This window comes from Oncorhynchus gorbuscha, linkage group LG15 (assembly GCF_021184085.1).
Source record: "Oncorhynchus gorbuscha isolate QuinsamMale2020 ecotype Even-year linkage group LG15, OgorEven_v1.0, whole genome shotgun sequence".
In the NCBI taxonomy this organism is placed as follows: domain Eukaryota; kingdom Metazoa; phylum Chordata; class Actinopteri; order Salmoniformes; family Salmonidae; genus Oncorhynchus; species Oncorhynchus gorbuscha.
In genome coordinates, this window is record NC_060187.1 from 36427800 (window position 1) to 36549695 (window position 121896).

Here is a 121896-nt window from a genome sequence, read left to right on the forward strand (position 1 = left end):
GAGTTTGTGACAAATTAGTGTTTTTTACATCAATTCTTCATGTCAGTCAAAATCAGATAATGCAATCATGATTATCATACAATCATGACTATCATACAATCATATGACTTTAAAAAGAAGAATCACAGACCTACCATGAAAATGGCCTCCTTAATGTGCACTTCTCTCTCGCTCTTAGTTAAGGTGGCTCCAGTAAGCGGGCAGGTGAAATACACACCTGTTACTGAGAGAAATGCCGGATCCTTAATACTGGAGCCCTGCAAAAGACGACACATACTAGCTATAAATAACAACTCAATAGCAGTAATGGCACAATAATTTGTATGTGAGCAACAGTAACATGCTGACCACACCGCTCGCGTTGGTAAATAAATGTACACATACATGTTATTCAATCATTGCACCCACACTTGTCGTGCGCTTGTGACGTTTGACTCGCTGCAAGTCCCGCATCTCCCATCTCCTCATTGGTTTTTAGCAGCATATACCCACATGGGTGATTTTAAGATGAACTGAGGTACACACTCCAGTCTAGTTGGTAGTGGTAATGCACCTTAAAGATGGTTGCTTACTGCCATTTAAGTCAAAAGAAGAAGCCTGAAGGAGGAAAGATTAGTAGAAACTAACTTTACCCTTTTATCTGTGAATAATTGTCAGAGTAGAGGACCTTGTGCATTTCAGATAAAATAACAACCCAATGTTAATATCCCAGGACAAATTAGCTAGCTAAATGTTTCATGCTTTTCAACCTGTCCCCAAATGAATATAGTTGGTTCAGAGTTTGTTTTGACATTTCAAACTGCGTGTCCTGATCGCATCTGGTGTGGGTGGACAAAATAAAGATGCGTGCGATGAAGTATGCGGTCTGGTCAGCATGTAAGGGAAAATGTATTCATGTAATGTATTCCTTGCCTCAACAGCTGTTATCTTTTCCTTCTCGGTCGCTGCTACTGCTGCAGCTTCTGCCTCAAGCTCTCTTTTTACTGTGGAGTGATAAATAAATAAAGACCATTAACCCACAACCCAGTTCTCTATTTCTGACCACTGATGTGAAACACCTGCACGGCTTTGACATCATCAGTCATTCAAGCAGCAGTTGTTGGATGCATAGGAATCGCTCACCCTGGAGCCGGATGGCATCCTGTGAGGTTTGTGCCCGTGGGCGTGGCTGCCCCTCAATCCTGGCCAGAGCTGCAGCCCCTGCCTTCTGAGCTCCTTCAGTGGGAGCAGCATGATGGGGCTTGGCAGGGCCACTGTTCTGCACCACTCGGGGCTTGGAGCTGCAGGGAACAGAAGGGGACATGTTCACCATTTGACTGCACTTACACTGCATGTTGTGATGTATAATATAATAATAATAAATGCCATTTAGCAGACGCTTTTATCCAAAGCGACTTACAGTCATGTGTGCATACATTCTACGTATGGGTGGTCCCGGGGATCGAACCCACTACCCTGGCGTTACAAGCGCCATGCTCTACCAACTGAGCTACAGAAGGACCATATAAAGTTATATGGCTTGTTAGCTAAACTCACAAGGGTTTGCATTTAATAGAACAGGCTATGATGATGTAGTCTGGCTGATACCAAACTCAAAGTCCTCCTGACTTCAGAGTCTGGAAAGGCTGTTTTGATTTTATTGGCAGGATGAGTTGATAATGAAGTGGGCTGTGCTTTTACTGTTTGGTTCTCCTCTGGCTCTCCCTCACACCGTGTCTGTCTTTTACGCCTGCTACATTAGGTTACTCTCAATCAAACACCCACAGAGAGCTGCGACTTCCATTACATCGGTTACAGTTTCAAATCCAAACGAGAGGTCTCAAACATAGAAATATTATATTTTGTTCAACCCCCGAGGAATTGTTGTCGTTGTTGTTGAGAGACCCAATAAATGCCTCCGGTCAATTACTGTGCGAATATCGCATTAATAAACGGCCTCCTATCCAGACCAGTGAGTCACTGCTCTTCCTCCATAGAGATCCTATTAAAATGGTCCGTGCTACCCGGGATGTCCACATTGAAGTTGACACTCTAAATGGTTAGGATAGGACCGTCCCAAGGATAACGGAGAGCACTGACCCTATTACATTTTAATTTAATTAACGTTATAAAGTATTACAATTCCTGACTATGTCTTCCTCGCTGTGTGGTGGCGTAAACCAGGCCAATGTAACGATGATGCACCCTGTCCTGAACACTAGAAAAACAAACATCACAGAGCCCATCCAAGTAACGGGGAAGGCAACTCTACAAATCAGACATACCATATATTTGCGGTGTCGATTATATAAACATATTTTCGACAACTAAACTGTCAACAGCATGAGCAAAGCAGCTAACGTTAGCTGGCTCCGTTAGCGTGCTAGCTCACTGGAAAAGTTTGTTTACCTGCCGCCTTCTGCGAGTTTCTTTCCAGGCCCCGCTGACTTGAATTTTATATCTTTCTTTATGTCCTCGAAAAATTTCTTCATTGTTTACTGTTTTTCACAATAAAATAACCTGAAACACAGCACAACTGAATGAGAAAAGCTTAGTATATTATTTACATCAAAATGCAAGGATCGTTACCCCAGCCACAAAGTCCTGCTCCGCCTATTTCGACAATGTATTCTTAAATGTGATTTTAAACCTAACATTGAACAATTTTTTAAACTTATGCCTAACCGTAAATTAAGATCAAAACGCACATTTTGTTTTCATACATTTTTACGATATAGCACATTTGGACTTTGTGGCTATGCTATCTAGTGGAAACACCGAAAGAAAGAGGAAACGGGTCTGTCCACGAAGTAGTGATAAATGATGTACAGCGGCCTCTGGTGGTCTGGATGTACAATCATGCGGCTGCGTTCCAATGAAATAAATATGCTTTTCTCAATTGCGTACAAGCAATTTTGGGATCTATGTTGAAATCTATAGCAGAAGAGCAATTATCAAATTCTCAAATTCATAAACAGAACTTCTGATCATTTTATTGCCTTTGTACCCGACTTGTATATCTTAGACCATCTTTTGCAAAACTTTAAATACAAATGTAATCAGTGAATACAAAATTCAGTGTTTAGCAGGGGCTTTTCTAGAATTTAAAGACATTGGGGGCATAGCCCAAAGCCAGTAGGGGGGTCTCCTCGGGGAGGAGTTTCAACAGCTAAATGCATTAATTTGTTGCACTTTGAGATTAATATTGAGAGATTAGATCTTTTTTTAGGTAACTTGCACCTTCCACAGCAGACACTGCCAGTACTCAAATACATTTCCTACTGTGGATCTCTCTACTCTGGAACACTCTTTACTCTCTACTCTGGAACACATAGCCTACATATACAGGCTATTGCCAAAAACCACTCAACATCAGACAGAGTCTGACCTGTCCAATACGGCAAAACTGATGAAAGAATCCCACAGTATCCAAACAAACACACACTCTCTCGCTCTCTCACACACACACACACACACACACACACACACACACACACACACACACACACACACACACACACACACACACACACACACACACACACACACACACACACACACACACACACACACACACACACACACACACACACACACACACACAGTGCAGTAATTAGAATCAATAGAGCAGCTTTAAGTGATACAGTCTACTGTGCTCACCCTTCCTCTGCCTCTCTCCATCACTTTCTCTGTGCCGTCTGTTGCTGTCTCTCGTCTCTGTTCTTCTGTTGCTGTCTCTTAGTATTCTATGTTGCTGTCGCTTGTCTACCATCCTCTCTCAATTTGAAGAAAGAAGTTCAACAGCAGGTTGAAACTGAGTGTAAAACATGGTAGTTCTGGATGTTGTTTGAAAGCCTAACACAACAAAATAGACAGCACTAAGGTGATGATTAATTCAAAACATCCATATGCATATTATAGGTTATGCATACGCATGTGCTTAAGAGCCCAAGCCCGTTTAATTCGTTTTATTTTTTATTATGATTGTGCCATTATACAATACATAGCCTACCATATATTAAGCATTGCAGAAAAACACAAAACAAAACTGATTTTCAAATGTCTTTGGGACATAATTTGTCAGGCCTATGCCCCGAAATAAAACACATTTCAGTCATTGTTTTTGAGTGTTGATTTCATTATTATGCATACTGGGTGGACTGGTTACATTATGCTACACTCCAAAATGTCAATCCATGAGTCTGGGAGAGAAAGTATAGACCTAGGCGGTGCTGTTGTTTCATTGATTGTGCAGGGCGGCGTACAGTTAGCCTACAATTAGTAAATATGTATTTGATTTTGAATAGCCAAGTAATAGGGAATTTTTATATTTTCATAATTAAATTGGGCGACACATTACTTTCAGGTATACAGAATATCTCACCACCATGCATCTCCTCCGCTCTCTAATTTATTCCTTTCTCGAGTGAGCAGAGGGGCAACAGTTTAGTGAATTATGTTCCTTTGTGAAAACATGTTACTATCGATGTTCCCGAACAGATTTCACTTGGTTTCCCAAATTAAACACTGGATAGCTGCAGGAATAGGGTTGGAGAACCCATGGCATACAGAGTTTGGACGGAATATCACCTGTCGTGCAGCGATTCTCAAACAGTGGATGATGCTTGGAGTGAAATAAGTGTTCTTATATTTATTTCTCAGCAGCTCATAATAAGCATATCTCCACTATAAAACGGAAGTAGCCTACCCGGCATCATTGACAAACGGACTGGTCGGAAAGCCTCCATTTTCTATTTGAGTGTATACAGATGACGTCTTTATTCCCCCACCCATATTCCTCTCATTTGATAATGGGCCATTCTAAAGCTAAACAAATTGTACATATTTGTAAAGACAAGATTAAATTGAGAATAGTCTGATCATTGAAAATACAATCACTTAATGAGAGAACAGCTTTTGCAGCCTGAGGCAAGGAAAAATAGTGCTTTTTTTGCGACTTTCTCAAATCATCAATAGCCTAACCCCTTGATTTTCCCACATTCAGTTAGGTTATAGTTATTATAAAATCGATTAAATTGTTTTTTTTCTTCTCAATCTACACACAACAACCCATAATGACAAATCAAAAACAGTTTTTATACATTTTTGCTAATTAAAAAAATAGAACTGAAATATCACATTTTCACAAGAATTCAGACCCTTTACTCAGTACTTTGTTGAAGCACTTTTGGCTGCGATTATAACCTTGAGTTTTCTACAAGCTTGGCACACCTGTATTTGGGGAGTTTCTCTGATTCTTCTCTGTAGATCCGCTGAAACTCTGTCAGGTTGGATGGGGAGCATTGCTGCATAGTTTTTTTTCAGGTCTCTCCTGAGAAGCCACTCCTGCTTTGCCTTGGCTGTGTGCTTAGGGCTGTTGTCCTGTTGGTGGTGAAGGTGAACCTTCGCCCCTGTCTGAGGTCCTGATCGCACTGGAGGTTTTCATCAAGGATCTCTCTGTACCTTGCTCCGTCCATCTTAACCTCAATCCTGACTAGTCTTCCCAGTCCCTGCCACTGAAAAACATCCCCACAGCATGATGCTGCCACCACCATGCTTCACCGTAGGGATGGTGCCAGGTTTCCTCCAGACGTGACACTTGGCATTCAGGCCAAAGAGTTCAATCTTGGTTTCATCAGATGACAGAATGTTGTTTGTCATGATCTTTTGGCTAACTCCAAGCAAGCTATCATGTGCCTTTTACTGAGAAGTAGCTTCCGTCTGGTTGGTGGAGTGCTGCAGAGATGGTTGTCCTTCTGGAAGGTTCTCTCATCTCCACAGAGGATCTCTAGAGCTGTGTCAGAGTGGCCATCGGGTTCTTAGTCACCTCCCTGACCAAGGCCCTTCTCCCCCGATTTCTCAGTTTGGCCGGGCGGCCAACTCTAGGATGAGTCTTGGTGGTTCCAAACTTCCTCCATTTAAGGATGATGGAGGCCACTGTCTTCTTGGCTTTGGTACTGTTGTGGAAATTCTTACACAGGGACACTTGAAGTCAATCTTAATATGAATCATTGTTTGTCAGCGTGCTGGAGAGGTTACAACCAACTCAATGCACCATAGTACATGTCAATCAGGAGCTCTGCCTGGGAAGTCCCAGCAGTTGTCTTGTTTACAGCTTTACATAGACAAGTTATATTTGCGTAATTAATTCTGTCAGGACCCGGTTACGAACTCAGGTCTCCGGTGTGAGAAACAGTCGCTTAGCAAACTGAGCCAATAATAGTCGGCAGAACCCATTTGAGGCAGACACAGCAGTACTTGAGACGGTGTTTTAATAAAGTAAAAAGAAAAGTTCAGGCAAAAAAATATAAATCCACAACATCAAAAGTAATTCCAAGAGAAAAAGGTAATCCTCCAAGTCAAAAGGTAAATCCACAAGGTGGTAGGTACAGCAGAAAAAAGCCTCAAAAGATAGTTAAACGAGAACAAAGTACCACAAGAGAGTCCAACTGGCGCAACAAATGTTCACAGCATCACTGGGGCTGGGTGCTAACATTCAAACACTGAGCAAAGAACTGAGGAAAAACTAATGGTTCAAATACATTCAAGGGAAATGAGGCACAGGTGCAAATAATAACTGGAAATAAGGGAAAACAAAAGGGTCAAAAAGCACAATGGGGGCATCTAGTGGCCAAAACTGGAACAATCCAGGCCAAATCCTGACATAATTCATCGTTACTGTTTTGTTTGACTCATGTGACCGACCAATACTGGTTCATAACCCGTGACAGACCAATATATCACGAGGCTTCTTCACTCTAAGCTGAAATCTTGAAACAGATATCTTTTGATCTTCAGAACAAGGTCTGGGCAAACTGTCAAATTGCAGCTACTGATAGTGAGGATTTGTTCAGTCAGCCACTTGCATGAACACATAAATTAGTTCATAGAACAGCACATGAATAGAACACAGAAATGAGTTATAAGAAAAGCATAAACATAAAAATGTCCATTATAGTACAATTCCCCAGATCTGTGCCTCAACACAATCCTGTCTCTGAGCTCTACGGACAATTCCTTCGACCTAATGGCTTGGTTTTTGAGCTGACATGCACTGTCAACTGTGGGACCTTGCATAGACAGGTGTGTGCCTTTCCAAATCATGTCCAAATCAATTGAATTTACCACATGTGGACTCCAATAAAGTTGTAGAAACATCTCAAGAATGATCAATGAAAACAGGATGCACCCGATCTCAATTTGGAGTCTCATAGCAAAGTGTCTGAATTCTTACGTAATAAGGTATTTCTGTTATTTATTTGTAAGAAATTTGCAAACATTTCTAAAAACCAGTTTTCGCTTTGTCATTATGTGTAACGATCGTTGTTGGAAGGATGGTCGGACCAAGATGCAGCCATGGGTTAATATTTTTTTATTTATGATAACCAGCACAAAACAGTAACAAAATGAACCATACAGCTTTGTAGAGCTAAAAAAAAACAAAGCAACAATACAAAATCAAAATCCCACAAACAACAGGTGGGAAAAGGCTGCCTAAATATGATCCTCAATCAGAGACAACAATAGACAGCTGCCTCTGATTGGGAACCATAACAGGCCAACATAGAAAATAAAACTAGACTACCCACCCTTGTGACACCCTGACCTAACCAAAATAAAGAAATAAAAAGGTTCCCTAAGGTCAAGTCGTGACATTATGGTGTATTGTGTGTAAATTGCTGAGGATTTAAATAATTTAAAGGATCTTTTTTTTAGAATAAGGCTGTAATGTAACAAAACAAAAGTCACGGGTCTGAATCCGATATATATTGTATATTTCTAACACATTCTAAGGTTTGTATCATTCACAACTAAAGTTAACAAATAACTCTAAATCTAGCATATAGGACCTGTTTCAAATGATCACGTTTTATGCTCAACAGAGTCACTTCCTATGCGCACTCGCTCCGGAATGGGGAAAATATCCTTTCTAATTTATTCAGTTAAGTTGAATTATATTATTTTTACTATAAAATCATATAATATAAAATAATGGCATGGGACATATAAGCATATCTTGTCAGCAAAATGAACAAGCTTATGCCATGGAGCATAGCCAGATAACATACAGTAGGGTATGCCAACTTATATTCTGTTCTTCTGAAATACATATTTTTCATGTCATAATGTTTCCTTAGACTTGACTAAAATAAAGAATGGATTTATTGTGGTGTTATATATGCAATTTATTTATTAGACTTTTTAAAATATAGATGTACCAAAGACATGCATCTGCAGCTTGTATGCATGGAAGCCTGGAGATGCTAAAGGTGTTTACAGTACCAGTCAATAGTTTGGACACAATAATGATTTCTCATTATTTTAGCTATTTTCTACATTGTAGAATAGCTATTTTCTACATTGTAGAATAATAGTTAAGACATTAAAACTATGAAATAACACATATGGAATAATCTAGTAACCATAAAAGTGTTGGTCGACTTAAAGTGGAGTTTCAGTTCCTAGGGATGGTTTCTTTGGATGCTGCACTGACAGCCAATTGTAAAGAATGGCACATATAGCAGATGAGTACCAAATTGGGCAATGCACATTCTTCCTTTAAAATCTTGTGCACCCCGTTGTGCACCCCAGTCATCACGGACGCATTACCACGCTCAAGGTCCTAAACGATATCATAACCTCCATCGATAAAAGACAATACTGTACAGCCGTCTTCATCGACCTGGCCAAGGCTTTTGACTGTCAATCACAGCATTCTTAACGGCAGACTCAACAGCCTTGGTTTCTCAAATGACTGCCTCACCTGGTTCACCAACTACTTCTCAGATAGAGTTCAGTGTGTCAAATAGGAGGGCCTCTCTTGTCCGGACCTCTGGCAGTCTCTATGGGGGTGCCACAGGGTTAAATTCTCAGGCGGACTCTTTTCTCTGTATACATCAATGATGTCTCTCTTGCTGCTGGTGATTCTCTGATTCACCTCTACGCAGACGACACCATTCTGTATACTTCTGGCCCTTCTTTGAACACTGTGTTAACAAACCTCCAGATGAGCTTCAATGCCATACAACACTCCTTCCGTGGCTTCCAACTGCTCTTAAATGCAAGTAAAACTAAATGCATGCTCTTCAACCGATTGCTGCCCGCACCCGCCCGCCCGTCGAGCATCACTACTCCGGACGGTTCTGACTTAGAATTTGTGAACAACTAAAAATACCTAGGTGTCTGGCTGACTGTAAACTCTCCCTCCAGACTCACATTAAGCATCTACAATCTAAAATTAAATCTAGAATCGGCTTCCTATTTCGCAAACGAAGAACCCTTCTCACATGCTGCCAAACATACCCTCGTAAAACTGACTATCCTACCGATCCTTGACTTCGGCAATGTCATTTACAAAATAGCCTCCAAAACTCTACTCAGCAAACTGGATGTAGTCTATCACAGTGCCATCCGTTTTGTCACCAAAGCCCCATATACTACCCACCACTGCGACCTGTATGCTCTTGTTGGCTGGCCCTCGCTTCATATTCATCGCCAAACCCACTGGCTCCAGGTCATCTATAAGTCTTTGCTAGGTAAAGCCCCACCTTATCTCAGTTCACTGGTCAGCATAGCAGCACCCACCTACATTGTAGCACGCGCTCCAGCAGCTATATATATCACCTTTCACCCCCAAAGCAAACTCCTCCTTTGGCCGTCTTTCCTTCCAGTACTCTGCTGCCAATGACTGGAACAAATTGCAAAAATCACTGAAGCTGGAGTCTTATTTCTCCCTCGCTAACTTTAAGCATCAGCTATCTGAGCAGCTAACCGATCACTGCACCTGTACACAGCCCATCTGTAAAAAAAAAGTTGCAGGGTAGTCTGAAAAGTTGCTAAATCTAGCAACAAAAACAAAATTGCTAAATTGGCATCACTGGTCCAGCCACTCATCTCTGCCTTGTCAAAATGTCAGTGTTCTTGTCGAACCATATCACATTTTGGAGCCTAGGTTATACCACCCGTTTTCAAGTCTATCCGTTCATTTTTCATGCCTCTGACCTGCGGAAATAATTTTAAAAAATAGTGTAATTGCCTACAGTTTCCTTGACATTTTGTTTTAATTAGGCTATTGTGATAGGCTCATGTTTTACGGAGCTGAACAGCTGCTGTGCTGCAAATCTCCCTGACAGAATTACCCCCATCGCGTGAACGCACACACACGCAATTCTTCATTGCTGCGACTTGCTTGCTAGTTGAGTTTTCTGATGTTCAGTTTAGCCTACATTTTTTAGTAACAGAAAGCATTTTTTATTTGTGTCTATCAAGGCAGCTGTCAATGATCACGTTAGGCTACGTTTCATTAAATGTTTTATACCGGTTTGATCGCGGGGGAGGCACTAGTAATGTCTGCAGTTTTGGGTTTGGCTTTTTGTTTCAAGTATATTAGTCTATAAATACATCTCTTTGCCAAAATTCGCAATTTCTCCCATGTCTTATACAACTAGTAGTTGTTCTGAAATGTTTATTGCTTGCATACATGTTACTCCATCCTCTATGTTTAATACAACACATATACATTAAGTAATATAATATAATAATATAATATATAATAATATAATAATGTATGCCATTTATATGCCATTTAGCAGACGCTTTTATCCAAAGCGACTTACAGTCATGTGTGCATACATTCTACGTATTAAGTATTACATTCGGTTGCCCCGACGTGAAGTTTGTTCTATAGACAATATTTGACTCTGGTGACAAAATTAAAATTAAGGAAATTAGAAAGGGGGGGGGGGTTGTCTTGCCTACCAAGACCCCCCCCTTCTATCTTGGGACTGCATGGCCTGGCACACTTCATAATCATTTTGGTAGCTCATGTTGACCAGTAGTGTGTGCCACAGAAGGTATTTGACTCAAGCCACAAAATGAAGGAAAATATAAGGGGGGATTTCGGCAGGCAAGAAAATGGCCTTTGCAGAAATACCCCCTTTTTAATTTCCTTAATTTAGTCATTAGAGTCAAATACTTTCTGTGGCACACATCAGTCAAATACTTTCTATATAACAAAGGACAAGCAGCCGAAATTAAGTTCTAGCAGGGGTACCTGAACGTACCCTCTCACTTTCACCCCCATATTTTTACTCTGTGACTGCGATCGATTTCCTGTTCTCTTTATCTGTTTGTCAAGACAACATTCATACTAAAAAACATACAATAATCACAAACAACAAGTTATATGTTGTGGAAGACAGATATTTATGAAATAAATGTTTTACTTCGAAGCCAAAGCTTTTGATTTGACGTTACTATGCATTTTCTAATTAGTGGTCAGATTCAAATTAGGAAAACGATGTCGAATTTACAGTGCACACATTGTAGAATATGATTGGTTTGAAGAATGGAGTGATAAGAAATTAAACCAATTATAGTGGCCAGTGGCCGGGATTTCCGCTCGGATAATCAAAGTTAGCGGAAGCTATTCTTATGAAGCTAACCGCCTCATCTCGCGCTTTTGGAAGCTAGCTTTCCAGCTCGCAAGCGTAATCGTTTCGCAGGTTTCATGTCGACCTGAAAACGGTAAAGAAGCGACACATAAAGACACCCAGAGTTCGCTAAAGAAGAAAGTAAAGGCTGCACAGAAGAGCAGGACAATGCCGCACAATTTCCAACCCGGAGACCTGGTCTTCGCTAAAATGAAGGGGTACCCCCACTGGCCAGCCAGGGTAAGTTAGTAGCAGCCAGTGTGAAGGGGGGTGGGCGAAGGGGACGCTGGAGTTTCGCTGTGCATCCTTGTCAGTGACAGACATAGCTAATATTATATAGCCAGCTAGCCTTGCCTCGTACTTGGAACTATATATAACTGTTTATTTTTATATTTTTAAATCCTAGCAATCTGTTTGCGGGACCATCTATGGAAAAGTATAACCAGACTACTTTGTGAATGACGTTCATGTTTGTCTTTTGTGCACGTATTTTGTCCAAAAAGGCATCGCTAAGTAGCTACAGTACCTGTACTTTACTTTTGGTGTGTGTTGATTGATTGAAGATGAAGCCTTCTTGATTTACAACTTTTTAGACTTGCTACCCTATAAAATAATATCCGAGCTATAGTTAACTAACCAGGTGAGTTTTTGGTACAGTGTAAACACATTTTATTTTCTGGAAATGCATGACTTTGATGTGACGTGTTCACTTGGCCCCAGGATGTTTTTGGCAGTGATTAGAACATTCTACAGATTCTACCTATCAAGGTATCTGTCTGGAGTGAGGGGTCCAGACAACCAAAATATTAATTAATTACATCCAGCCTTCCTTTCCTCACTTGCCCAACCTGACTTAAGGATCAGACTACAAAGAGCAGTGAATATATTATCTCCTGTACCTAATTTGGATATCTCTCACAATGAGTTTTTGGTTGTGTGGTTCTCATTCTCCTAGATTGAGGATGTGGCAGATGGAGCAGTAAAACCCCCTCCAAATAAAGTCCCCATCTTCTTCTTTGGGACCCATGAAACGTAAGTGCTTTGTCTCATTGATTTACAATAGCAGGAATTTCTTTGGATGAACTTGGTATACTTCATTATCATTAAGGTCCTTTTATTGCAGGGCTTCTCAAGGTTTTTGTGATCGCAAATTCATTAGGGACCCCATCATAATCAGAACACAAGCTCGAGTGAGATAAAATGGCATACAAGGAGTTGTACTAAGACTTTGGTAGTGCATTTCCCCCGCAAGACCACTTGCTCTGGCCAAACGCTACGCCACCCCCACAGACTATAGTTTCTTCTCCACTATTAAGTAAGTATGTAGCAAACGACAGAGCAACAGAATAATTTAGTGCCATACTAACCAAGTCTTGAGCCCTTGGAAGGAACATATTAAAGGCCCATCTCTTGGCATCAGAGAGAAGATTTAGCCATTTTAAAGTTAATATCCTGCAGTTCTACACATTTTGTCATGGGGCAGAGATTTTTTGTTGTTGTAGCTTTAAACCTAATATTGTGCTTTTATACATGCTTTACCATGAGGCAGAGAGAACTTTGCAATTTGAAAGCTTACATTACAGTGCATTATGTAAAAAAAATATATAATTTTATTTGAAATTTAATTAATTAATATAAGAAGTATTGAGTTGAAAAATGTATAACTAGGGGAGTACTGTGAATACCAATATCCATGTGAGCCTCCCAGGCACATGTTGCCCAGAGTTCAGAACATCAATTGTAGATTGATAACATTTTATTGTGTTACACTTATTCAGTGAATCCCTTGGCCAACATTTGTTTAGTCTGTTAGTAATATTCATAAAAAGATATATTTTGAGATCTGGCCATGGTCCTCCTGCAGTATCTCGGGTCTGAGGCCCCCACTTTGAGAACCACTGCTTTATTGGATCTGCAGTTTAAAAAAATATTGAGACAGTGATGCAAACAGGAATGTTGTTGATTTGCATTTCTATTCCAGTTGGTTTTGTTTTTGTTGTCCCCAGATACCTAATGTGATGTATGTTGTTTTTTTTAAGTATCATAACTCATATTTCTGTGAAGATGTATCCTCCCTGTTTGTTGGTGCACTGTATCTTCTTTAACTAATTTTAACCTTTTGAAACTTATTCATGTGTTTTTTGTTACTGGTTTATGTCTGAAGTGATCTAGGTCAATTGTGTGTTGAAGTTCAGTCTTTCATTTTGATCATACAGCACTTGTGTTACAAGATAGCAGATTAACTATTCTTAAACCACCACTAGGTGGCAAAAGATCCCTTTCAGTATTGTAGTTCATTACCAGTACATGTCGTTTACATCATGCAGAAACCCGGTGTGTCAGTTACCCTGAAAGGAGGGAGTGTGGCTGTCAAGTATCATCTTTTAATTCAGTGACTTAGAATTACATTATCGTATATAGCATTGTCTTAACAAATCATGCTCTCTCTTCAGAGCATTCCTTGCACCAAAGGACCTTTTTGCATATGACAAGTACAGCGAGCGCTATGGGAAACCTAATAAAAGGAAGGGCTTCAATGAGGGCTTGTGTGAAATCCAGAACAACCCTCACGCCTCATACAGTGCTCCTGCAGTAAGTACATAATATCCTCAGAAGTCCAACTTGATACTGTTTCTGTAATACTGACCAACTACAACTGACTGCTGTTATACATTTTTTACATTTAAGTCATTTAGCAGACGCTCTTATCCAGAGCGACTTACAAATTGGTGCATTCACCTTATGACATCCAGTGGAACAGTCACTTTACAATAGTGCATCTAAAACTTAAGGGGGGGGGGATTACTTATCCTATCCTAGGTATTCCTTAAAGAGGTGGGGTTTCAGGTGTCTCCGGAAGGTGGTGATTGACTCCGCTGTCCTGGCGTCGTGAGGGAGTTTGTTCCACCATTGGGGGGCCAGGGCAGCGAACAGTTTTGACTGGGCTGAGCGGGAGCTGTACTTCCTCAGTGGTAGGGAGGTGAGCAGGCCAGAGGTGGATGAACGCAGTGCCCTTGTTTGGGTGTAGGGCCTGATCAGAGCCTGGAGCTACTGAGGTGCCGTTCTCCTCACAGCTCCGTAGGCAAGCACCATGGTCTTGTAGCGGATGCAAGCTTCAACTGGAAGCCAGTGGAGAGAACGGAGGAGCGGGGTGACGTGAGAGAACTTGGGAAGGTTGAACACCAGACGGGCTGCGGCGTTCTGGATGAGTTGAAGGGGTTTAATGGCACAGGCAGGGAGCCCAGCCAACAGCGAGTTGCAGTAATCCAGACGGGAGATGACAAGTGCCTGGATTAGGACCTGCGCCGCTTCCTGTGTGAGGCAGGGTCGTACTCTGCGGATGTTGTAGAGCATGAACCTACAGGAACGGGCCACCGCCTTGATGTTGGTTGAGAACGACAGGGTGTTGTCCAGGATCACGCCAAGGTTCTTGGCGCTCTGGGAGGAGGACACAATGGAGTTGTCAACCGTGATGGCGAGATCATGGAACGGGCAGTCCTTCCCGGGAGGAAGAGCAGCTCCGTCTTGCCGAGGTTCAGCTTGAGGTGGTGATCCGTCATCCACACTGATATGTCTGCCAGACATGCAGAGATGCGATTCGCCACCTGGTCATCAGAAGGGGAAAGGAGAAGATTAATTGTGTGTCGTCTGCATAGCAATGATAGGAGAGACCATGTGAGGTTATGACAGAGCCAAGTGACTTGGTGTATAGCGAGAATAGGAGAGGGCCAAGAACAGAGCCCTGGGGGACACCAGTGGTGAGGCGCGTGGTGAGGAGACAGATTCTCGCCACGCCACCTGGTAGGAGCGACCTGTCAGGTAGGATGCAATCCAAGCGTGGGCCGCGCCGGAGATGCCCAACTCGGAGAGGGTGGAGAGGAGGATCTGATGGTTCACAGTTTCGAAGGCAGCCGATAGATCTAGAAGGATGAGAGCAGAGGAGAGAGAGTTAGCTTTAGCAGTGCGGAGCGCCTCCGTGATACAGAGGAGAGCAGTCTCAGTTGAATGACTAGTCTTGAAACCTGACTGATTTGGATCAAGAAGGTAATTCAGAAAGAGATAGCGGGAGAGCTGGCCAAGGACGGCACGTTCAAGAGTTTTGGAGAGAAAAGAAAGAAGGGATACTGGTCTGTAATTGTTGACATCGGAGGGATCGAGTGTAGGTTTTTTCAGAAGGGGTGCAACTCTCGCTCTCTTGAAGATGGAAGGGATGTAGCCAGCGGTCAGGGATGAGTTGATGAGCGAGGTGAGGTAAGGGAGAAGGTCTCCGGAAATGGTCTGGAGAAGAGAGGAGGGGATAGGGTCAAGCGGGCAGGTTGTTGGGCGGCCGGCCGTCACAAGACGCGAGATTTCATCTGGAGAGAGAGGGGAGAAAGAGGTCAGAGCACAGGGTAGGGCAGTGTGAGCAGAACCAGCGGTGTCGTTTGACTTAGCAAACGAGGATCGGATGTCTTCGACCTTTTTTCAAAATGGTTGACGAAGTCATCTGCAGAGAGGGAGGAGGGGGGAGGGGAGGAGGATTCAGGAGGGAGGAGAAGGTGGCAAAGAGCTTCCTAGGGTTAGAGGCAGATGCTTGGAATTTAGCGTGGTAGAAAGTGGCTTTAGCAGCAGAGACAGAGGAGGAAAATGTAGAGAGGAGGGAGTGAAAGGATGCCAGGTCCGCAGGGAGGCGAGTTTTCCTCCATTTCCGCTCGGCTGCCCGGAGCCCTGTTCTGTGAGCTCGCAATGAGTCATCGAGCCACGGAGCGGGAGGGGAGGACCGAGCCGGCCTGGAGGATAGGGGACATAGAGTCAAGGGATGCAGAGAGGGAGGAGAGGAGGGTTGAGGAGGCAGAATCAGGAGATAGGTTGGAGAAGGTTTGAGCAGAGGGAAGAGATGATAGGATGGAAGAGGAGAGAGTAGCGGGGGAGAGAGAGCGAAGGTTGGGACGGCGCGATACCATCCGAGTAGGGGCAGTGTGGGAGGTGTTGGATGAGAGCGAGAGGGAAAAGGATACAAGGTAGTGGTCGGAGACTTGGAGGGGAGTTGCAATGAGGTTAGTGGAAGAACAGCATCTAGTAAAGATGAGGTCGAGCGTATTGCCTGCCTTGTGAGTAGGGGGGGAAGGTGAGAGGGTGAGGTCAAAAGAGGAGAGGAGTGGAAAGAAGGAGGCAGAGAGGAAAGAGTCAAAGGTAGACGTGGGGAGGTTAAAGTCGCCCAGAACTGTGAGAGGTGAGCCGTCCTCAGGAAAGGAGCTTATCAAGGCATCAAGCTCATTGATGAACTCTCCGAGGGAACCTGGAGGGCGATAAATAAGGATGTTAAGCTTGAAAGGGCTAGTAACTGTGACAGCATGGAATTCAAAGGAGGCGATAGGCAGATGGGTAAGGGGAGAAAGAGAGAATGACCACTTGGGAGAGATGAGGATCCCGGTGCCACCACCCTGCTGACCAGACGCTCTCGGGGTGTGCGAGAACACGTGGGCGGACGAAGAGAGAGCAGTAGGAGTAGCAGTGTTGTCTGTGGTGATCCATGTTTCCGTCAGTGCCAAGAAGTCGAGGGACTGGAGGGAGGCATAGGCTGAGATGAACTCTGCCTTGTTGACCGCAGATTGGCAGTTCCAGAGGCTACCGGAGACCTGGAACTCCACGTGGGTTGTGCGCGCTGGGACCACCAGAGTAGGGTGGCCGCGGCCACGCGGTGTGGAGCGTTTGTATGGTCTGTGCAGAGGAGAGAACAGGGATAAACAGACACATAGTTGACAGGCTACAGAAGAGGCTACGCTAATGCAAAGGAGATTGGAATGACAAGTGGACTACACGTCTCGAATGTTCAGAAAGTTAAGCTACGTAGCAAGAATCTTATTGACTAAAATGATTAAAATGATACAGTACTGCTGAAGTAGGCCAGCTGGCAGTGGCTGCGTTGTTGACTTTGTAGGCTAGCTGGAAGTGGGTGCGTTGTTGACACTACACTAATCAAGTCGTTCCGTTGAGTGTAATAGTTTCTGCAGTGTTGCTATTCGGGGGCTAGCTGGCTAGCTAGCAGTGTTGTTTACGTTACGTTGCGTTAAAAGAACGACAATAGCTGGCTAGCGAACCTAGAAAATCGCTCTAGACTACACAATTATCTTTGATACAAAGACGGCTATGTAGCTAGCTATGTAGCTAGCTACGATCAAACAAATCAAACCGTTGTACTGTAATGAAATGAAGTGAAAATGTGATACTAACTGTGAATGCGACCGGGTTGTTGAGTTCTATACAGAAGACGTTGGCTAGCGTTGGCTAGCTAGCAGAGTCACCTACGTTAAGGACGACAAATAGCTGGCTAGCTAACCTCGGTAAATTAAGATAATCACTCTAAGACTATCCCTGGTTTCTTTTTTTCTCTGTACACTTTGGATCTGTTTAGGTCAGAGACTCTTTGCCAAAGTTACCATACTATACAGCTCCCTGTTGGTGGTATTATCTGTTTGGTCAGCATTCTATCACATCTGTGTCTATCAACAAACACTTATGTTGGGGCATTATCTCTTCATTCACTCCCCAGCCTGTCAGCTCGTCTGACAGTGAAGCCAATGACGGTGCAGCAGGAAGTGAGGCAGAAGATGACGAGGAAGCAGTGGTGCCCAGGAAAGCATATTCAGGAAGTGAAGTAAATTCTGACTCAGGAAGTGAGGATCGAGGAGGGGTGAAGAGGAAGGCCCCTGCTGCCAAGGTGACTGTGAAATTATAATTTCTGTATTTTTGGATGTTAATTCCAACCAGACAACTGCTCTTGCTTAGATATGCATCTGTCATAATATTACATCTCATTTCTATCGCTCATTCAGCGGCCCCCTGTGAAGAAGACCCGGGGTTCGTCCAGTGACCGGGATGGAGAGGAGAGTGGCTCACCCTCGGAGCCAGACCCATCCCCTTCTGACTCGGACTCTGGGAAGAACAGTGACCAGGTCAGTTGACGCATACAATACAGTATGTTTTACACTAGCATGATAACTTGGTGTTAATTTGATGGTGTCTTGTTTGTTTTCCCCTGTAGGACTTCACCCCAGAGAAGAAGGCAGCAGCAGGCCGTGGCGGCGCCGGGAAGAAGGCTGGAGGTGGCAAAGGGAAGAAGGTGAGGAAAGGATGCCCTTCGGGTGTCAAACAGCCCTGGGTAGCTGAATAGATAAAGCACTGTTTATGGTTTCGCAGTGATTACTGGCTCTCTCATTATGCTTTTCTCTCTTTCTGGGATGCTGTAGGTGGTGTCGTCGGACTCCGACTCTGGGTCTCAGTCAGACAAGAAGAAAGGGGGCAGTGATTCAGAGGATCAGAAGCCACGGCCTGCTCTGTCTGGATCAGAATCCCAGTCTGGCTCCAAATCCGACTCTGACTCAGAGCCACAGCCACCTCAACGGAAGGCTCCTCAAGCGCGCAAGAAAGGTGAGGGCTATTATTTCTGGTATCCCAGACAGTGAATGATAACTGTATTTGTCACTGCATAACCCTCTTCTCTGCCGTTTGTCCCACTCAGAGAAGCCTCCGCCAAAGCCTCGGGGTGGACGGAAACCCAAAGCTGCCCCGGTCAGAGCACCGGCATCTTCCTCTGACAGTGATAGGTCAGCAACGCTCTAGTCTGTTCCACATTGGTTTTGCTCTCCGTTAATACATTATAAATGACTTTTGTCAACAAATAAGTACATTATGAATGGTCTCCTGTACTACAGCGACAGTGAGCCGGACCGAGTCAGCGACTGGAAAAAGAGGGATGAAGAGCGTCGGAAAGAGCTGGAGGAACGGCGGAAGAAGGAGCAGGCAGAGGAGATCCTCAAGTATCGGGAGAGGGAGAAGGAAGAAGAAGAGCAGAGAAAGAAGGACAAGGAGAAGGGAAAGAGCAGTGGTGAAAACAGTTCAGATGAGGGTGTAGATCACCCACTGAAGAAGTCCAAGAAACCCCCACCGCCCCCCATCCCCGCCCCCTCCGACTCTGACTCTGACTCTGGACCTGAGGTAACTAGCATGGAAGACTGTAAAGAGGGGACATTTGCTTGTTTTAGAATAGATTTGTTGAACATTGTATTTCTCCCCCATTCAGGTGAAAGCATCTGCAAAGCGTTCAGACAACCAGAAGAAAGGGAGAACAAAGAAAGAGAGGGATCATGGTAAAGGCAAAAAGGAGAAAGATGTGAAGGAAAAGCGAACCCAGCGGTCAGAGGAGAGGCCCCGAGTGAGGTAAATTGCACAGGGCTGAACAAGACAAAAGACCAGAGCACAGATCTCATTAGATGTTATCTTCATTAAATATAAATGCACATAAATCACTGAGTTCTCTCCCTCAGGTCCAAGCCTGACAAGCCCAAACGCAAACCAGAGAGACCTCCAGAGAGGAAAGCAGAGAAGAAAAAAGGTCAGAGCTCAATGTTACTCTCAGTCCACCAATCCACTGTGTCCATTTGGAAACCCTGCATAATGACAACTAATTGTGACAAATCGTTGGTCAGATACAGTGCCATGTAATATAAACTTTTTGTGTCCTCACTCCTTGTCCTTTTGTGTCTGTACACAGAGCCAACTCCAGACGAAAAGTTGCAGAAGCTCCATGCTGACATCAAGTTTGCACTGAAAGTGGACAACCCAGTGAGTAACCATATAAGGGGCTCCCTTCATTGTCAACAGAATAGTTATTGTCACATAGTTGTGATTTTACAAGCAGCATGAGGAACCACATTCTTTATTTGACCAATTAGGTGTTCTTTGCTCATAGAATACTGCAATGGTGTTGTCTGTTCTGCAGGACATAGAGCGCTGTCTACAGGCCCTGGCGGAGCTGGAAGCTGTGCCGGTCACCAGCCACATCCTGCAGAAGAACTCAGATGTTATTGCCACGCTTAAAAAGGTGCCTTTCCCTCTGAACCTCTTAATAAAAGTTAAACTTGTATACTGAACAAAAATATAAATGCAACAATTTCAAAGATTTTACTGAGTTACAGTTCATATAAGGAAATCATTAAATTGAAAGGCCCTAATCTATGGATTTAATAGATCTATTAGGCCATTATTTGACCCTAATCATGTGGGAATACAGATATGCATCTGTTGGTCACAGACACTTAAAAAAAAGAAATGGGCCTCACAATCAGGATCTCGTCATGGTATCTCTGTGTATTCAAATTGCCATTGATAAAATGCAGTTGTTCGTTGTCCATAGGTTATGCCTGCCCATACCATCACCCCACTGCCGCCATGCGGCACTCTGTTCACAACATTGACATCACAACATACACGTGGTCTGTGGTTGAGGCCGGTTGGACTTACTCCCAAATATTCTAAAACAATGTTGAAGGTGGTTTATGGTAGAGAAATTAACATTCAATTTTCTGGCAACAGCGCTGGTGGACTGTGGTGGTGGTGTTGTGTGACAACTGTACATTTCAGTGGCCTTTTATTGTCCCCAGCACAAGTTGCACCTGTTTAATGATCATGCTGTTTAATCAGCTTCTTGATATGCCACACCTGTCAGGTGGATGGGTTATCTGTTTGAAGAATAAATACTGACTAATAGGGATGTAAGCAAATTTGAGATATTTTTGGGATCTTTTATTTAAGCTCATGAAATATGGGACCAAAACTTTACATGTTGCGTTTATATTTTTGTTCAGTGTAGATCCTCTGTGTATATCTAATCCCCTGTTTTTGGCCCCTTTGAACTCCACTGATGTTGTTCTGATTGATGTTTGTGTTACTATAGATCCGTCGATACAAAGCAAGCGGTGACGTAATGGAAAAGGCCAGCCAGGTCTACAACAAATTAAAGGGGCAGTTTGTGGTCAAGTCTGAAATGCCAAGTAAACACAAAGCTGAGGGAAAGGAGCAGGAAGAGAATGGAAAGGAGACACCAAACACAGGTAATTCTCTCAGCCAAAACTTTTACCATCACTGCTGATGGACTTATTTACTGTATTTACTGATGGACTTATTTACATTTTCCGTTTTTCCTCCTATGGCTATTACCCCTCTTAAAGGAGAAGTTCACTATGGCATTAATTCATAGACTTTATTTTTCAATGTGTGTAACAACAAAATTAAAGGTCCTTCATTTGTAGCCAATCAATTGATTTTGCATAACTTGTCATCAGATGTAACACCTGTGAATGGGGAATCAGAAGTCCAGAAAAAGGAATGCACTGAGTTGGAGGATACCCCAAAGTCTCCGGTCCAGGAAGTGAATGATGAGCATGTGGCTTCAAGCCCCAACAGGTAAACGGCCTCCTATGTCACATCTTTGTGTACTTCCTTTATTTCTGCTAATATTTGTTCAAAGTATTCATGGTAATATATTGCTCTACTCATTGGTACTTTGCTACCATCACAACGGTATATGTGGCTCTAGTTCTGAAGTCTTGTCTCTTCTCCATGGTAGGCGAAGTCCTGATAGTCCTGCTGAGCAGCAGACGAACACTGATGAAACACACCACGCTCTCTCTACAGAAACAGAACCGACAGCGATGGAGAGCTGAAGAACTCTGAAGAAAATGGAATACAATTGTTTACCACAGCTAAAATGAAAGCTCACTCGTCTCGTGCCAGATACATGGCGCTCTGCAGACCACTTTGATGTTCGCCATTGTATTTTTTCCATTTTTATAGGACACCTTGGCCCGTCCCCAATTCCTCCCCCTCAAGCTACCATGCTTTTTTTTCTGCCACATGAACTCTAACTTTGGTCTTTCATACAGTATTTATAATGAGAGATTCCATTTTTAGCACTTCTAACAGGAAATCGAAGGGGGAGAGGAGTCTTGTTCTGCTTTGAAGTAACTGTACTGTCACGTTAGTCAAGGAATCTGTTGGCTTTGCTTGAGAATATATTGAAGCCTACAGAACCTAGAAAAGGCTAATGGTGGATAGGTATGAGTCTGGTACTTTTTGTGAGTTTCTTTTATATTTTTTTATCTGGTCTGTTCTTATTAATCCAGTCTCGCCATATACATATTAAGCCAGTGAACGGAACCACATCACATGTTTTCCAATTAAGTTCCACATGTTTTGTTTTTTATTTTTACAATTGTTTTCTGATATTGCAACAGCTTTTGATTTACTGAATGCTGTGGAATTATCCACTGTCATCTGGTTTTTCCCTCTACCATCTGCTTTCAAGAATTAGCCTAATGAATGGGATAATACACATTGTGTACAGACTACAAGATATTATCTTGATCCAAGTTGTCCAGATCCCATGTAGCTGGAGCCCATTTGACGTTTGTCATACATACTATGTAAGTGTTTTTAGTGCTATGTAAAATATTTAGTTGAGTTAAATCAAGATCTCAGCGTTGTGGTCATAATCTGAACACTTCTGTCATTGAAGGCTTCAAAGAAGTCCCATATTCTCATAAATGTAGTTGGATTGGGGTGTAATAAATGTATACATACAAGTTGTAATGTACAACCCTTGTAACCAATCTAGCGAAGAGGAATTGCAGTGAATAATGTGGACCTATGCATGCGGTCAGCGGTGTAAAATTGTTTATAAATAACCGTTTATACATTTATGCAAGTTAAATAGCAGAGTAATTGCCATCCTTTTACATAAAAATGTTCATGCAGTTAATGCTCATTGGTTTGGCTGTGGCAAAGAGCTACTGTGGACATGGTGATGAATTGCATTCTGTATAGAGAATACAATTGGAAAATGATCACGCATTAACATTGCAAGCCGAGTACTAAAGCATATCTTTAATTGCATTTGATTATCATAATGAGAATCCCACATTATTACACACAGTCAGCTGACATTAGACGCCATTTTGTCAGCCATTTCCTATACGGATCCACTGCCAGTGTGTCTGCACAGTTATAGTACGCCCCATCTGGCTTCTCCTCTGCCCGGGATTAGTAAACAATTACGAATCCCGAAAAAACGGTATCCGGGTGGATGAGAGACTGTCTAGCGGGCCGGCTAGCATCCAAAAGACCTCGACCAAGCGCTTTGTCCCCGAGGACAGAAGCGAAAAAAGTCAGCCATGGCTTTGAAGATTGTTAAAGGGAGCATCGATCGGATGTTCGATAAAAACCTTCAAGATTTAGTACGTGGAATTAGGAATCACAAGGAAGATGAGGTAAAACGATTAGCTGTGTTTTCGGAAATGTCTGATTACCACTGTCAGTAAGTCGATGTTTAACATATCATTGGTAAACATTCTGGTTAGCCAGCTACAATAGCTCACCTATTTGATAGCCATTCCAACCTTATGCTAGCTGTCTACCCGGTATGCTATCCAAATAGCTAAATAAGTAAGGAGTCTCGTCATGAAGTTAATCAGGACTGAGTGGGCAACCTAATATCAACTCCGTGGTTGCATTCGTTAACTCGGTAACTGTCAATGTGCAATTGCTCGATAATCGTAATTTGGCTAGCAAGCTAACATTAGCAGTTTTCATCGCCACTTTACATAGCGAGCTATTCATTTAGCAGATGGGTATTATCCAGAGAACACTTGTTTTGTTTCGTACTGGTCCTCTGGGACACTAACCCATAACCCTGGCGTTGCAAGCGCTATATTCTGCTAACTGAGCCACACGGGACACTTCAAATATTATGGGTCTTGCACGAAATACTACTTGTTACCAGTTGTGGAACGCTACCCGTTTACTACTCATGGCAACTGCTTTCAGGTGAAGCTAATTAGCTAGCAAGTGACAACTAAGAGGCTAACTGGCAGTAACGTTAGCTAAATTTATTCACCTCAGCTGATGTGATCAGGATGATGCGCGTAATAATTTTCCATCAGCACTATTTTTCTATTATATATAGTGAGTTCACTTTGTATATTCATCTCCTATTCTATTAATAAAAACATTGACATGTAAACGAAGTCTAGACGATTTTGTAGGCCTCGCTCCACAGCGTCAGTCAGTGACAACGTTGCATATAGGTAGACGAAATGATGCTTCATCCACAACTCTTCTGACTGGAAGAACAGAGGTCCTTTTATCCAAACTACTACACTTTCGCCACCATTTTAATTCATTTGGTTTGTACAGTTGTGGGAAATAGGTGACGTGACACTCCTGAAGAGTCAGACAGCAGATTACCGGATGCTAGGTTTATGCAAATTGTAGATTTCATAATCATGCTTTATTGATATGGCTGTAGACTATACTAGCTCTGTATACTGCGTTAGCAACATCAGAGGACATCCAATGTTGTGTGGAATTTTTTTTATATTAAGTATTGCCATAACAGGGAACAGCCTCCTAACGGTTGATTAAAGTTCCCTGTGATATGACAGCTTTTATGGTAGGAAATGCTCCTGTCTTCATGGGTGTCACACCAGTGTTTTCAGAATGATGCTGTGTTCTGCAAATTAGATCATCAAAAAATCAGCATCATCACAGAGGGTGACAGTGGGTTGGTCTATAGTCTGTCCAATAGAGGGCACTGTTTGAATGAGATATGGAGGTGGAAGTTGCTCCATAATTAATTCCTTAGTTTTAAACCGATTTAAAATTTTTAGGAAATTATGTCACTTAGTGGAGACTATTATGCTGTTAGGCTCGATGTATTGCTACCATTAAAAAACTATGCCATTCAGTAGCTAGGACATAAACAGTCTATTGCAGAATAGTGAGCTGGACCAATGTTGAATTGGGAATGGGATTTAGGCCTAGGTGTAACATTGTGAGTTGACCTGTTCTACCATTTTAAGTCTTGGTTTATTTTTATACACGCCTTGATTGCTCCTCTTTTCAGTTCGCTGCAAGCTAGCGACTGGAACAAGCTGCAAAAACACTCAAACTGGACAGTTTTATCTCCATCTCTTCATTCAAAGACACAATCATGGACACTTACTGACAGTTGTGGCTGCTTAGTGTGATGTATTGTTGTCTCTACCTTTCCCTTTGTGCTGTTGTCTGTGCCCAACAATGTTTGTACCCTGTTTTATGCTGCTACATGTTGGGCTGCTGCCATGTTGTTGCTACCATGTTGTTGTGTTGCTACAATGCTGTGTTGTCATGTGTTGCTGCCATGCTATGTTGTCTTAGGTTTCTCTTTATGTAGTGTTGTCTCTCGTTGTGATGTGTTTTGTCCTATATTTTTATTACATTTATTTGTATATTTAAATTCCAGCCCCCATCCCCTCAAGGGGACTTTTTACTTTTGTTAGGCCGTCATTATAAAAAAGAATTTGTTCTTAACTGACTTGCCTAGTTAAATAAAATAAAAAAATGGATAGCTGCTGCTGGATTCCACAGAGCTATGGTGGCCACTGAAGAATTATTTTCCCATTCAGTTATCTGGCAAAAGAAAGTAAATGTTTTGTCATGTGCTTTTTCATTGCTTAGCCAGACCGACAAAGCATGATCTCTTTGACCACTGTACTAAACCATGATCTTTTGATTCAGGTCCTAATGTGGTCCCTTTTGTGTAACTTAACCATGCTTACTAAGTTAAGGTGTTGGATACCCAGCCAACAGTGGACAGCTCACTGAAATATTAATGCCTTGTGTGTGTTCTCTCCAGACCTGGACTCTATTTGCTTTATGCATGTAGGGATATAATACAGCCAAACCTATTCTACTTAGTCACGCCCTCATTTAAAAGGGAAGCAAATCTAAAAAGGTGTTAAGGCACACAATGCAACTGATATTAAATTGTAGAAGACAATAATATGTAACACTAACAGGGTGTTGTGACTGGCGCAGCGGTCTAAGGCACTGCATCTCAGTTCTAGAGGCATCACTACAGACCCTGGTTTGATTCCAGGCTGTATCACAACCGGCCGTGATTGGAAGTTCTATAGTGCGGCGCACAATTGGCCCAGCATTCGTTAGGGTTTGGCCGGGGTAGGCCACCATTGTAAATAAGAATTGGTTCTTATCTGACTTGCCTAGTTAAATAAAGGTAAATATATTTTTTAGTGTGTGTGTGTGTATATATATCTATATCTATCCTGTCCCTGGAAGAAGAACTGTGTCTGAGAAGGTCTCTCCCTGTACCTCCTGGAGAACATGCAGTGCTAGCACAATGTAGGCCTTGGCTGTAGAACAGCTATTCCAATTAATTCAATAGGATCTGAATCGGTCGTTGAGTCAGAATGTGATAGGAGAGCACTCTGGTGATTTCAGAGCATGGCCCTGTGTGTCCATGCTCTGCAGCCTAGAGTACAAGCCACCCTCCCTCTTCCCCCTGTCCACTGTCTCATGACTGCAGACACATGACCAGCACACTTGTATTATAGAGCTCTCTGTGTGTGTGTTCCAAGGTTCTGTTCCATCAATGTTTTACTCTGCTCTATCAGAAAGTCTAACCATGCTAAACAGTTTCTGTGTAGCAGATAAATGTAGAATAAAACCTTGAATTAAAGGTTACTCACTACTTATTATTTAATTCCAAGTTCAGAATAAAACCCATTCATCCGTAGACTGAAAAAGCCAAAAACATTTCTGATCAGAAGCTCTGTTTGATTATCCTTTATTTTATAGATGTATACAATTAATGACATTTCAAATGACCTTAGGACTTCTCCCCTTAGACTATTTGTAAACTGTTTCACGGAGGTCGACCAGGAGAGGAAAGTAAAGTATCATGTGGAGGTTGTCATTGCTCTGTCTGATGTTCCTCTGTCTCTTCTCAGGCTAAGTACATCTCCACCTGCATTGATGAGATCAAGCAGGAGCTCAAGCAGGACAACATTGCTGTCAAGGCCAATGCTGTGTGCAAACTCACCTACGTAAGACCACAGACCAGCACCCCTCGCTAAAACTGCCATCACTGAAATTGCCCTCACTGAAACTTCCCTCCCAGTGAACAGCACAGAGATGCGCAAGCAAAAACACTAGCTATATATCCTTGGCCTACTCTGCATACTTTTTCACTTGATAGCATGTACTTTGAATACTGCCGTACTCAGGAAAAGCCCTTTTTGATAATGCATTTAGCTCTCACTGTCCACAGGGACAGCATAGTGGATTTTCAATGCCCTCTCCACTGGTGTGTTAACAGTTACAGATGCTGGGCTATGATGTCAGCTGGGCTGCATTCAACATCGTGGAAGTCATGAGTTCCTCAAAATTCACATACAAGGTGAAAAAGTGAAATAATGTGCTTCTATAATGTTGGTATTTGAGAATGTTCTACTCAAGATTGAATTTGCCTTAGGTCAGAGGTTTAACATGTGCTTTTTCCTCCAGAGAATTGGTTACCTGGCTGCCTCCCAGTGCTTTCATGAGAGCACTGATGTCATCATGCTGACAACTAATCAGATCCGAAAGGTTAGTGTTGCTTTTTTCCCCTGACTTTTGGCCTGCCTGTCTCTGATTAAAGAACAGCTCTGATACCTGCTATTTCCTCCCCTCTCCTTCTGTTTCTTTCTCCTCTTGCTTTCTCTCTCTTTTTCAGGATCTGAGCAGTCCTAACCAGTACGACACTGGTGTGGCTCTCACTGGCCTCTCCTGCTTCGTGACCCCTGACCTGGCTCGGGACCTGGCCAATGACATCATGACTCTTGTGAGTCACATTCTCAGCTTCAAGTTCTTTTTACACATTTTGTCTGTTTCATGCTTCTCTGACCTATCTCTACTTGTGCTGCAGATGTCCCACACCAAGCCGTACATCAGGAAGAAGGCCGTACTTATCATGTACAAGGTGTTCCTGAAGTACCCAGAGTCTCTTCGCCCTGCTTTCCCCAGGCTGAAGGAGAAACTGGAAGACCCTGACCCTGGTGAGATAGACTACCTAGTACCTACCTACTTCTCTGTTGGTTGGGGCCAGACAGGTTTTTTTTATCACCTTGAATCATAAATTAACTAAGGAATTTTGTGTCTTAACTGGTGGAAGCTTTTTCAAACGATTTGAATGCATTTCACCTCATTCGTATCATAATGTCCTTCAGCATGGATTTTGTTGATCTCATGTCAACACTCCCTGTGTGATGCCTCTGTCCTGTAGGGGTCCAGTCAGCGGCTGTTAATGTCATCTGTGAGCTAGCCAGGAGAAACCCCAAGAACTACCTGTCTCTTGCCCCGCTCTTCTTCAAGCTCATGACCTCCTCCACCAACAATTGGGTCCTCATCAAGATCATCAAGCTGGTGAGTGAACAGGGAGCTGTGGGGAATGAATGTGTGTCAGTAACAAATTATTGCCAAGTATCACATGGAGAGGTGTTGCGCCATTAGTGTGTTTGTGTGTGTTTCAGTTTGGTGCCCTCACACCCCTGGAGCCTCGCTTGGGGAAGAAGCTGATTGAGCCCCTAACAAACCTCATCCACAGGTAAAACACACACACACAGAGATCCAACCAATAGGTGTTTTGTTCAATCCCTATAACAAAATGTTGTCTGATGAAAATAATGACCTTCTGTCTCTCCCTACTCCTTTTCTTACCCCTTCTTCCTCTCTCACAGTACCTCTGCTATGTCACTTCTATATGAATGTGTCAACACTGTAATAGCAGGTCAGTATTCGTCTTCTCACTTCTTTTTGTAGGTACATTTTAGTCTGTGTGCCGGGTGTAGGGATCCCTCTTTGTGAAGCTTGTGTGTTAACTGAAGATGTGGGCAAGCCCAGTTATTTCTGGCTCATAAACAGTCATAATAAAAACACAATATTCTCTGTGCTATGTCTATAATTTTCAACGTGGGCAGTTGTTTTTTTTGTGCCTGTGATGTGCCACTGAGGAGGTTGTGTTGACTATGCGGTTTGTTTTATGTGAAGTGAAAAACATCACTGTGCTTAAGATTGCAGCTCGTGATAAGTTGTTTTTGACAAGTTTGTTGAGTTGTTGTCACAGCAGGATCTGATTGTCGTTGTCCTCTGTTGCAGTGTTGATATCCCTGTCCTCCGGGATGCCAAATCACAGTGCTAGTATTCAGGTAAGTTTCAGCTGTCATGCCCACACTTTCTCTTGTAGCTAATTATGTTAACCCTTTTCACTCCAATTTGATGACGTTGCATGTTTAAACCATGAATCTTTTTTAATTCTTTGTTTTTACCATACACAAGTCCTTTTCAAAAGATGAACAACAACAGATCTCACAGGCTAGTGCAACTGAATAAAATGTGTGATTTTATAGCTCCTAACATGTCTAGATACATATATTTAATGTACAAAGACATCAGCTGGGATATACGGTCACTTTTTCCCCAAAACAGTTGCGGTGCCCAAATTATATTACCAACACTGGACCTGAATTGATTGTAATGGCACTTTCCCTTCCCCTCTCTTCCTCCCTTCTCTCTATCCTTAGCTCTGTGTCCAGAAACTGCGAATCCTGATTGAAGACTCGGACCAGAACTGTGAGCCCTCTGTCAATGCCTGCAGTGTGTCATTCTCTCATTGTCTGTGTGTTTCTGAGTAGCCACCCATCTAGCTTCCAACAACCTAGATCCCAAACTCTGGATAACTCGACATTTTGATCATGGTCCCACACAGGGGGCTGTTTTACATTTCACTGCACATAGTTGCAGTTGTGACTGCATCAAAAGGTAGGGTTTTGTCTTCATCCATTTATACATCTCTACTTCATCAGGCTATTAATTTTAAAACTTTCAGTATATTTGATGAGTCATTCATTGGTCTAACAGGTTACGGCTAACAGTAAGTTAATAAACCATCTACGATCATTATGTTGATGCAGCTGGTGATTCGAGTTATCTGGGCCCCTTAGTAGGTTGTGTGTAGATCAGATATATACGTTGGCAGCTATGTCTTGTTTTTCATTTGAGTCCTCGACTGTTTCGCTAGGTAGGCTCATAACATAAACAGGCTCTAACCCCCCCCCCCCCCCCGTGCTCACATTTGACACCACTTTAGTCTCAAACATCATAGTGTTTACAGGGCTTCTCCTGACCTGCTCTGATGAAACCAAACCTGTATCTGCACAACATCACTTCACCTCAAGGTCACATTCACACATAAACCTGATATGCAGCTATCTGCGCCTGAGATATCAACAGCCCAGATAATAATTGGCTGTTATAGTATGCCTGATTCAGCAACAACACAAACATATTATTGGATTATTGCATAATGGCTACATATACCTAGGACTCAAGTTGGTGCCGAAAAACGAAACATCCATGTGTGTATGTTGTCTCGTGTATGTGTTCTCCATCGTTTTGTGTTTCTTTGTATTTTCCTTTTCTTTGTTTTAATGTATGTGAAAATATCAGGTAGTCAGTCAGACAGCACGTTTTGTATACTATACTGTGTAGACAGTCATATGTAAGAGAGGCATTTAGAATAGGGCCTACAATAATGTAATCAGTGAGGTTTCAGTGGCTGAGAGGGGATAGTGAAGACAGCCAAAGAGACATAGATTGTTCAAGATATTTTGGGTGACCAATAGACCTCTTGTGCTCTAAGACAGGGAGGTAGGCAGGCTATAGCCATAAGGTAATGTCTACTGCGGAGTGTCATGGCATGCTGTATGGCTTGTAGTACAGTCTCCATAGTGCACAACCTCTAGTCTAGTGCATAGGGAAGTAGAGTAGAAGGCCCAGTGTATAGTGCCCTGGCCACTGAGTGTGTTGTCTTTGTTCATAGTGAAGTACCTGGGCCTGCTGGCCATGTCCAAGATACTGAAGACTCATCCCAAGTCTGTCCAGTCCCACAAGGACCTCATCTTGCAGTGTCTGGATGACAAGGACGAGTCCATCCGCCTGAGGGCTCTAGACCTGCTCTACGGCATGGTGCGGATAAGGGAAAGGGGGATACCTAGTCAGTTGTCCAACTGAATGTATTCAACTGAAATGTGTCTTCTGCATTTAACCCAACCCCTCTGAATCAGAGAGGTGCGGGGGGCCTTAATTGACATCCACGTCTTCGGCGCCCGGGGAACTGCCTTGCTCAGGGGCAGTACGACAGATGTTTACCCTGTCAGCAACCTTCCGGTTACTGGCCCAATGCAATAATCACTAGGCTACCTGTCATAGCACATGGTCATTGAAAACACACTTACCCTAACCCCATGTCTTCACCACACCTATACCTAGCCTAGCGGTTAGAGTGATGGGCCAGTAACCGAGAAGGTTGCTGGTTTGAATACCTGAGCTGATAAGTTGAAAAAATCTGTCGGTACCCTTGAGCAAAGCACTTAACCCTAATTTACTTCACCTATTAAGGCTGACCCTGTAAAACAACAGATTTCACTGCACCTGTCAGGATAATACAACATTTTTCGATCTACTCATGGGGAAATGTCTTTAGCTCAAGAACCTCCCTGATTCTGTTGATAGCCTAATGACTCCAGGGGGGTATACTACCTACCTGGTTTGAGGAGGTAACTTTGGACAACTCTGAGTTCAACTTGGGATAACCGCTAACATGAAATTGTCTCACCTTTTAGCCAGGTGAATTTATATGGCAACGAATGCTTCAGAACTAACCTGCGCCGGTGAAGGCTAACTGCATTTATCCTGAGTGAAGTCTGAGCTGTGAGTTGAGGACCAGTGAAATCAAACCCCCCTCGCAAATGTTGCGTCATCATGCCCTTTATTTGGGGAAGAGACAGATTTTAAAAATCACATTACATATTTAGTAATGACTGGATGTATTTGAAAGTAAATGCAGAGTAAAACTGATGTTCTAAAATAATTTAATTGATAGGAGTGGGTAAGAAGGTGCTGTGAAAGATGGCATTCACTATACGTAATAAAAGCAAGACAGAACTTCTAAAAGCTTCTTTCACATCGTAGCCTGCTGAATTTTCAAGATGGATTTTCTTTCATGTTGATTTAGTCAACAATGTAAAAGTGGCACTGACTCGCCCATAGATTGATGTTTCAGCATTGTTCCAATGTGTGGAGTTTGGTGTGTGTGACATGCATGTGCAGTTTCAAGCCTGCTAGAGTTAGCAGTTGACAGTTCACCAAACCCACAGTTCGGGACGTATTGTGGATTTGGGGTCAAGGTTAAATTAATTAAATTTTTAAATGCCATTCGTATTGTAAAGCATTCACAATGTTCCTGGCATTGTCTGTTGTGCCAGGATTATTTTCACTCTGATGCTGCGTCTGTAACCATGTGGGTCGTGGGAATTTACCAGTTGTGAAGTCGTAAAAACCAATTGGATGCATTCATGTGATTTTTAACTCGTTGTGAAATGTTGAATAACTAATTGCCAGCAAGCTGCGTCAACCATAAACTAAAAGTACAGCTATCATGAAAAAAAACCCATTTGAGGTACTTCAGTAAAAGTAAAGATGCCATGGTAGAAATTGACAAGTGAAAGTCACCCAGTAAAATCCTACTTAAGTTAAAGTATTTGGTTTTAAATATAAAAAATAATTTCACATTCCTTATATTAAGCAAACCAGATGGCACAATTTTCTATAATTTTTTAATGTACGGATAGCCAGGCGCACACTCAATGAAGCGTTTGTGTTTTGTGAGTCGGCCAGATCAGAGGCAGTAGGGACGACCGGGGATGTTCTCTGTTTTGTGAGTCCGCCAGATCAGAGGCAGTAGGGACGACCGGGGATGTTCTCTGTTTTGAGTCCGCCAGATCAGAGGCAGTAGGGACGACCGGGGATGTTCTCTGTTTTGTGAGTCCGCCAGATCAGAGGCAGTAGGGACGACCGGGGATGTTCTCTGTTTTGTGAGTCCGCCAGATCAGAGGCAGTAGGAATGACCAGGGATGTTCTTGTGACAAGTGTGTGAATTGGATCATTTTCTGTCCTGCCAAGCATTCGAAATATAACAAGTAATTTTGGGTGTCAGGGAAAATGTATGGAGTAAAAAGGACATTTCCTTTAGGAAAATGGAGTAAAAGTTGTCAAATGTAAATAGTGAAGTACAGTTACCCCAAAAACTACTGAAGTACTTTACACCACTTATGTTTCTAATTAAATTATAAAGTTAGCTTTAAAATGTTTTGTTGCATTTTTAACCAGCCCAAAATTCTGCTATAGAGGCCATTTCCTTAGCAGTTAATGTCAGAGGTCACCATGTGGGAGAAATATATGCGTTTCCCACTAGTATTTGCCAGTTGGAGGGCCGTTCAAGTGGATTTTCCCCAGTTGTATGTGGTAAATGTCTACTTCCATCTTGCTTATGAGCGCACCATGGCACTGCCTCCTACAGTGTCAGATGTGTGCTTGTGACTCTCATAAAGGGGGAGTATCTGTAGCGCGGTACTTCTCCCACTCCTGGTTAATGTGATGGGCGGTCACTGTTAAGCGCAACACAGGGTGCACTGGCCACTTAATTGAAAACTTTGGCTTGCTTATATAGAGCGAGTACTACCTGTTTGCTGAGGTGCACGAGGTAAGTTCGTAATGTGGCTCAAGCACTTTTCACGAGGTGCTGAAACCACCTATTCTCAATCACTGAGAAGGGGTGCATATCCGACTGTAAAAAATCTAAACATAGCCTACCTAGCACGCTTGTAATTTCTTTGGCCTGGTCAGAATCAGCTGCCAAGTTCTGGTTTAATGCAGAGGGGCGCCGATGTTTCTTTGAGTTTGTCTTGCTCCGGTATACTGGGATGATGTCGGTATAAATGTGTCAAAATACAGTGGGCTCGGAATGTATTCAGACCCCTAGACTTTTTCAACATTTTGTTAAGTTACAGCCATATTCTAAAATTGATGAAATCATTCCCCCCCTGAATCTGCACACATTACCCCATAATGACAAGGTACAACCAGGATTTTAGAAATGTGCACATTTTATTAAAAATAAACTGAAATTTTACATCAGAATTCAGACCTGTTACTCAGTACTTTGTTGAAGCACATTTGGCAGCGATTAAGGCATAGTCTTCTTCGGTATGACACTACAAGATTGGCACACCTGTATTTGGGGAGTTTCTCCCATTCTTCTCTGCAGATCCTCTCAAGCTGTGTCAGGTTGGGTGGAGAGCGTTGCTGTACAGCCATTTTCAGGTCTCCAGAGATGTTCAATCGGGTTCAAGTCCGGGCTCTGACTGGGCCACTCGAGCACATTCAGAGACTTGTCCTGAAGCCACTCCTGTGTTGTCTTGGCTGTGTGGTTAGGGTCATTGTCCTGTTGGAAGGTGAACCTTCGCCCTAGTCTGAGGTCCTAATCGCTCTGGAGCAGGTTTTCATCAAGGATCTCTGTACTTTGCACTGTTCATCTTTCCCTCTACCTTGACTAGACTCCTAGTCCCTGCCGATGGAAAAACATCTCCACAGCATGATTCTGACACCAACTTGCCTTTTCCGTAGGGATGGTGCAAGGTTTCCTTCAGACATGACGCTTGGCATTCATGCCGAAGAGTTCAATCTTGGTTTCGTCAGACCAGAGAATCTTATTTCTCTGAGTCCATTATGTGCCTTTTTACTGAGGAGTGGCTTCTGTCTGGCCACTACCATAAATGCCTGATTGGTGGAGTGCTGCAGAGATGGTTGTCCTTCTGTAAGTTTCTCCCATCTCCACAGAGGAGCTCTGTCAGTGACCATCGGGTTCTTGGTCACCTCCCTGACCACGGCCCTTCTCCCCGATTGTTTAGTGTGGCCAGCTCTAGGAAGAGTCTTGGTGGTTTCACACTTCGCCTATTTAAGAATGATGGAGGCCACTGTGTTCTTGGGGACCTTCAATGCTGCAGACATTTTTTTATTTGGTACCCTTCCCCAGATCTGTGCCTCAACACAATCCTATCGCTGAGCTCTATGGACAATTCCTTCGACTTCATGACTTGCTTTTTTGCTCGGACATGCACTGCCAACTGTGGAACATAATATAGACAGGTGTGTGCCTTTCCAAATGTTCAATCAATTGAATTTATCACAGGTGGACTCCCAAGTTGTAGAAACATCTCAAACATGATCAATTGGAACAGGATGCACCTGAGCTCAATTTTGAGTCTCATAGCAAAGGTCTGAATACTTATGTAAATAAGGTATTTCTGCTTTTTTTAATCAAACCTGTGTTCACTTTGTCATTATGGGGTATTGTGTGTAGATGGATTTAGAATAAGGCTGTAACTTAACAATGTGGAAAAAGTAAAGGTGTCTGAATTATTTCAGAATGCACTATATTTGAGGAGTCTGCAGACTGCTGCATAGGTGATTCTCGTTGAGCGTGGAGACATAATGGTAATGTTTTGTCCACAACTCTGTCCATCGCCATTGTAATCTAATGTTCCCAAACTGGAGATTTAAACGGTGATTGAGGATCCTCGAAATCTGGTTTATCGACTCCCTACATTCGTCTATTTTATAAAGTTTTAATTCTTAAGTTATTATTAGTACAGAACTCATTTTTGGCAGCACCTCACAAAAGGACAATTTCAAATGCGGTAATTTTAAGATTATAATTATGATTACAACGTACGCATAGGCTCTAATTGTTAAGAGAATATCCTGAAATGTTTTTTCAGATTTAGTTGAGGCATAGACCTACAACGCAGTAGGCATAGCCTATAGGTCTAGTGTTTTATATATTTTATGCCATTTTTGTATTTTTTCAGATTCACATTGCGGACTGAATTGAAGTCCCTGGTACAAATGTGAACCGTAACACCCCTAGTTAGCGGCAGGCGGACAAGCAATATCCACCATTGTAGTACGGATGAACCCTGAGCTGGAATGTGACGCTAGATCATTTCAGTAACTCCTCGGTACATCTAGCTATGTACTGGTCACAGTACAGTTTCTAATTGCCCCATGCCTCTCTTTCTCCATGGACTATTTGTGTCCTCCCAGGTGTCCAAGAAGAACTTGATGGAGATAGTGAAGAAGCTGATGTTGCACGTCGACAAGGCTGAGGGAACCACTTACAGAGATGAGCTGCTCACCAAGATCATCGACATCTGCAGCCAGAGCAATTACCAGTACATCACCAACTTTGAATGGTCAGTACAACTTACTGGAGGGGCCTATAATTGTCTCTGGTTCTTTACACACTTTTAAACTCATACTTTCTGTGATCATGAGTCTCTGTCAGGTAGCTTTGAAAGACTCAGTTAACGCTTTGCAGTAATGTGTTCTGCTGTATTGTACTCAATATGCTGATCGGCTCTTACCTATATGTATTTGTAAATAGTTCAAGGTTGTTGTCTTCTTTTTTTGGATTACCTGTCATTTAGGGGCCTACCTTCCACTCACCTGTCTCTGAAGTACATCCGTCTGACTCTGTCCTGTGTCCATCTCTCAGGTACATTAGTATCCTGGTGGAGCTGACCCGTCTGGAGGGCACGCGGCATGGCCACCTCATTGCCTCCCAGATGCTGGACGTGGCCATTCGGGTCAAGGCCATCCGAGCCTTTGCTGTGGCCCAGATGGCTACTCTACTGGACAACGCCCACCTGCTTACCGGCAACACACAGCGCAACGGCATCTGTGAGGTTCTCTATGCTGCCGCCTGGATCTGTGGAGAGTTCTCAGAGTATGTATTCATGTCTATTCCTCTTCTGCAAGAGTACACACATGCTTTCTAGGGAGACTGTTTTCCACTAACTAGCTAATATCAGGCCAGTTCAGCCCTATATCATTGACTTATCCCTCATCCAGTACCATCCTCCATCTCCCCCCAGACACCTGGAGGAACCCATGGCAACACTGGAGGCCATGCTGCGGCCCAAGGTGGCCACCCTGCCGGGCCACATCCAGGCCGTGTACGTGCAGAACGCTGCCAAGCTGTTTGCCACGGTGTTGCGCGGCCAGGAGGGGGTGCCAGCTGACAGCACAGTAGCCCAGGAGACCAGCCAGCTGCTCATTGACAGGCTGCCTCTTTTTGTCCAGAGTTCCAACCTGGAGGTGCAGGAGAGGGTGAGTCACACATCTAACCTCCGGAGGCTATTGGCAATTTGAAAGGCGAATACCTTTTTCACTATGCATCTCTCTTTGCCCCCCCCATTCCTCTCCCCTCCCCAGGCCTCCTGCATCCTGCAGCTGGTGAAGTACATCCAGAAGCTGCAGCAGAAGGATGTAGAGGTGGCTGAGGAGGTGACTGCTCTGTTTGCTGGGGAGCTCAACCCTGTGGCCCCCAAGGCACAGAAGAAAGTACCTGTTCCTGAAGGGTCAGTCTGCCTGCTGCTCTCTTACTCACAATGCTGTTAAATTAAGCTTATAGTGATGCACAACATAATACGTATATTTTTTTATAGTACTACTTTATGCAGCTCATTACACAATTTTCGATATTGCAAAGTAGCTTTGTTTTTTAGTCTGTCTTGCAGACTATTGAATGTCAGTCTGACTGAGTGGTATATAAAGTGTATACACAACATCAACAGAGACTTTCTGATTCCATTTAAGCGCTAAACACATCCGTATTGGACAGTACAGCTGGTGAGAACATGTTATCTTGGTTTTGTCCCCAGTCTGGACCTGGATGTGTGGATCAACGAGCCTCCGTCTGGGAGTGAGTCTGAAGACGAGGGCAGGAAGTCCAAGGGCAAGGCTGTGTTTGCCAAGGAGGAGTCCAGACACACCAAGCCACGCTACACTGAGGTGGACGAGAAGGAACTGGCCAAGGTAAGATGGCAATGTATAAGACTATCACTGCTGTAGACCTAGTGATATACAAGCTCCTCAGTTCTTTCATCAGTTGATCTGGTGTTAAATGTTTGCTGACCCTAAAACAATCAGACACCAAAGAGGTACACTGGTACACACCACTCAACCATAATATAAATACAATAGAGTTTTCATATGACTGACTTCATGCTGTTTCTCCCTCCCTCCAGAGGAGAGAAGTAAGGAAGGCAGAGCAGGCCAACAACCCATTCTACATCAAGGCCTCCCCCTCCTCTCAGAAGGTACGCAGAGCATCATTACCCAATTGGCAACTAGTCTTGTGTGTTATCCTGACTCTTGCAGAAATGTAATTAATTACACATTTCTAACTACTTCCATCTAAATATGATAATTTTAATGGACTAGGAGCCTTCGTGTTATAGTTCCTGTGTGTAAGACATGTTTCTGTGTGCGTGCAGGTGTACCAGGATGGTGTTGGTGTGGAGCACATTCCAGTGGTGCAGATTGACCTCAGTGTGCCTCTTAAGGTCCCAGGTCAGTCTCCTCTGGCCACTAGATTATAAACTACTGATTTCAATGTACAGTGTATCAGTGACTGGTTTGCACACAGCACTCTGTATCCAAACCTAACCCATCTCCCTCTTTCTCTCTTCGCCTCTGTCATACCTTAACCCATCTACTGTGTCATAACTTATCCCCTCTACTGTACCTCTCTCACTCATCTCTCTCTGTCGTAACTTAACCCCTCTACTGTACTTCTCTCTCTGTAACATAACTTAACCCCTCTTTCTCCTTCCTTCGCTCTCCCTCTTTCTTTCTCCCTCCCGTTTGGTTTAGGGATGCCAATGTCAGATCAGTATGTGAAGCTAGAAGAGGAGCGTCGGGAGAGAAACAAGGCAGACAAGAAGAAGAAGAAGGACAAGAAGAAGAGGGAGAAGGGCGAGAAGGGCCGCCGGAGAAGGGGGGACTCTGGCCCAGAGAGCGAGGAGGACATCACCCCCGCACACATGGTGGACATCGTCACTGAGGAGATGCCAGAGGTAGGGATTTACACATGGTGTTCAGAGTAGAGGTCTTCACGGATCCAAAAGTTGACCTGTTCTGAAATGGAGATGGGACTTTCCCACCCAGACTCGAAATGCATCAGTTTTTTTTTTATTTTTAATATAGAGACCAGTTCCATATAGATCTGGTCAGATCCAGACCTGGTCCAATCCGAGTGATGGAAGCACCTTAAAATGTACTTTTCCCCCCTCCCTAAGCGACTATTAACCAGAGCTGATAAAGCGCGAGGGGAGGGAGGTGCCGTTCTAGCAGGCGGGGGAGTGAGCGAGTGACACGGGGAGCAGGGAGGGAGAGACAAGAGACAGAAGCCAACCAACAAGCTGACTCACTTTAGTAGACTAATAGCTGCCATAGCTAGGTTATTTATCATCAAATATGATTACATAGTACCTGTCTTGACAGCATCAAACCGGGAGAAGCTAGTTATGCAGTTAGCTAGCTAGGCTAACTGAGGCTGCAGTGCATGCACTTTCTCATTCTACAGTTACAAATAACAAGTCCATGCAGAATATTAAGTATCAGCCTACCTGTTGGCTCTTGGTTGTTGTAGCCTATCCTTCTCCTTTTAATTCTATCTTCCATTGATTTGTTATCTTCTGACCTTTTTCCACACGGAGGCTCTGACTGTAGCCTATTGCTGCTTTGACTTATGATTGGCCAGTTGTCCCGTTCGGCTCTGTACGGGCCCTTCTGAACACGTCAGTTAAAATTACACCTACCCAAGAGCCGTGACAATCATATCAGATCTGACCCAGATCTGTGACATTATTTAGAATTCTGGATTGGGTCTCAGATATTCGGGATCCGTGAAGACCTCTAGTTCAGAACGTTTCATATAGGAATTTAAGGAGAAAAAGCAAGCCCAAAACCTCATGAAAGGGGCTCAGGCCAAGAAGCCATAAAACATTTGTTATATTGAGTGGTAATTCATATTTTAATTTCATATTAAATGCAAGGATGTTATTTTACGCTGTCACTAACTTGACTCTCTTCCTGTCTCAGAATGCCTTACCCAGTGATGACGACGACAAAGATCCCAACGACCCCCACAAAGCTCTGAACATCGACCTGGACAAGTGAGTTCACTCATCACTGACCTCTCTGTATTACAGCTGTCCACTAATGGATTAGTATGAAAGCGCAGGCTATATAAACAGGCTGTGCTATTATATACTCTGCGGGGGTGTATAATCTCTTCCTGGCACCAATGATGAGAGATTGGTGCTAGTGCTGCCCTGGCCAGGCCCTTCCCATCCACACACACTCCCTCTCACTGTGCTCTGCTCTGTGGTTCTCTCCCTCTGTGTCTCTCTCTCTCATGCACACACACCTCTCTGTCCCCTTGCCCGAGCAGTTTGCTGGCAGCATCTCGCAGGTGAGTACATTCTCAGTGTCAGGAGACCACGTCTGGGCCTGCATACTAAACTGACTGATCTGCTGTCTGTCTCGGTCTCATGCCTGCCCCCTCCCACTAACATAGCATTTCTCTCTCTCCGTTTGGGCATGATGTGACTTTACAGTTTAAAGTTTGATCCCAGTGTTCAACTACACAATTTTCTCCCTCTCAGCCCTACTCCATTTGAAACCTTCTACAAGCTCCCTTCAGAATATCAGCATTCCCTCCTTCCAAAAGTGTTATTGTGGCAGGCGCTGAAGAAAAGCGCTCTTCTCACTAACTTAAACTCTCGTCACATCAACCTGTTTTATAGATGGAGTTAATTGATTTCTCAGTGGAACTGCTGATTTTCTGAAGTCCTAACTCCATCACCAGTACTACTCCTGGATGCCTGCCGTGCTGCTCTTATTTTAATCCTCACCCAATTCATTGGTCTTCAACATAATTGTTAATTGCTCATTATTTGATTAACCTGTTAATGGGAGTGTCCCTCTTGAACCCCCCCCCCCCTTGAAGGTTTGTGTTTGAGATGTCTTGCACCTGAGTGGAGGGCTTTGTCTCAACTAGCTTCCTTTCCTAAAATGAGACAAGGAAAAGACTCAAGTTAACATTTGATGCAGCAAATGGCTGTGGTTTGACCAGAATCCCCATGCACACGCATGGCTGTGGTTTTAAGTGTGTCTACTTCTCTTTGTGCTCTCAGGCCCCTGGCAGACAGCGAGAAGAAACTGCCAGTCAGGTCACACCGTCCCGACGAGGTCCTCAAGAGCCCCATGGAAGACAGGCAGGTGGTGGAGGTTGTACCAGAGCCCAAGAAAAAGACAGGAAAGGAGAAGAAGGAGAAGAAGGACAGGAAGGTTTGGCTCCATCTTTATTTCTTAAGAATATTTTACGTATTTCTGACGTTTGTTTCCGTAGTATTTGAGACCTTATTGACTTGAGGATTGTGGTTTTTTTTTTTAAATTGTAGAAGAGTAAAGAGAAAAAGAAAAAGCACAAACAAGAGGAAGAGGGGGATCTTATGGGCGCTGGGTCAGAGGAGCCTGTCCAACCAGAAGAGACCAAGGAGGTGGCAGCCCCGCCTCCTGCCTCTACACCAGAGGTATGACGTCACAAAGGGAGGGACTACCTTTTATACAGGGACTATATAGATGGCTGTCTTCGGGAAAGTATTCTGAATTTTTCCACATTTTTTAGGTTACATCCTTATTCTAAAATGGATTAAATAGTTTTTTTCCCTCATCAATCTAGAAACAATACGCCAAAATGATAAAGCAAAAACAGTTTTTTAGAACTGTTGGCTAATTTATAAAATACAAAAAAAAATATATATCACATTTACTTAAGTATTCAGACCTTTGAGGAAGCACCTTAGGCAGTGATTACAGCCTCGATTCTTCTTGGGTATGATGCTACAAGCTTGGCATACCTGTATTTGGGGAGTTTCTCCCATTCTGTAGATTCTCTCAAGCCCTGTCAGTGTGGATGGGGTACGTCGCAGCACAGCTATTTTCAGGTGTCTCCAGAGATGTTCGATCGGGTTCAAGTCCAGGCTCTGGCTTGGCTACTCAAGGACGTTCAGAGACTTGTCCCGAAGCCACTGCTGCGTTGTCTTGGCTGTGTGCTTAGGGTCGTTGTCCTGTTGGACGGTGAACCGCCGCTCCAGTCTGAGGTCCTGAGCGCTCTGGAGCAGGTTTTCATCAAGGATCTCTCTGTACTTTGCTCTGTTCAGCTTTCCATTGATCCTGACTACTCTCCCATTCCCTGCCACTGAACAACATCCCCACAGCATAATGCTGCCACCATACTTCACTGTAGGGATGGTGCCAGGTTTCCTCTATACATGATGCTTGGCATTCAGTTCAAAGTGTTCAATCTTGGTTTCATCAGACCAGAGAATCGTATTTCTCATGGTCTGAGAGTCATTTAGGTGCCTTTTTGGCAAACTCCAAGCGGGCTATCATGCCTTTCTCTGAGGAGTGGCTTCTGTCTAGCCACTCTACTATAAAGGCCTGATTGGTGGAGTGCTGCAGAGATGGGAGAACCTTCCAGAATGACAACCATCTCCACAGAGGAACTCTATAGCTCTGTCAGGGTGACTCTAATAAAGTTGTCGAAACATCTCAAGGATGATCAATGGAAACAGGATGCATCTGAGCTCAGTTTCGAGTCTCATAGCAAAGGGTCTGAATACTTACAGTACCAGTCAAAATTTTAGACCCACCTACTCATTCAAGAGGTTTTCTTTATTTTTTATTATTTTCTACATTGTAGAATAATAGTGAAGAGATAACAACTATGAAATATCATCTAGTAACCAAAAAAGTGTTAAAGAAATCAAAATATTTTTATTTTCGAGATTATTCTAACCCTTTGCCCTGATGAGTTTGCACACTATTGGCATTCTCTCAACCAGCTTCATGAGGTAGTCACCTGGAATGCATTTCAATTAACAGGTGTGCCTTGTTAAATAGTGGAATTTCTTTCCTTCTTATTGGGATTGAGCCAATCAGTTGTGTTGTGATAAGGTAGCCCTATTTGGTCAAAGACCAAGTCTATATTATTGCAAGAACAGCTCAAATAAGCAAAGAGAAATAACAGTCCATCATTACTTTGAGTGACTTTCATGTCTTAATCTGGATTTTTGTGCAGTCTCAAAAAACCAAGCGCTATGATGAAACTGGCTCTCATGAGGACTGCCACATAAAATGAAGACCCAGAGTTACCTCTGCTGCAGAATACAAGTTCATTAGTTACCAGCCTCAGAAATTGCAGTCCAAGTAAATTCTTCAGAGTTCTAGTAACAGACACATCTCAACATCAACTGTTCAGAGGAGACTGCGTGAATCAGGCTTTCATGGTCGAATTGCTGCACAGAAACCACTACAAAAGGACACCAACAAGTAGAAGATACTTGCTTGGGCCAAAAACACGAGCAATGGACATTAGACCTGTGGAAATCTGTCCAGATTTGTAGATAATTGGTTCCAACTGCCGTGTCTTTGTGAGACGCAGAATAGGTGAACGGATGAGCTCTGCTTGGGTGGTTCCCACCTTGAAGCATGGAGGAGGTGTGGTGGTGTGGGGGTGCTTTGCTTGTGACACTGTCAGTGTTTAATTTAGAATTCAAGGCACACTTAACCAGCATGGCTACCACAGCATTCTGCAACGCAATATGCCATCCCATCTGGTTTGGTGTTAGTGGGACTATCATTTGTTTTCCAACAGGACAATGACCCAACACACCCCCAGGCTGTGTAAGGGCTATTTGACCAAGAAGGAGAGTGATGGAGTGCTGCATCAGATGACCTGGTCTCGACAATCTCCCAACCAAAACCAAATTGAGATGATTTGGGATGAGTTGGACCATAGAGTGAAGGAATAGCAGCCAACAAGTTCTCAGCATATGTGGGAACTCCTTCAAGACTGTTGGAAAAGCATTCCAGGTGAAGCTGTTTGAGTGAATGCCAAGAGTGTGCAAAGCTGTCAAAGGCAAAGGGTGGCTATTTGAAGAATCTCAAATGTAAAATACATTTGTTAACACTTTTTTGGTTACTACATGATTCCATATGTGTTCATAGTTTTGATGTCTTCACTATTATTCTACAATGTAGAAAATGGTAAGGTAATGTAAGTTCACACCTGAGTCAATAATTTGTAGAAACACCTTTTTGGCTTCAAGTCTCTATGCTTTGCACACCTGGACTGTGCAACATTTGCCCATTTTTATTATTTTCTAAATTCCTAAAGCTCTGTCAAATTGGTTGTTGATCGCTGCTAAAACAACCATTTTTAGGTCTTTCCGTAGATTTAAGTAAACTGTAACTCGGCCCCTCAGGAACCTATTCGCTGTCTTCTTGATAAGCAACTGCAGTGTAGATTTGGCCTTGTTTTAGGTCATTATCCTGCTGAAGGGTGAATTAATCTCCCAGTGTCTGGTGGAAAGCAGATTGAATCAGGTTTTCCTCTAGGATTTTGGCTGTGCTTAGCTCCATTCCATTTATTTTATAGCCTGAAAACCCCACCAGTGCTTAACAAGCATACCCATAACAGGATGCAGCCACCGTTATGCTTGAAAATATGGAGAGTGGTACTCGGTAATGTATTGAATTTGCCCCCAAACATAACACTTTGAATTCAGGACAAACATGTAATTGCTTTGCCAAATTTGTGCAGTATTACTTTAGTACCTTGTTGCAAACAGGATGGTTGTTTTGGAATATTGTTATTCTGTACAGGCTTCCTCCTTTTCACTCTTGTCAATTCAGTTAGTGTTGTAGAGTAATTACAATGTTCCATCCTCAGTTTTTTTTCCTTATCACAGCCATTAAACTTTAATTGCTTTAGATTCCTGATAGGTTTCATTCTCCCACAACTGAGTTAGGAAGGACACCTTTTATCTTTGTAGTGACTGGGTGTATTGATAAACCATCCAAAGTGTAATTAATAATTTCACCCTAGTCAAAGAGATATTCAATGCCAGCTTCTTTTTTTTAACCAATAGTTACCCTTCTTTGCGAGGCATTAGAAAACCTCCTTGGTCTTTGTGGTTGAATCTGTGTTTGAAATTTACTGCTCGAATGAGGGACCTTACAATGATCTGTATGTGTGGGGTACAGAAATGAGGTAGTCATTAAAAAATCATGTTTTACAAACAATCTACCTGCGGTGAAACCGCTCAACTTTTACATTACGTTCAGTCATCTAGCAGACCCCAGATCGACCCACAGGAGCAACCAGGGTCAAGTGCTGCGACCAAGGGCATGTCTATAGATCTACCACCAAGTCAAATCGGGAACCTGAACCAGCGACCTATCGGCCACCGGCCCAAACTCCCAACCACCAGGCCACCAACCATCCAAGACCCCCTCCCACCCCCGGTTCCCCTAGAGCTGCCCCTCAAAACCTTTCCCTCCACTCCGCACCCCCAAACCCTACGCCATTTAAAAAAAATAGATTTGTTTATTTTGAAAAACATAATTCCACTTTGACATTATGGGATATTGTGTGTAGCCAGTGACAAATTTGATGTTTAATCAATTTTTATATTCAGGCTGCAACTCAATGTGGAAAAAGTCTAAGGGTGTGAATACTTTTTGAAGGCACTGTTTACTTAATTTAACCTGCATTTAATTATACACTGCTCAAAAAAATAAAGGGAACACTAAAATAACACATCCTTGATCTGAATGAATGAAATATTCTTATTAAATACTTTTTTCTTTACATAGTTGAATGTGCTGACAACACAATCACACACAAATTATCAATGGAAATCAAATGTATCAACCCACGGAGTTCTGGATTTGGAGTGACACTCAAAATTAAAGCGGAAAACCACACTACAGGCTGATCCAACTTTGATGTAATGTCCTTAAAACAAGTCGAAATGCGGCTCAGTAGTGTGTGTGGCCTCCATGTGCCTGTATGACCTCCCTACAACGCCTGGGCATGCTCCTGATGAGGTGGCGGATGGTCTCCTGAGGGATCTCCTCCCAGACCTGGACTAAAGCATCCGCCAACTCCTGGACAGTCTGTGGTGCAACGTGGCGTTGGTGGATGGAGCGAGACATTATGTCCCAGATGTGCTCAATTGGATTCAGGTCTGGGGAATGGGCGGGCCAGTCCATAGCATCAATGCCTTCCTCTTGCAGGAACTGCTGACACATTCCAGCCAAATGAGGTCTAGCATAGTCTTGCATTAGGAGGAACCCAGGGCCAACCGCACCAGCATATGGTCTCACAAGGGGTCTGAGGATCTCATCTCGGTACCTAATGGCAGTCAGGCTACCTCTGGCGAGCACATGGAGGGCTGTGCGGCCCCCCCAAAGAAATGCCACCCCACACCATGACTGACCCACCGCCAAACCGGTCATGCTGGAGGATGTTGCAGGCAGCAGAACGTTCTCCACGGCGTCTCCAGACTGTCACGTCTGTGACGTGCTCAGTGTGAACCTGCTTTCATCTGTGAAGAGCACAGGGCGCCAGTAGCAAATTTGCCAATCTTGGTGTTCTCTGGCAAATGCCAAACGTCCTGCACGGTGTTGGGCTGTAAGCACAACCCCCACCGGTGGACATCGGGCCCTCATACCACCCTCATGGAGTCTGTTTCTGACCGTTTGAGTAGACACATGGACATTTGTGGCCTGCTGGAGGTAATTTTGCATGGGCTCTGGTAGTGCTCCTCCTGCTCCTCCTTGCACAAAGGCGGAGGTAGCGGTCCTGCTGCTGGGTTGGTGCCCTCCAACAGCCTCCTCCACGTCTCCTGATGTACTGGCCTGTCTCCTGGTAGCGCCTCCATGCCCTGGACACTACGCTGACAGACACAGCAAACCTTCTTGCCACAGCTCGCATTGATGTGCCATCCTGGATGAGCTGCACTACCTGAGCCACATGTGTGGGTTGTAGACTCCGTCTCATGCTACCACTAGAGTGAAAGCACCGCCAGCATTCAAAAGTGACCAAAACATCAGCCAGGAAGCATAGGAACTGAGAAGTGGTCTGTGGTTACCACCTGGGGGATGTCTTGCTAATTGCCTATAATTTCCACCTGTTGTCTATTCCATTTGCACAACAGCATGTGAAATTTATTGTCAATTAGTGTTGCTTCCTAAGTGGACAGTTTGACTTCATAGAAGTGTGATTGACTTGGAGTTACATTGTGTTTTAAGTGTTCCCTTTATTTTTTTGAGCAGTGTAATTTCAGGTCAAGGTTTTTCTGTAATACAATGATGGCCTGTAGGTCAGATAGACCCTGGTCAACTGTGGGGGCAATAGCATACACAACAGTATCAACAGCATACAAGTCCAGGTTAATTTGTCAATGTAAACAATAAAAAGTTCAGGACCAAGAATTGACCCCTGCAGGTCACCTTTCGTTATGCTCAGAAAATCTGATTTAACACCCTCAGTAGATGCACATAGAGTTTTCTGTCCAAGTAATTTGGAAACCATTTACATTCAGCCTGGTGTAGGCCAATTTGAGGAAATCCTCTGAATTAGCAGTGAGTGATCAACAGTATCGAAGGCCTTTGACAGATCAATGAAGAGGGCAGCACAATGTTGTCTTTTGTCCATACAGTTAACAACACAATTTATAGCTAGGGATGCAGCAAAGATGGGTTTTAGACCAGCTCATAGCACTGACTGGTGTAAATTTAGGATACAGTTCAAAGATAAAGATCTTAGCTGAGAATGAATAAAGTATTCTAATATTTTAGCTCGGAAAGAGTTTTTATAAATAGGGTGATTTAAAAAAAATATTTAAAAAAATAAAAACATTAGTTTAAGGGTCTCCACCTTTTGAAGGGGGAGTACATGGGCCGCCTTCCAAATATTGGGGATAGTGCCAGATGTAGTCATTGGGTTAACATATGGGTTAATGATTCCACAATCTGGGGGGCAGAGAGCTGCAGCAAAAATGCATATCAGCCCCAGTGGATTCTTATATATATTTTTGTTACATCAATCTTAAGCAAGGCATCAAGTACATCACAGGTAGTAAATTGTTTAAATGAAAACAAAGATTCACTTGAAGTTGACCGTTAACTGTTGAGTCAGCTAGAGGCGGGCAGAGGGAAGAGCAGTTGATTGACAGACCAGGGTCAATTAAACCACAGTTTCTCTCAAATAAAAAGCCTGCCGAGACGATAAAAGCATCACTTATCCCATTCTTCTTCGTTAGGATACCAGAGTCAGACAGGACTTGCTAAGGCAGGGAAGAAGATGAATTTGTACGCTTCAGTGCATTTACTGTTTTCCAAAATTTAGAAAGATCCCCAGCAGTCAGAGATGGAGCTTAAAAAGTAACTTGATTTATCTTTCTTAAGCAGGATAGTACATCTGTTTCTCAGTTGTCTGAAAGATTGCCAGTCCACTACAGTCAGTTTTCCTTGCTTTTGCCCAGGCAGGAGTTCTCATCTGAATGAGCGCTGAAGGTCTAACCCTTTTCTCTTTGACTCTGAATTGTTTAAAAGGGGCGTGTTTATCAGCCAGAGGAATGAATATGGAGGATACATTTTCTAGAGTGAACTCTAAGAATACAGGAGGTAGGGGCTTAATCACAGTAGAACATGTCATGTAAAAACCATTGAGGATAACTTTAGAGTGAGTATTTTGCTGTCTGGTATCTCTAATGCATACTATAGGACAATGATCACTGAGGTCATATTCCACTAGACAAATATTTATGGGGGTTATTAGTAAGAATTAAATCAATCAATGAGGAGTTAATCAATGCACAATTACATTCTGTGTTGGGTATTTTATCACTCCTGTAATTCATCTACATCTATTGTAACTCTGACACTAAATAATTTGTAGCTAAACTAAGAATTAGATTTGAATTAAGAGTTTGCTTGACAGATATGAACAATTTTCTTTGATCATTTTCATTCATCAAACATTGTCATTGCTGCTTTCAAGCCCCCTCCCTTCCTATCAGCAACAAAGATTAAATCAAGTATCAGTATGAGTTATTAGATTTCAGTGCTCCTAGTCTCTCTTTTGAAATACTTGATTTATTCATGAAAAGAACAGTGTAATCTCTGTATCCATTTTCATGAGGAGGTAGCACTAAAATGTTTAACCTCTCTGGCCCCTCCCTTCCTCCCTGTTCTAGGCTTCGGATCTGGATTTCTGGCTCTCAAATGCTCCAGTGCCCTCTAACCCTCAGGTTGAGTTCTTCTCTCTCTTAGTCATTCCTTGTTGTCATTTGTGTTCTAACAGCACCTCTCGTCCGTGCTTCTTTCTTTCCTTCTTCCATTCACGCTTCTCTTCTTTCACGCTTACATTACTTCCTCTCTCTCACAGGGCACATAACCCTACTTGTTCTTGGGCTGTGGTTTTCTGTTTGCAATTGTGTTTCTTAGTGTTGGTTGTTTTTTGTTTTGCTCAGTGTGTCTGTTTCTCGTCAGTGGTGGGTTCACAGTTGTCAAGTTCAGGGGCCTCAGAGTGTCTGGAATCTTGCTGACAGTTCCTGTTGATCAAGTCTAACCACTGCAACAGTAGCACAGCTCTTTGTGTGTATGACTACATTATAGACAGTGTTTTTGACGACTGACTGAGTGTTTGTCTACATACCCTGTGTGTTCAGACTACGTCTAGCCCAGAGCAGCTGTCAGACCAGGCGGGAGATTGAAGAGGACTGTACAGTATTCAGCTTGAGCTTAGACTAGGTCATAAAGTTACTTTAAGGTCTCTGTGACCCCACACTCTCTGTACTCTGTTCTGCCCCTGCTGTATATGACTGTTTCAATCAGAATCTGATCATTGGTCTGTACATCTGTTTTGGGGCTCTGCATGTTGAGAAAAATGTATAATGAAAGCACTTTGTTTACATCATTCCAACCGTCTGCCCTCAGGAAATGGGCTGTAAGTCTATCAGTCACCCAAATGTGACTTCGCACATCCTGTTTGAACCTGTTCTGTTTTTGTGTGTTTTGTCTATGATCGTTCCACTAAAACACAGATATTGACAATGGGTCTATTGGCACAATGTCAGCATTAAAGAACTTCTTAACAACAAACAAATTACTACAACTAACCCAAGCTACAACTACCTGTACTTGTATATGATCAATAAATGACAATGCGTGCTGTATGTCCGTAATCCTCCAAAATGTATCCAACTGACTTTATTGGTGTGTGTGTTGACAGGCAGCAGCTGCCCCTGCCTCCACCCCTAGGACGGCATCTGGTATGGCTGCCGTGGCACCAGACTCTGAGCCTGAAGAGGCCAAAGACACTGAGCCGGAGGAGACTGTGAGTCACTCCACTGATGATGACATAATCACGAGACAGATATCTTAGCTGTTACTAAGGATTCTATATATATATAATAATAATAATATATAATAATATAATATAATAATATATGCCATTTAGCAGACTCTTTTATCCAAAGCGACTTACAGTCATGTGTGCATACATTCTACGTATGGGTGGTCCCGGGGATCGAACCCACTACCCTGGCGTTACAAGCGCCATGCTCTACCAACTGCGCTACAGAAGGACCATTCTACAGTAGACTTCCACAACAGGATACTGTATTTTGACCGATCTTGTCTGAGCACTTCCCCATTGGACATTTTCACTCCCGCTTTCTGAATCGACTGCCCGTCACTTAAACCCCTGCTTGTTTCCATCTCAGAAATCCTCCATGCACAAGAAGAAGAAGCAGAAAAAGGAGAAGGAGAAGAAGAAAAAGAAGCACCACCATAATCATAGCGATGGGGCCGGAGACGAGTCTGTGCAGAACGGCACTGTGGAGGAGGAGGAGCCTCTGCCGGTCAGTAACCAATCACCATTCACTCTGTCAATTAATCCTTGTCCGTTATGTCAAATCCCTGTCCGCTGGACGTTTAATTCATAGATAAACTCTAATTTTCATTTTTTGGTTTTGGTCTGTTGACACCCCCTCACCCTTTGATTGGCACAGTCAAGTGTGCGTTGTGTATACACTGCCTGTCTAATAGCATATACATAATCCACACGGCAGTTTGGTTTCCTTGTTTGCATATTAAGTGACTGTTGAGAACTGATCAGACGCCTCTCTTGTTACAGCCCATGTCCAATTATGCCCTGCTGGCTGAGAACTCCTACATCAAGATGGTGAGTGTGATTGAGAGAGAAGCTTGGCTGAACTAAAGATAAATACTATTGTATATTCTATGTGGATGGCTGATGATATGGGAACTGAGAAGGGTCATTTTAACATAATATATAAATAATATATGTGGATCTCTCTTTCTCTCAAGATGAAGCAGGATGCTGATAAGGTATTGGCTGAGGTTCTGTGAACTGCAGGCTATGGGTTTTACAGGAGAATCTTCTAGATGTGCTGTGTGGTTGTGACTTAGACTGTGCCCCCTGGCTTAATCACCCTGTGATAACCAAGCTCTTATGCAGAGACATGCAAAAATGGGAAACCGTGACCCTGTTATTCAGAACACCATAAGCCAGGGGCATCCTCTTGAGTGTGTGACGTTATGGTTCTTTACTATCAATGCTTCCAGATTGCTTATGAAAAATCACATGGGATTCATGTTGGGATTGGAATGGTTGAATCGATTGGCTGGTTTGCTGTGGTTTTGCATGCAAGTCAATCTGCCGGGCTCCTTGTGTGAACACTGCTGGCTACGGAGTGGATGGACCTCCGCTTTATCTCTCCCCTCATCCTTCTCTCCCTCTCTCCCCACCTCCAGGTGTGTGACATTCAGGGGAATCTGCAGGACGGTAGCCAGGTAGTGGTCTCTGTCATCTTTGAGAATAAGTGCGACAGCTTTATCAAGTCCATGGAGTTCAACGTGCTGGACTCTCTCAACTCCAAGCTGCAGCGGCCTGATGGAGCTGGCCCACACGACGGCCTCATCGTGCCCTTCCAACTGCCCCCCGGTGAGGAGAGAGCGGGGATGGAGACTATTATTGAACTATATTTACTTCCAAATATTAAAATTCCTGTTTTGCGGCCAGACTAATGTTTGATCTCCTCTCTTGTTCCTCAGGGATATCAAATGAGGCACGCTTCGTCTTCTCAGTGCAGAACATCGTGATGCCCCAGAAACTGAAGGGAACCCTCACCTTCATAGTCAAGGTGAGTTAGTCTATCCCACCACAAAGTCCCTCACATCGCCCCTGCTAGCACTCTGTCTGTGAGTCTGTCTGCGACATTGACTCTGGATACAGTCTCCTTCACTGCTCAAGGTTTGACCGACTTATTTCTCATCCGTAAAAGCATATTATTGATCTTCTGCTGTTCTGTTCTCTCAGACTGATGATTCCTCCACTCACGAGAAACTGGACTTTAAACTGCACTTTACCTGCACCTCCTACCTGATCACCACTCCCTGCTACAGGTCAGTGCAACTAGCTGCCCTCAAAGAGCCTCATTCTGCTGTTCAGTAATGATGAACGTTACCTAACTGTAGATTTGGAGCTATTGGCTTTGTGTGTTGTGCCCTGATCTGAACTCATGATTAAACTGCTATGTGATGTGTAGTGAATGTGATTGCTGCTGTTTGCAGTGATGCGTATTCTAAGCTGTTGGAGTCAGGGGACCTGAAGGGGTGCTCTCTGAAGCTGGAGGGAGTTAATCAGCCCTTCCACCATCTACTGGCCAGAATCTGCTTCCACCACCACTTCTCTGGTGGGTACACTAGGACTGGAGGAAACTGGTGGAAGGCAAACGGGAGGGAGGGGGATGGGGACTGGGATACAGGGGAAAGGGTGAGGTATTCGGTGAAGGGACCCAACCATTTTTGGGGGTGTTTATTCTAGCTCGCCTTGTCCTCTTGCAAAAACAAACCTCTGAATATGCATGTCCACTTTAAGATGCAGATGATGATGATGATGATAAAAGACCTTAGATGTTGAGATTGCATCCGTTCATAGATTAGTGTCGGGGTGGCAGGTGGCCTAGTGGTTAGAGCGTTGGTTTAGTAACCGAAAGATTGCTGGATTGAATCCCCGAGCTGACGAGGTACAAAAATCTGTCGTTCTGCCCCTGAACAAGGGTAGGCCGTCTGTGTAAATGAAAATGGGTTCTTAACTGACTTGCCTAGTTGAATAAAAGTGTCAATAATCCATGTCAATAATGGACTGAATGATATAACAAGCTTACGGTTGTGTTCTTGTCACCTTACCAGTTGTGGAGAGGATCGATTCCTGTGCCTCCATGTACAGCAGGTCAATCCAGGGTCACCATATGTGTCTGCTGGTCAAAACTGTGAGTAGCTCTACTCCTCAGTCAGGTGTCCAAAGAGCCACATGTTGGATCCACATGTTCAGACAACTCAAATGAGATAGAAGGTTGTGAGTTGTTATTGTAACCTTTGCCCTATATCTTTGTCCCTGTCCATTTCAGGCTGATCAGACCGTGTCCATCGACGCTAAATGTGACGAGCCGGGGCTGCTTGGGAATGTGCTGGATGAGATCAAACTCACCTTTTCTCAGTGCTGATTGTGTCTGACAGCCACTTGGTGCCCCTACCCCCTGTTAAACCCCCTCGCTCGCTAAAACACTCCGTTTCACCCTATTTATTCATCTTCAGATTCACAACTCTCCTTTCTTCTCTCACGTCCCCACTCCCCCCTGCACTCAGAATTGTTCTTTCCACATCAGTAACTTGCTCTATGCTCACTCCCTCTGTGCACTTTTATTTCCTCTTCCTTGTTTCAAATCTCTTTTCCACTGTCAAAAAAACTTGTTTCACCTGCTCCCGACTTCCACACCTCTGACTGAACTCGTGCCCATTCTCTCTCGCTCATCGGCATTACAGTCTGTGACGGTCATGTAATGTAATCTGACAACTGGACTTTTTTTGTTGGTTGAATTGTGTTTTTACTGTTTCGGGTTGTTGCTGTTTTTGTTGATTTCTGCCGTCTGTCTGCGCCCCCCTTGCATTAAGCATCAGTGTGTTACCACTACTCTATAGTCCTGCGTGACCCACTCTGACTGGCCCTAGATGGAAATATCATTTAAACTCCTTCATCCTGATCTGACCTCCTGCCTGAAGGAGACTGAACTCCTGAGACCCACCTCCAACCCCCCCCGTGTCCCTGCTCCAACTGTGCTAAGCTTCAGTTTGACCCGTGTCGCTGTAACATATCAATCCCTGTAAGAATTTAAAATGCCTGAGCTGGAAAGTTATACTAAGAGTGTGTTGGAATCATCTCAAAGCGTAGCCATACTCAAAAATAATGTTTCTGTATCTGTCTTGCTCTGTCTCCTATTCTAGACATGGGTAGAATGGTATCTTTTTACAATTGTCTGATTTATCGCTTTGATTATGCTGTAATGGTTGACAGATATTTAACTGCTCATCTGCTGTGCTGTTCTAGACCTCTTATCTATCTTGCCTCAGGCATGTCTACCACAGTATCTGTAATGAGTGACCGAATAATATAGAACTTCTCATTGCTCTGCCTCTGTTTCTCTTTATTCACTTGTGACACATTTAAGTGAAGGCTAGCTATCACATATTGCAGCTAGAGCCTCTCACATAGCTTTGCTATAATAGCAGGCTGTTGTAGGTCTCATGTGTTGATCTACTTCGTTTTGGATCACCTATGGGAATGGAAGGCTATTGTAGTTGTCATACAGGCATATTTTATTCTGAGAGATCAATGGCACTTGGTTGCGTATTTTATTTTCAATCAGTATTAGTCAAGGTGGCTTCTTGTTTGCTACTCCCTCCTGTCTTGAGAAAGCAAAACATTCAGTCCGTCAATAAGACGTTTGTCTGTCAAATCATCCAAACCTCTTGCCCCCTTTACACTACAATACATCATACGCGTCACTAATTATACAGTCATAAACTGATCTTACTCCAGTGTTATTCTCTCAGAACTGCCTTGCCCACATCCTGTGCATTGACAATATGATGAACATTAATGTTCATAATTTTAAATGGTTTATTCCTTTTCATGACTTGCTCAGAGGTTACAAGTTTGCTCTGTAGTTACTCTCAACATGTCTCACTGCCTGGTCCAGCACGACGTAGTAGCAACTTTAAACTGATCCCATAGTTTGTATCCCGACTAACCCTCATTCCTGTCTTGCAAGCGTGGATGATGTTGGTCTCCTGTTGGACTATGGGTCAGCCATTCCACGAGTGTCTTCTGTCCCATGTTGGTGTGAAGAACTGTTTTTCAGCGAAGTTACCTAAAGAATGTCCTTCCTAAAATAAAAATTGATTTTATTGGCATTACCGAATGAAACAGTTACTTTTAAATAATACATTGTACTAATTATGAACATTTATTGTGCGGATTATTTAATCAATGTCTATCTTGCATGAGTAGGAATGTATACTTTTTATTATTTTCCCTATCCAAGGATAAACTTGCACACAAACTCCCTCGTCATTACTTGATTGTCTTTTTTTCTATTAGTTTTTTTTTTAAGTGAAAGTTGACTTCATCATTCTACAGTTTGATGGTATTGTAGTTTTCTGTTTAAGTCCATACAATCAATTTAAAAAAAAATGTTTTAAATGATTTAACATTGGGGAAGGGGGTTCTATTTGGTGGCATGGCGCTGAGAGGAAGAGGCTCCAATTCAGTAGAGAAGAAAGGTATTGTGACGCTATTCAGAGAAGATACCCACTTTGTCTTAATTATTTCTCTGGTAAATTGTGATTGTCATGTTGAGGTTGGCTTGTGACATTAAAATATACTCTCATTGCCCTTTGTTTGAAGGTCCTGTTCAACTCATTCATTCACAATTCGCTAGCTGTAATATGTTTTAAGAGGGGACTACATAAGCAAGACAATATTAGTCGACTGACATATCAACATTCCATTTAAAGAACGGATAAGTCTGCCCAAATTGAAATAAAGGCTGAGCTGCTTTCACATCTTTTATCTTTCCTTTGACTGATTCATTGTAATTCCTGTTTTGTATTTGTATATTCAGTGAAATTGCATGTACTTTTCTTTGTGTGCAAGTCTAAATTATCAATGTAGCTTGTGTATACTGAACAAAAATATAAATGTAACAATCAGATTTTACGAGTTACAGTTCATAGAAGGAAATTGGTCAATTTAAATAAATTGATTAGGCCCTAATCAATGGATTTCACATGACTGGGCAGGGGCGCAGCCATGGGTGTGCATAGGCCCACCCACTGGGGAGCTAGGCTCAGCCCATCATAATGAGTCCCCCCCCCCCCAACAAAAAAAGTCATTTTATTACAGACAGAAATACTCCCCAGCACCCCACTCCCTCTCCCCAGACGATCCCGCAGGTGAAGAAGCCAGATGTGGAGGTGGCTTATGGTAGAGAAATGAACATTCAATTCTCTGGTGGACATTCCTGCATCTGGCATTCCAATTGCACGCTCCCTCAAAACTTGAGACATTTGTGGCATTGTGTTGTGTGACACAAAATGCACATTTTAGAATGTCCCCAATACTATGTGCACCTGTGTAATCATGCTGTTTAATCTGTTTTTTTGATATGCCACACCTGTCAGGTGGATTGATTAGAGAAATGCTCTCTAACAGGGATGTAAGCAAATTTGTGCATAACGTTTTAGAGAAATACGCGTTTTGTGCATATGGGACATTTCTGAGATCTTTTGGTTCAGCTCATGAAACAAACACTTTATGTTGCGTTTTTATTTTTGGAGTCTATGTGTCCTGTTTAACTTCGATTCCCAGAAAGCATTGCTAGCATTTCACTGCTCATGGCATCAAGCTTTGTGGGACCAGCTTAAGTGACTTCAGTTGCGACACGGTGAAGCAGCTGCTGTAGGAGGAGAGATCTTTCCCTACTCTCTCGGACAGTCGTTCATTTGTTTGTGATTTCTAGTTTGCTTTGACTATAAACATTTCCGTTGCTCAAATCTGGCTTTGAGTCAATGAGGAAGCGTTACGTTGCCCTCCAGGAGAAGATCAACAACAGATTCGCGAGAAATGCTAGCAAGCTAGCTTTGGGTTGGTTGTAAAGCGAGAGATTTATGGGTTTGTTCGATCACAGTGGAAGAGAACTGAACGTAATAACAGCGGATAATTGTTGAGACTTTGTGGGGAAACGAGTGAACAATCAAACGGTTTCTGCGAGGGTGATTTAAGTAGCTAGCTAGCTACATTTTACATGAAAAGCTATAGTTAGGTATATTAAACGGATCGTCGCGGAATATGGCTCAGCATGGACATCATCATGTAGCCAGTTCCCAAAAAGCACTCATGCTAGAAATGAAAAGTCTTCAAGAGGAGCCAGTTGAAGGGTTCAGGATAACTTTAGTGGACGAATCGGACTTGTACAACTGGGAAGTTGCTATATTTGGACCCCCAAATACTCACTATGAGGGAGGTTATTTTAAGGTGAGTATTCAATTGCTGAATATTTCACAAGATCGCTAACTAGCTAGCTATCAAATCACTTACTGTCGCAGTGTTTTTGTCGCTCCTCATCGCACGAATGTGCTTGTGTCACCAGACTGACTACTTATGTGCCTGGTCAGTGTTCACTATTGTCCCAAACTAGAAGTTAATGTCTACTGTAGATACTGTAACAGTATTACTTCTGTAAATGTTACGGAGGTAGCAATTGTGCTATATTTTGTCACCTTTGTTTGAAGTACCTAACTATTGAAAACTGTCTGACAACCTCGAACCTGGCCTAGTTTGCTGAGTTGACCAGTTGGCTGGTGGGACCTTAACTGGGGAGGATGGGCTCATAGTTATGGCTGGATTGGAATGATGTCAAACATATGGTTTCAATGAGTTAATACCATTCCAGAGAGTTATGAGCTGTCCTACCCACAGCAGCCTCCAGTGCTGCTGATCTACATCTGACAACCAACAAAACATGTTATGATGTTAACAGGTAATTTTAAGAAATAAACATTGCCAAATGATATCACTGTGGCCAGTCAGGCAGAATTAACAGCGCTGTTAGTTTTGTTAAGTCTGTATGTTGCCATTGCTTTATTGTTCATAGATTGGTCCTGTTTGTCAATGTATGTCCATGTTTTAACCCTAAAGACCTCCCAATAACGTAATATGACTTCTTTCTTCTTGGAATTTAAATGTTGTCAATCATTGCCAAACGCATGTTTGTTACACTATGACAATGTATCACATCCAAAGCCACATTTCCTTTCTGTGGTGGCTTGACATGTATCTCAAAGGTAACACATGTTATTGATATACAGCTGCTGATAATGGTAAATGCCAATTAAGTAGACCTATTTCTAATGTATTGTAGGTTCCTATGACAGGTTGGTGGCACCTTAATTGGACAGGACGGGCTCGTGGTAATGCTGGAGTGAAATTAGTATGATGGTATCAAGTGTATCAAACACATGGTTTCCACTCCGTTCCAGCCATTAATGAGCCGTCCTCCCCTCAGCAGCCTCCACTGGTTCCTATAATACGTTGAACTAAACCCAGTTCCTTTGTTTTCATAGCAGCAGATAGCATTTTCCAACTTGTTCCAAATTGACTCTACGCACCCAGTATTATATTCTAGTGTCAGTATGTATGGTTTGCCATTGATATTTGATTGTTGTAATCACCCAATAGAAGACACATTTTATCTTCATTATTAATCAAATCCAAGGTTGATGCAAGAGTATCAATGAAACTAAAGCTGAAGAACAGCCACACATCCAGGTACTTTCCACAGGTGCTGGAGTTATAGGCCGACTCATTGAAAACAGAAAATGCTGCACACTGCTGCTCATGCTCCCAGGTGATATTTATTTAGAACAACTTTTAGACCCTTACGTCTTCATCAGGCATCCTTGGGAGCATGAGCATCAGTGCAGGGTTTTCTTTTCTGTTTATCAATGAAACTACCAACGTTGGAATCGGGTGGCCTACTAATTGGTTTATGTCATTGGAAACACGAATGTAACTCTTTTTATTCAGATACCTGCTTCCAGTCTTTTCTGGGTAGCACAGTAGGCTAAGCTTGAGCTGTGCTAGATAGGAACATGTGTATTGTGGGTAGGAATAGAGATTTATAGGAACATGTGTATTGTGGGTGCTGTGTACGAGATTGAATTGTTGGGCCAGCAATGCAATGCTTGACTGTGAAATACACAGCAGACCTGTGACTCATTGGTTTGTTGGAGACGTTAGAGGAAACAGTTTCCTCATTATGGCGAAGACCCTCCCTGTCTACACAGGTTAGACAAACCCTCTGTGACATGCTGCTTGTGCATATTTATTGAAAAGAGTCTGAGTCAAACCGTGACGTAGGCAGTGGTGTAAAGTACTTAAGTGGCAGACTCACTAAACACATACTTTGTTTGTAAATGATTTTGGGAGTGTGCCCCTAGCTATCTGTAAATGAAAATGGTGCTGTCTGGTTTGCTTAATATAAGGAATTTAAAATGAAGTATGCATATATATATATATATATATATATATATATATATATATATAAAACCAAATGCTTTTACCCAAGTAGGATTTTATTGGATGAGTTGCACATTTACTTGAGTCATTTTCTATTTATGTATCTTTTACGTATGACAATTGGGTACTTTTTCCATCAATGGACGTAGGCCTATTCAAACCCAGAGCAGCATGTTGGCATCAGGGTGCAACTCCTCTGACTGTACACGTGTCACCAAACAAAATATTAATGCTAGATTGGCAAACTGAAACTAAAATACAGTAATAAAAGTGGAATTAACCTATACCACTTTTTCAAATGGGCGACTCAACGGACTTGACATTATTAGGGTCAGAATTCCTCTCATTCATTGCCAATGTGTAGATATTCAGCCAAGTTCTGTCTTCATTTATATATTTGCCATGGCCAAACACTCTTTACTGGATCACACAACTACCTTGTGGAAAGAACTCTAGACCAACTTTACCCCACACAAAGACCTGCACAAACCTCTCTCTCACCCTCCATTTGGCAAATCTGACCATAATATCTATCCTCCTAATTCCTGCATACAAGCAAAAACTAAAGTAGGAAGAACCAGTGACTCACTCAATATGGAAGTGGTCAGATGACACAGATGCTAAGCTAGTAGCACAGACCGAAATATGTTCCGGGATTCATCCGACGGCATTGAGGTGTACACCACATCAGTCACCGGCTTCATCAATAACTGCATCGATGACTTCAGCCCCACAGTGACCGTACGTACATACCCCAACCAGAAACCATGGATTACAGGCAACATCTGCACTGAGCTAAAGGGTATAGCTGCCACTTTTAAGGTGCTCATCACGAAGCTAAGGACCCTGGCACTAAACATCTCCCTCTGCAACTGGATCCTGGACTTCCTGATGGTCCGCCCCCAGGTGGTAAGGGTAGGCAACGACATATCTGCCACGCTAATCCTCAACATGGGGGCCCATCAGGGGTGCATGCTTAGTCCCCTCCTGTACTCCCTGTTCACCCACAACTGTGTGGCCAAGCACGACACCAACACCGTCATTAAGTTTGCAGACGACAACGGTGGTAGGCCTGATCACCGACAACAATGAGACAGCCTATTGGGAGGAGGTCAGAGGCCTGACAGTGTGGTGCCATGACAACAACCTCTCCCTCAACGTGATCATGACAAAGGAGATGATCGTGGACTCAGGAAAAGGTGGAACGAACACGTCCCCATTCTCATCAACGGGTCTTTAGTGGAGCCGGTCTAGAGCTTCAAGTTCCTTGGTGTCCACGTCACCAACAAACTACCATGGTCCAAACACACCAAGACTGTTGTGAAGTGCGCACTACAATGCCTATTCCACTTCAGTAAACTGAAAAGATATGGCATGGGTTCTCAGATCCTAAAAAAGTTCTACAGCTGCACAATCAAGAGCATCCTGACTAGTTGCATCACCACCTGGTATGGCAACTGTTCAGTATCCGACCGCAAGGCGCTACAGAGGGTAGTGCTTACGTCCCAGTACATCACTGGTGCCAAGCTTTCTGCCATCCAGGACCACTATACCAGGCGGTGTCAGACTCCAGCCACCCTAGTCATGGACTGTTTTCTCTACTACCGTACAGCAAGCGGTATCGGAGTGCCAAATCTAGGTCCGAAAGGCTCCTTAACAGCTTCTACCCCCAAGCCATAAGACTACTGAACAGTTAATCAAATGGCTACCCAGGCTATTTGCATTGATTTCCCCCCCCATTTATTTTCTATGCGTAGTCACTTAACCCCTACCTATATTTTACCTCGACTAACCTGTACTTTGACTTGGTACCGGTACCCCCTGCCTATAGCCTCGTTATTAACTTTTTTCAACTTTTATTTAGTAAATATTTTAACCTACAATGCAGTTAAGAAAGAGTTAAGGGATTGTAAGTAAGCATTTCACGGTAAGGTCTACCTACACCTGTGACAACTCAAATTTAAGTTGTTCGCAGCCGTGGTAGGGCCTGCAGCCTGATGTAGAGTGACAGGGTGGCAGCAGCACTGCAGCCTGGTCCCGGTGTGACCCTGGGACAGGGACAAGAGGAGCCAAGTCACCTGGCCAGAGAATTTGTCCTGGCAGGGACGTAGAGCAGAACGACCACTGCCTGGCCTGGAAGCTCAGGGGAGATCTGCACTGCCCATCAAGATGCAGAATGTTCTACATAATCACTGTCAACGCCATCTTCATATTCTCTCTTGTTCTTGGACTACATTGTCTTCCCCAACCCTTCATTAACACGCCAGCAATCCCATTAGCTTAGCTGTCCCTGGCAACCTTCCACTACGACAGCCAGCCAGCCAACGCTTCACTCGCATAGTCAACAACACATCCCCTCAAGCAGAGTGGGCCAAAGACTGCCCCCTTTTTCCTTTTAACAACAGAGCCTTTCTGCTTTGAGAAGTGCATGATGTTTTGCTTGGAGTTCAAAGACTGTCATGACAAGAGGAATTGCTCTAGCTCTGCTACTTCCTTTTTGAGTGGCATCATCCATACACTTCCTCAACCATGAGGTCATCTACATGTTGAAGCGTGAGATTTCTGCCACGAATTACACTAGCTAGAAAATATGTTAGAAGTAAGTTTAAGCCTATGCCACGATAGTGTTAAGAGCCTAGGGTTAGTGGAATGTCAACACTGATGAGGGTGACGGGAACCACACTTGGTGTGGTTGAGAAATGCAAACCCCGACCCTTCGAGAAAGCCATTTTATTTTTAGATTTCCATCCAATGTTTTAATGGTGTATTTCAAAATGAATGCTGGAGTCATGTTTCCTCCTCTGGCTGCCTGGCTCTGTCACACAGAAATAAGAGCTGGGAGTAGGAGTGGGAGAGCGAGGCAGTGCCACTCCTGGCCCCGCTCACGCTGGTCCCCTGTGGGCCTTGTGAAAAGCAAGCATGCCATGAAGTGAATGGGGGCCCATGTAGAGGTAGAGTTAGACAGTACACCTTCCAATGGTCAGCCTCATCATGATCATGTGCTTACATGTTCCTAGCCTGGGATAAGAGAACTGGGCCCCATTTGATAGGCAGTCTGTTTCAGCTTTTCTTTTTTCAGAAATAGGCCAACATTGGAGGCACTTGCAAATCCAATGTCTCTCCTACATGGATAAATCACTAATTTAGCCTACTTCCATGGGAATTAGACCTACCAGTAATGCTTTGTATCAGAAAATATTAATAATTCTTGGTGCCTTGGTCCACAGCACATTTAGTTCACTAACTATTATTATATTATTATATTATTATTATTATTATATTAATTCCTCAGTGAGCCTAACAGTAGAATATTTGTCTTCTAATACTAAAGGTGTGTGTTTTGGCATGCCCTCATCCTGTCAAGTTTGTTGGCAGATTCTGATTAGGCAAATTGTGTTTGTGAAGTGGACTGCCGTTCAGTCTTGACAGTGGTTCTGGTGTAGTGTACTCTGCCTGTGCCCATACTTTTCCTCCTCTTACTCCTCCTCCTCCACTGCACTGAAAAGGTTTTGTTAATGAGGCAGGACCCTGTTGGGTCTGGTCAGGATAATCTACAGAACCTCGTATCATACACGTGTTGTAGACTAGAATGTATGTGTGTGCGCAGTGCACTGCTGTTCTCAAGGACACGTTCCTTTTCATTCACACTGAGCAGCCAGGAGAGCGAGTCCGGGGGAGAATAGGAGAGAGAATGAGAGCACCTGGGGACTGGTAGAAGGGGGGTCTGCAGACAGGGGAAGGTGGTGCGTTGGGAGGAACATAATGATTAGTTCTGTTAGGGTTTAGGTTGCTTTAGCTAACCTGGTTTACTTTGCCCTGATTCCAACCTCAACAAGATGTGTTTGTTCTTCCTGACTGGCTTTGTCATCCAAGTGTTTAGGTCACCGTCCAAGACCGAGCATTTAAAAGAGTAGAAAATGTATCTTTTATTCTTCATTGCCATTTGCATCTCCACCTGCGGGGGCAAATTTAATCCACTGCCTTGCGCCAGTTTCAAGGTTAACTGTTTTAAACCCTTTCACCTTTTAACCACGGAAACTCTTCAAGATGCAGTTCAGGATCCTAAGCATGTATGTGTCAAACGAAATGGATGATGTATTACACAATTGTGTGCAAAATTTTCAGGAACCATTTTGCCTCGTGAGCACTACTTTCAAAACTACTGGCTGAAATTATACCAAAGCTGTGGAGCATCACTTTAACTCAAATCCTATGAGAAGGAGAGTGTGGCAAGAGAGCAGGGGAGAGCATGTTCAAACAAACATGGACTTGGTAGGTTACTAGGTAGATGCTGAGACAAGCAGTTCTGCTCTAAATATTCTTGCTTTCCCTGTGCCAGCCGCTCCTCCTCCTGCCTGCCTGACTGAAGCAGCAACACGTCCTCCCAGTTCTCTACCTGTTACTGGGTGATACTTAAAAGCAGTTGCTGCTTGTTTCCACAGGGCTCTCGGGAGAGCCTCACTTCAAAGAGACATGGAGCTGAGCAGCCAGGAGAGGCTGGGTGTGCACTGAGGAGCTCTGTTCTGGGGCTACGGGCTAGGGTGTGTCACTGTGTGGCATGGAGGGGATATTTATAGAGGAAGAGAGGGAGTGTGTGTAGCGTTTAGAATTAGGGAGAGAAACGGAGCAAATGTCCCTATTCTGAGCCTCTGTTTGACTCCTCCTTGGGATGCTCTTGATGAGGTAGGCATGGTGCAGCAGAGGGAATGAACAAGGCCAACTTTTTAAGCCCAGTCACTCCACTGCCCTCCCTCTCTCTCTTTCTCTCTTTGTGTGCGTGTTGCTCTCTCGCTAGGCTTGGTGTCAGTTTTGCAGGGGATTCAGCTCTCTGCTGCCATGGAAAGTTCCCTCCCTCCCTGCCTGTGAGTGCAATCTGCCTGCCATGGGCTGTGTAAGTGCAGTCTGCCTGCCATGGGCTGTGTGAGTGGCATGCAGGGCGACAGTGCCAAGTCGGTGCTCTCTGTGGAGGACACACCCTTCCTCCCTCCTTTTCCTGTTTCCCTTATCTTTCTCTTTCTATCCAAGCCTGGATCAGCCATGTTTTATGTCTTATTTAACTCATGCAAATAAATAAAGCCCTGAGTTATGTTGGTTGGGTGTGTCTCTTTGTTCCATTCATATGATCAGGTAGGCTATTTTGGGCAGAGTATGATCAAAGACAGTCTGTACAGTATGAAGATCAGGTAAAACTGCTTCTCCAATAGAAATCCCCAATCACACGTCTAGGTGACGTCATGGCGACGTTGGCTAGCTAAGCTCATGTGCAGAAACATGTCATCGGGTCTAATGGTCAAATCAAAGGCACTCTTAAAGTTGTTTTGGACTAATTCAAAGTTGTCAATTTGTCACTTTCACGAGGTTGGTGTAATAACATGTTCAACTACTTTAGACATTGGCTCGAATCTAGGTTGTGGCTTTTAGATTTTAAGAAAATGAACAACTACAGAATGCTTTTTCACTTCTCAAACCCTGGCCTGGCCTGCTTGGTCTGTTTCGCAAGTGTTCCCGGAAGTCTTGCGATGTTGTGCCTCTATGTTTAGAAGCTCTGTGGAATGTTTTTAAAATATATTTAAATTATTATTGAGATTTATGTTGTGGCTCTCTGTGGGCAGAGAAAGTGTTATAGGCCCTCCTATAAGGCACGTGATGAAATGCAGTACCCCCATTTAATAAGCCGATTGCTTGAATATTGCACTCAGAGCTCACCTTACAGAGCTCTGCATTAACACGGGTCCTCACTGAACTGCTGGAGCTAGGCTGGTATGTAAGCTGCAAGCCTGTTGTTGCTGGTCTCTCTCTCGCTGTCTGTATGTGGAGTGTTGGCGTGAGCCCCAGTCATTCTGGACCCGAGCCAGTTCGGAGGCATGGCGCCAGACTTTAAAAGCAAACAGGATTCTATTCGGCCTGCCAGGGTTTCCACTCTGGACTTGTTGTTGTATGGACCTGGTAGATATGGCAATGTCTTCCTGTTCAATTTACTAGTCACTACTGACTCGTACAATGCAATCAGCATTAGGCCTAAGTAAAATTGTAATATTAGGGAAGCCATAGGCTTGTGTGGAGTTTGTGCGCAACGCCCCCCCCCCCCCCTCCCCCAGTACATGTTCCCACCCTCCCCAACACACACACCCAGCCCCCACCCGCTCCCCCTCGTGGCATTTGGCTCAGCATGAGGAGCACCAGCTGACTGTGCCGAATCAGCGAGTGTGCGCAGGGGGTGGCAGAGGGGGAGGATCAGCAGACTGTGTGGTGTATGTGCCTGCCTTTGTCATTAGTTTGTGTGAGTGGTAAAGAACGACCCCCCCCCCCCCCACACACACACACACACACACGGGTGTACCGTGAGCCTCGAGGAATGGTACCCCTCCCATGCTCTACTCGCCCTGGGATTCATGGTGTGTGTGGTGTGTGTCAGTTGAGTAGGGGGTCTACTGGGGGGGATGGTGAGTGGTGGCTTGTCTGTGGTGATGAGAGCTGGGGGACAACCCCAACAATGTCTCCCAAACACACAGCACAATCACCATGGGCTTTTCACTCAGCCTGTACACACTATACAGAACAATACCACAGAAGGCCTGGTGTATCCAGTTACACACTCATTAGTTAGGCTTGTGCTGTTCACCATCTATGATTGAATTTACACAGCAGTCTGGTTCACTTCAAAACCACCATCTGTATTTAATGTTGTGTTGGCTAGATGATCCTTACTACTTAATACAGCGTGGACACAGTATTACCACACATCAGTTTTGGATCACATTTTGAAAAGCGGATACAATATCCTCAGCTTTTCAGCCTGTCTGTTTGCTGTTAGAGCACCAAGCTCTGGAGTCAATTAACCAGGGGATTCCATATCCGTCAGACGGTCCGCTGTAAAAAACAAAAAAATGGAACTCTAACTAGGCCTATTCGCCTGTTTTTATTAAGCTGGTTATCATTGTGAGAGATCCGTTCTCAATGACATACAGTACCAGTCAAAAGTTTGGACACCTACTCATTCCAGGGTTTTTCTTTATTTGTGCTTTTTTCTGACATTGTGGAATAGTAGTGATGTCAAAACTATGAAATGGCACATATGGAATCATGTAGTATCCAAAAAAGTGTTAAACAAATCAAAATCTATTTGAGATTCTTCAAGTAGCCACCCTTTGGCTTGATGACAGCTTTGCATTCTCTCAACCAGCTTCATGAGGTAGTCATCTGGAATGCATTTCAATTAACAGATGTGCCTTCCTACAAGTACATTTTTGGAGTTTCTTTCCTTAATGCGTTTGAGCCAATCAGTTGTGTTGTGACAAGTTCGGGGTGGTATACAAAAGATAGCCCTATTTGGTAAAAGAACAAGTCCATATTATGGCCGCTCAAATAAGCAAAGAGAAATGACAGTCCATTACTTTCAAGACATGAAGGTCCATCAATCTGGAAAATTTCAAGAACTTTGAACGTTTCTTCAAGTGCAGTCGGAAAAATCATCCAGCGCTAAGATCTCATGAGGACCGCCACAGGAAAGAGTAACCAGAGTTACCTCTGCTGCAGAGGATAAGTTCATTCGAGTTACCAGCCTCAGAAATTGCAGCCCAAGTAAATGCTTCACAGAGTTCAAGTAACAGACACATCTCAACATCAGCTGTTCAGAGGAGACTGCGTGAATCAGGCCTCCATGGTCGAATTGCTGCAAAGAAACCACTACAAAAGGACACCAATATAAAGAATAGATTTGCTTGGGCCAAGAAACAGGAGCAATGGACATTAGACCGGTGGAAATCTGTCCTATTGATCTGCCTAGTCCAAATTTGAGATTTTTGGTTCCAATCGTTGTCTTTGTGACATGTAGAGTGAACGGATGATCTCCTTGTTTGGTTCATGGAGGAGGTGTGGGGGTGCTTTGCTGGTGACCCTGTCAGTGATTTCATTTTGAATTCAAGGCACAATATGCGATATGCCATCACATCTGGTTTGGGCTTAGTGGGACTGTCATTTTGTTTTTCAACAGGACAATGACCCAACACACCTCCAGGCTGTGTAAGGGCTATTTGACCAAGAAAGAGTGATGGAGTGCTGCATCAGATGACTACAATCCCCCTGACCTCAACCAAATTGAGATGATTTGGGATGAGTTGGACCGCAGAGTGAAGAAAAAGCAGCCAACAATTGCTCAAAATATCTGTGAACTCCTTCAAGACTGTTGGAAATGCATTCCAGGTGAAGCTGGTTGAATGCCAAGAGTGTACAAAGCTGTCAACAAGACAAAGGGTGGCTACTTTGAAGAATCTAAAATATATTTTGATATAAATGCTTTTTTGGTTACTACATGATTCCATTTGTGTTATTTCATAGTTTTGATGTCTTCGCTATTATTCTACAATGTAGAAAATAGTAAAAAGAAAGACGAACCCTTGAATGAGTAGGTGTGTCCAACCCTTTTACAGGTACTGTAAGTAGAAAGGTAGCCCTAGCTGCCACTCCACTGTCTATGGCATGACAACATAGGGGAGTTGGCTAAAGCACATACTGATCTGGTACCAAGGTAAGACAGGCCTAAATAAAGTAGCCATGACAAGGCATTTGACCAGAGGTATTTTCTTACACCTTATTCAACTGGCCTCTACCTCTTGCATCACTAACTGGTGTGCACTTCCCCCTCTTCTCTCAGGCTCGGATCAAGTTCCCCATCGACTATCCCTACTCTCCTCCGGCCTTCCGCTTCCTCACCAAGATGTGGCACCCCAACATCTATGAGGTAAGAGACAGCACAACACTGTCATTGTTACACAATCATCTCTTTTTTTTGAGGGGGGGGGGTCCCATTCATAATAGTCCAATGTCCCTTTTTCTCTTGATTGCTTTGATTTGTTATCTTCTATTAGAACGTTTTAATACTTTGCTGCTGTGATATCATTTGGCTATGGCCTGGTAGTGTGTTTTATACATGGTTTATGTATTGCTGGTAACTGAAGTGTGCAAGTGTTTCTGTAGAATGGGGACGTGTGCATCTCCATCCTGCACCCCCCTGTGGACGACCCCCAGAGTGGAGAACTGGCTTCTGAGAGATGGAACCCCACGCAGAACGTCAGGTACAGAGCTGCTCTCTCTCCCTCACTGATCATTCTCTCACTTCACTGCTTTACCTCATCTTTGAAATGTGTTTGACTGTTAGTAACAATGTGGAATTTATCAAACACTTATTTTTTACACATTTGATTTCATTCCGTTTACTTGTTTCCATGTTTTTTTATTACTCGCTCGCTCACACATACTACTACTACACACTGTCACACACACAAACTCGGCACAAAAAGAAACAGACCTTTTTCAGGACCCTGTATTCCAAAAATAATTCGGAAAAATCCAAGTAACTTCACAGATCTTCGTTGTTAAGGGTTTAAACATGCTTGTTCAATGAACCATAAACAATTCATGAACATGCATCTGTGGAAGTAGTGTTACTACACTAACAGCTTACAGACGGTAGGCAATTAAGGTCACAGTTATGAAAACTTAGGACACTAAAGAGGCCTTTCTACTGACTCTGAAAAACACCAAAAGAAAGATGCCCAGGGTCCCTGCTCATCTGTGTGAATTTGCCTTAGGCATGCTGCAAGTAGGCATTAGGGCTGCAGATGTGGCCAGGGCAATAAATTGCAATATCTGTCCCGAGATGCCTAAGACAGAGCTGCAGGGAGACAGGACTGACAGCTGATCATCCTCACAGTGGCAGACCACGTGTAACAACACCTGCACAGGATCGGTACAGCCGAACATCACACCTGCGGGACAGGTACAGGATGGCAACAACGTCTGCCCGAGTTACACCAGGAACGCACTATCGCTCCATCAGTGCTCAGTGTCCGCAATAGGCTGAGAGAGGCTGGACTAAGGGGTGGAGGCCTGTTGTCTGGTGAGGACCTGCCTTACATCACCGGCAACAACGTCACTTATGGGCACAAACCCACTGTCGCTGGACCAGACAGGACTGGCAGAAAGTGCTATTTTATTTTTTTATTTTTCACCTTTATTTAACCAGGTAGGCTAGTTGAGAACAAGTTCTCCTTTGCAACTGCGACCTGGCCAAGATAAAGCATAGCAGTGTGAACAGACAACACAGAGTTACACATGGAGTAAACAATTAACAAGTCAATAACACAGTAGGAAAAAAAAGGGGAGTCTATATACATTGTGTGCAAAAGGAATGAGGTAGGCGAATAATTACAATTTTGCAGATTAACACTGGAGTGATAAATGATCAGATTGTCATGCAGGTGAAAGAGGACCCAAAAGCGACTTGGCGAAAACAGAGTCTTTAATCCAGTAAAGTAAATACAATCAAAAAACACAACTTTCACTCGAAATGACGAGGACAAACTGGAGACTCGATCTTGAACAGCAGGTGAACAGCAGGTTGCCTCGGGAAGGCACTTGAACCAAACAGACTCAGACACCTGCTCACCACGCAGCATCTGAGGAAAACACGACACGACAGGGCGATACACAAACACAGCACGGTGAATTCTAGACAAGGAACCGACAGGGCAGAAACGAATAACAAGGAGAGAAATAGGGACTCTAATCAGGGAAAAGGATCGGGAACAGGTGTGGGAAGACTAAATGATTGATTAGGGGAATAGGAACAGCTGGGAGCAGGAACGGAACGATAGAGAGAAGAGAGAGCGGGAGAGTGAGAGAGGGAGGGGAGAGAGAGGGATAGAAAGAGGGAAAGAACCTAATAAGACCAGCAGAGGGAAACGAATAGAAGGAGAAGAACAGGGACAAGGCATGATAATCAATGACAAAACATGACAGTACCCCCCCCACTCACCGAGCGCCTCTTGGCGCACTCGAGGAGGAATCCTGGCGGCAACGGAGGAAATCATCAATGAGTGAACGGTCCAGCACGTCCCGAGACGGAACCCAACTCCTCTCCTCAGGACCGTAACCCTCCCAATCCACTAAGTATTGGTGACCCCGTCCCCGAGAACGCATGTCCATGATCTTATGTACCTTGTAAATAGGTGCGCTCTCGACAAGGACGGGAGGGGGGAGGGAAGACGAACGGGAGTGCGAAGAAAGGGCTTGACACAGGAGACATGGAAGACAGGATGGACGCGACGAAGATGTCGCGGAAGAAGCAGTCGCACAGCGACAGGATTGACGACCTGGGAGACACGGAACGGACCAATGAACCGCGGAGTCAACTTACGAGAAGCTGTCGTAAGAGGAAGGTTGCGAGTGGAAAGCCACACTCTCTGGCCGCAATAATACCTTGGACTCTTAATCCTGCGTTTATTGGCGGCTCTCACAGTCTGTGCCCTGTAACGGCAAAGTGCAGACCTCACCCTCCTCCAGGTGCGCTCACAACGTTGGACAAACGCTTGAGCGGAGGGAACGCTGGACTCGGCAAGCTGGGATGAGAACAGAGGAGGCTGGTAACCCAGACTACTCTGAAACGGAGATAACCCGGTAGCAGACGAAGGAAGCGAATTGTGAGCGTATTCTGCCCAGGGGAGCTGTTCTGCCCAAGACGCAGGGTTTCTGAAAGAAAGGCTGCGTAGTATGCGACCAATCGTCTGATTGGCCCTCTCTGCTTGACCGTTAGACTGGGGATGAAACCCGGAAGAGAGACTGACGGACGCACCAATCAAACGACAGAACTCCCTCCAAAACTGTGACGTGAATTGCGGGCCTCTGTCTGAAACGGCGTCTAACGGGAGGCCATGAATTCTGAATACATTCTCGATAATGATTTGTGCCGTCTCCTTAGCGGAAGGAAGTTTAGCGAGGGGAATGAAATGTGCCGCCTTAGAGAACCTATCGACAACCGTAAGAATCACAGTCTTCCCCGCAGACAAAGGCAGACCGGTAATGAAGTCTAGGGCGATGTGAGACCATGGTCGAGAAGGAATGGGGAGCGGTCTGAGACGACCGGCAGGAGGAGAGTTACCCGACTTAGTCTGCGCGCAGTCCGAACAAGCAGCCACGAAACGGCGCGTGTCACGCTCCTGAGTCGGCCACCAAAAGCGCTGGCGAATAGACGCAAGAGTGCCTCGAACACCGGGATGACCAGCTAACTTGGCAGAGTGAGCCCACTGAAGAACAGCCAGACGAGTGGAAACAGGAACGAAAAGGAGGTTACTAGGACAAGCGCGCGGCGACGCAGTGTGCGTGAGTGCTTGCTTAACCTGTCTTTCAATTCCCCAGACTGTTAACCCGACAACACGCCCATAAGGAAGAATCCCCTCGGGATCAGTAGAAGCCACAGAAGAACTAAACAGACGGGATAAGGCATCAGGCTTGGTGTTCTTGCTACCCGGACGGTAAGAAATCACAAACTCGAAACGAGCGAAAAACAACGCCCAACGAGCTTGACGGGCATTAAGTCGTTTGGCAGAACGGATGTACTCAAGGTTCTTATGGTCTGTCCAAACGACAAAAGGAACGGTCGCCCCCTCCAACCACTGTCGCCATTCGCCTAGGGCTAAGCGGATGGCGAGCAGTTCACGGTTACCCACATCATAGTTGCGCTCAGATGGCGACAGGCGATGAGAAAAATAAGCGCAAGGATGAACCTTATCGTCAGACTGGAAGCGCTGGGATAGAATGGCTCCCACGCCTACCTCTGAAGCGTCAACCTCGACAATGAATTGTCTAGTGACGTCAGGAGTAACGAGGATAGGAGCGGACGTAAAACGTTCTTTTAGAAGATCAAAAGCTCCCTGGGCGGAACCGGACCACTTAAAACACGTCTTGACAGAAGTAAGAGCTGTGAGAGGGGCAGCAACTTGACCGAAATTACGAATGAAACGCCGATAGAAATTAGCGAAACCTAAAAAGCGCTGCAACTCGACACGTGACCTTGGAACGGGCCAATCACTGACAGCTTGGACCTTAGCGGAATCCATCTGAATGCCTTCAGCGGAAATAACGGAACCGAGAAAAGTAACGGAGGAGACATGAAAAGAGCACTTCTCAGCCTTTACGTAGAGACAATTCTCTAAAAGGCGCTGTAGAACACGTCGAACGTGCTGAACATGAATCTCGAGTGACGGAGAAAAAATCAGGATATCGTCAAGATAGACAAAAACAAAGATGTTCAGCATGTCTCTCAGAACATCATTAACTAATGCCTGAAAAACAGCTGGCGCATTGGCGAGACCAAACGGCAGAACCCGGTACTCAAAATGCCCTAACGGAGTGTTAAACGCCGTTTTCCACTCGTCCCCCTCTCTGATGCGCACGAGATGGTAAGCGTTACGAAGGTCCAACTTAGTAAAGCACCTGGCTCCCTGCAGAATCTCGAAGGCTGATGACATAAGGGGAAGCGGATAACGATTCTTAACCGTTATGTCATTCAGCCCTCGATAATCCACGCAGGGGCGCAGAGTACCGTCCTTCTTCTTAACAAAAAAGAACCCCGCCCCGGCCGGAGAGGAGGAAGGCACTATGGTACCGGCGTCAAGAGACACAGACAAATAATCCTCGAGAGCCTTACGTTCGGGAGCCGACAGAGTATAGTCTACCCCGAGGAGGAGTGGTCCCCGGAAGGAGATCAATACTACAATCATACGACCGGTGAGGAGGAAGGGAGTTGGCTCGGGACCGACTGAAGACCGTGCGCAGATCATGATATTCCTCCGGCACTCCTGTCAAATCGCCAGGTTCCTCCTGAGAAGTAGGGACAGAAGAAACGGGAGGGATGGCAGACATTAAACACTTCACATGACAAGAAACGTTCCAGGATAGGATAGAATTACTAGACCAATTAATAGAAGGATTATGACATACTAGCCAGGGATGACCCAAAACAACAGGTGTAAACGGTGAACGAAAAATCAAAAAAGAAATAGTCTCACTGTGGTTACCAGATACTGTGAGGGTTAAAGGTAGTGTCTCAAATCTGATACTGGGAAGATGACTACCATCTAAGGCGAACATGGGCGTAGGCTTCTCTAACTCTCTGAAAGGAATGTCATGTTTCCGAACCCATGCTTCGTCCATGAAACAACCCTCAGCCCCAGAGTCTATCAAGGCACTACATGTAGCACCCGAACCGGTCCAGCGTAGATGGACCGACAAAGTAGTACAGGATTTTGATGGAGAGACTTGAGTAGTTGCGCTCACCTGTAGCCCTCCGCTTACAGATGAGCTCTGGCTTTACTGGACATGAATTAACAAAATGTCCAGCAACTCCGCAATAGAGGCACAGGCGGTTGGTGATCCTCCGTTCCCTCTCCTTAGTCGAGATGCGAATCCCTCCCAGCTGCATGGGCTCAGTCTCTGAGCCAGAGGAGGGAGATGGTTGCGATGCGGAGCAGGGAAACACCGTTGATGCGAGCTCTCTTCCACGAGCCCGGTGACGAAGATCTACCCGTCGTTCTATGCGGATGGCGAGAGCAATCAAAGAGTCCACATCTGAAGGAACCTCCCGGGAGAGAATCTCATCCTTAACCACTGCGTGGAGTCCCTCCAGAAAACGAGCGAGCAGCGCCGGCTCGTTCCACTCACTAGAGGCAGCAAGAGTGCGAAACTCAATAGAATAATCCGTTATGGACCGTTCACCTTGGCATAGGGAAGCCAGGGCCCTAGAAGCCTCCCTACCAAAAACTGAACGGTCAAAAACCCGAATCATCTCCTCTTTAAAGTTCTGGTACTTGTTAGAGCAATCAGCCCTTGCCTCCCAGATAGCTGTGCCCCATTCTCGAGCCCGGCCAGTAAGGAGTGAAATGACGTAAGCAACCCGAGCTCTCTCTCTAGAGTATGTGTTGGGTTGGAGAGAGAACACAATCTCACACTGCGTGAGAAAGGAGCGGCACTCAGTGGGCTGCCCGGAGTAGCAAGGTGGGTTATTAACCCTAGGTTCTGGAGGCTCGGCAGGCCAGGAAGTAACAGGTGGCACGAGACGAAGACTCTGGAACTGTCCAGAGAGGTCGGAAACCTGAGCGGCCAGGTTCTCCACGGCATGGCGAGCAGCAGACAATTCCTGCTCGTGTCTGCCGAGCATGGCTCCTTGGATCTCGACGGCAGTGTAACGAGCGTCTGAAGTCGCTGGGTCCATTCCTTGGTCGGTTCCTTCTGTCATGCAGGTGAAAGAGGACCCAAAAGCGACTTGGCGAAAACAGAGTCTTTAATCCAGTAAAGTAAATACAATCAAAAAACACAACTTTCACTCGAAATGACGAGGACAAACTGGAGACTCGATCTTGAACAGCAGGTGAACAGCAGGTTGCCTCGGGAAGGCACTTGAACCAAACAGACTCAGACACCTGCTCACCACGCAGCATCTGAGGAAAACACGACACGACAGGGCGATACACAAACACAGCACGGTGAATTCTAGACAAGGAACCGACAGGGCAGAAACGAATAACAAGGAGAGAAATAGGGACTCTAATCAGGGAAAAGGATCGGGAACAGGTGTGGGAAGACTAAATGATTGATTAGGGGAATAGGAACAGCTGGGAGCAGGAACGGAACGATAGAGAGAAGAGAGAGCGGGAGAGTGAGAGAGGGAGGGGGAGAGAGAGGGATAGAAAGAGGGAAAGAACCTAATAAGACCAGCAGAGGGAAACGAATAGAAGGAGAAGAACAGGGACAAGGCATGATAATCAATGACAAAACATGACACAGATGGTCATGTACAGGTAGAGATATTGGTGTGCAAAAGAGCAGTAAAGTAAATAAATAAAAACAGTATGGGGGATGAGGTAGGTAAAAATGGGTGGGCTATTTACCGATAGACTATGTACAGCTGCAGCGATCGGTTAGCTGCTCAGATAGCAGATGTTTAAAGTTGGTGAGGGAGATAAAAGTCTCCAACTTCAGCGATTTATTTTTTATTTTTTATTTTTTACTTTTTTAAATTATTATTATTATTATTATTATTATTTTTGCAATTCGTTCCAGTCACAGGCAGCAGAGTACTGGAACGAAAGGCGGCCAAATGAGGTGTTGGCTTTAGGGATGATCAGTGAGCTACGCCTGCTGGAGCGTGGATGGCACTGTGATAAACTACATCCAGTTAGCGGAGTAGTGTTGGAAGCAATTTTGTAGATGACATCGCAGAAGTCGAGGTTCGGTAGGGTAGTCAGTTTTACTAGGGTAAGTTTGGCGGCGTGAGTGAAGGAGGCTTTGTTGCGGAATAGAAAGCCGACTCTTGATTTGTTTTTCGATTGGAGATGTTTCATATGAGTCTGGAAGGAGAGTTTACAGTCTAGCCAGACACCTAGGTACTTATAGATGTCGACATATTCAAGGTTGGAACCATCCAGGGTGGTGATGCTGGTCAGGCGTGCGGGTGCAGGCAGCGAACGGTTGAAAAGCATGCATTTGGTTTTACTAGCGTTTAAGAGCAGTTGGAGGCCACGGAAGGAGTGTTGTATGGCATTGAAGCTCGTTTGGAGGTTAGATGGCACAGTGTCCAAGGACGGGCCGGAAGTATATAGAATGGTGTCGTCTGCGTAGAGGTGGATCAGGGAATCGCCCGCAGCAAGAGCAACATCATTGATATATACAGAAAAAAGAGTCGGACCAAGGATTGAACCCTGTGGCACCCCCATAGAGACAGCCAGAGGACCGGACAGCATGCCCTCCGATTTGACATACTGAACTCTGTCTGCAAAGAACCTGTTAGTAGTTATGTGATAACTGCACTGTGTGAAAACGTTTTTTCAGTTAAGGATTTTGTTCCAAAGTAATTGGTGAACCAGGCAAGGCAGTCATCCCGAAAAACCGAGGCTACTGAGTCTGCCGATAAGAATATGGTGATTGACCGAGTCGAAAGCCTTGGCAAGGTTGATGAAGACTGCTGCACAGTACTGCCTTTTATCGATGGTGGTTATGATGTCATTTAGTACCTTGAGTGTGGCTGAGGTGCACCCGTGACCGGCTCGGAAACCAGATTGCACAGCGGAGAAGGTACTGTGAGATTCGAGATGGTCAGTGACCTGTTTGTTGACTTGGCTTTTGAGGACCTTAGAAAGGCAGGGCAGGATGGATATAGGTCTGTAACAGTTTGGGTCCAGGGTGTCTCCCCCTTTGAAGAGGGGGATGACTGCGGCAGCTTTCCAATCCTTGGGGATCTCAGACGATATGAAAGAGAGGTTGAACAGGCTGGTAATAGGGGTTGCGACAATGGTGGCGGATAGTTTCAGAAATAGAGGGTCCAGATTGTCAAGCCCAGCTGATTTGTACGGGTCCAGGTTTTGCAGCTCTTTCAGAATATCTGCCATCTGGATTTGGGTAAAGGAGGACCTGGAGAGGCTTGGGCGAGTAGCTGTGGGGGGGGGGGGGCTGTTGGCCGAGGTTGGAGTAGCCAGGCGGAAGGCATGGCCAGCCGTTGAGAAATGCTTGTTGAAGTTTTCGATAATCATGGATTTATCGGTGGTGACCGTGTTACCTAGCCTCAGTGCAGTGGGCAGCTGGGAGGAGGTGCTCTTGTTCTCCATGGACTTCAGTGTCCCAGAACTTTTTGGATTTAGAGCTACAGGATGCAAACTTCTGCCTGAAGAAGCTGGCCTTAGCTTTCCTGACTGACTGTGTGTATTGGTTCCTGACTTCCCTGAACAGTTGCATATCGCGGGGACTATTCGATGCTATTGCAGTCCGCCACAGGATGTTTTTGTGCTGGTCGAGGGCAGTCAGGTCTGGAGTGAACCAAGGGCTATATCTGTTCTTAGTTCTGCATTTTTTGAACGGAGCATGCTTATCTAAAATGGTGAGGAAGTTACTTTTAAAGAATGACCAGGCATCCTCAACTGACGGGATGAGGTCAATGTCCTTCCAGGATACCCGGGCCAGGTCATTTAGAAAGGCCTGCTCACAGAAGTGTTTTAGGGAGCGTTTGACAGTGATGAGGGGTGGTCGTTTGACTGCGGCTCCGTAGCGGATATAGGCAATGAGGCAGTGATCGCTGAGATCCTGGTTGAAGACAGCGGAGGTGTATTTGGAGGGCCAGTTGGTCAGGATGACGTCTATGAGGGTGCCCTTGTTTACAGATTTAGGGTTGTACCTGGTGGGTTCCTTGAGGATTTGTGTGAGATTGAGGGCATCTAGCTTAGATTGTAGGACTGCCGGGGTGCTAAGCATATCCCAGTTTAGGTCACCTAACAGAAGAAACTCTGAAGCTAGATGGGGGGCGATCAGTTCACAAATGGTGTCCAGGGCACAGCTGGGTGCTGAGGGGGGTCGGTAGCAGGCGGCAACAGTGAGAGACTTATTTCTGCAGAGAGTAATTTTCAAAATTAGTAGTTCGACCTGTTTGGGTATGGACCTGGAAAGTATGACATTACTCTGCAGGCTATCTCTGCAGTAGACTGCAACTCCTCCCCCTTTGGCAGTTCTATCTTGATGGAAGATGTTATAGTTGGGTATGGAAATCTCTGAATTTTTGGTGGCCTTCCTGAGCCAGGATTCAGACACGGCAAGGTCATCAGGGTTAGCAGAGTGTGCTAAAGCAGTGAGTAAAACAAACTTAGGGAGGAGGCTTCTGATGTTGACATGCATGAAACCAAGGCTTTTTCGATCACAGAAGTCAACAAATGACATGTCGCGGTTTTGTCTCACCAGGGGTGATGGTCGGATTTGCGGTTATCGTCGAAGGAATGAGTGTTACACCGAGGCCTATACTCTGGAGCAGGATCAATTTGTGGAGGGTCCATCATGGTCTGGGATGGTGTGTCACAGCATCATTGGACTGAGCTTGTTGTCATTGCAGGCAATCTCAATGCTGTACTTTGCAGGGAAGACATCCTCCTCCCTCGTGTTACCCTTCCTGCAGGCTCATCTTGGCATGACAATGCCATCACGCACAGAATGAGCAGTATGGCTGATTTCCTGCAAGACAGGAATGTCTTGCTGTCCCTTTCCTCCTTGACCTCCGTTGTCAGTACATGGTACTTCATGTCCCACTTCTCATCAATGTTATGGCTTGTTGCAGTGATGTATGACCGCGTGTCCATAGATGTCCAACAATCAGTTGTTAATGCCACGCATGGTGTTTGAGAGCTCGTGATTTGTACTTGCAGAGCAATCATTTCTCCATCCAGGCCCTCACCGTTATTTGACATGGCGTCTTGTTCTAGATGTGCAGTCATGACAGTGACGCCGACGTCCTCTACCATTGACAATGGCTGCATATCAACTGTAATCAGCGGTGTGATATTGTCACTTCGTCCTTTATCGCAAGGCTGCCAGCAACGGGTTGGGTCACGGTGCCTCCCTTTCAGATGGTTTAGATGGTTAAGCATTGCACATGTACTGCCACTGTAGCTCACCTCACCTCCTTCTCATTTAACTTCTCAGTATTGTCATACAATACTTCGCTGCTGTCGATTCCCTGTCTCGCTCTGCCATTCATCCAACGACGTTGATGTGCGGAGCACTTTATATCTGTGGCAAATCATTTAAGATACTTATCTCCTCCTACTAACGCTACAGCCTTGTTGCATTAGGTGTTTGTTACATTTCAATGGCACTTTATGATGATGATCAGAACCTGCTAGTAGTTATGTGATAACTGCACTGTGTGAAAACGTTTTTTCAGTTAAGGATTTTGTTCTAAATGTTGTTTCAATATTCACACCCCTACAACAAACAATAGTGTCTGTTGTGTCCATCCATCAGTGTATCAGATTAGCTGCTGTCAGAACAGTCTGATTTCAATTAGCCACACAGGAGCAAATTGACTTGGCTGCTTTGCCTCTAACCCTGGTGTTGACTCATTTCCATCTCTCTCGCTCTTTCTGTTCCTTCACGGTCTCTCCCTCCTTCCTTCACTCTCCCTCTTAGGACGATCCTGCTGAGTGTGATCTCTCTGCTCAACGAGCCCAACACCTTCTCCCCAGCCAACGTGGACGCCTCCGTCATGTACCGCAAGTGGAGAGACAGCAAGGGCAAGGACAGAGAGTACGCAGAGATCATCAGGTGGGCACACACACACACACACACACGTACACACAGATTTATCATATGGCACACAAAGAGCAAGGCCAGGCACAGAGAGAGCGACACAATCATTATGTAGGCACACACATGCGCAGACACATTGAGTGTGAGAACAGAGACGCAAACCATCAGGTACACCCTTTACCACCTCCACAGTTGACGGATGTCCCTGTTATCCAGCCCTCACCATGTCCCTTCCTTGTCTCTAACAGGAAGCAGGTCCACGCCACCAAAGCCGACGCTGAGCGCGACGGTGTGAAGGTGCCCACAACCCTGGCAGAGTATTGCGTCCGCACCCGCGCCCCGCCCCCCGATGAGGGCTCCAACCTCTTCTACGACGATTACTATGACGACGAGGACCTGGAGGACGAAGATGAGGATGACGAGGACTGCTGCTACGACGAAGATGACTCGGGAACCGAGGAGTCCTGACGACCCACCATCGCCTCACTACCCCTTCCTCTCCCCTGTCAGCACCCCCTTAAACTGAACTCATACTCTACCCCCCCACAGCAGTGCAGCCACACCTGCACGCTAAATCCAGATGCATTTTGAAAGAAAGCTACAGATTTAGGTTGTCCATTTTGTTTCTGGTGTTTTTATTTTCCTGTCTGTGGAGTGTTAGAGCTAATGCTAGCTCTACAAATGATTCCCATGGTTAGCTCTCAATGACCGCTTGCTTTTTAAAGTTTTGGGTAAGGGCTCTGTCTCCTGTAGAGTGTGTATCCAGACACCGAGGCAGTGTGGAGAGAGAGAGGCCTGAGATAGTAGTGTTCATCTGAACTTGGTGACCTCTCACCTGGTTGACAGCCTTGTGATGCCGGCCAGCCTGCCTGTCACATGACGCTTTCTGAGGTTAAGGGGACCCCTGACATTTCACTATTGGGTCTGGGGTTGCTCACAACTGTCTGCCACTGTCTACCTAGCTCCAGAGTCTAGTTTTACTGTATGAATTAGTGGTTTGTAATGATACGAGCGTATTGCAGACAGTTGATGTTCTGATGCTGGTGTACTCTTTTGGAGACCTCATACATTTGAATCATTTAGCAGACACTATTATCCACTGTTTTTTATTTAACTAGGCAAGTCCGTTTAGAACACATTCTTATTTACAATGACGGCCTAGGAACAGTGGGTTAACTGCCTTGTTCAGGGCCAGAATGACAGATTTTTACCTTGTCAGCTCGGGGATTTGGTCTTGCAACCTTTTGGTTACTAGTCCAATGCTCTAACCACTAGGCTACCTGTGACTTAGTGCATTCATCTTAACATAGCTAGGTGGCACCACCACATCTCAGTCATAGTAAGTACATTTTCCTCAATAAAGTAGCCAAGTCTGTGCTAGACACCCATTTGTTTTATATATATATATTGTTGGGGTGAGGAGTATGGGCAGGGACTCTGCTGTCAAAGCTTCAAAGGGAAGCTGGTTCCAACATTGGGGTCCAGGACAAAGAAGAGCTTTGACTATAGGGGTGGGAGGGCCAAAAAAACAGAGGTGTAGGGTTTGAGTATAGCCTGAAGGTAGGGAGGGGCACTTCCTCTTGCTGCGCCATAGGCAAGTACAGAAAGGCAGTGATCTGAGCTGGGGGGGGGGGGGGGGGCAGCTCCTAACTCTGATCACTACCTCGTGGAATTCATCACCACTGACCACTTAAAGATGGGAGTTGAGGAATAATTGTCTCAATGTGTGTATATGCATGTTTGGGTGGTGGGTCATTATTTTATTCAAATGTAGTGCAGGAATGCTTTGCTACGAGAACATGTTTGTATTAAATCAACAACAGTCCCTATGGCAAGTCTGTAACAGTGATGTCTTGCACATAAGCGATTTTGAATTGGCTGATTTGCTTAAACTCCTCAGTCACTTTACCAAACATATGTCTGTAGAAGTGTTCGCAACGGAAGTGGCTCCATCACAAAGGATTTGACACATTAAATACAAACTATTTAACAGTATTTAACACAACCCCACGTTTGTGTTGCTTCAGTAGTGCATAAATGCTCATTCATCGTTACGCCTTGACTATTTGATGGGACGTTTGAGAGAAGCGCATTTCCCATTGTAAGAATGCTAGGGATGTTGAGTTTTAGGTCATACAGCCATTCCACTAGCATGCCAGTGTCCGGCTCAGTATGGGGCTGTAGGAAGACACTTGATTCCCATATACTCCATTATAACTAAGTTGAGTGGGCTTCTTTTGATGTCGTCTTCTACTTCAAAATGAGTAAGGTGAGAGCAACTGTTTTTTTCCCCTTACATGTACTTAGTGATCTGGTTCTTGACCTTTTGTTTTAAACACCATATCATGGGGGTTATTCATTAGACTTAGTAGTACATTTACCACCATTTTATATTTTTTCAATTCAGAAACATTTAGGTATTCTACTGTATTTTTCCAATCAAGGACAATAGGTGATTTTACTGGGGGAAAAATGTACTCTTTGTGTTAAAATCTTGAGTATAAAGCATGTGTACATCAATCTAATCAGGAATTCTTAACTGTTTTTACATTCTACATATGGCTGTTGCGTTTCGTGAACCACCCCCCATTTTGTTTTAAGGAAGTGGGATTTCATTTTGTGAAGTTGCCATTTTCATCATCTACTGTGTGTTTCCTCCCAATATGCTACCTTCCTTCCCATTCATACAGACTTTCTTTTTGGTCGTTGCATCACCGAGGGACCCCCGATGTTAGTAAGGAAAACAAAACTACAAACTTTTTCACATCGAAGTGAATCTGACCACAGCCTCTCACTGTGTGTTGGACAACTGTCCCCCCCAACCTATCACCTCTGCTTCAAAGACTGTATACAATCTGGATATTTTGACGATCACTTGTTTTATTTTCTTGTTTGTATTTTTTATTTTATTTTTGGTTTGTAAATCTATTTAAAACCAAAATAAAGATCTTTCTTAGAGTTTTGAGCGGTTTCTTATAGCAGGAGCGAATGGATATATTCTAATAGATATTATAATAGACTGTTTATAGGGTAATATATTTTCATTGAATATGATTCTTAGCTCGCAATTCTTCATTAAATACATTTGTTTTGTGTTCTCTTTATAGATACTGTGGGGATGTATTACCTGAGGTAAGACTGTTCTCCCTCGACTCTTTTTCTTATCCAGGGTGTTGAATGTAAATTAAGAGAAGTGAAAATAAGTCGCTGTTAAAGTAACAAGGAAAGTTGATGATGAGAGCTGTACTCTGCAGTCACCTTGACACCTAGTTGGGGTGGTGGAGACCTAAAGGATTTCCTGATGCTTTCCTTGACTTAAAGCAGCACATACTGAGTAGTACTGTTATAGCATCTTTATTTGTTCCTTTCTCTATTTGTGTTCCTTTCTAGACCATGGGAATCTATGACTCTGGGTTAACTCTGAGGTAAGACGGTTATTCCTCTACTTCCTCTTCTTATCCTGAGTGTTGAATGTAGAGGATGAATACAGTTAACTTTAGATTAACATCACAGTCTTGATCCAAATGGTTTTAGCCATTTTTTGAGGACAGAGGTCAGTTGATGAGATTTGTACCCTGCAGTCTTCCTAAGAGCTGGGGTGGTGGCGACCTAAATGATTTCCTGATGTGTTCCTCAACTAAATCCTTAACAAAAACACATACTGTACTACTATAGCTTCCTCATTTATTCTGTTATGTGTTCTGTTACAGACACTTGGGGACATATCACTCAGGGATAACTCTGAGGTAAGAATGTTGTGTGTGCTATTCTCATTTTGAGTGTCGAAAGAAGCCACTTAACTTTAGATTAACCTCAGCACTCAGGTTGTTGTCCTTTTGGCCCTACTGTGATATCAGGGGGTCAGGTGACAAGGAAAGTTGTTGATGAGATCTGTAACCTGCAGTCACCCTGAAGGAGAGTTTATCGCCACAACCCTAACATGGTTATTCAAGTAATAGCCTTGTGTGAAGAGATTTATATTGGCCTGTAAAGGGCTCTTATGTATTTTTTACCTCTAGGGGGCAACATTACCTTTCACTAGAATCTAGAGTAAATACTTGGGGCTGTTGTCAGCTATAGTGTCAGTTTGCACATGGTTTCAATCTGCTGACCAACTGAACCCGTATTAGATTCAACAGTAAACATCACACAGACAGACAACTGAACTTTCCACCACAGATGCATCATAATTGTTGGCAGGTGGTGCTCATTCACTTACAAAATGGTTCCTCTTGCAGTAGTGTGAGCAACAACCTCAAAATAATGTGAACATCACCGTTAACAAATAGCACATCAAACAGTTTGTTTTGATTATCTGATGGTGTTCTGTGTCTGCCCAGGCTACCTCACCTGTTGGGCATTGAGGAAGAAGACCTCATCCTTGTCTGATTGGAGAGAACATGGGCCAACTGGTTCATTTTATATCTTTAGAGCACACTCAGAAAGAGAGAGGGAGTCACATGACTCACAAAAACACTTCTAGCATTTTGAGGACTTAGGGACATATTGAAATTTACTGGGGGGGTCATTAAAAAAGAAATGCACTCCCCCACCTTTTTTTTCCACATGACCCTCCCCTTGTACTGTAAAATAAATGCAACACCCTCCCCCCTCAGAGTTAACTAAAAATGTTTATGACCACAAATAACTGTATTTATAAACAGGGATATCTAATTCGCTACTGTAGCACAGTCGATGCCATGCAGGGCTACGGGCCTGAAGGTTGAGGGTTCGCCGACCACCACAGGGAAGCTCACCACCAAACCTGCATGTTTCATTACTTCACCATCAGGGCTGGTTGCCGACACTGATCAGCAAGGGGGAAATCAGATTTTCAACATTTTGATGCCATATTTATAATTCTATAAGCCTCTGGGACCAATTCGTAAGCCCGAAGGATAGCAGCTTTAAGTGTCCTAATTTGAACTCTGGTTGAGAGAGAAAGAGGCGTACACTTTCTGAGCTTTTCCCACAAAAACACTTTGGAGGATCAGTGACCAAATATACTACATGGCCTTAAGTTTAAGCCTGGCTCGCAGTCGGCGTTCCAATTCATCCCAAAGGTGTTTGATGGGGTTGAGCTCAGGGCTCTGTGCAGGCCAAGTTGTTCCACACTGATCTCAACAAACCATTTCTGTATGGACCTCGCTTTGTGCACGGGGGCATTGTCATGCTGAAACAGGAAAGGACCTTCCCAAAACTGTTGCTACAAAAGTTAGAAGCACAGATTTTTTTTAGAATGCAATTGTATGCTGTAGCGTTAAGATTTCACTTCATTGGATCTAAGGGGCCTAGCCTGAACCATGAAAAACAGCCCCAGACCGTTATTCCTCCTCCGCCAAACTTTACAGCTGGCGCTATGCATTCGGGCAGGTAGTGTTCTCCTGGCATCCGCCAAACCCAGATTAGTCTGTCGAATTACTAGATGGTGAAGCGTAATTCATCACTCCAGAGATCACATTTTCACTGCTCCAGAGTCCAATGGCGGTGAGCTTTACGCCAGCCGACACTTGGCATTGCGCATGATGCTCTTAGGCTTGTGTGCAGCTGCTCGGCCATGGAAACCCATTTCATGAAGCTCCCGACGAACAACCGAGGACAGATGATTTTTACTTGCTACTCGCTTCAGCACTCGGAGGTCCCATTCTGTGAGCTTGTGTAGCCTACTACTTCACGGCTGAGTCGTTGTTGCTCCAAGACGTTTCCACTTCACAATAACAGCACTTACAGTTGACTAGGTTAGAAATTTGACAAACTGACTTGTTGGAAAGGTGATATTGTATGTCGGTGTGCAATTTTTATACACCTGTCAGCAACGGGTGTGGCTGAAATGGCCGAATCCATTAATTTGAAGGGTTGTCCACATACTTTTGACCATGTAGTGTCTCACAACCATTTTTAGGGATTTAGCAAGTCACTCAGAGTAAAATATATATCCACCTCCTTTTTGTTGAAAGGCGGTACAAGCAGGCTGTTCTGACCATGATCAAACTCTGAGGGTGCAGGATGGCCTGACTTTATTCGGAGTACTTCCAGATCTATCTCCCTTTGTCGCGCTTCCAGCTCCATCTCTCTTTCAATGGAATGGGATGGCATGCGCACATTCTTCTTGTTCTAGTCTGGCTGCATGTTCTCATTCCCTTTCCTAGTGCTCAAGCTCTAATTTCTGTTCCCATTTTGCCTTTAGTACTACCTCTCCCTATTGCATGTCTATGGGATGCACTCTACCACCCGTAGAACCCTTATCATCCTCCCTCTCCTGAAGGATTTCCCCCTCCACCAAAGCAGTACAGACTAACTCTTTTGACTTCTGCTTTCGAATCAGCATGTGCAACTTTGATATCATAATGCTTTGCGATGAGGAGCAGAAACTTTTTTACATTTATCTAGCATCTCCCATGTAAGGTTTTCCACAAATGCTTCCAAATTAAAGTAAGTCAATGTTTTTAATTTTATAAACTTATGTGTTTATACAACTTTCAAAATGTGGAATGGTGCTACTTGATCTTCAGAAGGCTTTTGATACAGTTAACCATAGCATCCTACTTGCCAAGCTAGAGGCTCTTGGTTGGGCAGTACTGCTCTTGTGTTGGGCAGTACTACTCTTGAAGTCCTACTTGTCAGGGAGGGAACAAGTGGTTGAGGTAAATGGTTTGCCCCCGAGGCTAACCCCATAAGCTGTAGCATGCCACAGGGGAGTGTGCTAGGGCCTCTGCTATTCCTGCTGTACATACATGATTTGAAGGATGCTTGCTCATGTGATGTCATCTGTTTCTTTATGCAGATGACCAAACCACACTGGAAAGTATACTGAGTGCAGAGCTCACTAACAACAAAGACAACAAGCAATCTCTGCACCTCAGCAAAACAGAAGCAATTCTGTTTCGGGTCCAAAATGAAACTAAGCAAGTCCTCATACATCGGGGTACAGCTAGCAGGAGAGGTACTCACAGCCAAACATCAGTTAATTAATTAGGATGTACTCTAGATGACCTGGGAGGGGAGGGGGGAATGTCTATGGCTATTAAGTTACTAGGTAAGGTCTCTGCCACAAACACGTAGGAAGGCTAGAAAGTCTAAGCTGTTGAAAAAATATTCAAAGAAAGTGCTAGCAAATGTTCTCATCTAATGGCATTTTGACAATGCTAGCACCTCCTGGTTCGAATGCTCAACTAATCTACTAAAAAGCAAGATTCAGGTAGCCCAGAACAAGTTGATTGATCTCACTTGGTGGAGTGCTGCAGAGATGGTTGTCCTGAAAGGTTCTCCCATCTCCACAGAGGAACTCTGGAGCTCTGTCAGTGACCATTTGGGTTCTTGGTCACCTCCCTGACCAAGGCCTTTCTCCCCTGATTGCTCAGTTTGGCTCGGCAGCCAGCTCTAGGAAGAGTCTTGGTGGTTCCAAACTTCTTCCATTTAAGAATGATTGAGGCCACTGTGTTCTTGGGGACCTTCAATGCTGAAAAATGTTTTTGTACCCTTCACCAGATCTGTACTTCCACACAATCCTGTCTCGACGCTCTACAGACAATTCCTTTGACCTCATGGTTTGGTTTTTGCTCTGACATGCACTGTCAACCGTGGGACGTTTATATATAGACAGGTGTGTCTTTCCAAGTCATGTCCAAGCAATTGAATTTACCACAGGTGGACTCCAATCAAGTTGTAGAAACATCAAGGACGATCAATGGAAACAAGATTCACCTGAGCTCAATTTCAAGTCTCCTAGCAAAGGGTCTGAATACTTACGTAATGTTTTTAAAATTTTATATGCACTGTATGTCAATCTAGAACAGGATTATCTATTTTGGATGCAATTTGAATGGAGTTGGAGTGTGCTTCGGTGCACTGATTTAAAGCAACAGTATTCGAGTGATAGTCTGCAATAATAAATAAAATGTTTCAATTAAAAAATCAAGGTGACCCCAGAAAGCCAGATAAATTAGACACAAATTTGGTCTTTATATTACTTTAGCATAGGATATGCTGCAGCAGATGTAGGTGCACCTGGGTAATGTGGGGGGGGGGACTTCTTGCCTTACTGTATGTGAGGATTGGTCCCCAAGGCAACTAAGGAGAATTGGGGGAAGATAGAAACCGATGGTAACAACAATGGATATTTTTTGTTTATGGCCTGTGGACGTGTAATGCCTCTGACTCACCAGCCGTCGTGTCCGTCTGTGAGGGTGAATGGAGCCGTCCTCCTTCATGCAACACACAAACTGCCGGAACAACAAACTCTGTGCTGCGGCCTCCTGGCATGTTAGCTCTCCCACTTAGCTTTGGGTCAGAGGGTTTTTTTATCTGTTATTTCTACTCTTCACCGCTCTGCTCCCGTCTCACTTCCTGTTCTTCCAGGGGTCCAACAGAGTTGATTGTGGCTGAGGCACAGAGAATTAAAGGAGTGGGTCTCAGGACACAGACCATAGGGAGTCTAACCATGACTATCAAGGATAATTGGTCACTTTCCTGTGTTCTGATTTTCATGTCCTCCTTGAAGAACAAGTAAGGTGTACCATTAAATAATTTGTGTGATTCACAGGTATGACTGAGGGGCAAGAGCTTGTTTCCTGTGGTTTAATGGAAGACTTCAGTGTTCTTTAAATTCTCAAACGGATATAGATGCTGGCTGTGGCCATTAATGTGCACAGAACAGCCACAGTAACCTTTCCCCTCTGTATCTGTCTCTAGGTCCCTGTCTCAGTCTACAAGGGTTCTTTGGATAAAGGCTATCTATGGCCTTAATTTGGTATTGAATTGGCTTACCTAATAATATAAAGAATATGGTGTGTGTGACGACCCTCCCACTCTGTCTGCTGTATTCTCTCTTTGTTCTTGTTTCCTTATTAGGATGCCAATGGGTGGAGTTGGGAGGGTCGTCAGCTACATGGGAAACACCTGGGCCCGGTGTGTCCCAGGATATAATAACCACTTCCCCATTCATAGGGGAGACTTTCTCCATGCAGACGCCTTTCTAGATTTTGTTGTTTCTTGGTGGCCTTTTGGTTGTTTGCTTTGGCACCTTTCAACACCCTGCAATATCACATTTATACATGGAAAAACACTCACTTACACTACTGATTACTGATTACACAAACCATTGTATATTGTACTTAGTTTACTTTATTTAATAAATATATGTTTTGTTACTCCTTATCGCCACACTGTCTCCCTTTTGTTACGGGCTTTGAGCCGGTTCGTGACAGTGTGTGTGTACACCACTGTACCGCATACTCAGGAAGTCTAGTTAATAATACAGCCCTGCTCTGGTGGAGCTACACTGCTGTCTCAGACTGCTGTAGACAACTGTGACCCTCTCAATTACCTTTAATCAGGGTGTTTTACCAACAGTAACTGAGTGAGGTCAAACAGTCATCTGCAATCTATAATAAATGGTATTGGTTATGTCGTGAGAAAATGACACTGGCAGTGGACTGTAACGGGTTGACCTGGTTGCAGCAAAGTGTACAATTGAATAATTATTAGGATCCTCATTTAGCTCTTCCTGGTCCAAACATGGTTAAAACAGTTACATCAAAACACAACAATGGCCTACATCATAAATAAAACAAAACATTATACAAGATATTACACTTATAAAATATAAATTCCACAATGCCATAACATTACAATGTCTGCGTTGTCTGCGTTGTGTCAGGAGGTGTTGTTTTTTTCAGGTTTTACTGCTCGCTTGAGTTACTTGATGTGGAAGAGTTCCATGTAGTACTGTGCATTTCCCAGAGTGTGTTCTGGACTTGATGACTGTGAAGAGACCCCTGGTGGAGGGGTATGTATGGGTGTCTGAGCTCTGTGTTAGCTGTTTGAACAGAGTTCTTTACTTTCAACACGTCAATACTAGAGGTCGACTGATTTTTCAACGCTGATACCGATTTATTGGAGGACCAAAAAAGCCGATGCCTATTTATTTTTAATTTAAATTGTATTTGTAATTAATGACAATTACAACAATACTGAATGAACACTTATTTAAACTTAATACATCAATACAATCAATTTAGCCTCAAGTAAATAATGAAACATGTTAAATTTGGTTTAAATAATGCAAAAACAAAGTGTTGGAGAAGTAAAAGTGCAATATGTGCTATGTAAGAAAGCTAACGTTTCAGTTCCTTGCTCAGAACACGAGAACATATGAAAGCTGGTGGTTCCTTTTAACATGAGTCTTCAGTATTCCCAGGTAAGACGTTTTAGGTTGTAGTTATTATAGGAATTATAGGACTATTTCCCTCTACCATTTGTATTTCATTAACCTTTGACTATTGGATGTATAGGCACTTTAGTATTGCCAGTGTAAAACAGTATAGCTTCCGTCCCTCTCCTTGAGAAACGCAAGGGAAACAACCACTCCAAGGCTCAGAGTAGCGAGTGACGTTTGCAACGATATTAGCACGCGCTAACTAGCCAGCCATTTCACTTCGGTTACACCAGCCTCATCTCGGGAGTTGATATACTTGAAGTCATAAACAGCACAATGCTTGACGCACAACGAAGAGCTGCTGGCAAAACGCACGAAAGTGCTGTTTGAATGAATGTTTACGCGCCTGCTTCTGCCTACCACCACTCAGTCAGATACTTAGATACTTGTATGCTCAGTCAGATTATATGCAACGCAGGACACGTTAGATAATATCTAGTAATATCATCGACCATGTGTAGTTAACTAGTGATTATAAGAAGTTTAATGCTAGCTAGCAACTTACCTTGGCTTCTTACTGCATTTGCGTAATAGGCCGTCTCCTTGTGGAGTGCAAGGAGAGAGAGGCAGGTTGTTATTGCGTTGGAATAGTTAATTGTAAGGTTGCAAGATTGGATTCCCCGAGCTGACAATGTGAAAATCTGTCGTTCTGCCCCTGAACAAGGCAGTTAACCAACCGTTCCTAGTCTCTTCCTAGAGCTGGCCACCCGGCCATACTGAGCAATTGGGGGAGGAGGGCTTTGTTCAGGGAGGTGATCAAGAACCCGATGGACACTCTGACAGAGCTCAAGAGTTCCTCTGTGGAGATGGTTGTCGTTCTGGAAGCTTCTACCATTTCTGCAGCACTCCACCAATCAGGCCTTTATGGTAGAGTGGCCAGACGGAAGCCACTCTTCAGTAAAAGGCACATGACAGCCCGCTTGGAGTTTGCCCAAAGGCACCTGAAGGACTCTCAGACCATGAGAAACAAGATTCTCTGGTCTGATGAAACAAGATTGAACTCTTAGACCTTAATGTCAAGCATCACGTCTGGAGGAAACCTGGCACCATACCTACGGTGAAGCATGGTAGTAGCATCCTGCTGTGGGGATGTTTTTCAGCGCCTCGGACTATGAGATGAGTCAGGATCGAGGGAAAGATGCACGGAATAAAATACAGAGTGATCATTGATGAAAACCTGCTCCAGAGCGCTCAGGACCTCAGACTGGGGCCAAGATTCACCTTCCAACAGGATAATGACCTAAGCACACAGCCAAGACAACGCAGGAGTGGCTTCTGTGAATGTCCTTGAGTGGCCGAGCCAGAGCCTGGACTTGAACCCGATCGAACGTCTCTGGAGAAACCTGAACATAGCTGTGCAGCAGCACTCCCCATACAACTTGACAGCTTGAGAGGATCTGCAGAGAACAATGGGAGAAACTCCCCAAATACAGGTTTTACACACTTGTAGCGTCTACCCAAGAAGACTTGAGGCTGTAATCACTGCCAAAGGTGCTTCAACAAAGTACTGAGTAATGGGTCTGTATTTCAGTTTTTTATTATGGGGTATTGTGTGTTGATTGATGAGGGGGGGGGGGGAACTATTTTAATACGTTTTAGAATAAGGCTGTAACAAAATGTGGAAAAAGTCAAGGGGGTCTGAATTATTTCTGAATGCACTGTGTATCTTAGGAAGGGTATAAAACAAGAGTGTTGAAATTTCCAAGAGCATAGAAGTCTCCATCATTGGGAAATCTAAAATAATACCAAGACTCTGCCTAGAGCTTGCCTTCTGACCAATCTGATCAAGAAGGACCTTGGTCAGGGAGGTGGCCAAATACCCAATGATCACTTTGACAGAACTGCAGAGTACCTTGGCTGAGATGGGAGAACCTGCTAGAAAGACAAGTTTCCACATCACTTCACCAATTTGGGCTTTGACAGCACGCCTGGAGTTCACCAAAAGGCACGTGAAACTCGGAGCATATGGAAAAATATTTTGTGGTGTGATGAGACAGAAATGTAACTTTTGGCCTGAATGCAAAGTGCTATGTCTGGAGAAAACCAGGCACAGTTCATCGCCCTTCTAACAGCATCCCTACTGTGAGGAATGGCAGTGGCAGGTATTTGGGATACTGGTAAGGATAGAGGGAACAATGAATGGAGCTGAATAGAGGAAAATACTTGATGAGAAACTGCAAATGACCTTAGACTGGGGGCGACGATTTACGTTCCAACAGGACAATGAACCCAAGCATACAGCCAAAGCAATGCTAGACTGGCTTCAGAACAAGAATGTGAAAGTCCTTTAGTGGCCTAGCTCAGACTTGAATCTTATTTAAAAAACTTTGCTGTTCACCGCCGCTACCAATCTGAACAGAGCTTGAGAAAATCTCCCATGAAGAATCAAAACCAAAGGTTATTCTACAAAGTATTGTCTTAGGGGTGTGAATACTTATGTAAATGAGATATTTCTGTATTTCTTCAATAAATGTGCAAACATTTCTAAAAACATGTTTTCACTTTGTCATTATGGGGCATTGTGTGTACATGGGTGAGAAAATTAAGTATTTATTCCATTTTGAATTCAGGCTGTAACAAAACAATATGGAATAAGTCAAGGGGAATGAATACTTTTTGAATGTAGTGAACTCTCGGTCTACAGTATGGCAGAGGACGTAAAGCCATAACACATGTTTTTTTCAGCAGCAGACTATGATCGCCGATGTCAAAAGATGCACTGAATTCTAACAAAACAGCTCCCGCAATCTCCTTATTTCTTTCAGACAATCATCAGTAAGTTGTCTTAGTGCTGTCCAAGTTAAGTGCCCTTCCATGCCAGGTCGCAATTGTAAATGAGAACTTGTTCTCAACTTGCCTACCTGGTTAAATAAAGGTGAAATAAAATAAATAAAATTAGCATCTGAAAGTCTGTTGTCAATTTGTTTACTGTAAAAAAAGCATTGTATTTGGTCCAAAAGTTTACAAAAGGGTTGGAAACAGGCTGATTGGTTGGCTATTTGAGCCAGTAAAGTGGACTTCTATCCTTCGGAAGGGGAATAACTTTTGCTTCCCTCCAAGTTGTCAGACCCGGTGGCTCGTCATTGTTGATAGACAGCATATTTTTTCCCCTCTTCCACAATCACTGTACTGAATTCAAAATAACGATTGTCTTTCATAATTTGGTCAGATATACTTGGATGTGAAGTGTCGATGTTTGTTGCTGGCATGTCATGCTAAAGTTTGCTCATCTTGCCAATGAAAAAAAATCATTAAAGTAGTTGGCAATTTCAGTGGGTTTTGTGATGGATGAGCCATCTGATTCAATGAATGATGTATCAGAGTTTGCCTTTTTGCCCAAAAATTCATTTAAGATGCTCCAAAACATTTTACTATAATTATTTGTCATTTATCTTTATTTCATAGTGTAGTTTCTTTTATTCAGTTTATCCACATGATTTCTCAATTTGCAGTATGTTTGCTAATCAGTTGTACAGCCAGACCTATTTGCCATTTATTTTGCCTCCTCCCTCTCAACTGTACCATTTTTTAATTCCTCATCAATCCACAGGGATTTAACAGTTTTTTACAATCATAATCTTAATGGGTGCATGCTTGTTAATAACTAGGATAAGCAATTTCATAAATGTGTCAAGTGCAGCATCTGGCTGCTCCTCATTACACACCACGGACCAAGAAATATGATTTACATCAACAACGTAGGAATTGCTACAAAACTTATTGTATGAGCTCTTATACAGTATATTAGGCCCAGCCTTTGGAACTTTGGTTTTCCTAGATATAGCTATTATATTGTGATCACTACATCCAATGGATTTGGATGCTGCTTTCTAACAAATTTCTGCAGCATTAGTAAATATGTGATCAAGACATGTTGATGATTTCATTCCTGTGCTGTTTGTAACTACCCTGGTAGGTTGATTGCTAACCTGAAGCAGGTTGTAGGCACTAGTTACAGTTTGAAGCTTTCTCTTGAGTGGGCGGCCTGACGAAAGGCAGTCAATATTTAAATCGCCCAGAAAATATACCTCTATTGAAATAACATTACCGGTCAAAAGTTTTAGAAGGGTTTTTCTTTATTTTTACTATTTTCTACATTGTATAATAATTGTGAAGACATCTAAACTCTTAAATAACACACATGGAATCATGTAGTAACCAAAAAAGTGTTAAACAAATCAAAATATATTTAATATTGTAGATGCTTCAAATGCCACCATTTGCCTTGATGACAGCTTTGCACACTCGCGGCATTCTCTCAACCAGCTTCATGAGGTAGTCATGGAATGCATTTCAATGAACAGGTATGCCTTTTTAAAAGTTAATTTGTGGAATTTCTTTCCTAAATGCGTTTGAGCCAATCTGTTGTGTTGTGACAAGGTAGGGGGTATACAGAAGATAGCCCTATTTGGTAAAAGACCAAGTCCATATAATGGCAACAGCAGCTCAAATAAGCAAAGGGAAATGACAGTCCATCATTTCTTTCAAGACATGAAGGTCAGTCAATACGGATCATTTCAAGAACTTTGAACAAAAACCATCGAGCTATGATGAAATTGGCATCCCCAGCCGCGCCCTCAGAGCATGCGCAGACCAGCTGGCCGGTGTGTTTACGGACATATTCAATCAATCCCTATACCAGTCTGCTGTTCCCACATGCTTCAAGAGGGCCACCATTGTTCCTGTTCCCAAGAAAGCTAAGGTAACTGAGCTAAACGACTACCGCCCCGTAGCACTCACTTCCGTCATCATGAAGTGCTTTGAGAGAATAGTCAAGGACCATATCACCTCCACCCTACCTGACACCCTAGACCCACTCCAATTTGCTTACCGCCCAAATAGGTCCACAGACGATGCAATCTCAACCACACTGCACACTGCCCTAACCCACCTGGACAAGAGGAATACCTATGTGAGAATGCTGTTCATCGACTACAGCTCGGCATTCAACACCATAGTACCCTCCAAGCTCGTCATCAAGCAATTTGTAAGTCGCTCTGGATAAGAGCGCCTGCTAAATGACTTAAATGTAAAATGTAAAAGCTCGAGACCCTGGGTCTCGACCCCGCCCTGTGCAACTGGGTACTGGACTTCCTGACGGGCCGCCCCCAGGTGGTGAGGGTAGGCAACAACATATCCTCCCCGCTGATCCTCAACACGGGGCCCCACAAGGGTGCGTTCTGAGCCCTCTCCTGTACTCCCTGTTCACCCACGACTGCGTGGCCACGCACGCCTCCAACTCAATCATAAAGTTTGCGGACGACACAACAGTGGTAGGCTTGATTACCAACAACGACGAGATGGCCTACAGGGAGGAGGTGAGGGCCCTCGGAGTGTGGTGTCAGGAAAATAACCTCACACGCAACGTCAACAAAACTAAGGAGATGATTGTGGACTTCAGGAAACAGCAGAGGGAACACCCCCCTATCCACATCGATGGAACAGTAGTGGAGAGGGTAGCAAGTTTTAAGTTCCTCGGCATACACATCACAGACAAACTGAATTGGTCCACTCACACTGACAGCGTCGTGAAGAAGGCGCAGCAGCGCCTCTTCAACCTCACGAGGCTGAAGAAATTCGGCTTGTCACCAAAAGCACTCACAAACTTCTACAGATGCACAATCGAGAGCATCCTGGCGGGCTGTATCACCGCCTGGTACGGCAACTGCTCCGCCCTCAACCGTAAGGCTCTCCAGAGGGTAGTGAGGACTGCACAACGCATCACCAGGGGCAAACTACCTGCCCACCAGGACACCTACACCACCCGATGTTACAGGAAGGCCATAAAGATCATCAAGGACATCAACCACCCGAACCACTGCCTGTTCACCCCGCTATCATCCAGAAGGCGAGGTCAGTACAGGTGCATCAAAGCTGGGACCGAGAGACTGAAAAACAGCTTCTATCTCAAGGCCATCAGACTGTTAAACAGCCACCACTAACATTGAGTGGCTGCTGCCAACACACTGTCATTGACACTGACCCAACTCCAGCCACTTTAATAATGGGAATTGATGGGAAATGATGTAAATATATCACTAGCCACTTTAAACAATGCTACCTTATATAATGTTACTTACCCTACATTATTCATCTCATATGCATATGTATATACTGTACTCTACATCATCGACTGCATCCTTATGTAATACATGTATCACTAGCCACTTTAACTATGCCACTTTGTTTACTTTGTCTACACACTCATCTCATATGTATATACTGTACTCGATACCATCTACTGTATCCTGCTCTGTACCATCACTCATTCATATATCCTTATGCACATATTCCTTTTCCCCTTACACTGTGTATAAGACAGTAGTTTTGGAATTGTTAGTTAGATTACTTGTTGGTTATCACTGCATTGTCAGAGCTAGAAGCACAAGCATTTCGCTACACTCGCATTAACATCTGCTAACCATGTGTATGTGACAAATAAAATTTGATTTGATTTGGCTCTCATGAGAAAGGAAGACCCAGAGTTACCTCTTCTGCAGAGCATAAATTCAGTAGAGTTACTAGCCTCAGAAATTGCAGCCCAAATAAATGCTTCAGATTTCAAGTAACAGACACATCTCAACATCAACTGTTCAGAGGAGACTGAGACTGTGTGAATCAGGCCTCCATGGTCGAATTGATGCAAATAAACCACTACTAAAGGACACCAATGAGAAGAAGAGACTTGCTTGGGCCAAGAAACACAAGCAATGGATATTAGACCGGTGTAAATTAGACTGGAGTCAAAATGTGAGATTTTTGGTTCCAACCGCCGTGTCTTTGTGAGATGTGTTGTGGGTGAACGGATGATCTACGCATGTGTTTTTCCCACTGTAAAGCATGGAGGAGGAGGGAGTTATGGTGTGGGGGTGTTTTGCTGGTGACACTTAACCAGCATGGCTACCACAGCATTCTGCAGCGATATGCCATCACATCTGGTTTGGGCTTAGTCCCACTATTTGTTTTTCAACAGGACAATGACCCAACACACCTCCAGGCTGTAAGGGCTATTTGACCAAGGAGGAGAGTGATGGAGTGTTTCATCACATAACCTAGCCTCCAGAATCCCCTGACCTCAACCAAATTGAGATGGTTTGGAATGAGTTGTACTGCAGAGTGAAGGAAAAGCAGCCAACAAGTGCTCAGCATATGTGGGAACTCCTACAAGACTGTTGGAAAAGCATTCCAGGTGAAGCTGGTTGAGAGAATGTCAAGAGTATGCAAATCTGTCATCAAGCCAAAGGTTGGCTATTTGAAGAATTTGATTTGTTTAACTCAACTTTTTTGGTTACTATATGATTCCATTATGTGTTATTTCATAGTTTTGAGGTCTTCACTATTATTCTACAATGTGTAAAACAAAGAAAAACCCTTGAATGTGTAGGTGTTTTAAAAATATTGATCAGTAGTGTACATTTATCAAGCATTTCACACGTTATCCAGATACTGACTGTTAGCACTTGGTGGACTATAGCAGCTTCCCACCAAAATGGGCTTAAGGTAGATGAACCTGTGGCAATATTACTTCAACAGTATTTAACGTGAGATCCTCTCTGGGCTTTACAGGAATGTTGTTCTGAATATTAACAGCCACACCTCCACCTTTGGCATTTCTGTCTTTTCTGTAGATTGTATAACCATGTATTGCTACCACTGTATCATCAAAGGTATAATCTAAGTGTGTTTCAGAGATTGTCAGAATATGAATGTCATCTTTTTCTAGCAAATTGTTGAAGAGATGACAAATAGGAGTGGCAATATGGTCCACTACCATCCTCAGTAGTTTTCCATCCAAGTTGTCAGTACGAGATGGTTTGTCATTATTGATAGACAATTTTTTAACCTCTTCCACTCTCACTTTATGGTATTTCGAAATTACAATGCTTGTCTTCAATGGTGACTTATGCATGGATATGAAGGTTCAGAATTGATTCTTGACATGCTAATCTTGCCAATAAAAAAGTCATTAAAGTAGTTGGCAATATGAGAGGGTTTTGTGATGAATGAGCCATCTGATTCATCCCAAACCATCTCAATTGGGTTGAGGTCGGATGATTGTGGAGGCCAGGTCATCTGATGCAGCACTCTATCACTCTCCTTGGTCAAATAGCCCTTACACAGAATGGCGGTGGTGTGTTTTGGGTCATTGTCCTGTTGGAAAACCTTTAACTGGTACTGTATATCATTTATCTTTGTCTCATAATACAGTTTCTTCTTCTTTTTGTATAGTTTAGTCACATGATTTCTCAATTTACGTTATGTTTGCCAATCGGCTGTAAAGTCAGACTTATTTTCCATTCCTTTTTCCTCGTCCCCCTAAACCATACCATTAGCAGTTTTTACAGTCAGTGTCTTAATCAAATCAAATCAAATGTATTTATATAGCCCTTCGTACATCAGCTGATATCTTAAAGTGCTGTACAGAAACCCAGCCTAAAACCCCAAACAGCAAGCAATGCAGGTGTTGATGCACGGTGGCTAGGAAAGACTCCCTAGAAAGGCCAAAACCTAGGAAGAAACCTAGAGAGGAACCAGGCTATGTGGGGTGGCCAGTCCTCTTCTGGCTGTGCCGGGTGGAGATTATAACAGAACATGGCCAAGATGTTCAAATGTTCATAAATGACCAGCATGGTCAAATAATAAGGCAGAACAGTTGAAACTGGAGCGGCAGCACGGCCAGGTGGACTGGGGACAGCAAGGAGTCATCATGTCAGGTAGTCCTGAGGCATGGTCCTAGGGCTCAGGTCCTCCGAAAGAGAGAAAGAGAGAATTAGAGAGAGCACACTTAAATTCACACAGGACACCGAATAGGACAGGAGAAGTACTCCAGATATAACAAACAGACCCTAGCCCCCCGACACAAACTACTGCAGCATAAATACTGGAGGCTGAGACAGGAAGGGTCAGGAGACACTGTGGCCCCATCCGAGGACACCCCGGACATGGCCAAACAGGAAGGATATAACCCCACCCACATTGCCAAAGCACAGACCCCACACCACTAGAGGGATATCTTCAACCACCAACTTACCATCCTGAGACAAGGCCGAGTATAGCCCACAAAGATCTCCGCCACGGCACAACCCAAGGGGGGGCGCCAACCCAGACAGGAAGTTCACATCAGTGACTCAACCCACTCAAGTGACCACTGCCTCCAGCCCTGCCTCCAGCTGTTTGCTTAGAATGGGTATGTGCTTGTTAGTAACTGTAAGAAGACGTTTTATTAAATGTGTCAAGTACGGCATCTGTTTGCTCTACAACAGACCTGCAAATATTCTTTAAATCTTCAACATATGAGAATCCCTACAGAACCTCTTGTATGATCTCTTATACACAATTTTATCCCCAGCCTTAAGAACTTTGGTTTTTCTAGATATTATGATCAATGCATCCGGTTGGTGTGGCTACTGCTTTAGAGCAGATTTCTTCAGCATTAGTAAAGATGTGATTGATACACATGGATTTATTTCCTGTGCTGTTTGCATATACCCTGGTAGGTTGACTAATTACCTGAACCAGATTGCAGGTACTGGTTTCAGTTTGAAGCTTTTTTTGAGTGGACAGCTTGATTAAAAACCAGTCAATATTTTGGTCACCCAGAAAATAAACCTCTCGGTTAATATCACGTAAACCATCAAGCATTTCACACGTACACTACATGACCAAAGGTATGTGGACAACTGCTCGTCAGGCATCGCATTCCAAAATCATGGGATTTAATATGGATTTGGACCCACCTTTGCTGCTATAACAGTCTCCACTCTTATGGGAAGGCTTTACACTAGATGTTGGAATATTGTTGCGGGGACTTGCTTCCATTCAGCCACAAAAGCATTAGTGAGGTTGGGCAATTAGGCCTGGTTCTCAGTCAGCGTTCCAACTCATCCCAAAGTTCAATAGGTTTTCTGTCAGTGCTCTGTGCAGGCCAGTCAAGATCTTTCACACCAATCTTGAAATACCATTTCTGTATGAACCTCGCTTTTTACACGGAAAATAGGAAAGGGCCATCCCCAAACTATTGCCACAAAGTTGGAAGCACAGAATCGTCTAGAATGTCATTGTGCCCTGTAGCGATAAGATTTCCCTTCACTGAAAAACAGCCCCAGATGATAATTTCTGCTTCACCAAACGTTGCAGTTGGCACTATGCATTCGGGCCGTCAAACTCAGATTCGTCCGTCGGACTGCCAGATCGTGAAGCGGGATTCCTTACTTAAGAGAACGAGTTTCCACTGCTCCAGAGTCCAATGGCAGCAAGCTTTACACCAGTCCAGCCAAAGCTTGGCATTGCGCATGATGATCTTAGGCTTGTTTGCGGCTGCTTGGCGATGAAAACCCATTTCATGAAGCTCCCAATAAACAATTCTTATGCTGACCTTGCTTCCAAAGGCAGTTTGGAACTCGGTAGTGAGTGTTGCAACCGAGGACAGACTATTTTTATACGCTTCAGCACTCTGCGGTCCCCTTCTGTGAGCTTGTGTGGCCTACCACTTCGTGGCTGAGCCCGTATTACTCCTAGACATTTCTACTTCACAATACCAGTACTTTCAGTTGACCGGGGAAACTCTTGCAGGGCAGAAATTTGAAAAATGGCATCCTATTTGAAAGATGGCATCCTAGGATGGTGCCACATTGAAAGTCACCGAGCTTCAGTAAGGCCATTCTACTGCCAATGTTTGTCTATAGAGATTGCATGGCTGTGTGCTAGATTTTATACACATGTCAGCAACGGGTGTGGATGAAATAGCAGTAGCCACTAATTTGAAGGGGTGTCCACATACTTTTGTATAAATAGTGTATTATCCAGATATTGACTGTTCACAATTGGTGGTCTATAGCAACTTCCCACAATAATAGAGTTTAGGTGAACCTGTAGCCATATCACTTCAACAGCTTTTGACAAAGTCAATAGCTGTTTGTCATGCCATACTTGAGCTCTCCTTTGTTTACCTCTTCAGAACAGGCTGAGTCATGAAGTGTCACGGTTGATACAGTATTTGCCAATCACTGAAGAATGTCAAAGCCAGTTTACTTACCTACAGCTTTCTTAAGTTATGTCTGTCTCTTCAGTGTCTCTGTTAAAGTGTCAGGTGTGTTATGGTTAAAGAGCCTGACAATTCTAATTAAAGTCTAATCCAAATGTTCATTTAATCTTGGGCATCCTGTTTGTGTGTCAGCTCCCAATTCTATTAGGTGTCTGACAGCAAAAGGGCATTGTCTGCCCCAGGAGCAATGAGGTGCCTGCAGGTTTCCATCGTTGTCTGGCTATACCTCTCACAAACGGGTAATGAAGAATAGAAACACCAATTATATTTTGGGGCAATCAATTAGATGCCGATTTACATGTTCATTGTGTTTTCACAACACAGTTCAGTTCTCTGAAAGTTGTGAGGCCTGCTTTTTCAGAAAAGAACAGAACTATAGTGAGTGGCCAAAGTGAAAAATGCAATAGAAAAGGTAAAAACCAAACATTTTCTGAACAACCTGGACTCAGGGGTAGACATAACATAGTAAATGTAAATCTGTCTCCCTCCATTTAGTATGTTAGACATCTACAAAGTAATAGATATCATCCATTTTGTATGATATGCTACAAATTACAATTTGTATGATGTTACGAAATGGAATGAATATAAAATGTTATGAATTTGCAATACTTATGATAGGGTTATGAATTCCAGTTTGTTGTGACTAACATTAGCTGGGCTAGGATTAGGGGTTAAGGTTAGGGAAGGGTTAGCTAACATGCTAAGTAGTTTTAAATGAGCTAAAACGTAATATTTAGTTGCAAAGTTGCCAGTGATGAGATTTGAACACGCAACCTTTGGGTTGCTGGACATTCAAGTGAAGGCATCTGTATACTAGGTTTGGTTTGCTCCTAGCAGAACTCGGTTAGGCAACAAAAATGTCTGTGCTTCGATACCTCCTTTAAAAGACCTTTGATTGAAAAACAAGAAAAAAGTGACAATTTGACTGTGTCTCTTCTGAGACACTGTAACAACAACAACAACAGCCAGTATACACTTCCTCAAAATTGTCCGAAGCAATCTAAGATCAAGAAATCTGGAATTAATTGATGTTTTTGTCAAGTAGGTCTTAATTGTATAATTTTACATCTAACTAAGATGTTCAGTACAGTATTTCTCAAGAGAATAAAATGTGCATGAAAACTAGTCGTCTCTCATTGAATGATTACTAGGCGTACTACAAAGAGTAGAACTGTTAAGTAATAATCAACGAAAAGGCGTAGAAATTCAACTTCCCTCAAGAAAAAATGTTTGCCGAATAGTCTGAAAAAAACCTGCGGAATGGGTGCTCAAATCTCGGGGTTGAGGTAAAGTGTTGTGAGTGTTGATTCTCATGTGGTTGACACCAGTAGACTTGAAATTGACACCACCAGTTGAATAAATTAAGTGTTAACTACTTAGCATGTTAACCAGGTCATTGCCTTCCTGAAGACAAACAATGTATATGAAATGCTTCAGTCTGATTTTAGACCCCATCATAGCACTGAGACTGCACTTGTGAAGGTGTTGAATGACCTTTGAATGGCATCAGACTGAGGATCTGCATTTGTCCCTGTGCTCCTAGACCAGTGGTTCTTAACCTTGTTGGAGGTACTGAACCCCAACAGTTTCATATGCGCATTCACCGAACCCTTCTTAATTGAAAAAAAAAAATCTAATTCAAAACATAGGTATATATTTGACTGGTGCACAAAATGAACCGTGCATCAACATCACTGTGTTCAAAGAACAAAATCATCAAAACATTTTCACACAGATGATCATTTTCACACAAAAACAAAAACATAATAATGAATATTTACTGCAAATCAGTGTGACTTCTGCTGTTGCCTTTCAGAGACCAGTTCAGAAATGCGCGGCTTCACCTTGGCAAGTGCCACTCTCATGTCATTTTCGCAACAAAGTCTGTTCCTTTTCTTCGTTTTTATGTCCAGCATCCTCGAAAAGGATTGCTCGCAAAGATATGTTGTAACAAACGGTATGAAAATCTCCAGAGCTTTCTTAGCAATAACAGGGTACGTTACCATTTGTTGACACCAAAACGTTGAAAGAGTTGTTGTTCTGAAAAGTTGCTGTTGAACCTGGCTCTGCTGAATTTCAATGATTTCATCGAGGTATTCATCATTGACATCTGTTGTCTCAACACTAAACGTGAACGGCTGTCTCACCCATGCTGGATATGACTCTCTTGTAGGGAAGTATCCGTCGAGAGACTTTGCAAGCTCATCTAAGTGCATGGCAATTGCTTGCTTCAGTTCAGCGGGTACAGAAATGTCTCCGATTCCAGATACATCTTCGATCTTACTTACACAGTCGTCCAGCAGGGGAAAGTTTGCGAAGTTATTGTTCTCTGTTCGTCGTTTCCATAACAGTAGCTTTTTTTGAAAAGCCTTCAGGTTTTCCTCAGCTTCGATGATGTTGACTCCACCGCCCTGCATCTTTTGATTGAGATGATTGAGAGCTGCGAAGATATCGGCCATGTACGCTAAAATGAGAATGAACTCAGAATTTTTGACGCAATCTGCATGACAATGTTGGTGCTCTTGCAAAAACAGGGCTAATTCCACACGCACGGCAAAAACACGATTCAGCACCTGTCCCCAGGATAACCACCTAACGTTAGAATGGTACAGAAGTACCTCGAATTCAGAGCCCATTTCTTTACACAGCTCACTGAAGATGCGATGCCGCAGAGCACTAGTTCGCACATAGTTCACGCATTCAACTACAATTTTTAATACTTCTGCCAGTTTTGGAGGCAAGGTTTTTGTTGCCAACGCATGCCTATGCAGAATACAATGCGTAACAATGATGTGTGGTGCATTGGCTTTCACTAGCGCACCAAAACCAGACTTTCTTCCCAGCATGACTGGAGCTCCGTCCGAACAAACTGCAGAAACCATATCCCACGAAAGATTGTTGTCTTTGAAGAAGTCATCCACAAGTTTCTTCACATCGGCTGCCTTGGTTGTTGTTGTAAGAGGCTTACAAAATAAAAATTATTCCTTTATCACGTCGTCTTTCACATAGCGCACGAATACAGCAAGCTGGCTTAGATTGGAAACGTCTGTGGTCTCGTCGAGTTGAAGGCTGAATTTTGCCGGGCTTGAAATCAGATCTGCAACTACTTGAGCCAAGATGTCTTTGCTCATGTCCTCTATTCTGTCGCTGATGGTGTCATTTCAAAGAGGAATTTGGGATAACTTAACTTCAGCCTCTTTTTCCAGCATGATATTCGCCATCTTCAACACAGCTGGTTTTATGAGTGTTTCACCAATGGTGTGTGGTTTGCCCTGCTTTGCGATCAGGTAAGCAACTTCGTACGATGCTGTGAGGATCGGTTTGTTGATGGGTACAAAGCCGAGAACCGGCAGAGTAGCCTTTTCATCGAATCTGGCTCTCTTCACATTGAATTCAGCGAGCGTTGTGTTCTTGTATTTTCCATCTCCATGCAGCTTAAGGAAGTGTTCTCTTGGTTTTGAAGGTGCTAGACTAGAATTGCTCAACTTGGCATTGCAAATCATGCAGTTAGGACACTGACTCCCATCACGTTCGGTTATACATGTAAATCCATATTGTACATATTCGTCCGACCACTTTCTTTTTTTGCTCGACATAGTAAGTATGAAGGGATTAAAATATTAAGAAAGAAATCACAAGACGTACCATCACCACAGTCACAAACTGAGCGCACCAAATTCCCTGCAGCACAGATAGGCCAAGCGATGTAGCGTGATCACCTGCAGCCAATGATGGCCAAGCGGAGCGTGTCATCACGAATCATATGAATCGGATGTTTGTCTTGACCTCCGCCGAACCCCTGAGACCGACTCACCGAACCCCTGGGGTTCGATCGAACCCAGGTTAAGAACCACTGTCCTAGACCTTAGTGCTGCTTTTGATACCATCGATCACCACATTCTTTTGGAGAGATTGGAAACCCAATTTGGTCTACACTGACAAGTTCTGGCCTGGTTTAGATCTTGTCTGTCGAAAAATATCAGTTTGTCTCTGAATGGTTTGTCCTCTGACAAATCAACTGTAAATTTTGGTGTTCCTCAAGGTTCCGTTTTAGAACCACTATTGTTTTCACTATATATTTTACCTCTTGGGGATGTAACATAATGTTAACTTTCACTGTTATGCGGATGACACACAGCTGTACATTTCAATGAAACATGGTGTAGCCCCAAAATTGCCCTCGCTAGAAGCCTGTGTTTCAGACATAAGGACGTGGATGGCTGCAAACTTTCTACTTTTAAACTCGGACAAAACAGAGATGCTTGTTCTTGTCCCAAGAAACAAAGAGATCTTCTGTTGAATCTGACAATTAATCTTAATGGTTGTACAGTCGTCTCAAATAAAACTGTGAAGGACCTTGGCTCTACTATGCTCTACTTTCCGGCTACCCGGATAAAGCACTAAATAAACTTCAGTTAGTGCTAAATACGGCTGCTAGAATCCTGTCTAGAACCAAAATATTTGATCATATTACTCCAGTGCTAGCCTCCCTACACTGGCTTCCAGTCAAGGCAAGGGCTGATTTCAAGGTTTTACTGCTAACCTACAAAGCATTACATGGGCTTTCTCCTATCTATCTCTATGATTTGGTCCTGCCGTACATACCTACACGTACGCTATGGTCACAAGGCACAGGCCTCCTAATTGTCCCTAGAATTTCTAAGCAAACAGCTGGAGGCAGGGCTTTCTCCTATAGAGCTCCATTTTTATGGAATGGTCTGCCTACCCATGTGAGAGACGCAAACTCGGTCTCAACCTTTAAGTCTTTACTGAAGACTCATCTCTTCAGTGGGTCATATGATTGAGTGTAGTCTGGCCCAGGAGTGTGAAGGTGAACGGAAAGGCTCTGGAGCAACGAACCGCCCTTGCTGTCTCTGCCTGGCCGGTTCCCCTCTTTCCACTGGGATTCTCTGCCTCTAACCCTATTACAGGGGCCACTGGCTTACTGGTGCTCTTTCATGCTGTCCCTAGGAGGGATGCGTCACTTGAGTGGGTTGAGTCACTGATGTGATCTTCCTGTCTGGGTTGGCGCCCCCCCCCTTGTGTTGTGCTGTGGTGGAGATCTTTGTGGGCTATACTTGGCCTCGTCTCAGGATGGTAAGTTGGTGGTTGAAGATATCCCTCTAGTGGTGTGGGGGCTGTGCTTTGGCAAAGTGGGTGGGGTTATATCCTTCCTGTTTGACCCTGTCCGGGGGTATCATCGGATGGGGCCACAGTGTCTCCTGACCCCTCCTGTTTCAGCCTCCAGTATTTATGCTGCAATAGTTTGTGTCGGGGTGCTAGGGTCAGTTTGTTATATCTGGAGTACTTCTCCTGTCCTATCTGGTGTCCTGTGTGTATTTAAGCATGTTCTCTCTAATTCTCTCTTTCTTTCTCTTTCTTTCTCTCTCTCGGAGGACCTAAGCCCTAGGACCACCTCAGGACTACCTGGCATGATGACTCCTTGCTGTCCCCAGTCCACCTGGCCATGCTGCTGCTCCAGTTTCAACTGTTCTGCCTGTGATTATTATTATTTGACCATGCTGGTCATTTATGAACATTTGAACATCATGGCCATGTTCTGTAATAATCTCCACCCGGCACAGCCAGAAGAGGACTGGCCACCCCACATAGCCTGGTTCCTCTCAAGGTTTCCTAGGTTTTGGCTTTTCTAGGGAGTTTTTCCTAGCTACCGTGCTTCTACACCTGCATTGCTTGCTGTTTGGGGTTTTAGGCTGGGTTTCTGTAGAGCACTGTGAGATATCAGCTGATGTACGAAGGGCTATATAAATACATTTGATTTGATTTGGTGGTGGTGTTACTCTACTGTGTTGAGTTCATTTGGGAGGGGCCTCATCATATTTCACAGCATGCTTTGTTGCAGGTTGCTTTTTAGAATGGTTTGTTTTAATATATGAGAAAGTAACTAAGAAAGTTACATTTAACACTGTGGTTGGGTTAGGGTTGGAATTATTTAAGATACTCTTTGAAGATGTAGGGTTTTTGGAAGTTGGGCAGGGACTGTCTTAGTTTCATAATGAAGCTGGTTCCACAATTAGGGTGTCAGGACAGAGAAGAGCTTTGATTGGGCAGAGCAGGAGCTGCCCTCCCATAGGGGTCGGAGGGCAAAGAGACCCGAGGTGGCAGAATGGATTGTAGAATTGTGAACTATTTTATGTTATTCTGCTTTATTCTCTTTTATAAAAAAAAAAATCACCAGTATGTCATATTTTTATTTCAAAGCCTTTAGTTTTGACTGATGCTGGAAATTAGTGCAAGCTATTGAACACAAAAATATAAATGCAACAAGCAACAATTTCAATTATTTTACTGAGTTACAGTGTATATAAGGACATCGGTCAATTTAAATAAATGCATTAGGCCATAACCTATGGATTTATCATGACTGAGCAGGGGTGCAGTCATTGGTGGGCCTTGGAGGGCGCAGACCCAGCCAATCAGAATTAGTTTTACCCCCACAAAAGGGCTTTATTACATACAAAACTACTCCTCAGCACTTGCCCGTTTACGTCACTGGCTATAGACCAGTGCGCCGCGCTTCAGTTTAATAGAATGCTGTCACTGGCTCTCTAGACTAGGATATAATAGTTTTCTCTTATTGGTCGGCTCCCAACATCGCCACCGGGAGAGTGTATAAAATGCATCATAGTCGCTCAAGAAGAGCAAGTCCATCTCTGTTCTCTGGGGTGCAGAGCAGCCAGCCACAGCCATCTCTGTTCTCTGGGGTGCAGAGCAGCCACAGCCAGAGCCAGCCAGCCTAGTTCCGCAAACAGTGTGAGATCCAGAGGAGGCGAGAGAAAACACCTGTTACGGAAGAATCAAGTCGACAAAGCAGCCTCCACGTCTTCAGTAAGTGTATTAAGCTGAATTCAACAGGTATCTAAAATGGTATATTTTTCTCACTCAAGGGTGAGAAATTAAATATATTCTGCGACGGGAGAGCATAGGCTACACCAATGGTATAGTCTACGAACTTCTTATTTGCACTTGTTGCACTTTATTTTATGATGGGCTAATACACACTTATACATGATTGATTTCTTATATAATAAATTGACGTTCTTACGATGGGTACACCAAGTGTTTCTAAAAATCAACGGAGATCCGTCTTCATTCTCTTTAAAGGCAAAGTTATTATCAATTCAAGATTGTGCAAATTCATCACAAACTAGACCGGCTAGGATTTTGTCTGTATCGTCCATCTCTTATCAACCGCACAATTCTACAACCCTAGTCAAAACATCCTATCCTAAAAAATATATGTATATTATAATCCAAAAGAAAAAACTGATTTTGGAACCTACCCTATATGATTGTGTAGGATATAATCCTATAGGACTGGTTTCAAAATCTGATAGTTTTTCTTTTTGATTCTAATATTTTTTTTATTGGAATCCTATAGTAATTGTTTACAAGGGTTACATTTTATTTTAAAAAGAAGAGCTGAGTTATTTAAACGTAATATTTTTTTGACAGGACAGATAGGGAGACTGATATCGAAGTGGTTAATTAAGGGCACAGACAGTCGGCGGAGGCGGGGCTCAAACCTCTGTCGCTGAGGGGGGAAATGGGGTCCGGAGTTTAGACCGCTACACCAGACTCCAGGACATTGATAGGAATTTTCTATTAGATTCTTGTATATAACATCATATAGGAGTCCAATAAGACTGGTTCCAAAATCTGAAAGGATTTTTCTATTGGATTCTAATTGGACCCTTGTATTGGAATCCTATTCATTTTGTTGATGGGAATTGTATATATGTTTCCATTACATTCTAAAGGAGCTATCCTCAACTTGGCTATACACTATTGTTAACTTGGCTGCTTAACACATGGCGCACACACCCTCCAAATGTTTTAGACAATTGAGACGGGAGCCTAGTGGTGAAGATCGTTGGGCCAGTAACCGAAGGCTCGCTGGTTTGATTCCCCGAGCCGACTGGGTGAAAAATCTGTTTATGTGCCCTAGTCGCTCTGCTAAATTACTTAAATGTAATTACCTATGAAAGTGGACACGTGAATTATAACTTCATAAGCAGCCAATATCGCCACTTGAGATGATGATCCTATATTGGGGAACCGCTATCTCGTGCACTTGTTTCCCCAAGTTCCAAGGGAGTAAGCATCTGCGTCACACATGAACTGCAACAACAATAGATATGAAACCAACTGTGATTGTTTGCAAGGTTGTTTACATTTGTGTCAAAACGGTGTGCTATTTGACATTACAGCCAAACAGCATAGAGCTAGATTAACAATTTGATATAATGTTAATGTGACATAGGTATTGGTTAAAAAAAGATGACCTATTTCAGGTGTGCCAAGAGGTCAATAGCAGATACACCCGGAAGGGAAATGGGGACGGAGTGCCTTCTGCTGATGGGGGGGGCGCAAGGTACAATCCTGGGAGGGAGGGAGTTGTGCGATTGGGAGTCCCATATGGTGTCGCACAATCACAGCCGGTTGTGATACAGCCTGGAATCGAACCAGAATCGAACCTGTAGTGACGCCTCGAGCACTGAGATGCAGTGCCTTAGACCACTGCACCACTCAGGAGCCCCCCAAGTGAATCCCTGACTATTATATATGACTATTATATATTAAATTAAAGAAATGCTCTTATCTTTGTAATACTGTACTAAATGTTTTATTTAGCTATGTAAAGATGGTGTACATTCTAAGGGAAAACCCCCAACATACTGTGTTTTGTATAATTTGTATATATACTGAACAAAAATATAAGCGCAACATGTTAAGTGTTGGTCCCATGTTTCATGGGCTGAAATAAAAGATCCCAGAAATGTTCCATACACACAGAGGGCTTATTTCTCAATACATTTTGGGCATAAATTTGTTTAGATCCCTGTTAGTGAGCATATCAAGAAGCTATTTAAACAGCATGATCATTACACAGGTGCACCTTATGCTGGGGACAATAAAAGGTCACTCTTAAATGTTTTGTCACACAACACAATGCCACAGATGAGGGAATGTGCAATTGGGGCTGCAGGTAGCCTAGTGGTTAGAGCGTTGGGCCAAGAGCACTGGATCGAATCCCTGAGCGAACAATTTAAAAATCTCTCTTTCTGCCCCTGAGCAAGGCAGTTAACCCACTGTTCCTCTGGCACCGAAGACATGGATGTTGATTAAGGCAGCCCCCGCACCTCTCTGATTCAGAGGGGTTGGGTTAAATACGGTAGACACATTTCAGTTGAATACATTGTTGGACAACTGACTAGGTATCTCCCTTTCCCAATTGGCATGCTGACTGCAGGAATGTCCACCAGAGCGGCTGCCAGAGAATGTAATGTTTATTTCTCTACCATAAGCCACCTCCAACGTCGTTTTAGAGAATTTGGCAGTACGTCCAACTGACCTCACAATCGCAGACCACATGTATCCATGCCAGCCCACGACCTCCACATCCGGCTTCTTCACCTGTGGAATTGTCTGAGACCAGCCACCCGAACAGCTGATGAAACTGAGGTGTATTTCTGTCTGTAATAAAGCCCTTTTGTGGGTGAAAACTCATTCTGATGTGCTGGGCCTAGCTCCCAAGTGGGTGGGCCTATGCCCTCCCAGGCCCATCCATAGCTGCGTCCCTGCCAGTCATGTGAATTCCATAGATTAGGGCCTAATTTATTTATTTCAATTGACTGATTTTCTTATATGAACTGTAACTCAGAAGTTTGTTGAACAAGGTGAACTGTACTGGTGGTCATAATGAAAATGAACTTGCCGTCTTGGATCACTCCTATATTGTGGTGATGAATGAATCCGAAATGAATATAGAATTGTTTCCAAACAACGAAAATATTGTAATTAATGTTGTATTGCACTGGAACAAATGACAACAAACTATAATTTAATGGGTTAAATTAAGAAAAAATGATAATATGATTATGATGACAAAATCCTAAAAGATTTATCAAAAACCTATAGGATTACTTTTGATTTCCAATAGGAAAAAAGTAGTCCAGTAGGCTTCCAAAATGATTATGATAGTGGTGACACAAAATCCAATAGGAATGATTTTGATTCCCAATAGGAAAAAGTAGTGCAATAGGATTCTGATTAGAGGTGACATAAAATAGGTTATGTGGGAAGCTAGCGTCCCACCTGGCCAAAAGCCAGTGAAAATGTAGAACGCCAAATTCAAATAAATGACTATAAAAATCAAACTTTAATGAAATCACACATGTAAGATACCACATTTGTTATGCAGGTGAATGAGGACCCAAAAGCGACTTGGCGAAAACAGAGTTTTTAATCCAGTAAGAAACTTTACAAAACAAAAAGCATAATACTACTCGTAAAGACAAGAACAGACTGGAGACTTGATCGAGAACTGCAGGTTGCCTCGGGAAGGCACTTGAACCTAGCAGACTCAGACACCTGCTCACCACGCAGCATCTGAGGGAAACACGACACGACAGGGCAAAACATAGACACAGCACGGTGAATTATAGATGAGGATCCGACGGGGCAGGAACGGAAAACAAGGAGAGAAATAGGGACTCTAATCAGGGAAAAGGATCGGGAACAGGTGTGGGAAGACTAAATGATTGATTAGGGGAATAGGAACAGCTGGGAGCAGGAACGGAACGATAGAGAGAAGAGAGAGCGAGAGAGTGAGAGAGGGAGGAGGAGAGAGAGGGATAGAAAGAGGGAAAGAACCTAATAAGACCAGCAGAGGGAAACGAATAGAAGGGGAAGCACAGGGACAAGACATGATAATTAATGACAAAACATGACAGTACCCCCCCACTCACCGAGCGCCTCCTGGCGCACTCGAGGAGGAACCCTGGCGGCAACGGAGGAAATCATCAATAAGCGAACGGTCCAGCACGTCCCGAGACGGAACCCAACTCCTCTCCTCAGGACCGTAACCCTCCCAATCCACTAAGTATTGGTGACCCCGTCCCCGAGAACGCATGTCCATGATCTTACGTACCTTGTAAATAGGTGCGCTCTCGACAAGGACGGGAGGGGGGGAGGGAAGACGAACGGGGGTGCGAAGAAAGGGCTTGACACAGGAGACATGGAAGACAGGATGGACGCGACGAAGATGCCGCGGAAGAAGCAGTCGCACAGCGACAGGATTGACGACCTGGGAGACACTGAACGGACCAATGAACCGCGGAGTCAACTTACGAGAAGCTGTCGTAAGAGGAAGGTTGCGAGTGGAAAGCCACACTCTCTGGCCGCAACAATACCTTGGACTCTTAATCCTGCGTTTATTGGCGGCTCTCACAGTCTGTGCCCTGTAGCGGCAAAGTGCAGACCTCACCCTCCTCCAGGTGCGCTCACAACGTTGGACAAACGCTTGAGCGGAGGGAACGCTGGACTCGGCAAGCTGGGATGAGAACAGAGGAGGCTGGTAACCCAGACTACTCTGAAACGGAGATAACCCGGTAGCAGACGAAGGAAGCGAGTTGTGAGCGTATTCTGCCCAGGGGAGCTGTTCTGCCCAAGACGCAGGGTTTCTGAAAGAAAGGCTGCGTAGTATGCGACCAATCGTCTGATTGGCCCTCTCTGCTTGACCGTTAGACTGGGGATGAAACCCGGAAGAGAGACTGACGGACGCACCAATCAAACGACAGAACTCCCTCCAAAACTGTGACGTGAATTGCGGACCTCTGTCTGAAACGGCGTCTAACGGGAGGCCGTGAATTCTGAACACATTCTCGATAATGATTTGTGCCGTCTCCTTAGCGGACGGAAGTTTAGCGAGGGGAATGAAATGTGCCGCCTTAGAGAACCTATCGACAACCGTAAGAATCACAGTCTTCCCCGCAGACACAGGCAGACCGGTAATGAAGTCTAGGGCGATGTGAGACCATGGTCGAGAAGGAATGGGGAGCGGTCTGAGACGACCGGCAGGAGGAGAGTTACCCGACTTAGTCTGCGCGCAATCCGAACAAGCAGCCACGAAACGGCGCGTGTCACGCTCCTGAGTCGGCCACCAAAAGCGCTGGCGAATAGACGCAAGAGTGCCTCGAACACCGGGATGACCAGCTAACTTGGCAGAGTGAGCCCACTGAAGAGCAGCCAGACGAGTGGAAACAGGAACGAAAAGGAGGTTACTAGGACAAGCGCGCGGCGACGCAGTGTGCGTGAGTGCTTGCTTAACCTGTCTTTCAATTCCCAGACTGTCAACCCGACAACACGCCCATAAGGAAGAATCCCCTCGGGATCAGTAGAAGCCACAGAAGAACTAAACAGACGGGATAAGGCATCAGGCTTGGTGTTCTTGCTACCCGGACGTTAAGAAATCACAAACTCGAAACGAGCGAAAAACAACGCCCAACGAGCTTGACGGGCATTAAGTCGTTTGGCAGAACGGATGTACTCAAGGTTCTTATGGTCTGTCCAAACGACAAAAGGAACGGTCGCCCCTCCAACCACTGTCGCCATTCGCCTAGGGCTAAGCGGATGGCGAGCAGTTCACGGTTACCCACATCATAGTTGCGCTCAGATGGCGACAGGCGATGAGAAAAATAAGCGCAAGGATGAACCTTATCGTCAGACTGGAAGCGCTGGGATAGAATGGCTCCCACGCCTACCTCTGAAGCGTCAACCTCGACAATGAATTGTCTAGTGACGTCAGGAGTAACGAGGATAGGAGCGGACGTAAAACGTTCTTTTAGAAGATCAAAAGCTCCCTGGGCGGAACCGGACCACTTAAAACACGTCTTGACAGAAGTAAGAGCTGTGAGAGGGGCAGCAACTTGACCGAAATTACGAATGAAACGCCGATAGAAATTAGCGAAACCTAAAAAGCGCTGCAACTCGACACGTGACCTTGGAACGGGCCAATCACTGACAGCTTGGACCTTAGCGGAATCCATCTGAATGCCTTCAGCGGAAATAACGGAACCGAGAAAAGTAACGGAGGAGACATGAAAAGAGCACTTCTCAGCCTTTACGTAGAGACAATTCTCTAAAAGGCGCTGTAGGACACGTCGAACGTGCTGAACATGAATCTCGAGTGACGGTGAAAAAATCAGGATATCGTCAAGATAGACAAAAACAAAGATGTTCAGCATGTCTCTCAGAACATCATTAACTAATGCCTGAAAAACAGCTGGCGCATTGGCGAGACCAAACGGCAGAACCCGGTACTCAAAATGCCCTAACGGAGTGTTAAACGCCGTTTTCCACTCGTCCCCCTCTCTGATGCGCACGAGATGGTAAGCGTTACGAAGGTCCAACTTAGTAAAGCACCTGGCTCCCTGCAGAATCTCGAAGGCTGATGACATAAGGGGAAGCGGATAACGATTCTTAACCGTTATGTCATTCAGCCCTCGATAATCCACGCAGGGGCGCAGAGTACCGTCCTTCTTCTTAACAAAAAGAACCCCGCCCCGGCCGGAGAGGAAGAAGGCACTATGGTACCGGCGTCAAGAGACACAGATAAATAATCCTCGAGTGCCTTACGTTCGGGAGCCGACAGAGAGTATAGTCTACCCCGAGGAGGAGTGGTCCCCGGAAGGAGATCAATACTACAATCATACGACCGGTGAGGAGGAAGGGAGTTGGCTCGGGACCGACTGAAGACCGTGCGCAGATCATGATATTCCTCCGGCACTCCTGTCAAATCGCCAGGTTCCTCCTGAGAAGTGGGGACAGAAGAAATGGGAGGGATGGCAGACATTAAGCACTTCACATGACAAGATACGTTCCAGGATAGGATAGAATTACAAGACCAATTAATAGAAGGATTATGACATACTAGCCAGGGATGACCCAAAACAACAGGTGTGAAAGGTGAACGAAAAATCAAAAAAGAAATAGTCTCACTGTGGTTACCAGATACTGTGAGAGTTAAAGGTAGTGTCTCAAATCTGATACTGGGAAGATGACTACCGTCTAAGGCAAACATGGGCGTAGGCTTGTCTAACTGTCTGAAAGGAATGTTATGTTTCCGAACCCATGCTTCGTCCATGAAACAACCCTCAGCCCCAGAGTCAATCAAGGCACTGCATGTAGCACCCGAACCGGTCCAGCGTAGATGGACCGACATAGTAGTACAGGATCTAGATGAAGAGACCTGAGTAGTAGCGCTCACCAGTAGCCCTCCGCTTACTGATGGGCTCTGGCCTCTTACTGGACATGAATTAACAAAATGTCCATCAAATCCGCAATAGAGGCACAGGCGGTTGGTGATCCTCCGTTCCCTCTCCTTAGTCGAGATGCGAATCCCTCCCAGCTGCATGGGCTCAGTCTCAGAGCCAGAGGAGGGAGATGGTTGCGATGCGGAGCAGGGAAACACCGTAGATGCGAGCTCTCTTCCACGAGCCTGGTGACGAAGATCTACCCGTCGTTCTATGCGGATGGCGAGAGCAATCAAAGAGTCCACACTGGAAGGAACCTCCCGAGAGAGAATCTCATCTTTGACCACTGTGTGGAGTCCCTCCAGAAAACAAGCGAGCAGCGCCGGCTCGTTCCAGTCACTAGAGGCAGCAAGAGTACGAAACTCTATAGAGTAATCCGTTATGGATCGATCACCTTGGCAAAGGGAAGCCAGGGCCCTAGAAGCCTCCCCACCAACAACTGAACGGTCAAAAACCCGAATCATCTCCTCTTTAAAGTTCTGGTAATTGTTAGAACAATCAGCCCTTGCCTCCCAGATAGCTGTGCCCCACTCTCGGGCCCGGCCAGTAAGGAGTGAAATGACGTAAGCAACCCGAGCTCTCTCACTAGAGTATGTGTTGGGTTGGAGAGAGAACACAATATCACACTGGGTGAGAAAGGAGCGGCACTCCGTGGGCTGCCCGGAGTAGCAAGGTGGGTTATTAACCCTAGGTTCCGGAGGCTCGGCAGGCCAGGAAGTAACAGGTGGCACGAGACGAAGACTCTGGAACTGTCCAGAGAGGTCGGAAACCTGAGCGGCCAGGTTCTCCACGGCATGGCGAGCAGCAGACAATTCCTGCTCGTGTCTGCCGAGCATGGCTCCTTGGATCTTGACGGCAGTGTTACGAGCCTCTGTAGTCGCTGGGTCCATTCCTTGGTCGGATCCTTCTGTTATGCAGGTGAATGAGGACCCAAAAGCGACTTGGCGAAAACAGAGTTTTTAATCCAGTAAGAAACTTTACAAAACAAAAAGCATAATACTACTCGTAAAGACAAGAACAGACTGGAGACTTGATCGAGAACTGCAGGTTGCCTCGGGAAGGCACTTGAACCTAGCAGACTCAGACACCTGCTCACCACGCAGCATCTGAGGGAAACACGACACGACAGGGCAAAACATAGACACAGCACGGTGAATTATAGATGAGGATCCGACGGGGCAGGAACGGAAAACAAGGAGAGAAATAGGGACTCTAATCAGGGAAAAGGATCGGGAACAGGTGTGGGAAGACTAAATGATTGATTAGGGGAATAGGAACAGCTGGGAGCAGGAACGGAACGATAGAGAGAAGAGAGAGCGAGAGAGTGAGAGAGGGAGGAGGAGAGAGAGGGATAGAAAGAGGGAAAGAACCTAATAAGACCAGCAGAGGGAAACGAATAGAAGGGGAAGCACAGGGACAAGACATGATAATTAATGACAAAACATGACAACATTAAAGCTACACTTGTTATGGATCCAGCCAACATGTCAGATTTCAAAAAGGCTTTTCGGTGTAAGCAAATGATGCTATTATCTGAGGATAGCACCTCTGTAAACAAAGAGAGAGAAGCATATTTCAACCCTGCAGGCGCGACACAAAACGCAGAAATAAAAATATAATTCATGCCTTACCTTTTACGAGCTTCTTTTGTTGGCACTCCAATATGTCCCATAAACATCACAAATGGTCCTTTTGTTCGATTTATTCAGTCTATATATATCCAAAATGCCCATTTATTTGACGCATTTGATCCAGAAAAACACAGGTTCCAACTTGCGCAACGTGACTCCAAAATATCTCAAAAGTTACCTGTGAACTTTGCCAAAACATTTCAAACTACTTTTGTAATACAACTTTAGGTATTTTTTTTTAACGTAAATCGATAAAATTGAAGACTGGATGATCTGTGTTCAATACAGGAGGAAAACAAACTGTAGCTAGCTTTCTGGTCATGCACCTCTAACTAACAGTACACTTGAAGTGACCCTCGTTCTGAACAGGGCTACTTCTTCATTACACAAAGGAAAAACCTCAACCAATTTCTAAAGACTGGTGACATCCAGTGGAATTGGTAAGAACTGCAAAGAAGGTCCCTTTGAAATCTGGATTCCCAATGAAAACCCATTGAAAAGAGAGTGACCTAAAAAAAAAATCTGAATGTTTTTTCCTCAGGGTTTCGCATGCTAAATAAATTCTGTTATACTTACAGACATGATTCAAACAGTTTTAGAAACTTCAGAGTGTTTTCTATCCAAATCTACTAATATGCACATCTTATCTTCTGGGGATGAGTAGCAGGCAGTTGAATTTGGGCATGCATTTCATCCGGACATGAAAATACTGCCCCCTGTCACCAAGAAGTTAAGGATTTTTTGACTAAGGAATTTAACAGAAGAAATAGAATAACATTTCCTATGTCTGTTGAAGTGGATCTCAGTGATGTGCTAAAGTGTTATTTTGGCGTCACATTTTTAAATGAACCAGATGAAACCTTAACAAAATTAGCTGTGGTTCAAAGATAAATAAACGTAATCTAGGCTTCATTTGTTATTTTGACTAATGTAGACTTTATTATTCCACAAGAGTAATTTGCTGTGCAACATGTTGGCATAGTGTAGGTTACTTACTGCAACACAGAATGTACTGTATGAGTAAATGTACAATAATTGTGTTTTCTTAGCCTTTGTAAATCAGTCATGTCCTATGTACCTCTTATTTAGGCTGCACAAATGATTTATTTATTCAACATCTCTATCCTAAATAATTATCAACTGGGTGGCTCGAACCCTGAATGCTGATTTGGTTGAAAGCCGTGGTATACCACAGGTATTACAAAACAATTATTTTTACTCATCCAATTATGTTGGTAACCATTTTATAACCCATTTTCACCTACCTCATCCCCATACTGTTTTTATACTGTTTTTTATTTATTTACTTTTCTGCTCTTTTGCACACCAATATCTCTACCTGTACATGACCATCTGATCATTTATCACTCCAGTGTTAATCTGCAAAATTGTATTATTCGCCTACCTCCTCATGCCTTTTGCACACATTGTATATAGACTGCCCATTTTTTTTCCTACTGTGTTATTGACTTGTTAATTGTTTACTCCATGTGTAACTCTGTGTTGTCTGTTCACACTGCTATGCTTTATTTTGGCCAGGTCGCAGTTGCAAATGAGAACTTGTTCTCAACTAGCCTACCTGGTTAAATAAAGGTGAAATAAAAAAAAAATTTTTAAAAAATAATAACAATAAGGCACCTCAGGGGTTTACTGGCCATCTATCACACCCCATCGGTCCTTATTGATTCAATATAAACTTGACACATTGGTGTCCATTTAGTTGTTTTTCTAGTTTTTAGATTCAGTTAACCATTTCTGGCACAGCTATAGTAACAGCTACAATGTGATTTTCTCAGTGTATTAATTAATATATTTCACAACAATAACTGCTGCCTTGTTTGTGATTTTGCCTGCAGACAGAGAAACACCCCCGTATCTCACTTGCTGAAGCCCAGTGGGACCATGTGGGTTCTGGACAAGATCCGTGGGTCGGTAGAAACCACTGTACTCCGGAGAGGGGAGAATGGAGACAAGGAGGGCAATACTCCAGCCTACAGCAATGTTCTCACCCCTGATAAGATCCCTGACTTCTTTATTCCCCCCAAGCTGGTCTCCTGCCCCCCAGAGCCTGAGACCCTGGACGTCGTCAAGCCCAAGGAGGGCCTTTGGCTCTCGGCCTCTGAGCAGACCATTGGCAGTAAGAAAATCAGCAGTCCTCAAAGTCCTCGTCTGGTCGTCAAGCTGGCTGGGGACACCAAGAACCTGCTGAGGGCAGCAAACCGTCACATCATCCAGATAGAGAGCGCTGATGATGTGGTGGCAGGGGACACCAATGCTGACCCTCAGTCTCAGACTGCAATGTCACTGCCCTACGTCCCCAAGACCCAGACCTCCTATGGTTTTGCCACTCTGATGGAGAGCCCCCACACCCGCCGCAAGGAGTCCCTTTTCCACTGTGACCAGACCAGCCCCCTGACCTCCCCCAACTGCCAGCGGAAGGGGAAGAGCACCGTCAGCGAGGGCAACCACCTCAACCCCCCTGTCTTCAACGCCTCTCACAACCCGTACCGCTACTTTAGTGGAGGGGAGAGTGACACCTGTTCCTCGGCTGAGTCCTCTCCCTTCAGCTCCCCGCTGCTCTCCCGCTCTGCCTCGCTGCTCAAGATCTTCACACATGAGACGCAGGCCAAGGTGGTGAAGGCCAAGAGCAAGTTTGCCCGCCACAGCTCCTTATCCACAGACGAGTGCAGCTCGGCCGAGCCCAGTCCTAACGTGCCACGGCGTCTCCACTCCCCTTCCCTCAACGGTAGTGGGCCGTCGGACCGTGAGCACACCATTAACCTGCAGAATGGCGGCAGGGTGAGGCTAAGCGCCGACTACGATGCCGGCACAGCCCGCCTGCGCATCCGTGTTCTGGCTGCCGAAGAGCTATACGACAAGGTGTACGACATCAAGAGCATCAACTGCTGCGTGTCGCTGTACCTGAACCCTGGCAAGCTGCAGAAACAGAGGAGCACTATCATCAAGAACAGCCGGAATCCTGTGTTCAATGAGGATTTCTTCTTTGACTCTGTGACCTCCGTGCAGGTGAAGAACCTGGCAGTGAAGATCAAGGTGGTGAATAAGGGCACCAGCCTGAAGAGAGACACTCTGCTCGGGGAGAGAGAGATCCCTCTGGAGAAGCTGATCCATGACCTCTAGATTTGTCCTGGAGATACAGAACAGAACTTTGACTGACACTGAATGAGACTATGAATGATAAAGTGCATGAATGGAAGAGATATAGTTGGGATTGATGTTTGCTTGATGCCCCACAGAGAACTGTCTGAAAGGAGCAGTTCATTTATAGTCACTGACTGTTTGGTCTGGTCTAGCAGCTCGTCTCTTAGCTGGTCACCTCCTCAACCTTCTGTTCCCTGAGCCTGCAGCCCTGCACAGTCCAACTTCCAGATCATGTGGTGGACAATCAAATATGGCACAGGCGCATTTGATTGACTCACTTTTTGTCCTCTATTGATCTCAACGTTTTATGTTGCATAGTTGTAACTTAATGCGACTCATCCTCAGACGATTCAGTGTTAATTCAGTTCAGCACTACAACACTTTTATGGATCACTGGGTCTACTATATCCTGATTGTTGTTGCCGTCTACAGTACCACCTGGAGGGAGGACCAATTTGTGGTGTGACCACAATGTCCCAAACCTGGAGGATAGAGATCAGACATCCCCGTATGCATCCTCATCTGCTTGGCATGAATATGTAAATGCAGTTTGTACTTCAGTTTCATAACACTCACAAACCATAGAGAGAGGGAGAATGCATGTCATTTTAAAGAGTGTTTACCAAGTGGTTGAACTTGATTTTATACATAAATGTGGTATTTGTGTGAGACATGACTCAGCGTGGTGTATGTGTGAATTTGTTATCAAGATACAACATTATGACTTGTTTGTTAATTGTCTATTATGTACTGCTCTCTGCTGGAGAGTGAATGATTGGCAGCCCCCCTGTGTAGACAAGCCACCAGATGAGTAGACTGAGAAAGGCAAAAAAAGAACAGTAACACAACTATATTTAAGGATAGTATTCTATTCTCTATTCTATTCTCTATTATATCCTTCTATTCTGTGAAGGATAGTCTTCTATTCTCTGCATGTGCTCTGCTGTCCTTTTAAAATGAATTAGAATAAATGTGGTCTGATTGCAATTTCAAGTAGGAGACAGAGGTTGTTTCTGAAGATGGTTAAAGGGTCAACACATCGATCAGTCGTTGAGATATGTAGTCATTTAACCATGTCAGATATCACTGATGTTTTACAGTATGTAGCCAGTGTTTTTGTGGGTTACATTCCTGTTCGAACCTCGACTATACAAAAGCTCTCCCCAACACCATTGCTTTTCTCCAAGCTTATACTTTATAAAACTCTTGTTGCTGTGTGTGTGTGATCGTTTTGTTATTGTGAAAAATCAGTATGATACTATAAAGTAATTTATTTGTGGGTGTTTATACTATCTATACCTGCTGTACATGGGAGTGTGCTCACTGACTTGTAACCAGTCCCTTTTTTGGCTTACATCAGCATGGCTAAGAAACGTCAATATTGTCAGTAGATTTGATAAAACTTCATTTTCGTAGACCGGGTCAAAATGTAAGTGCATTTATGATGAAAATTCAATTAAGTCAAAAAGTGGGTAGTATATTTTTGGGACTGCCGAACAAGGCCTATTTTTGTAATTGATTGTCTTTTCTAGTTTCTTATATACAGGACCAGTCTAAAATTTGGACACCTACTCATTCAAGGGTTGTTATTGATTTGTACTATTTTCTACATTGTAGAATAATAGTGAAGACATCAAAACTATTAAATAACACATATGAGGTTGGGAGATTTTGGAGGCCAGGTCCTCTGATGCAGCACTCCATCACTCTCCTTCTTGGTCAAATAGCCCTTACACAGCCTGGAGGTGTGCTGGGTCATTGTCCCGTTGAAAAACAAATGATGGCGTATCACTGCAGAATGCTGTGGTAGCCATGCTGGTTAAGGGAGCCTTGAATTCTAAATAAATCACAGACAGTGTCACCAGCAAAGCACCCCCACACCATCATACTGTCTTTCGGATGGGACGTTAAACAGGTGTCCTGACTCTCTGTGGTCATTAAAGATCCCATGGCACTTATCGGAAGAGTAGGGGTGTTAATCCCGGTGTCCTGGCTAAATTACTAAACTGTCCCTCATACCATCATGGTCACCTAATCATCCCTAGCTTACTATTGGCTCATTCATCCTCCTCTCCCCTGTAACTATTCCCCAGGTCGTTGCTGTAAATGAGAATGTGTTCTCAGTCAATTTAACTGGTAAAATAACAGAAAAATAATAAATAAATACATCTTCCTCCATGCTTCACGGTGGGAACCACACATGCGGAGATCATCTGTTCACCTTCTCTGTATCACACAAAGACAAGGCATTTGGAAGCAAAAATCTCAAATTTGGACTCATCAGACCAAAGGACAGATTTCCACCGGTCTAATGTCCATTGCTCGTGTTTCTTGACCCAAGCAAGTCTCTTCTTCTTATTGGTGTCCTTTAGTAGTGGTTTCTTTGCAGCAATTCGACCATAAAAGCCTGATTCACGCAATCTCCTCTGAACAGTTGATGTTGAGATGTGTCTGTTACTTGAACTCTGTGAAGCATTTATTTGGGGTGCAATTTCTGAGGCTGGTAACTCTAATAAACTTATGCTCTGCAGCAGAGGTAACTCTGGGTCTTCCTTTCTCATGAGAGACATTTTCATCATATTGCTTGATGGGTTTTGCGACTGCACCTGAAGAAACTTTGAATGTTCTTGAAATGTTCCATATTGACTGACCTTCATGTTTTAAAGTAAT

The 121896-nt window shown here is 44.0% G+C and overlaps 5 protein-coding genes across 14 annotated transcripts in view; 4 read left to right on the plus strand and 1 right to left on the minus strand.

The window, feature by feature from the left end:
- Window positions 1-2804, minus strand: part of LOC123997047 (UBX domain-containing protein 6-like) — a 10013-nt gene extending 7209 nt beyond the window's left edge. For 2 of the 5 annotated variants that reach the window (XM_046301007.1, XM_046301011.1), the window contains exons 1-4: window positions 2389-2773; window positions 1123-1280; window positions 913-983; window positions 135-257 (exon numbers count right to left, since the gene is read on the minus strand). In XM_046301007.1, coding sequence (XP_046156963.1) covers window positions 135-257; window positions 913-983; window positions 1123-1280; window positions 2389-2471 — 435 coding nt within the window. In that variant the 5' untranslated portion in view covers window positions 2472-2773. Of the gene's footprint in view, window positions 1-134; window positions 258-912; window positions 984-1122; window positions 1281-2388 lie in introns of all 5 variants that reach the window. The other 3 variants (XM_046301009.1, XM_046301008.1, XM_046301010.1) reach the window with 3 other exon arrangements.
- Window positions 2805-11408: 8604 nt separating this feature from the next.
- LOC123997050 (hepatoma-derived growth factor-related protein 2-like) lies at window positions 11409-22840 on the plus strand. Its single transcript, XM_046301019.1, has 16 exons — window positions 11409-11651; window positions 12367-12443; window positions 13865-14003; window positions 17944-18111; window positions 18227-18346; window positions 18436-18513; window positions 18641-18821; window positions 18913-18997; window positions 19106-19388; window positions 19474-19610; window positions 19718-19785; window positions 19945-20015; window positions 20173-20274; window positions 21127-21283; window positions 21515-21635; window positions 21799-22840. Exons 1-16 carry the CDS (start codon window positions 11580-11582, stop codon window positions 21893-21895), a joined length of 1956 nt encoding a protein of 651 aa, XP_046156975.1. The 5' UTR covers window positions 11409-11579; the 3' UTR covers window positions 21896-22840.
- Window positions 22841-23183: 343 nt separating this feature from the next.
- On the plus strand, window positions 23184-55475 carry LOC123997049 (AP-3 complex subunit delta-1-like). Of its 6 annotated transcripts, none has more exons than XM_046301012.1 (35): window positions 23184-23497; window positions 27017-27112; window positions 27385-27465; window positions 27573-27653; window positions 27781-27888; window positions 27973-28102; window positions 28330-28469; window positions 28577-28650; window positions 28784-28833; window positions 29202-29251; window positions 29627-29675; window positions 30925-31070; window positions 36048-36196; window positions 36499-36729; window positions 36878-37112; window positions 37218-37363; window positions 37667-37820; window positions 38033-38104; window positions 38282-38357; window positions 38661-38863; window positions 39891-39964; window positions 40243-40263; window positions 40988-41141; window positions 41255-41386; window positions 48905-48958; window positions 49942-50046; window positions 50435-50572; window positions 50848-50895; window positions 51042-51062; window positions 51489-51678; window positions 51789-51877; window positions 52054-52139; window positions 52308-52429; window positions 52929-53008; window positions 53147-55475. In XM_046301012.1, exons 1-35 carry the CDS (start codon window positions 23402-23404, stop codon window positions 53240-53242), a joined length of 3777 nt encoding a protein of 1258 aa, XP_046156968.1. In that variant the 5' UTR covers window positions 23184-23401; the 3' UTR covers window positions 53243-55475. The 6 variants fall into 6 exon arrangements, with proteins under 6 accessions (XP_046156968.1, XP_046156970.1, XP_046156973.1 ...); XM_046301014.1 differs by having other exon boundaries at window positions 38676-38863; XM_046301017.1 differs by lacking the exon at window positions 48905-48958.
- Window positions 55476-56336: 861 nt separating this feature from the next.
- On the plus strand, window positions 56337-82011 carry LOC123997051 (ubiquitin-conjugating enzyme E2 R2-like). Its single transcript, XM_046301020.1, has 5 exons — window positions 56337-57111; window positions 67808-67894; window positions 68131-68228; window positions 78934-79068; window positions 79302-82011. Exons 1-5 carry the CDS (start codon window positions 56926-56928, stop codon window positions 79519-79521), a joined length of 726 nt encoding a protein of 241 aa, XP_046156976.1. The 5' UTR covers window positions 56337-56925; the 3' UTR covers window positions 79522-82011.
- Window positions 82012-106851: 24840 nt separating this feature from the next.
- Window positions 106852-120908, plus strand: LOC123997064 (C2 calcium-dependent domain-containing protein 4C-like). The gene is made up of 2 exons (XM_046301043.1): window positions 106852-107165; window positions 117921-120908. The coding sequence occupies exon 2, from the start codon at window positions 117967-117969 to the stop codon at window positions 119203-119205; it is 1239 nt and encodes a 412-aa protein (XP_046156999.1). The 5' UTR covers window positions 106852-107165; window positions 117921-117966; the 3' UTR covers window positions 119206-120908.
- The last annotated feature ends 988 nt before the right edge of the window (window positions 120909-121896 follow it).

Excerpts from the sequence above, each read along its gene's own strand:
- LOC123997050 (XM_046301019.1), top strand. The coding sequence starts at position 11,580 with ATGCCGCACAATTTCCAACCCGGAGACCTGGTCTTCGCTAAAATGAAG. Across the intron at positions 11,652-12,366 it reads ACCCCCACTGGCCAGCCAGG|ATTGAGGATGTGGCAGATGG; the intron begins GTAAGTTAGTAG and ends TCATTCTCCTAG. Across the intron at positions 19,389-19,473 it reads ACTCTGACTCTGGACCTGAG|GTGAAAGCATCTGCAAAGCG; the intron begins GTAACTAGCATG and ends TCCCCCATTCAG.
- LOC123997049 (XM_046301012.1), top strand. The coding sequence starts at position 23,402 with ATGGCTTTGAAGATTGTTAAAGGGAGCATCGATCGGATGTTCGATAAA. Across the intron at positions 28,834-29,201 it reads TGTCAACACTGTAATAGCAG|TGTTGATATCCCTGTCCTCC; the intron begins GTCAGTATTCGT and ends CCTCTGTTGCAG. Across the intron at positions 29,676-30,924 it reads TGAAGACTCGGACCAGAACT|TGAAGTACCTGGGCCTGCTG; the intron begins GTGAGCCCTCTG and ends CTTTGTTCATAG.
- LOC123997051 (XM_046301020.1), top strand. The coding sequence starts at position 56,926 with ATGGCTCAGCATGGACATCATCATGTAGCCAGTTCCCAAAAAGCACTC. Across the intron at positions 67,895-68,130 it reads GGCACCCCAACATCTATGAG|AATGGGGACGTGTGCATCTC; the intron begins GTAAGAGACAGC and ends GTGTTTCTGTAG. Across the intron at positions 79,069-79,301 it reads GAGTACGCAGAGATCATCAG|GAAGCAGGTCCACGCCACCA; the intron begins GTGGGCACACAC and ends TGTCTCTAACAG.
- LOC123997064 (XM_046301043.1), top strand. The coding sequence starts at position 117,967 with ATGTGGGTTCTGGACAAGATCCGTGGGTCGGTAGAAACCACTGTACTC.